The sequence below is a fragment of the Hylobates moloch genome, unplaced genomic scaffold, assembly GCF_009828535.3.
Source record: "Hylobates moloch isolate HMO894 unplaced genomic scaffold, HMol_V3 SCAFFOLD_15, whole genome shotgun sequence".
NCBI classification, from domain to species: Eukaryota; Metazoa; Chordata; class Mammalia; order Primates; family Hylobatidae; genus Hylobates; species Hylobates moloch.
The window spans coordinates 14,529,814-14,673,992 of record NW_026652290.1 but is presented as its reverse complement, the minus strand read 5'-3'; the positions used below and the strand labels follow the sequence as shown (position 1 = coordinate 14,673,992).

The 144,179-nt window shown below is 37.7% G+C and overlaps 1 protein-coding gene and 1 pseudogene across 1 annotated transcript; both read right to left on the bottom strand.

Moving 5' to 3' along the window:
* Window positions 1-41,039: 41,039 nt before the first annotated feature.
* LOC116483823 (calmodulin-like) lies at window positions 41,040-107,427 on the bottom strand (annotated as a pseudogene).
* KCNJ2 (potassium inwardly rectifying channel subfamily J member 2) lies at window positions 103,747-114,238 on the bottom strand. The gene is made up of 2 exons (XM_032177784.2): window positions 114,069-114,238; window positions 103,747-108,967 (listed from the first exon to the last, which is right to left on the bottom strand). The coding sequence occupies exon 2, from the start codon at window positions 108,746-108,748 to the stop codon at window positions 107,465-107,467; it is 1,284 nt and encodes a 427-aa protein (XP_032033675.1). The 5' UTR covers window positions 108,749-108,967; window positions 114,069-114,238; the 3' UTR covers window positions 103,747-107,464.
* Between the last annotated feature and the right edge of the window lie 29,941 nt (window positions 114,239-144,179).

The window sequence follows — 144,179 nt, the reverse complement described above, 5'->3', positions numbered from 1 at the left end:
CTTCTGGGTAAAAAAGTCAAAGGAAAATAAAAATCGATATGCTAAAGAGATATCTGCACTCCTATATTCATTGCAGCATTATTCATAATAATTAAGATATGGAATCACCCCATGTGCCCATCAACAGATGAATGGATAAATAAATGCGGTATACATACACAATGGAATATTCAGCCATAAAAAGAAGGACATCCTGTCATTTGCTGCAACTACATGGGTGAAGTTGGAGGACGTTATGCTAAGTGCAATAAGCCAGACAGGGAAAGATAAATACTTCATGATCTCTTATATATGGAAGCTTAAAATGTTGAACTTACAGAAGTAGAAAATAGAAAGGTGGTTACTACAGACTGGGGTGAGGAGGAAGGGAATGGGGAGTTGTTGGCCAATGAGTACAAAATTCTGTTAGGAGGAATACATTATTGAGATCTAGTGCCACAACAGGGTGATTATAGTCAATAATGATGTATTATATATTTTACAGTAGTTAGGAGAGTAAATTTTAAAGTTCTCCCCCCAAAAATTAATAAATAAAAAGTGAGATGATGAACATGTTAACTAGCTTGACTTAAATCATTCCACATTGTGTACATATATAAAACATTACATTTCCCCCATAAATATATACAATTATGATTTCCAATTAAAATAATATTAATCTAAAAAGTTTTAAAAAAATCAAAAGAGTGAATCTCTCCCTGTCAGCAGGTGGGCAAATCAGGTGACAAAAAAGACAATGATTCATCTAATTTTGAATTTACCCACTCTTTGTTAGCAGCATTCACAAAAGAGTGGGGCAATTGGATTGCTAACCCAGACATCTGCTGCATTCATAGCTCTCTGTTATTCCAAATATAGGACAGTGTGATCTGACAACTATAAATGAGGATCTGGGAAATAATTTCTTGGGAGCAGGTGGGAAAATGAATACGCTTACCTGGATGCATATTCTCCTGGAGGGTTACGTTTTATTCTATCATTCAGATATCCATTCAACAAATATTTAAGAACTTTCTATAAAAAGGTAATTTGTGAGATGATACGGTGAATATGATGATCATTACATAGATAAGACCCTCTGTTATTTTATAACTTAATAGAAGAAAATTGTCTTTTTAGAAAGTGCCACATATTCATTGGACTGATTCATATTAACTTGATGTTGTAGTTTTCAAAGACTTTCTCTGCAAAATACTCACAGACTTCCCCCTACAACCTTCTCTCTATTCTGATTGTCTATTTGGCCCTAGAGAGTGGAAAAACTAATTGACTTTTCCTATGCCTCTCTGAGCAGATCAGGTTGATATGGGTTGCAGCTGTGGCTTAATTTGTGAACGTGCGATAGAAAATAAAACACTTATTGGATTACAGCCCCTGACCAACTGTTTGGCAAAATAGCAGCATTGGCCAAGAATATGGGAGTTGTATAGTAATTAGAGAAATGATTACAACTTCCAGAGGGGTATCCTGGTTTTATCAATGTGGAGATTTTGCTGTAATTTGTTTTAAATACATCCCCAGCTTTTGTTTTTAGGATGAAGTCAGTCTCATAGTCTTCTGGATTTTGCTTTCTTTGAAACATTCATTTTCTCTACCTCTGTATCAGAGACTCTCACCAATCTTTTGTTCATATACATAAATAAAAATGTAGACTACAAAGTTTTTTCTTCTCTGTTTGGTAAATGCTATTTCATAAAATCTGTTTGCCTTTTAATCCATCAGATTAGAGAAAAACTCAATTACAAACATCTCTGTGCCCTGGATTGGCAAACCACTATAAGTTTAGGAATAGATGTCTTCAAAGGGACCCAATAATTTATCATGTGAAAGGACACAAGCTGGTATTCTTTCCTGGATACTATTTCTGCACTAGCCAGGAGTAGTCATTGTTTCTTTTTCTCTCTCTTCCTTCCTCCTCTTCTTCCTTTCTTTCTCATTCCAGCTATCCCTGCAGTATTACTACAGCTGAGGCTGAATCTGCAAATTGAGAAAAACTATACTAGCTAGTGCCTTCTCCATCTTTGCACTGATGACCCGCCCATCGTATCCCAGGATATCCGTTGCTGTAGGCTCCCTCTGCCATTCTCACCCCCAACTAGTAAGCAGCAGTGGCAAAGCCTCCACTCACATTGGTCTCCTGACTCCAAACTTTATCTATTAATTTATAGTTGTAGAAAGCTTAGAGAGGCGCAAGAGAGAACATTTCAGCTATAGAGATGCATACACTCTAATGCCAATTCGTAAATATGTAGCGTCTCTATCCCTGGACATCTCTAAAAGAAGACTTTGAATATACTTACAAAGCCTATTTCCCAAATGGATTTCCAATTGTCGAGACCAGCTCAGCTGGGGAGACCCTAACCCAGCGGCACTAGAGGAATTAAAGACACACACACACACACACACACAGAAATATAGAGGTGTGGAGTGGGAAATCAGGGGTCTCACAGCCTTCAGAGCTGAGAGCCTCGAACAGAGACTTACCCACGTATTTATTAACGGCAAGCCAGTGATAAGCATTGTTTCTATAGATTATAGATTAAGTAAAAGTATTCCTTATGGGAAACAAAGGGATGGGCTGAAATAAAGGGATGGGTTTGGCTAGTTATCTGCAGCAGGATCATGTTCTTAAGGCACAGATCACTCATGCTATCGTTTGTGGTTTAAGAACACCTTTAAGCGGTTTTCTGCCCCGGGTGGGCCTGGTGTTCCTTGCCCTCCTTCCAGTAAACCCACAACCTTCCAGCATGGGTGTCATGGCCATCACGAACATGTCACAGTGCTGTAGAGGTTTTGTTTATGGCCAGTTTTGGGGCCAGTTTAGGGCCAGATTTTGGGGGGCCTGTTCGCAACACCAATGACTAACAATAAAGGATGCAATAATACTTCAAAACATGCATTGCCTACTTTGGCCAGTGTAAGCAATTTATGTAATTACAACTGTGTATATTTTAACACATTATAAAAAGAACAGATAAAACTTACTTTTTATGTTTTACTCCAATTTTATGTTAATTGAAATAAAAGCCACATTCTGATGAAAACACTCAAAGACGATGTGTTGAAAATTGTGTTTATACTGTAACAAAAATGAATAGGTTATCATGCCTTTCACAAATTTTTGTTTCTAGAAATTCTAGAGGGATGAGTTTGTTAAGGACATATTTGATGGTGCTAGTGTTTTTTTGTGTGTGTTTCTTTGGCAAATGTATACTGAGAAAAAGAGACAGATGTTGCAGGGAAAGAGAGAAGAAATAGGGATGAACAAAATTAATTTGAAGGTCAAATGGTATATCTAAGTTACCCAGCACTTATTTTAGTAGCTGATTCATGCTCAATACAGTCGGCTGTTCACCCACACAACTCTGAGAAATGAGAATAGTGAATAGAATAGCTCCATAAGCTGGCAGAGACAGATGAAGAGGGTTATTAAGCAAAAACCTTTAGGAAACCTACATAAGTCTATCATTGTGCGCTAGATAGGGTTTACCTGAAACAATGACTTCATTCTTCCTCTTTTGAAAATTATTTTATTTTTGCAGTTTGAGGCATTGCTGGTTGAGATCTATGAAAAAAGACTCATGATGTGATAAAAACACATTTTATTAATGCTCATTTTAAAATCTTAACATAAACTATCCCTACTATTATATTCTGTTAAATGAGACAAATATGGGTGATATCTCATTTAGACTCTTTCAGTAGCCTAGCAACCTAGTAACCTCTGATCACAAAAGAAGCAAATTCAATCACATATTTTCCAACATCTGCCTTGGGTCTAGCATTGTGGGATTCAGGGTAGGGATAGAGTTGAGGCAGGAGAGAGGAAGCATACTCCTGACAGGCCTAAGAATATAGCATTTTTTAAAAAGTTAACTTAAAGCTACGTATAATAAAAATTCCAAATACTGTAAAATGCAAACTATTAAATTAAGAGAAGGCATAAAATATTCAAGGAACAATAAAATGCTAAAATTGACCTTTTGCAGCTAGATGCAGTTGGAAATCATAGAAAATCAAGATAAATGTAGACTGGGGATATAATCCTGTTTTAGACGGGTGACTATGTTTTTGAATTGATATAATAATTTTGTTAAATAGGTTACTTGGATTGCTGCTATTTTTATTATAAACCAGGTGTTTTTAACATTGTTTCACTGTTTGCAAAGACTAAAGGAAGAGGAATACGGATCAGAAAAAGATGGAAAACAGGACAAGTGAGCTAAGGTGAGAAGTGGATTCAGGATTCTTGTAGCGCAAGCCAAAGGTTTTTATTCTAGATTCAAATCACATTGAGTAAGATAATCAGATGATGAAGATGGTGTTTTAGCTTTTATTTTTCCCTGAAGCTCTTTGTTCATGATACAGCTGGAGCCCTTGTTATGTCACACTTTTTTTCTTTGTTTTTTGAGACAGGGTCTCCATTTGTCACCTAGGCTGGAGTGCAGTAGTGTGACAATGGCTCACTGAAACCTCTGCCTCCAGGGCTCAAGTAATCCTCCCGCCCCAGCCTCCCGAGTAGCTAGGACCACCATTGCATGCCACCATACCCAGCTAATTTTTGTATTTTTGGTAGAGAAGACAGAGTTTCATCATGTTGGCCAGGCTAGTATTGAACTCTTGGCCTCAAGTGATCTGCTCGTTTCAGCCTCCCAAAGTGCTGGGATTACAGGCATGAGCCACTGCATCCAGCCTATGTTACGCTTTTTTGTTCACGGATGGGGAAGTGTTGTTCCTCTCTGTCCCACCTCTACACTGGATTGTGAGCTACAGAATGTCAAATAGCACGTTTTATTTCTCCATGGATCCCAGTTTCTTAACAACATGTCCGGTCTGTCGTAGATGCTCAATTCCTGGCTTAGGGGATAAGTCAGATAAAAGCTGGCTAGTAAGTTCTGTCTATTTCTACAATGGATTTAGGTGGACTGGTGGTGACATTGGGAAAATCCAATGGTAACCCAATAAATCAAAAGTTACAAATGGTATACTAATGAGAGTCATTTGCTTTCATTTTAATGAGCTCTCAAATATTGAATAAGGAGATCTGTGGTGTGATAAAGAATAATGTCACACGTGCTGCCCATGTTAATTAGTGTCTACCCACTTTTCATGGGTAGACTGGCGTATCAAAACACTATTGCACTGACTACACTTTCTTAATTTAGCAAAATTTTTATTGTAACTCCTTTACAAGTGAGACAACAAAAGCACTGTATCTCTATACACTTCGGGTCCTCCTTAAACATGGTTGTAAAAAATCTTACAATAACTTTGAGAAAATTGTTATTAATCTCAATTGAAGACAACTAGAACTCAGAGAGATTTCAAAACATGTCTAAAGTCTTACAAGTGGTAAATTGTAAAGCTAGGATTTGAATCTGTGTTTAACATCAAGTTCCTACTCTTCCACACCATCTGCCAAGGAAGAAATGATATCTGCAAGGATCACCAGTGGCTGAGTCTGATCCCTATCCTTAAGCACCAGAATGCACCATCCCTGTGGAGAGTCTGTTGCCTGCTTAGGGAACAGCAGGGACACTTCGTAGCAGACTTTGGAGAGTGACTGTGAGGTATGATTGATAATCCCTCTCATTCTCTATGGGGAAGTGCGTTGCTTGTTGAGACCTCAGCAAGATCTTAGGAAACCTGGTTTTTTCACTGAAGGAGCTTGCATATTGCTGTTGCTCACATTTCCTTGTCAGAGTTTATGAGAATTTTCAATACAACAAAGGCCAGAGTTCCTGTCCACAAAGCAGATTACAATCTATCAGTGTGAGAGGGACAATGCAGCTGGTGCGGCACAGACTCGGTCTTTATTCATAAACACTTTGTTGGCCTTCAAGCACTTGTTACCGACAGCAGGGCATGTTTATACAGCTCCTTCCAAAAATAAAATTGAAGGAAAAAATAAGTAAATTCATAATGTAGCACTTTCCCAAACTCAAAAACACAGAGATATTTTTGTTTTGGATTTGGAAATGTTTCCCATTGAGAAATCAGGTCCCAAATACAAGAGAAAAGAATGGATTCTAAATACAGTAAAACCCGTGAACCACGAAAAAGAATAAAGTGTCCTCCACAGACAGAGAAGCTATGTAGATGATTAGCTTAGGTTTATTTAATTCTAGATTTCTTTGTTCTGTAACATTCAGGTGCCTGAGTCGTAAAAGCACAGGAAGCAATTGAATATTAAATCGTAGATCTAATATTGATCTGAAAATATGTAATTGACTTGTTTATATGTACACGCTTAAGAAAAGATGCCACAGATTCAAATCAGTTGAGCTCATTAGTCCTGTTGACTCACTGGTCAATTAACTGACGTTTTCTCTATTGATGTTTCACTCAATCCTAGACAGAAATAGAGTTCAGTGTTAAAAAAAAAAAATCAATATCTTCCAATGTCACTGAACCAAACTACTCAAATCAGCTTTCTGTTTGTAACTTCACTGATTCTTATTTTTATTTTTCATTATACAAGCAATAAATATGCCTCATAATTTTAAAATATGGAAATAAAATAAAACCAAAATACATTTGACTATACCCAATTTAACTGCCCTCTGCAGAAGGCATCACTATTTGTAGTTTGCTGTGGATCTTTTCAAACTGAGTGCTATATACATGTTTTGTGTTTTGAATATCTTCATCTTCGTAATATATTATTCTGTAACTTGCTTAAGTATTCTTACCAACTTATCTTAGAAAACTTTAATCCTTTTAAATGGCTGTGTGATCATCTGTATTGTGGGTATACTGTAGTTCATTTTACTATCCTAATAAATAGGCATTTAGTTTGTGTCTAATTCTTGCTAGTGCTAATAGCACTACAAGAAAGATCCTTGTAATATCCTATGTCAAAAATTCACAGAAAATCTGATTGTTTAACTTAGCTATAGAAGGTATGTATCATTATCTTAAACTGTAGGATATAGAAAAGTTGTTATAGATAATAATTATAGCTAACTTTTGCTGAGTACTAATTATTTACTAGTTTAAGTTCCTTTCACACATTAACTAATTGGCCTTTAAATGACTGTACAAGGTAGCTACTATTATTAGCCTTATTTTACATACTGGAAAATTGAGTCATAGAGTGGCTAATTATCTTTGCTAAAAGTCGTAAAACTAGTAAGTGGTAAAAATGGAGATTAGAACCCACACAAAGCCCTGCTCACTATACTGCCAGCTGTTATGCCAGATTGACCCTCAGTGTGAGTATATAAGGAACTAGTAAAGTAATCTGACACTTTTTGGAGGGAACTTTGGTGTCTACAGTTGGTTTTTGATGGGGAGAGGGTCTATGGGATTCACGTGGTTCCATTTCATGTATACGAGGAGTGTAAATCAAAAAGGAGCATGAAACTTCAGTCAACCCAGGTGAACAAGATTTATAGAGTGGCTAAGGAAATTAAAATTTTAAAAAATTCATGAATTCCAATGACACAGTTTTATTCTTCACATGTGTGTCCCTGGAAGGTACTTTACCAAACTTACATTTTAAGGATGTGGAGAAACTGGAGTACATCCAGGAGAAAGGAAAAATGAATTAAGTGATAGAAAGTAAGTACTAAGAACAAAAGCCAAGAAAATCAGGCTTGTTCATTCACTCGGTGGCTGTTTATTGAGTATTAACCACATACATGGCCCTGTTCCAGACGCAGTGGCAGAAATGAAGTTGAAATGCTTTAAACATGGCATCTCTAGCAATTTGCTTGTTGTACAGCAATGGAGATGAGACTTGAGAATAAATATTGGCAGTATGATGTAGATATTATATAAACAAGATGAACGGATGATATGAAACATTTATGGAACACCTACTTTGTGGTAGACACCATCCAAGGAGTCATCTCATTTTAATTCCCACAAGGAGCCATTTTCACAGCTAAGGAAACAGATGCTCTGTTATTAAATAGCGTGCTAAGACACATGCATAGTAACTTTGATTCAAACTTAGGTCTGCCTCACTCCAAAGCTCAAGTGTTTCTTAGTTCCACTCCCACTCCTAACATTATGTAGAAAAGAGAAGATAACTGGGAAACAATTACTCTTTTAAAGCAAATGAAGAGTTATTGTAAGAGGTCCATAGAACAGAAGGTTATGCCAGAGAGATTTCAGAAGGATACGCTGAAGAGCTCTGTGTTAGATGAAAGACACTCTCTAAAGGGAAGTCTCATCCTAAAAAAGTATATGGTTAGGGCTGATACTTGGATGGTATACTCTCAAAGACTTGCATTCCTCATTAAAATATTGAATTACATATTGAGTACTATATACACCACTCGAGTGAAGGGGATACTAAAATCTCAGAATTCATCACTATATTATTCTTTCATGTAACCAAAAACTACTTGTACCCCAAAAGCTATTGAAATAAAAAAAATTAAAAAAAATATCATTTACACTGTCTATATATATATATAGATAGATAGATAGATATATCTATATATATATATGATATCCAAACTGCTTGATACATAACTGCTGTTCTCAGTACCCTGTCTCAATACCCCCACCACGTTGACCCCATGCCTGGCTTAGCCCCATCCCCTCCCCATTATCCAGCAACAAATGTGCCCTCCAGAATCCTGCTTCAGAGAAACTGTAGGGCCCATTCCAATTGTTGGTGTCCCTGCCTTACCAGTTGCTATCATTTTGAATACTATTCCTGCCCATAACCACCTGAACCCCAAGTAGAAGAACTGTCTCATACCCTTGCTTTTGTTTTTTTTCACCTCCATAAACATTACCTTATGTTACTCAGTAGGCAATTCGTAAGTCTGAATTCCCATTAGGTCCTGAATTCAAGCCACAGAAATTGCATTTTTTGAAACACACATTTTTGTATCATCATTCTGTTCTCCTTTCCATTTCTATTCTCATGCCCAAAGAATACTCAGAGTATGGATTCTAATCTTAATGATCCTAAATTTTACCTTAATAGAGTCATATATAAGAGTAATCTGCATAGCCTGAGAGAATCCACTATGACTTAAATCATGAACTATTAATATTTTAGTTTGAAATATACACAAGACAATAGAAACGCCATAAAACATGGAAGAGCATCTTAATGTGCCCAATAAATACCAAATATCACATAACTCAGTTTCCCAACTTTTATTTTTTTTAATCCAGTAATAAGGGAAAAAGGAAGAACTCTGGGTTTCTCGACAAATATTCAACGAATGATGACTTTCCTTATTAGCTCATATTCCATACATGGAGTATGAGGAATAAAAGAATAGTCTAAGTAGGCGACATGACCAGAAGCAGCCAGTGGAATCCCACAGGGGTTAATTTATTCATCTCTGTTTCCTCTAAGGCCAAGAATCTTTTTCGTAACTCATAAAAGATAAATATTCCCAAAGAGATTGCAGAGGAGAAAGGCAAATTGGTGCAATGGAGCCAAAATTTTAACCATTCTGCAGATAGGACTTCTGGAGAATTCAAGAAAGTTTATTGCAGTGTGTTCATGAAAACACATAGCACGTGGATTAGAACACAGGTCTGTTTGCTGGGGCTAGGAAAATCAATGGAAATAAATGCATATGAACTGAGCTATTAGGCCACCTTGCTATCTTTCTCATATAGAGGAAAACAAATAGTTCTAAATTTCCAGTGCATTCCTGACTCTATTCATGTACAATCACTTTCAGTTACTTTTATCTTGCTTTTACAATACCCTTTAGAATGGGTTATTTGATATTACCCCTTCCTCATTAGCTTGCATCTCTGCCTGGCTGCAGAGTGAAATAAACTAAATTACTTGAGCAAGTCAAGACAAAATTGCATAAAACTGAGGAATGTAAATGCCGGCTCTACCTTCTCCAGGACACAACACACTTTCCCTCTGACATAGTATGGAAACTTGTACTTCTCAGTTCTGGTTCTCCATATCTCTACCCGATGTGGTAGAAACTATCATTTTGAAATGACTCGTGAATTCTGCTTTTGTAAACTATTTAGTGGTCCTTTCTATTCTATTCCCCTAACACTCTCACATTCACACGCATATTCATGTAGACACAGAACTCTTTTAACTCTTGTTGCTATCTAGCCTTCTGCTGCCAGTACCTGGTAAAGAATTGTTTCAAGGGAATGCAGAACTAACAAACTCCCTGTTATAGTTCTTGATTTGAACTTTGAATTCAAATTATACATCAACTGGGTGACTTTGGCCAGATATATAAACCATTTCTTCATTTGGAACAACACAATGTGATGACTAGATGAGGCTATTTTAGGCATACAGTCTAGCACAATGAAAGGTACATGGTATTATCCTATAATACTGTCTAGTGCTGCTGTTATTGTCCTACCAACAACAAAACCTTTCATCAAGATGGATATTCTATTGTGCATTTAACTTCTCAGTAAAACACGAGACAAAAAATTTGTATGTGAAGTTAAAAAGCCCACTGGCCGGGTGCAGTGGCTCATGCCTGTAATCCAGGCACTCTGGAGGCTGAGGCAGGAGGATCATTTGAGCCCAGCAGCTCAAGGCCAACCTGGGAAATACAGAGAGACCCCATACCCGGGAGGCCAAGGCTGCACTGAGCCATAATCGCACACTGTACTCCAGCCTAGGTGACAGAGTGAGTCTTTATTTTGAAAAATAATAATAAAAATAATTACAGTAAAAAAATTAAAAGCACAATGGAAAGAGTTTGATTTCTAACACAGAGACAACACAGAATCATAGAAGATTATAGCTGGAAGGTAATGTAGATAGAACTTTACTATTTTTGAGATGAGAAAATTGAGGCTGTAGATTAAACGAATAAGGACGCTGATTCCTGTATTATTTCAGCTACTACAAAACCAAAATAATCCGCTGCATTCTAACCATTAAGATAGGATGATCTAGAAGAAATGTTACATCCCGAAGAGATATCCTTGGCTGCTAGGAAACTTCTGTGTCATTTTCTCATAGCTGCCTGTCCCTGGCCAGTATGTATCCAAAGAAATCTGGTTCATTTTAATATTAGCCAGCATAAGGCATATTTCAATAAGGTAATCAAGACCTATTTTAAAAGATACATCTGAGGTTTTAAAATGTAAATCACTTTACATTTAAATTTTTAAATCTTAAATTATGTATTATTTTTCATGGCATGGGCAAATTTTATTCTCATTAAGATGTCTACATATGTAAATGTTTAAATATAAAATCACTTCTGAATTTATTCAAAGATGACCAGTTTTTAGTAGCAGAAAAAGTTGTGTTTCTTTGGAGCACACATGCACATCCTTTATGCATAACCACAGCTCACACATATACTGTCTTACATAAACATGCATTCACAAGTGTGTGTACACATGTGCCCTCATACATGTGCGCACATGCTCACACACTAATACATCCTCACACACACACAGCAATGTATTCAAACACACACACAGTTACCCACATTTATGCAGTCATTATATATATACGTATAATGTCACACACATTTGTGCAGTCAAATATATATATATATATATATATATATATATTTGAGACAGGGTCTCACTCTGTCGCCCAGGCTGGAGTGCAGTGGTGCGATTATGGCTCACTACATCCTTGACATCCTGGGCTCAAGCAATCCTCCTGCCTCAGCCTCCTGAGTAGTTGGGACTACAGGCACATGCACCACACCTGGCTAATTTTTGTATTTTTTGTAGAGATGGGGTTTCACCATATTGCCCAGGTTGGTCTTGAACTCCTGGACTGACTCAAGCAATCTGCCTGCCTCGGCCTCCTGAAGTGCTGGGATTACAGGCATGAGCCACCATGCCCAGTTCATTATATGTTGATTATCCAAGAGCTACTAGAAAACTTAAACCAAATCTATGGTCCATGTCTAACATTAATACTAAATAGTATGGTATTCATTTTTATATTAGTTAACATTATTATTGTTCTTGTCTTTATACTTGATTTTTGGTCTGATTCCTCCTAGTATTTATTATTTTCCTTTTTGTTATGCATAATATTATAAGTTTATCAAGTTCTGTGCAGTAAGACAGTAAATGAATTAATAAAGATTGATAAGGTAGGGCTATAGCACACACAATCTGTCAGACTGCACTTGACTCTTGGTGTTCTGGAAAGATCGCTTAATTAGGAGTCACATGTAGCTTAAAAGAGTACTGCTTGTCTTCACAAATACAAAGTTAAGGGTCTCTGATTTATAGCATGTCCCCTTCCATCTGCCAATTTATTAGGAGAATCCCTTCCTTTGTTCAACAAACTGTCTTCACAATTAATTATAACCTATAGAACTTAAGTATAAAACAGCTACTTGTAAATGCACTATAAAGTATAAAACAGCTACTTGTAAATGCACTATAATGAAACAGTTTACTGTCATAGAAATGCTGTTTGAAATGGAATGTGAATATATTTGACTATATATATATATATATATATATATATTTTTTTTTTTTTTTTTGAGACAGAGTCTTGCTCTGTCGCCCAGGCTGGAGTGCAGTGGCGTGATCTCAGCTCACTGCAAGCTCTGCCTCCCAGGTTCACGCCATTCTCCTGCCTCAGCCTCCCGAGTAGCTGGGACTGCAGGCGACCGCCACCAAGCCTGGCTAATTTTTTTGTATTTTTAGTAGAGACAGGGTTTCACCGTGTTCGCCAGGATGGTCTCGATCTCCTGACCTTGTGATCCGCCTGCCTCGGCCTCTCAAAGTGCTGGAATTACAGGCGTGAGCCACCGCGCCCGGCCGACAATATTTTTTTTAATAAGTGTGACTCACCTGGACTTTAGCAGTGCAGATTCTGTTGCCTAACTCAAAAGGGAGTGGGACTATCCCCATCAAGACTCGCCATATGGCATTCTGTCCCTGGAGCATCCTAAAATGACAGGGCCCTTACCTCCTTCTTGCCACTGATGTTGTACTTGCTGAGACCTGCCCACGGAAGTATTATTTCTCTGTAACAAGAAAACTCAAGACCAGTTTCTAGGAGCCCCAGGGGTTTTCAGAACAGTGTCCACCCTCCTTTCTCATTATCAGTATATGCCCATCTGCCCTAAGTGGAGGAACAAAGTGACCCAGCTCCCTCTGTTCTCTTCATATTCCTCTACTTTCTACTTTTCTTCCTTAGGTCAAGGAAAAAGGAAAGCAGCATTAATTCTTTCTTTTGTTTTTGTCTTAACATGGGAGTCTGTTTTCTCTGCATAAAGACCCATTTTTGGGGAATAAAGGAAACCTGATGGATCTACTTTTGAAATCTGAAAAAAAAAAAAAAAAAAAGTCTTTTATCCCATTAGCACATCCATTAAGTAGCTGAGCAACCTGCAGCAAATCACCAGGACATTCGGGATTGTCGTTCCCAAGATTAGTGATCCTCTAGCTAAGCTCTCTTAAATCCCTTCCAGGTTTATTTAAGAATCTGTAACCCTATCCCAGTATCCCGATTCTAATCCAGGCCTTTAGCTTGTAGATGAAGACAAAAATAATTTCTTTGGAGAGTGTGTCACATGCAACTCTATTCTCAGGAAGGACAAGGGATCTTCCCATTTGAAGTTACACGTCATTTGCTGATGTCTCAACGTACAACCACTGTCAAGAATTACAAAGTGGAGGATTTAAAATAAACCTTAGGAATGACGTCTTCACTCCGCGTGTTTCCCAGTGTGAGTCTAAGCTCATTGAGATTTGTCCATTAACTTTTGGGAGATGGCTTGAACACCGGTCTGCACACAGAATCCAAAGAGATAAAAATATGGTCTCTATAATTCTTCCACGTTTCTGACTTAGTTTTCTTTAATTTTGCTTCTTTATTTTTCTTTACTGTTAAAAAACACACCATTGCCACTGTTCGATTTCATTATAATTGCTATAAAGGAAGACTGCAAATGTGTGACATGCTGTGGGACAGTGTCATTTGAGTCTGTTTGAAAGCTATTTTAAATCATTCACTCTTTGGGAGGGGAATTCGTGATGAGCTTCTTATTGGATGGGTGCCCAAGGTAAAAGACAACATAGATGATTCCTCACGAAAGAATGAGGGAGCATACCTATTACCAACTCTCAGAAAGCATAGCCTGAGCCTTAGGCATGTTAGAAGTGGGAAGAGAGCTCTAGGCCTGGGTTATTCTAGTAACGCAAGGGAAGCAGCTCCATTCTTGTAACTGGACGGGGCCTTGAGACCACTTAGATCTTTATTCAAAGGTCAGCTGCCTTATTCTGCTACTTCCTGCCTCCCATTTCCTTTTTCTTATGGAAGACGAAGCTTAAAACGAAAGGAGTGATTTGAGACTCAGAAAGAAACGTGAAAACATGTGGCTTACCAAGGCAATGCTTACTCAGTAGCTGGTGATTTTATCTCAAGTTTAACAGGTCTTTTCACACATATTAGAAAAAGTTTCACATTTTTCCAAAAAAAGCAGCAGCAACCTTCCAAGCTTTCGAGTGCTATTGCCTACTCAAGCCTGGGCCATCTCAGGCTGAAATAGTTGTCTCCTGTTCAGTCTGATGAATGGGCCAGCAGGATAAAACATCCTGGGAGAAAAGTGTGACCAAGAACTCGAATTCTGGAGCACAAGGAGCATAGCTAGTCTTTGTGGCCTGCTCCTATGTGTCTATCACTTTATTCCAAACCCCATGTTAATCCTGAAGGGAGCCAGGAGATCTTTCTCCACATTTGAAGAGAAATATGCTGAAATGGAAATCAATCCATTCCTACCCTAGCAACTTGATCACAATGATTGATTTTACACAAAGTCTAGTGAATAAGTCTATTTCTTTTTAGAGTGCAATGCCCCATTGGTGTTTGTTTGATATGAGATGCCATCTAGTCCTTGGATCCTGCTTCCTTATTCCCTGACCTCCTCCTTGAATCTCCCAGTGCTTCTTATTTTTTCCATGCTATTTTTTGTTAAATTTAAATCTAATTAACTGAATTTTGAAAATATTATAATCATTAAAAGTCACTGAGATTGCCACTTACTGCACTAAGGGCTACCCAAATAGCTATGTGAGACAGGGTTTCACCATGTTGGCCAGGCCGGTCTTGAACTCCTGACCTCAAGTGATCCACCCACCTCAGCCTCCCAAAGTGTTGGGATTACAGGCCTGACTGACTTTAATTTGTTCTCCTTAGTTCCCTCATCACACTATGGTACATCCTTCTATCCCAGCATTAACACAGTGATTGCTAAACATCAACTGGCACATCTAGCTCCCTCTTTATATTCTGAATTCTTTGGGGGCAGAGTCTTCAAGTTGATCGTTGTGACCCTGAAGGACAAAAAATAAACCCTCAATAAATGCTTGCTGAATGTTTGAATGAATGAACAAATAAATGAATTTAATTTTCCACATACCTTTTTCTCTTTGATCCAAACTTTACAATAGCCTAGTATGATTTAAATAATAATTTACTTATATATTTATTTTATGTGTTCATCATATAAATTTACATATACTTTTCCAAATACGCATCACATTTGTATTTGCAAATATGCAAATATTATGGAAACATTTTTATTTCCAAATATTGCAAAATTTGGAGTTTCCGGAGATTTCACAGGGCCAGAAATTAAAACCATAAATTTAAATTCCTTATTTAAATTCCTTATTTTTTCTCCTAGAGCTGGAACCTGATTGTTGACCTTATCTTTGAACTGCTAGCCAACTGATCTTGATTACAAAGATCATGTATGTCAAGCCACATGTTCGTCTCTAATATGTGGTATGAAAAAACAGAGAAGGACATGTGATCACAGAGTTCTTTGATGGTGATGGGGGTGGGAAGGGTTGAAGCATTTGTGTTTTTCATAGTTAGAATACAGAATGTTCTGAAATGAACAGAAAATAAATTTGTTTTAGCAGCTTCTCCGCTGGGGTAAGGAATGCTGGTTCTTAAAAGAACTTGGGAGAGAATGTTTTGGTGAACTTGTATACTGTACCATAAATATTTTTGCTAAAATTATAGAATTGTCTGTTTCCTTTCAAATTGCATCAGGATCCAGGCAAGACCAATGAGCTTTTAATGTGGAAATTTCATGCACACGTTTCAGCTTCTTCCTTTTCTTCTTCAACTTTGCCAAGTTGTTTTATGTTTAGTAAAGACTGATTTATTGGTGCTTTTTTGGCCTACCTGATGTGTTATGCAACTCTTTACCAAATTCAGGGATACAATCATCAGTTTGCAAGCTTGCTTTGTTGTAGCCCAAAAGAGCTTTAATAGATTCAGGCTGATTTATTTACTGTGCTGAACAATTTTTGCATAGCCTAAAGCCTGATTCTTCTCTTCCATTTCTTCTTTGAAATTACAGAAAAAATTAATGAGACACAGTCACAGTCTGACTTGTTCTGTTCCTCAGGGTGCAGAATAAACAGATTCTGATCTGCTGCTGTTTGGAAACTGCAAAATGATAGAAATTCCTATTTTGGGTGACTGCAGAGGGGAAGCTCTTGAAGCATGATTTTTTTTTTCTTTCCAGTAAAGTGTGAGTAAGACAGAAAAGAGAACCCAGCAGAACAATCTGCAAAAGTAAATATATTCCTCTTTGGTAACCGTAAATAGCAGAGGAAGATGTTGAGAGGCACTGGTGCTTTTAAGTGGAAGGCACTGCAACCAGGGTCGCTATGCCTGGCTTCCACATGGTGATTTACCCTCTGTGGAGAGACTTCAGCTGTGGTTTCAATTCTGATGAAGGTAGTTGACATGAATGCTTGTTGGGTCAACATCCCAGTGATGTATCTATGCTCTTCTTCTCTCTGAGCATTGCCAAGAATAGGATCCAGGTCAGCACTGGAGAAAGCGTTTGCTCCAAGTTCTCATCAAACAGAATTTCCACTTGTTCTCCAAACAATAAATCCTGAAAGGAGCATCTCCCATGCACTTTAGTTTGCTGAGATGACTGTTCAGCAGCACACATCATTGCCTGGCATCATTGCAACATGAGCTATATTTATAATCCAATGTTTCATCTAATGTTCAATAGCACATGGTGAGTCAAGAACCTCCTAATGTTAGTGAAGAAGAAATATAAAGTTATGAACCCAGGCTAATAAATAAGGCATCATTTTGGGGGTGTTATGGGCTGAATTGTGTCCCTGCAAAATTCCTATGTTGAAGTCCTAACTCTCAATATCTCAGAAGGTGACTATATTTGGAGACAGAGTCTTGAAAGAGGTAATCAAAGTTAAATGAGGTCGTTAGGGTGGGCACTAATCTATTATGATTGGTGTCTTTATTAGAAGAAGAGATGAGGACGCAGAAAATACAGGCGAAGGGACAACTATGTGAGGACACAATGAGAAGATGGCCATCTTCTAGCCATGGCAAGAGGCCTCAGAAGAAGCTGACCCTATGACACCTCAGTCTCAGACATCTAGCCTCCAGAATTCAGAGGAAATTAATTTCTGCTCCTTAAACCATCCAGTCTGTAGTAGTTTATTATTGCAGTCCTAGCAAACTAATAAGGGAAATAAGTCTTCTAGTGAAGTTACCTTCCTCAGGCAAAATTACTTGTTCTGTGTCAGATTCCAGTTAGATCTCCTCGTGCCATGTGGCTTTAGTTTTTCCTGTAGTTGCCATTTATTTGTTTAAGTGACTTGACGCATACGATTCTCCTTGACTTTCTGCTCTTTGTCCTGGCATCAAGAAGACTGCATACTGACTCTTCAATGGGTAGAAGAAAGCATTCACAAGCCAGGCATGGTGGCTCATGTCTGTAATCTCAGCACTTTGTGAAGCCGAGGTGGGTGGATCCATTGAGCCAGGGAGATGGAGGTTGCAGTGAGCCAAGATCATGCCGTTGCATTCCAGCCTGGTCTATGGGCCTGGCCGAGAGAGAGAGAGGCAGGGAGAGAGAGAGAGGGGGGAAGGAAGGAAGGAAGGAAGGAAGGAAGGAAGGAAGGAAGGAAGGAAGGAGACAGAGAAAAGAAGAAAAAGAAAGGAAATGAAAGGAAAGAAAGGCAGGCAGGAAGGCAGGAAGGGAGGAAGGAAGAAGGGAAGAAAGGAAGAAAGGGAGAAAGAGAATTAACGAAAAGATCCACAGGACAATTTTCTTAGAGGGGATTATATTGATGAAAATAATACCAATTCAGGTGGAAAATAACCATTGTTTTAGGACCTACATGGATATGCTAAATCATATTACCTAAGACCCCATGCTCCTAAAAGAAGATGGCTACTTGTCCTATAGTGGAAAAAGCAATAAACTGGAAGTAAATAGCTTACGTGAAATTTCTTTAACTCTCTGAAGTACCATACAAATGCAGTTCGCTCTTTCCCTTGGGAGTCTGTTCATTGACCTTGGGATTTAAGTGGGACTTGGGACTTGCTTTATTATTTTCTTTTTTTTTTTTTTTTTTTTGAGGCGGAATCTCGCTCTGTCACCCAGGCTGGAGTGCAGTGGCACGATCTCGGCTCACTGCAACCTCTGCTTCCCAGGTTCAAGCAATTGTCCAGTCTCAGCCTCCCAAGTAGCTGGGATTACAGGTGCACGATGCAATACCCGGCTAATTTAGTGGAGAAAGGGTTTCACCGTGTTGCCCAGCCAAGGAGACAACAATTTTAAGTATTTAAGGGATTTGTAAACTAAGTACAGTCACGCATTGCTTAATAACAAGGACGCATTCTGAGAAAGGCATTGTTAGGTGATTTTATCTTTGTGTGAACATCATAGAGTGTACCTACACAAATCTGTATGTTATAAGCTCCTACACACCTAGGCTGTATAGTATGGCCTATTGCTTTTAGCTTACTAATGGTAATCAGTATTCAGCATGTTACTGTACTGAATACTGTAGGCAATTGTAACATTATGGCAACTATTTATGTATCTAAACAGAAGAATTAGAGTAAAAGTACGGCATTATAATCTTATGGAACTTCATTGTATATGTGGTTTGTGGTTGACTGAAATGTTATGTGACACATGACTGTTTTTGAACCTCAGACTCAGGTCTCCTCACTTAAAGGTATATACATTTCCCATCTCTCCACATTAACTCTGTACGTTCAGTATATTCAGTGGGGGAAATGCATAAAAAGCACATAGCATATGCCTATCATATAGTAAATGGTCAGTAATATTAGATGAAATTAATATTGTTATTATAGTAAAAGTTTGAATTAATAAGCCAGATATTTTCTAAGCATTAGTCAGCTTTAGTTCATTTATTACTTAATGAGGGGTCTTTTTTTATTATTATTATACTTTAGGTTTTAGGGTACATGTGCACAATGTGCAGGTTTGTTACATATGTATCCATGTACCATGTTGTTTTGCTGCACCCATTAACTCGTCATTTAGCATTAGGTATATCTCCTAATGCTGTCCCTCCCCCATCCCCCCACCCCACAACTGTCCCCGGAGTGTGATGTTCCCCTTCCTGTGTCCATGTGTTCTCATTGTTCAATTCCCACCTGTGAGTGAGAACATGCGGTGTTTGGTTTTTTGTCCTTGCGATAGTTTACTGAGAATGATGTTTTCCAGTTTCATCCATGTCCCTACAAAGGACATGAACTCATCATTTTTTATGGCTGCATAGTATTCCATGGTGTATATGTGCCACATTTTCTTAATCCAGTCTATCGTTGTTGGACATTTGGGTTGGTTCCAAGTCTTTGCTATTGTGAATAGTGCCGCAATAAAAAATAATGAGGGGTCTTAACTCAAATAATTCTTTTGTTAGATAGTCTTGATAAAAATATTAGAAAAAATGCACTCACCTATTGGAGTGCAATATCATATGTGTAATTTTTATTTTATTATATTCATTAGTTATAATTCAATTTATAAATTTGCACAGTAAAATATGTCATTATGGAAAAGTATGAGGTGGTTTGAACCTCTTGTGACTAAGAGTTCTGTCTGAAATAAGTAGTTTGATTAAAAAAATAGCAAATATTCTGTAAGTACTGTGTAACCAATGAAATTTGAGGGGATTAATTTTTTTTTACATTTAATGAGCATGTACTAGAATCTTATTATGTGCCCCAACCTATAATAGGCACTAGAAAATTGCATAAAAATAATATTTGAGGAAGGTGAATGTAGAGCAATGAGAAATACATATGGAAGGAAAAGATAAAAAGAAATGATTATGAGGTGTCATCTCATTCACGTTTAACATTATTGTGATCATAAAATAGCTAACATTTTGCCAATTAACTATGAAGCACCAGAAACTTCACGTTATTATGAAAAGTTACCCAAAATTTTGATATAGAGCAAAAATATTACAAGATCATACAAAAGCATTGTTTAACAGCTTGCTTAAGGGTTATCTGATATTCTGGGGAATATACATGTAGTTGACTTACTCTTTGTTACTGCTTATGTTCTGCATTCTTTAATTCAAATGTTAACTTGTAAAGAATTGAAAAGATGCAAATATTTTTGTTCTATAGTCAAGAGAGCCTCGAATGCTACAGTTATCTTCCCCTTTACGATAATCAGTTCTGTATCTAATGTTGCCATCTTACTTCAGCCTCTTTTTCCTCCACTACTAATATATTTGTCAATGTCTCACAGTCTCATTTGAATGAGCATGTCGTTCCACTGGTTCCCTTATTAGTGAGCTTAACAGACCTAACATTGCTCACTGTTATGCTCTGTTGGACGAGAGCCATGTTTTTAACATTTTGAAAATTATATTTTGTAAATATATATTAACCTTTCGAAAACTGACTCTACTGATAAATATAATAGCCCCTTTTGTACAGGTTTGGTGAATTTAAAGCAAATCGTCCCAAGTCACAAAATTAGGTGACTTAATGGAATGTGATAGTACATATCTTTTATTTTTCTCTGCCCAAAGGTGATTATTCTCCCTCCTTGATTTTCCTATGGGGAACCTCTTTCAACCACTTTGATTTATATGGTTTGGAAGAGGCTAACCCTATGCTGCACCTTTCTCCTTAGCCACTAAGGGCTTTACTGCCCAAATTACAACGTTCAAGCATTGCTATGAATGAAGAACAATCTCAGTGTTTATCTCCATGCCAAGTGTCTTCTAGTTACTTTAGAAGGAACCCAAAAGATAGAGCACATGTGTAGTTGAAAACTCTGTGAAAGAATACCAAAATCTAGGACAAGAGTGCTATTCATAGATGTTCTCAAAGCTTCAGTTCTTATCAAGCTGCAAGATACTGGGTTGCAACAACTCTGCCTATATGTGCTTGTTTATACCCATTGTGAACAACTCCTTCATTTCCTGGTTTTCACTGCCTGTACCGTAGAAGCCTAAGTCCTACTCAACAGAACAGACAGTATAGAACAATTCCCCTCCTACCACCATCACTAGGATTCTCCTGTTTGTCTGAAAGCTTACCCAAACCAGAACCTCTTCCTCTTACCCCAGTTACTAAGCAAAAGACAGACAGACAACAACTCTCTTTAACTGAAACAGTCCCTATTAGTTCTGGCCTGCAAAATATGCCTTTATGATAAGTGAAATAAGAAATGAGTTATTAAATACAGACATTTTATTACTGATTTTCCCTCTGCTTTCATGAATAGTATTGATTTGGGCTGTTTTAGTCAGTATTGAATATGGAATTAATTGCCAAATATTTTATCAGTAGGCTGGATTATGTTACATTGCACGGCAAGCAGGAAGACTGATAACATGTATTTTGTATTCAGGGATCGGGATGTGCTTCACATCTAACATCTCTGTTCTACTGTGGTCTCCTGAAATTATGATCCCAAGCCTCTGGATATGATAAGAGGTGTGTTTGAGCTGGAGTAAGGAATGAGGAATGAACGTGGCAGCTAGGGCCGCTGAAGGATTACCTCTGCCTCTCTGCCTTTTTTTTTTTTTTTTTTTTTGAGACTGAGTCTCTCTCTGTTGCCCAGGGTGGAGTGCAGTGGCATGATCTCGGCTCACTGCAACTTCTGCCTCCCGGATTCAAGCAATTCTCTGCCTCAGCCTCCTGAGGAGCTGGGATTACAGGTGCCTGCCACCACTCCCGGCTAATTTTTGTATTTTTAGTAGAGATGGGGTTTCACCATCTTGGCCAGGCTGGTCTTGAACTCCTGGACTCGTGATCCACCCGCCTCGGCCTCCCAAAGTGCTGAGATTATAGGTGTGAGCCACTACGCCCGGCCACCTCTGCCTATTTCATTAGCAATAGCCTGAAATTGCTAGATGAAAAGTGGATGATGAAGATACCTCCAACTTCTTCACATCCTTAAATCCAACACCCTTTCATAACCATCTCACTGAGCCCCTTTATTCTTCCACAAATGTGAAAGACGGCCGGAGATTTTGGGTGCTCAAAGGAGAGCATTAAGCCAAATGCATTCATAAACTACTTGAAATGCAATTTTTAGCCCCTCTACTAGAAAACTTTATTTAATACCTAGTTTTCTACATAAACAGTGACTATTTTGAAGAATGGTGTTTGCCGAGCATATCGTGCAATAGAAATCTTGTTTGAATTTTAATGCATTTGTATAACAGCTAGTTTTAAATATTTGTCAGATAATTCCAATATCAGTGTTATCTCAGTGGCGGCCTCTGTTAATTATCTCTTTCCATTTTAGTTGAGATTTTCCTAATTTGAATATGCTTATTAATTTTTGATCATATGCTAGTCATTTTGAATATTATGTAATGAGATGTTGGGTCTATTTTTATTCTTATGAAAAATGTTGATTTTTGTTTTCTTTTAGCAACAATTAACCTGGATAGGTTCAAGCAGAAAATTCTAATCCTCCGTCTACAAACTGTAGTTATGAAGTCAATCGGAGTTTCGGGGTCTTTGCATTATGATTTGGATATGTCCTATGTGTGTGATGGCCTTTCTCTTGGTTCACTTCTCAAAGTGATATATGACTTGAATAAGATCTATGAAATCACAGGTCAGAGTTATTCCCAGGAGTTTATAAACAGTTTTATGAGGTCACTTTTCTGAGCTCTAACGTCTCTGTGATCTCCTTGGTAATTTTTTTTCTTTTTTTCACTGAGGCTCATCTTTTCGGTCCTCCACCCAGAAAGCTGGGCCTTAATTCCCCTGTTCTTTTATGCGCTTCCATGACTGCCTCCACACTGGTTCTAAAAGGTGGGACAATACATTGAAGGAGACAGAAATACAAAGGGAGGTTCCCCACCCCTTTGGGATCACAGCCTGCTAATCAGAGTAAAAGATCCATCCCTAGAATTTTGGCTCTTGCTTGCCCCCAGTAGATTAACATTGGATTGCTTTTGGACTGAAGGGTGAAAGAATGAAGAAAAAATAAATAAATAAAAATAAACAATAGCATTTACTGTATTATCTTTCATTAATAATTCTCTTTCCCTTTCCTAAAGCAGAACTGGAATTCTTTTCCTCCAGCTCTCCCTGTCTGTGCCAACGTCCATTCTGGTTTTTAGGTTGTATTGCATTCAGGTTGGGGATTGGAGAAAAAAAATTGTATACTCACCATAGATTCAGTGATATATTGAATTCTTATCTTTCTCCACAATTTACCTTCTTCTATTGACTTTCTATAGTTTTTAAATAACTTCTCCATGCACTTGGTCAGTTCAGGATTCGTAGTTGCATTAAGTGTAAGAAACAGAGTGTTGTGTAGTTACTACAATTTACTTGGAAGCAGAAACAGTTGAGATTTAAATATATTTCTAATTATTGTATGGATAGAGGGGTTGATTTTTAAAAATTTAATATTGTACTAAGTGTTTACAGTGGAGCAGCTTAGTTTATACTAGTCATATACACATTGGTGATCTTGATCTATATTACACGGCTATGAGAGATGGAATATGGCATGCACTGCCAGTGCCACACCTGTATAACCTTAGCGCAATTGAGGTTTTACTGAGAATTACTTTATAACCTTAACTTACTGTTATTGTAAACACTTAAGACTCTGCTCAAAGGTAATCTGGGAGTGTCAGAAAGTGAATGGTCCAGAATCAGTCATGAGACAATAATAAAAGTTAGGGCGTGAATATCCATCATCTCCTATTTCTTCGGGTTGGGAAGGGTAGTTCTAAAGTATTCTAAACCAGATTGTAAGAGTTCCTCAGTAAGATCAAACTCGAATCACCTATGGTGGTAACTAGCTGAATAATGTACACTTCATTGGTTTCCTTTATTTCTCTGTCTAATTATCTCCCCTACTAGTGTTTCCCGAGAACGCACCCCAAATAAACTAGTTATATTACATTGGGGAATTCAAACTATCAATTATCCAAATTGGTTAGACTATTCAATCAATTTGAATAGGCTTTTTAAAGGAAATTTTCCATATGAGTTCAAATCAAATTTTAATTGCATTACAAATTGCTTCAATAAAAAGATTGAGTAATCTTTTAGAAAAATAGGAAAATTCTTTCTTTGTAGATCTTGAGTTCTCAATTACAATGAAGATTTTCATAGATAATATGCGATGTAATTTCATTTTTATCAGAGAACAAACACATACATCTTAAAATATTTGTATTCAGGCATGTAATCTAGTGTGTACATATATTGATCATATACCAATAGATTGATAAGAAAAGTAGCTGGTCCAGTGATTCATACCTGTAATCCCAGCAACTCAGGAGGCTGAGACTGGAGGATCTCTTGAGGTCAGGAGATTGAGACCAGCCTGGACAATATAGAGATACCCCATCTCTAAAAAAATTTGAAAACTTAGCTAGGCATTGTGGTGCATGTCTACAGTCCCAGTTGCTTGGGAGGCTGAGGCAGGGAGCTCCTTTGAGCCCAGGAGTTTGAGGCTGCAGTGAGCCATGATCATACCACTGCACTCCAGCCTAGGGAACAGAGCAAGACCTAGACTCTAAAAAATAAACAAACAACAAGAAAAACTATTTGCTAAAGGTGTATTAATTGTGGAATTCTCATTTGGCATAAAAGTACCCCAAATTTGATTCTAAACCAGTCACAACCTAGTTACAAAATAGTACTATGCGGTGGAGAATCTAATGGTTTAGGAGTCAGACACCCTTTTTACTAGTGTGTTCTTGGGCATGTTACTTCACTTCTCTAGTATTCATTTTATTCATGTATAATGCCAGGGTGTTGAACTTAAAACAACATTTCTTAGTCTATGGTCCATGGATTTCTAGTGGTCTCATGCATAGATTTTTCCATTAGTGAACTGCTGAAATTAGTGGATATGGAAATGTTTGCAACCTCCAAAAGCTGCTAACTGCTAGAATTACTAAACATGTTAACATTCTTTTATTCTGTGAGTCTATCTAAAGACACAAAAGACATTCTTTTCTCAAAGTTATTCAGAAACAAGAATTAGGGCAGAATATTTTTGATAAAGTATACACAATGAATAAGACTGTAGAAAAAAAAAAAACAAGCCAAGAGAATGAAAAGAATGTAAAGTTAAAAAAGGACATTTAAAGTCATGAAATATATTCTTATGAACACTCATTTATGTAAGATGACTTTGGAAAGAGATGTTTTAAAGCAGTTTTTCGGTGACAGTTGTTTAGACAGTTGTTAGGTGAGTCAGCCGCAGACAAAAGAATACTCTAAAGATACATATTTTTTTGCTAATGAGTGAATAGTGAGTAAAGTACTTAAAATGATCACATCTGCAAAATATTCTAGGTGCAAGGACAGAGAATAAGAGTAAATAGCATTAGTGAAATAGTCAAACAAAAAGATAATCCATGCAGAGAGGACAACCACTATAATGGCTTAAGAAGGGAACAGGCACCCCACATATGAGAGAGAAAGAAGGCTAATATGGTCAGGACAGGCAGTGTAAAAAATATGAGAGGTGGACAGGAGCTGGGCCACATAGAACCCTGCAATTCAGGATTTTGTTCCAACTCCCATAAGGGAATCTGTTTATCTGTTTAAAGTGTTTTAAGGCAAGTAATGAAATGCTCAGATGTTTAAAAGCTCACTCTGGATGTTGTATGAAAAAAAATGATAACTCCTTATTTTTTTATTCAATTGTGACTGATTGAGTGTATATCTTATGGCATACATTGTGTTAGGTGTTCACAATGAAAGGATGAATGAGTCCTTAAGAGGTTCTTAGTGAGAGGGACAAAGCAGATGAGTAATTATATCATTATCATTTAGGATGATAAAGGCTATTTGAAATATGTAAATAATTAGCTCCCAAATCAATTCCTTCTTCAATGAGTTTTGTATGTGTTACCCATGTCCCTAACATCAGAATCATCTTTGCTTTTACAAATATTCAGCAGTATATTAGAATAGGGTGTGGGCTGGGATTTAGGGAGGAGAAGATAAAACAAAGAAAGGAAGGGCACATACTCATTCGCTCCATTTCCTTCTTTCTGAAGCATGAGCATGGAAGTTTACAAGTCCATTACATCTTGTCTAAAACAGAAGTAGTAGTGAAATAGAAAGAGTAGTAGCAGTATTAGTACTGCTTGTCATAATAGTAGGATTAGTACTAACAATCACTTCTTCATTTGCATGGTACTGTGCAGTTATATGCTTTTATGCACAGCCTTTTTTATTATCCTTTTTTATTCTCAATACTACATGGTGTAATAATAAGATAAGATATTTTGCTATCTCTATTTCATGACTGAAAAAACGGACATGGAAGAGTTATTTCAGTAGATTTCAAATTGTTTAAATGACAACCCAGGGTAAGGAATGCATTTTACTTTGTGACACAGAAAACACACATCTATGTATTTGGAGGCAATGCCTGCAAAATTATCTTAAGGGCTTGATTCTGGCTCACAGGTACTAAATATCAGGGACTTTTGCCAAATTTGTGAACCTCAAGAAATGTACCCAAATTCATGTGCATATGTATATGTGCACACACAGATATGTAAAATTCAATTTTATTTTTAAAAAATGTATGTGCTTAAATCAGTCACAATATTCCATTTATGTAACTCATTAGTTAATAATGACTGCATTAGTTAATGAGTTAATGTTAAATAAAATCTTTGACATGCATTTATATTTATATAGATGTTAACTTTTTGACATTTTGAAAATTATTTGTTGACAGATTCTGTTTTAATTAACACTGTCATAAGCATGAATATAGAACAAGCTTCTTCAAATAAAGGAAAATAAAGAACTGGCTTAACATAATGGCTTTCACAAATTAAGGGCTACTTCTAATCAATGGCCATAGGACCATAAATGGAACCAGATAATTAGCTTTGCTAATAGTCCTTTTTGACAGGCCTTACCACATGTTCCTTGTAGGTCATAGATTACATAGAGAATCTTTCCACAAACACCTGCTCATCTTAGATGTCACACATTCCATTGGCTGCCCTGAGATGCAGGGGAATTTTTATTTATAAAGGTCATGATAATTTTCCTTTCTACTCTAGAGTTAACAGCTCTACCCTGCCAAATGGTCATAAATGAAATATATTTCCGAAAGGTTATATGTACCTCTTATAGTCTTATAACCAGCATCCCTGTTTTCACCATTGCCATCTATATTCAATTTCCATAGAAGAGTAACTTTTAAAAAACAATCAAATATAATCAAATATAATCGGGAACCTCCAAAGCTTCCCTATACACTTAGAATAAAATAATGACTCATAAAGCCCTACATGATCTGGCTCCCGCCTACCTCTGACTTCATAGACTTCCCATTGCTCATATTTCAATCACAACAGCTTGTTTCTGTCTCTAACACCCTTACCCCAGTGTTAGGGGCTTTGTCCCAGCTGCTCCAATTACAAACAAAGCTGTGCCATCATTTTCATGGATGTTTCTTATCATTCCGGCCTGCATTTGTGTCCTATTGCTGCTGTAACAAATTATCACAAACTTAGTGGCTTAAAACAAGGCAAATTTACCATTTTACATTTCTATAGGTTATAAACCAGACACAGGTCTTGCTGGCCAAAATATAGGTATCAGCAGAGCTACATTCCTTTCTGGAGTCTCTAGAGAAGAATCTATTTCCTGACTTTTCACAGCTTCTAGAGGCCACCCACATTCCTTGGCTGACGGTCCCCTTTCTCCACCTTCAAAGCCAATTTAGTTGTATCTCTCCCATCCTCTCCCACAGTCACATTTCTCTCTGAAAGTGAGGGAATGAGAAACCTCTGCTGATTTCAAGAAGGAATGCGATTAGATTGGACCCATATGAATAACCCAGGATACTCTCCCTAGCTCAAGGTGCTTAGTTTGATGGCATCTTCAAATATCATTTTGCCATCTAAAGTAACGTATTCTCAACTTCCAAAGATTAGGATGTGTCCATTTTAAGGTAGGGGTGAGGCATCACTGTCCTGCCCACCACATGGATGGAGTCCAAATTTTCATCTCTTCAAAGAGAAATTTCCTGACAATCACTGTGATTGCCACTGAATCACTCCTTACAGTATTGCTCTGTTTGATCTGACCGGCACTTTTACTGCCTGATGTTTTATTGATTTTTTTTTATTGTCTACCTCCCTTGGCCAGAATATTAGTTCTTCTAGAATAAGAAGTTCTTATGTCATACTTATCGATGTGTCTCCAGAGTCTGAAATGCCAATTGCATAGTAAGCTCAACTGATAATTGTAGAACATGCAAGTCTTCACTTCACAGTATAGTTATGAGATTTACAAAAAATAGAATAAAAAAGCAACAGTAGCAATAATAGAAGTGAATTCTTGCAGCCTAGGAATTCACCACTGACTTCAGCACAGTAGCCTTTGCTCAGTGACCTGGTACATGGCAATTGTGACTCGTATTCACTGCCTTTCATGAGGCAGGAAATGTAATCCTTATTTAACAGAGGAAGATTCTAAAGTAAATCAAGAGGTTAAGAGTATTTTTTCAATATTTCAAAGTCAATAAATGGAGGAGTTGGGATTCTGCATTCAGGCATTGAATTACAAAACGCAAGAAATTAACCAGTAAGGCACAAATACATTGCTGGAGAGAGAGGGGTTTGTCTTTGTAAACTTCAAAACACATTACTTGGTTCTTGTTTGGTGAGTGAAGAATGTTTGTCTGTATATTGGCCTACTTGAATATGAGGCTGAATATGAGACTGATGGATTTTGGGGTTTGGTTTGGGGTGTGTGTGTGTGTGTGTGTGTGTGTGTGTGTTCGTGTGTGTATGTATGTAATAGCTTTATTTACTTGTCAATGATGTGAGCTAATTGTTTACTGAATTAGATAACAGCTTTTAAGTACTGGAAAAATATTTTTTTGTGCTAGCTGCATATAACAGCTGCAGGAACAACTCTTATGATAGTTTACATTATTAACATTTCTGCTATTATTTTCTTAAATCTGGGAAATCAACAAAACAGTAAACCAAATACAGATTTTTTAGTGTTTGCTAATTTTCTTGGGTGATTTATTGCTACCAATGTGGCATCACTGAACATGGCGTCGTGACGGGGTATGTAAAGCAGCACACTATTCTTGTGTTTCTTGATAGTACAACTAGTTTAATCAAGAAGGCTGCATTTGATTCTGTAATAGACACACTGTAATCCTAAGCATTTTCATGCTCATGTTTAACAGATTTTTCCACCCCTTTTGTGATAATATGTAATGATGCTTGTTTTATAGCTTGTACTAGAAATGTGTCTTTCTTGTGTAACCATCAATTTCATATTGAATGGGTGAGCCTTAACAGTTTTTCACATAAGTATTACTCAAAATGTTTTGTTCTTTATAGAATAAAAGCCTTATGACATTGTGAAGGATTATAGATAGTGTAGGTTACTGTTACTAGGAAACGGGTGAGTAAAGGAAGAAGAGGCTTGAGGCAATAAGTAGGATTAAGAGTTGTTTGTTTTTAAGAGAGAAAGAGTGGATGTGTTGATTGATAGGTTGTTTGAGTAGTTAGAAAGTGCCAGTGAAGATTTGAAGACATGAGAAAGACAGAAGAAAATTGTTGTAGACATATATAGAAATGGGATAAGGTAAAAAAAACATGGAATAAACTTTTAATGGAAGACTAAAGTTATATAAAAGATGTATAAGAGTACTATTATGTATGTTAAAGGAGTCGTGAAGAATAGCAATACTCATAATTTGAAAAAGAGGCAATCATTTTGATCATGAATTTTGTTCAGCAGCCCAATATTACCAAATAGAAAAACACTAAAAATAGAATATTTCATTTCTAAAGTAAATCAAGAGACTAGGAATACTTTTTCAACATTTCAAAGTCAATAATAAATAAATGTTTATTTAGCTCTTGCTTCCTATTAACACTGGGTTAGCTACTAAGAATTTAAAGACAAATATGGCATGGCCTCTGCCTTGGGGATCAGCTTGGGGAGCAAGCAAGTACACAGACATGGACACCACAAAGTGAGGAAAACCACAAAGGGGAGAATTTTCCACCTTCAGTGACTTCAGGGTACTTCCCTAGGGGTCTTGGAACATATCACCCATGGATAAGGGAGGACTAGGATGCATATTTTAAATCCTTACTCTTCACTTTCCAGCTAGTGAAAACTAATTTACCCCTGAAGCTTATTCATCTGTTTCTGAAAAAGAGATGACAATAACATTCCCTTCATGCTAAGTACTTATCCTGGTGCCTGGCAGTTAATTCACACTCCGGGATTGTTAGGTAATATTTATAAGGTACAAAGGAGGTCAGCAGAGAGCCAGTGAGAATTGTAGAGCCATATAGGGGAAAGAGCATAGAAGAGAATTGGTGGCTAAGAGTGTTCTGCATCGTGGAGTAGAAGAATACTTTAAGAAAGAGATAACATGGGCCAGAATTGAGAAATGCCACTTAGAATGTGGCTGAGTGGGAGGTTGGAAGAAATATTTTGGAGACAGAAGCAACAGGACTTGGCAAATGGATAGTGTGGGCATGTGAGGGAGGGGGGATGATATCTCCAGGCTTTGAACCTCTGTGACTAGAATGGTGATGCCATTGGCAAAAGTAATATTAATACATTTAAGAGAAAGTTCAAGCTGAAAAGGGTCATGGAAAATCAGGGTTTGCTTTTGTTGAAAATGTAGTCACTTGTTAATGCTGGTCAAATATTCAAGTGGAGATACCCTGTGGACAGTTGGAAGGGTGAGTGAGACCAAAGATTAAGCAGTGTGGCAAAGACCAGCTGATGCTCACCAGTTCCAGCTGCTCCTCCTTGTTGCTCAGAAAGAGCACACTTGCCAGCATTCTTTGCACTATTTGTAGCCATGTGACCAGATTGGCCAAGGAATGGGTGCAGAGGCAAGGTACACCATTTTCAGAGCTGTAGTTAAAACTTATGCATCATTCTACTTCTTTCTCCTTCCTGCACAATTCACATGATTGGAAGTGAAGTATATTGAGAAACCAAAGCCCGACAAAGGAAGAAGCTCATATCCGAGTCACATTCAGGGGCATTGCCAACTTCAGTACTGGACTGTGATAGAAGCAAACAAACAAACAAGAAACAAGTTTTTCTTTCTTTAAGTCAATGATATTTGGAGGTTTATTTCTTTTTTTTTTTTTTTTTTTGAGACAGAGTCTCGCTCTGTCGCCCAGGCTGGAGTGCAGTGGCGCAATCTCGGCTCACTGCAAGCTCCGCCTCCCGGGTTCACGCCATTCTCCTGCCTCAGCCTCTCCGAGTAGCTGGGACTACAGGCGCCCGCCACCACGCCTGGCTAATTTTTTTTTTGTAGTTTTAGTAGAGACGGGGTTTCACCGTGGTCTCGATCTCCTGACCTCGTGATCCGCCCGCCTCGGCCTCCCAAAGTGCTGGGATTACAAGCGTGAGCCACCGCGCCCGGCCTTGGAGGTTTATTTCTACCTAGCCTACTATGACTAAGAAAACAGTCAATTTTAGAGACCTACATTAGAACTACCTTCTAATCAACTGTACTACTTACTACTTCCCAAATAAAAATGTGTGTGCTGGCTGCGTGTGAATTATCTGGTAGTGTGTGGGAGGTCTTTTAGAAGTAAATATTCCTGGGTCCCAAACTGGACATGCTGGTTTAGAAACCCCAGTGAGAGGCCCTGAAATTTTATTAAGAAGCAATCTAGGTGATTCTTCTCTAAGAAAATAATGGAAATAATTAACTGGAGCAGATTATCAAGAGGGAGAAAATAGGAGTAAAAGTAAGGGCCAAACTAATGCCTTTGAAGAATACCTGCTTTTTTGTGATGAAAGGAGGGAATGAGCTAGAGATAATTTTTAAAAATTAAGAAGTCAATAAGGAAAGTGGAAGAGAAAATTTTCACACTTATATGTGATCGACGATGTCAAATATTTTACCTGAGTGCTTCTCAAACAATAATGTGTATAAGAATGACCTGGGTAGCTTGTTAAACTACAGATTCTAATTCTGTAGGCCAGAGGTAAGTCTAGAGAGTTTACATGTCTACAAAGCTCCTAGTTGGCAATAATGATCTGGTCCACAGACCACACTTTCATTAGGAAGACTTTAGAACAATTGATAAGGATAAACAAAAAATGAGCTGTTGGAATTTTTTTTTTTTTTTTTTTACTAGGATGCCAGTGGTGATTGTTAAAAATGAGGGTTTTTTCAGGAGGTGGAGCTTGTGGTGAGCTGAGATCGCACCAGTGCACTCCAGCCTGGACAGTGTGAGAGTCCGTCTCAAAAAGAAAAAAAAAAAAAGAAAGATTTTGTTTTGTTTTGTTTTTTTTCTTTAAGGCAGTAAAGGAAGAAGCCAGATGTCATGGATTAAAGGTGTGGGTAATGATGAAATGGGGGCATTTATTATAGACTATATTTTCTTGAAAATTGAGATGAAAGAGAAAAGAAACAGAAAGAATCACAAAATGGCAGCAGGGTTGTGAACAGAAAAAATATTTAATTCAAAGAATATTGTGGGATGAGATAAACTAGTACCTGCTAATAAAAAGTTAATAAAGTATATTACACATTTACCATTTATTGCTTTGAAAGATATAGAATATATTTTACTTTCCTTAACAAAGTTAAATATCAATCAATAATATTCCCCCTTATAAGACCTTAAACTATTTATTATCTTATATTCATTTTAAATATCATTGTTTTCTAGTACTTTATTTCAACATTGCCTTCCTTAACCTATCAAATTACTTGCTGTTGTTTTATATTCACATTGGTTTAGATTTAACACATGTTTACCATCTCTTTTCTCAGCATGTTGTCTTGGTAATTAATTCTTTCCAGGTGGATGCATTATCCTTCTTCCTAAGTAGTCTTGCTACTTGAAATGTGGTGGTTGGGTCAACAGTATGGGTATCACCTGAGAGCTCAGTGGAAATGTAAAACTATCACAACCTAGATCTATTAAATCAGAAACTGTGGCTTGGCATGGTGGATCACATCTGTAACCCCAGTGCTTTGGGAGGCCAAGGCAGATGATCCCTTGAGGCCAGGAGTTCAAGACCAGCCTGGGCAAGATAGTGAGACACCCTCCCCCCAACACACATACTTGGAAGGCTAAGGCAAGAGGATTGCTTGAGCCCAAGACTTTGAATGGCAGTAAGCTATGATAGCGCCACTGAATTCCTACCTGGGTGACAAGACAAGATCTTTTCTCTAAAAACAAAGAAACAAACCTCCACATTAACAAGATCACTAGGTGACTTACAGCCATGAAACTTTGAGAAACCCTAGGTGGGACCTGAGATACTGCATTTCTAACACCATTCAGATAATGTCCATGCTGCTGGTCTTGGTCCAAGAGACGCAGTTTGCAGCAAGGCTTGCGGGTCATTTAGTATCATTTGCTAGTAGTAAATAATCTCAGGCTTTGATGTTTGAAAAAAATCTTTGTGTTTATCTTGGAGTTAGTGCTTAATGGGACATGATATTTGAGGTTGAGAGTTTTTATTTATTTATTTATTTCATTTTAGAGATAGTCCTCTTCTGATCTGTTGAGAAATTTTCTTTCTTTCTTTCTTTCTTTTTTTTTTTTTTGAGACAGAATCTTGCTCTGTCACCCAGGCTGGAGTGCAGTGGCATGATCTCAGCTTCACTGCAACCTCTGCCTCCTGGGTCCAAGTGATTCTCCTGCCTGAGCCTCCCAAGTAGCTGGGATTACAGGTGTGCATCAACATGCCTGGCTAATTTTTTTATTTTTATTAGAGACAGGGTTTCACCATGTTGGCCAGGCTGGTCTCAAACTCCTTACCTCAAGTGACCCTCCCACCTTGGCCTACCAAAATTGCTGGGATTACAAGCGTGAGCCACTGTACTGGGCTGAGAAATTTTCTATTCATATGATTAACCTTCCATGTAGGTAACCTCTCTTTTTCTCTCTTGATGTTCTCCTCTTTATCTTTGAGAGTTTATTGTTTCCTTACTAATCATTTAATAGTGAATTTCCTTTTATTTATATTGCTTCAAATCTATTGTGATTCTAGAATCTAAAATTTGGTCTGTAAACAATTCTGAAATGTTCTTATTTTCTAGGTGAATATTTCCTTCCCCATGTTTTTCCTATTCTCTCCTTTTAGAATTTCTCTTAAACATTTCTTATATCTTATATATCTTATATCTTATATAAGATCCTTAGTATCTCTTAATCTCTCTTTTATATTTTATACAGTTTGCCTGTATGTATTGCATTATAAATAATTTCTTGAGATTTACTTTCTGGTTCACTAATTCTCTCTTCAGCTGTGCCTTATTATGTGTTTAAAATTTATATTGAGTTTAGTTCTTATTGTTAAATACCTATGTTTTCCATTTCTCTCTATGCATATCTCCTTAGTTTTTTCAATGTTATCATGTTCTGTTTTACCTACTTTAGACCCTTTTATTTTTTTCTCAAATAATTTCGAATGTATTTATGTTTTAGTCTGCATTCGTTATTTCCTCTACTAAAGGTTTTTGGAAGTCTAATATGCTCTTTATGCAAGATCTTGCCTGTGGTGACTTGTTTCCTTGAGCAGTATTTAAACTTTAACGTACACAGTTTACCCTTGAACACTACAAGATTGAACTCTGTGGGTCAACTTAATACAATGAGTTCTTTTTTCAACCAAATGTGGATAAAAAATACAGCATTCAAAAGTTGAGAAACCCATATAGAGAGCCAACTTTTAACATCCGCAGCTTCCACAGGGCTGACTGTGGGACTTGCGTATTCATGGACTTGGGTACGTTGAGGTCTAGAAACCAGTGTTTCAGTGTACCGAGAGATGATTGTAGTTCAATTATGCAGCATCTCATGAAAGTGAGTATTCTGATTCAGTAGGTCTAGGGGAAGTCCTAGATTCTTAATTTCTAACAAGCTCTCAATTGATGCTAATGCTGCTGATCCATACGTCATTCTTCCAATAGCAAGTTCTAGAGTTTTTGTTTTTTGTTTTTCTATTATTTACTTACTTAGCTTGAAAGAGATTCATGTTGGAAAATTTTTTGTGACCTGAATTTAAAACCCTTCTGAAGAATGTTTTAACTTCTGTCAGGGGCATTAACCTGCGACTGTTGTGTGTATATCCATGTGCACATGCTGATTTTTTTTTTTTTTGGCTTGTGGTTTCTAGGACCTTTCAAGTAGTATAAATTTGGATGCCAAATTTGCATTAGAGTTAGGTAATTGTTATCAGCTCTCAGAGGACAGTTTTCTCTGTCCCTTTTCCTCCAGTCTAGGGCCAATATGAGAAAGCAAAATGCTGTGCTGTATCCCTTTGCTGGTGGTCAGACTCTTTCTATTGTACTCTCTCAGTGAAGGTGTAATCCTTCAAAGATTTTATTTGAGGGTGTCAGGCCCAACTCCCCACCTTTTATGGACCCAAGGACTTCTCTTCCAATTTGTTCATTAAACTCAAGTTCTCGACACATCCCAACAGTAAGTAGAGGCTTATTCTATGGTTTCTAGATTTCCTTTCATTTCTGACTTCTGGTTATGTTTCTTATGTTTTATCTAGTATTCCTAGATGTTTCATATTGAAATGTCTTGTATTTGAAGATATCTGATATTCAGTATCGTTGGAATATAAAACTTTTAAACATTTTGGAAGGATTTCTAAACAAAATAGAATTTTTAAAATATATATATGTCTAATATTAATGGTTAAAATCCTAAGAATCTGAAAGATCTCAATTCTAAGGGACTCCTAAATAGATAGAATTTTACTTTATTTAGGTTTTTGTTAACTAAACTTTACCATTATTACACTGAATTTTTCCCTTTTTTAACCAGTTGTGTTGGCGTAGTATAGACACAGCCTGAATCATTGTGAGGAATGGAAATTGGGTTTGACTCTATAAAAAGCCAAAAAAAAAAAAAAAGAGAGAGAGAGAGATGTGATGCCATGGAGACTGGTGATATTTTCTCTCTCTCCTAGGGAGAGATTCAACCAAAGTGATGAACAAATTTAATTTAAGATTACTAAACCCAACTACAGGTATATCAACTGTGGGCATTTGCAAATGTGTCTGGCTCTGGTAACTAAGATACTCTTGAAGAGATTATTCTACCAATGCTTTATTCTAATTTCATGAAAATGAACAGGCTAGTAAAGCAATAGTATAGGCACTTTCTCTCTCATCTCTTCAGATGCTTTAATTTCTTAAATTGTTTTACAAAAAATAAAATTAAACAAAATGTAAGCAAGAAAGTGCCCCTGAACTTGAAATACCTTGGGCAATCATGAATGTGGAATATGCTGGGATCCAGGCCCATAGAAAAGAAGAAAGCTGAGTCCAAGTGATCTAGAAGCTTGGGAGAATAAAATGGATTTAGAGGTTCACGCTTCAGATTGTTTCTAGAATGTCCAGTGTTGTGCTCAAAAGAGACCTTAGACCCAAGGATAATTCAAGTAATCTTTGGTAACAAAGCAGAATAGAAAGTTTGAGAGAGCTACTCTCCAGAAAGAAGAAAAAGTATTAGTAGGAAGGCCATGCTAAGAGTGACAATTTGAAGTACAAAAAACAGGAATACATCCAAGGTAATCGATTGTTTACCCCTGAATTTCAGGGATGAGCTCATGGAATAGAGATGATACAGCTGAGTGGTTCAATGTGAAAGCTCTAGAGGTAGTCTAACGGGCTTCAAATTCCATTTTCACCACTTATTATATATGTGATATTGCACAATTCATTTAACTTTGCTAAATCTCAGTTTCTCCATCTGCAAAAGAGAGGTAATAAACCTTACAAAGTTGTAGAAATAATTAAGATCATAACACAAAGTGCTTAGCAAAGTGCCTGGTGTCTCATATGTGTACAAATATAATTTTATTTATTTATTTTTTTGTTTTTTTGAGACAAGGTTTCACCCTGTCACCCAGATTGAAGTGCAGTGGCACAGCCAAGACTCTCTTCAGCCTCAACCTTTCTGGGCTCATCCAGTATAATTTAAAATGATGATAATGATAATGGTGGCAGTGGTGGTAGCATTATGGTCTAGCTAGGGTCTAACCAAGAAAGCTGGGGATAAGATATAGCTGGAGTTGTTTGGTTGTCCATTCATTCATTTAATCATTCATCAACATTTAATACAAACCAGATTCTGTGCTAGGTATCTGGAATTTGGAAACAAACCCCAGGCACACTTTTACAGACTTGCCAATGGGGCAAAGAAGAGTGTATTGCAAATGGAAGGCTTTATTACTAGCCACCACTCCTCACTGTTGTAACCTACTCAATCCACCAACTGTAAGGCTACTGTCAGATCACACACGGTATTAAGACTGGATCCACTAATACATTTCCTCACTTGTTACAACTGACTTGGAAATGAAGCCAAGGTTGGTGGCAGTGACAGCAATGTATGGCAGCAGGAAACAGTACTGAAGTCTGAAATAACTGTGGCTAATTTTGGATTACCCAGTCTTCTCCAGGAGCCCGACTCTTCATAAAGGATATGCTGGTACTACAAAAAAATGCCCCAAAGTATCTTGGAGTCTCATGCTTATGTTTGAGTGTTGGTTTGACCACATTCTAGTTTTAGCAACTTTAACGTATGAATTATCCTCCCTGATCTTCAGTTCTTTTATTCTATTCAGGACTGTGAAGTTAGCTGAGCTAATTGAAAAGTATACAGAAGAGTGGATAAGAATGGATGTGCTGAGTATTTCCACATCCAATCTCTACTGTCTTTTACCTAATCTGTATGAATACTGAATCAAAGGGCTTCCTTGCCTCTGATTTCTAGTTGATTTTGGCTGGGAGGAGGCACAGGATGGTTGAGAGGAGGATGATACCAGAATAGTTATCTCTCTACACATTTCATATGGACTATGTCTTTTTAATAAAGTTCATAGTTCCTATCAAAGGTCCTCTCAGTGTAGCTCTCTCAAAATTCCTACAGTCGTTTTATTCCTGCATCCCTAAGGTAGTTATGTTTTACCTCTCTCCCTAGCTCCAGGTACTGAAGTATCTTTTGCCATTGATTCTGAACCTATATACATCTTTGTAATAGTCCCTTTGTGAAATGCACTCCAAACTCCCCCATTTATTTTTGCCTCTTGTTTCTTGCCATCTTCTTGACCTCACCATATGGCTCTGCTATTTCAGTCGTCGGGATTTATATTTGCTTCCCTCTCTTACTAGCCATGTGAACTTTGGCAAATTAATTAACCTTTCATCCCTCAATTCACTATCTATTGTTTTGAGCTCAGGATCATTGTGACGATTATATGGAGCATAATAAGAATTTTGTACATGATAATTATTGAGAGGTGTGAACCATTTTGACAGATCTCAACTACTCTGCACCTGGAAGATTAGTTAATGACAACAATTTTATTAAAACCTAGATTGGTGCCCCACTTGCTATTATGGGGGAATTGGGAAAGAATTATTTTGCAAAAGAAAATAGTATCCGATTTTAAAATAAATTAAAATTGACACAAACACTTTTGGTAGCCAGCCTCCAAAGTGACCTCCAGAGATTCTCATCCTCTAGTCTTCATCCCTTCCTGCAGTTCCCTCCCATGTTGAGTAGGGTTTGTCTGTGAAATCGGTAGGATATTACAGATGATTTGTGAATTCGAAGTCTGGTCATAAAAGACACGGTGGCTTCTACGCTTGCTTTTCTTTGGATCACTCTTTCAGAGGGATGTCAGGTGCCATGTCATGAGGACACACAAGCAGGCTTATGAAGAAGTCCAAGTGGCAAGGAAATAAGTCCTCTTGCCAATAGCCAGTACCAGCCTCCCAGCATGTGAGTGAGCTATCCCAGGCTTCGGCCCCAGCCAAGCCTTCAGATGACTGCAGATGCAGCAACATCTTGACTGCACCATTATGAGAGACCCTAAACCAGAATCATCCATCCAAATCAGTCAATTCTTGATCTGCCAGACCATGTGAGATAATAAATATGTATTGATAGTTTAAGCCACTATGTGTTTATTAATTTATTATACAACAATAAATAATTATGTTCTCTGTATTCCAATGTATCTGTTGAATACTCAGGAATCTGTGATTTTAAAAGGCAAAGCCATGAACTTTGATAATAATTAATTTTAAATTCCTGAATCCTATGGGAATTAAGCCACAATGATCTATTATCCTAATGAGGAAAATAAGCATGGTTTTTCTTTCTCACTCTTGAGTAATAAACTACTTCATCTTGGTCCAGGTTTATTGAGTCTATCTATAGTCATAAAACAGCTTCCACTATTACCCCGGAGATCCCCTTCTGTAATGTAGTAATTCTTGGCCACAGCAAAGCTACTTGATGAGTTTAGTATTGTTTTACATTTCCTCATATTCTCTACTGTTTCAGTACTACATTTATTTTATTGTACCATGTAATTATTTTCATTAATGTTTAAACTTTCAGTGACGTGTGCTTCTAATCCTGTCATGCTCTTACACACAGCTTAGACAAAGCCTATTTATTTGGCCTCTATAATTTATCCTTTAATCTTCATTTATAAATCAGTTGGTTCATCTTCTTTCCTGGTTATTCCAGTTCTTTGAACTCATTCCAGCTCTATCAGGAGAAAAGGACTTCCCTACTGAGAAATGTAGTTTGACCACAACTTTATCTCAGCAATGCACTGAATACTCATTTGTAATAGCTTTCACTTATTTTGCAAGGCAAAGCAACTCCTAAGAATAAGAAATATTTGTACTTTTTTTAAAAAAAATTATTACCTCTTGTGAAAATGTGCTTCAGTAAAACATGATTGGGCTACCAAAGGTTCGAGTTATTGAAAGGGTAGTTCCCACCTAGAGCTGAAAATTGCTATTTATGTGCCAGTGAAAAATCAAAAGTAAAAGGTAAACAAAAATAATCAGTTCCCTATGACTACAAGTTTTAATTTTATGGTATCTGTTCTATGGAAGATTTCCTCCAAACATTTACTTCAAAGCTATTTTCCACACACAAAAAAATTTCTTCTAATATTTTTGTCAAGATTCTAAGCACGTGGCTTACCAGTATATATTACCTTTGCATTGCTCCACAAACATATTTTGTTCAGGCAGTTTACATCATTTTATTTTATTTGAAATAGTATGGCTTCATAGCAAAGTGATTTGGAATTCAGGAGCCCTGAGCTTTCATATCTTCATTCTGTTTTTGTTTTGTCTTTTGGGGGTTTTGACGGTAAATTGTTATTTTATACAGGAAAACAAATATACAACTTGGAATGGATTTGAGGCAAATTCTGCCATAAGCAGATTTTCTTTAAGTGCCTAAACAAAGTTTAAAAAGCAAGTAACTATAAAGCAAAATGTTTCTGGTATAGGACCAGTAATATAAAAACAATAGTGTATGAGTACCTGGATAATACACCCCTTTTGCAATAGTGCAAGTTTTAGGTACATATGGTTGACTGTCAATTGTGTACAGAGTTACGACTCCACACTTCTACAACCACATGCTGCAGTTTCTAAAGAAAACTAAAAAAAAAAAAAAAAAAGGCACAACCCAGATGATCCCCCCTTTGACCAACTCCATCTAAGTTTAGCTGTGCAGAAGGGCTTAGATATATCTAGAGTAAGCCACAGGTAACGTGTTACTTGATCAATTTTCTAAAATAAGTTTTCAGAACAATGACAGTAAGGTAAGAAAAGAAACCATGGAGGAATGGAGTCCTAGTTACTATGCATGCATTTTTTTGACAGTAGGAAGAAACATTTTAGAGATAAATTATAAACAAAGAAAAAGGAAAATAAACAATTTTGTACAAGAAATGTAACATATTCTGTATAAGGTCTTCACTTTGCTGTCATCATCTGTACAAACTCTTCCTAGTTTACTTGACCGTCACCATCAATACCTGCTTCCCTGATCATTTCATCAACCTTGTCATCTGTTAGCTTCTCTCGGGGGTTTGTCACCACATGGCGAAGTTCTGCTGCACTGATATAGCCATTGCCATCCTTATCAAACACAAGGAATGCTTCTCTAATTTCTTCTTCACTTTGTGTGTCTTTCATTTTTCTTGCCGTCATTGTCAGAAATTCAGGAGAGTCCATTGTTCTATTACCATCAGCATCTACTTCATTAATCATGTCTCTTAACTCTGCTTTCGTGGGATTCTACCCAAGAGACCTCATTATCGTTTCCAATTCCTTTGTTGTTATAGTTCCATCATCGTCTCTGTTAAATAGTGAAAAAGCTTCTTTGAATTCTGGAATCTGCTCTTCAGTCAGTTTGGTCTGCCATGCTGCAAGTGCTACTGGTTTCTGAGATGTGACCACACAACCACTCCCATATCTTCATTCTCACCAATGAAATCTCTACCCTGGGGCAAGTCATTGGCCTTCTGTTCTCTTCAATGTGTTCATAACTAAGATGGAAATATACCCATTCTTCTTTTCTCAAGGAAATGCTGTCGGGAAAACATAAGACATCTTATCTACAAATAAATATCCTTTAAAAAATATAAATATAGTATACTATAAAGTACATTTATAACATACATAAATATACTTTAAATATAATGACAGTTTTCTAATAGTCTAAAATAAGTCAATGACATTGAAATAAAATCCAGTTATATACAAAAGTCACTTACGTTACAATAGAGATAGTTGAGATTAGAATATTAGGAGAAAATAAAGATTAACACACATGTTCAAGTAGATTAACCTTCATGTTGTCATGGTGGATATTTATTAGGCTATAATACTAGGGTGAAGTATCTCAAATTCATATCCTTTTACACAATCAAGAGCATAATTTTATATAACAAGATGAACACAAGGGGTTAAAATAACATGTCTTTGTCATGGTGAGCATTCCAGTTCAAAGTTATAAATCTGCATCCATCCTAAGAACATGATTCCTTAGCTCAGAGAAGTCTCTCTGTCCCTATCCAGTGGGGACACTTTGGCATGCTAAAGTGAGTCAGCGCTTTCAGGGTGACCCATGAGACACACAGACAGCATGTGAAATAACTGCCATTCTGAACTCACAAGCCTTCTAGAAAATGTGTTGTATTCTCTGAGCTCAATGTCTCCTATTTAAAGATAGTACAAGCAAAATAGATTTTTGGTCTCATAATCACATGAGATAACACGTGTAACTCTTTAAATTTTTCTTTTATTTATTTTTTTTTTAATTTTTATTATACTTTAGGTTTTAGGGTACATGTGCACAATGTGCAGGTTTGTTACATATGTATCCATGTGCCATGTTGGTTTGCTGCACCCATTAACTCGTCATTTAGCATAGACTGGATTAAGAAAATGTGGCACATATACACCATGGAATACTATGCAGCCATAAAAAATGATGAGTTCATGTCCTTTGTAGGGACATGGATGAAACTGGAAAACATCATTCTCAGTAAACTATCACAAGGACAAAAAACACGTGTAACTCTTTACACATCATGTCTAGAACAGAGTAAGTCTCAATACATAATGATAGTAAGAATCAACATCCTTTCTATAAAATATTGAAAAATAATAAACTAATAGGAAATATCATTTCTTATGGACAACTATGCAGCCATTAACATAGGAAATATTTTTAATAGGATCAATATGTACCTCCCACTAGTATAATTCTTGTAACTGTCCTTTAAAATCACTGACATCAACTACAGCTTGTCACTTTTTCTCTTGTTTAGTCCACTGCTAAGAGAGAAGAGAACATTAATATTTTTATACTTTATATATTATTTTTTAACTCATAATTTCAAGCTTGCTTCTCAAAGGGTTAGAAACAAGTTAGAAACATAGGGGAATAAAATAAAGCAAAAGGAAGAAAAAAAAAAAAGCCCAAGATATAGATAGGTCTGTACTTAATAGGAGAAGATAAAATGAAACCAGATGGAGATTTTATACCTCTATTTTTGTTTCACTTCATGAAGCAGATAACTTAAAACATGTTTTTCAACATTGGTCTCCTAATCTTCTCTGTCACCTTCCACCAAAATGTTAGGCTGGCAAAGGTTCTATGTGTACCTCCTCCTTTATCACCCTTTGCTTTAGAGAAACATATGCTTTTATGACCAAGCTCTGAAATGATCACTGAAAGAAGCTGGGTAAATATTTTCAAGATAAGCCTGGAGATCTTACTGTCTCTAAATCATCAACAGACAAAAGGGAGAGAGAGAGAGTTTCCTATTCAAACATGTTGCTCAAGAGCTAATGGGAGTATTATTATGATTGATAGGCCAGAATCTTTGTCTTTGGGGAAAGTAGCAGAACACTTAATGGGATAGGAACTGACCAATATTTACACTGGAGGTGAAGCCACATTTTATTTCATCTGGGGTCAAATATTACTGAATGTGAAATACATTCCTCAGATGAATGTTGCCCTCTCTTCACCCCAGCCAGGGTGTCTGAGATTCCCATGAACTCTTGCAATCAATCTCCATTTGTAATACTCCCAAGATTCAAAGTTTAGCAACTAAGGAGGATTACACGGCTGCTTCATTCTAAGGTGGGTGGATACCAAACTATAAGTAAATAAAGCTTATTACTCAAACTCTAAAAGCAGTGAATGTTCTAAGTCGCGTCCCAACCACACGAGTGCACGATGCCTATTAAAGTAAAATGGGCACTTCATAAATCAAGATATTGGGCTGAATATTTCAGACTTAACAGCAATATGATTCTGCCAGTAATAGTTGTGACTGAATTAAAAAAAATAAGGTGTTGTTTTTACAACTATTTTAGCTATTAAGTAGGAGATGATTTTATTTTACTTTCATATTCTGATATTTACAACAGAAGTTTCAGATCGATAACACTGTCAGCACCTTCTTTTCTTATCTGGTTTGTGACACCTTTAGTACATTAAAGTGAAAAGAACCAGGCAATCCTTGAGAAACCAACACGGCACATGGATACATATGTAACAAACCTGCACATTGTGCACATGTACCCTAAAACCTAAAGTATAATAATAAAATTTAAAAAAATAAAATAAAAAAATAAACAGAGCTTTCTATTCAGGGCTTGCTTTGGAAGACCCCTCAAGGCTAAATCCTTACTTTCAGTTTGAGAATCAGTCACTGTAAGTAAAGGAATGGAAGCTTCCTCAGGCTAATGATGCTATCATATTTACACCAGGATTGAAGATCAGCACCAAAGTGTCCTCTATTCTCCTTTCAGCCTCAGCTTCTTTGCTTCCCATTTTTAAAAAAACCACTCCAATCAGGGTTTTGTTTTTGCAGTTCCACCCAAACTGCTCTTATCATTGTCATCCGTGACTTCTGTACTATATGCTGTGGCCAATTATTTTATTTGATACAGTTGATCACTTCCTTCCCCTGGATTTCCAGGACATTATATTCACATAGTTTTATCTTTCTGGGATTTTCCAGTGGTGTTTGCTTATTCCTCCTCATCTTCCCAACCTGTAAATATAGGCAAGCTCAGGGGATCAGATTTTGAACTTCTTTTCTGTCTACACTCACTCACTTAGAAATGCTGATGACACATAAATGTATACCCCAGCCAAGATTTCCCCATAGAGATCTCAACTCATACTTCCAGCTACCTATCTGAAGTCTTCACCGAGACGCATAATGGGAGTCTCAAAAATGTCTAGAATTGCTCAAGACTTAAATGTAAAACCCAAAACCATAAAAACCCTAGAAGGAAACCTAAGCAATACCATTCAGGACATAGGCATGGGCAAAGACCTGATGATGGAAACACCAAAAGCAATTTCAACAAAAGCTAAAATGGACAAGTAGATCTAATTAAACTAAAGAGCTTCTCCACAGCAAAAGAAACTAGCATCAGAGTGAACAGGCAACCTACAGAATGGGAGAAAAATTTTGCAATCTATCTATCTGACAAAGATCTAATATCCAGAATCTACAAGGAACTTAAACAAATTTACAAGAAAAAAAAACATCAAAAAGTGGGTGAAGGATATGAACAGACACTTCTCAAAAGAAGACATTTATGCAGCCAACAAGCATACGAAAAAAAGCGCATCATCACTGGTCATTAGAGAAATGCAAATCAAAACCATGACCAGATACCATCTCATGCCAGTCAGAATGGCAATTATTAAAATGTCAGGAAACAATAGATGCTGGTGAGGCTGTGGAGAAATAGGAACGCTTTTACACTGTAGGTGGGAATGTAAATTAATTCAACCATTGTGGAAGACAGCGTGACAATTCCTCAGGGATCTAGAACCAGAAATACCATCTGACCCAGCAATCCCATTACTGGGTGTTTACCCAAAGGAATATAAATCATTCTGCTAGAAAGACATAAGCACATATACGTTTATTGCAGCAATATTGACAATAGCAATGACATGAAACCAACCCAAATGCCCATCAATGATAGACTGGATACAGAAATATGGTACATATACACCATGGAATACTATGTAGTCATAAAAGAGAATGAGATCATGTCTTTTGCAGGGACATGGACGAAGCTGGAAGCCATCATCCTCAGCAAACTAACACAGGAACAGAAAACCAAACACTGCAATTCTTACTCATAAGTGGGAGTTGAACAGTGAAAACACATGGACCCAGGGGGAGGGGAACAAAACACACCGGGCCTGTCGGGGGGTGGGGGCAAGGGGAGCGAGAGCATTAGGACAAATATTTAATGCATACAGGGCTTAAAATCTAGATGATGGTTTGACAGATGCAGCAAACCACCATGGTACAGCTATACCTATGTAACAAACCTGCACATTCTGCACATGTATCCTAGAACTTAAAGTAAAATTTAAAAGAAAGAATGTCTAGAAACTTCTGATGTTGTATTCAAAATCTTTCCTACATCAGTTAATGACAAGTCTCCCTTCGCTTTCATCTAAATATCATGGACTCATTCTTGACTCCTCTCTTTATCCTATATCTCATGTCTAATGGCAAATATTGTTGGCTCCAACTACAAAATGTTCCACTGACTCTGAGTGCTTTTGACCATCTCCGTGGTCATCACTGTGGCCATTGACAACTATCTTTCTGGTTTCTGCAAGAGGCCACTCTTTCTGATCTCCCTACTTCCTCTGTTTCTACTTTACAGACTTCTCCAAACTGCAGCCAAAAACATCTTGAAAAAAATATGTTTGACTGTGTCATTCCATATTAATACTTTAGTTTATGCTCTTGTTTTTCCATCCCATGAAACTTTATGATCTCGTGGAACTTAGATATTCATATAGGTGACTCAACTGTAGTCTCAAAGTCCACTGACTTTTTAATATTCTAAGTTCCTCCCTTCTTCAAAACACTCACCTTCATCACAGCATCTTGTGATGCTTCACTTGAAATAGTCTTACTAACTCTGATTCTTTAAACTCCAATACTATTCTTCTTAATTAACAACATTCAACTTTCATTCAACAAACATTTTTTTAAATATTAACTACCTTAACCCTTGGAGATACAACAACGTGCCTAAAAGGTAAGTCTCTGCTTTCATGGAGCAAATTTTCCAGTGGAGGGAGAGACAGCTATCTAAAATAGTATCTTTGCAAAACTGTATAATTACAAACTGAGATAAGTAAGAAGAGCGTAAAATATAGGGTGCTATGAAAACTTGCAGCAGGATAACTAAACATAGTCTGGAGTGTAAGGGAAGAATTCCAGATTAAGTCATGTATTACGGTTCTCTAGAGGGACAGAACTAATGGAATATATATATATATATATATATATATATATATATATCCCTATATATATACATATTATATATATCCCTATATATACACATATATATCCCTCTATATACACATATATATATCCCTCTATATATACATATATATATCCCTCTATATATACATATATATATATATGGAGTTTATTAAGTATTAACTCACACGATCAAAAGATCCCACAAGAGACCATCTGTAGGCTGAGGAGCAAAGAGAGTCAGTCCAAGTTCCAAAACTGAAGAACTTGGAGTCTGATGTTCAAGGGCAGGAAGAATCCAGCATGGGAGAAAGAGGTAGGCTGGGAAGCTAGGCCAGTCTCTCTTTTCACGTTTTTCTGCCTGCTTATATTCTAGTTGTGCTGACAGCTGATTAGATTGTGCCCACCCAAGTTAACGGTGGGTTTAACTTTCCCGGCCCACTGACTCAAACGTTATGGGTCTACCTTTCCCAGCCCACTGACTCAAATGTTAATCTCTTTTGGCAGCACCCTCACAGAAACACCCAGGGTCAATTCTTTGTATCCTTCAGTTCAATCAAGTTGACATTCAATATTGACTATCACAAGTTATTATTGAATCGAATGCAGGATGAGTAAGAGTTAACTAGATAAAAATTATTTTCAGGGAAGAGGGTATCCTCACTCAGAGAACAATGTTGATGAAACCTCTGTCTTCTGGAACATCATGGTCACCAAGAATGGGAAGAGAATCTGGAAACCGTGCAGGAGCACTTGAGGCTTCCTTTGACAGTTTCATAGGTTCATATTTTCCTTTAGGCTGATGAACTTCGCTTCTCTTATAAATCAGTTCTGCTGGCAATGAATTCTACCAGCTTTTCATGCCTAGAAAATCTTTATTTTTGTCTTCATTTTTGAAGAATTCATTTTACTAGATATAGGAATCCATGTTGATAGATATTTTTGTTTTTTGTTGTTCTTCTAACACCTGAAAGATGACATGTCTTTTTCTCCTGGCTATCATTGTTTCTGTTGAGAAATCAACAGTCTTTCTTACTATTGTTGTCCTGTATATAATATGTCTTCTTCCCCTTACTGAATGCCTTTTAAGGTTTGTCTTCCATAGCTCCTTTTTTTTTTTTTTAAGAAATTTGTTTATGATGGGCATTGCTGTGGTTTTCCTTCTGTTTATTCCATGTGGGGAAAGTTGTTGCTTTCCTGAATCTGCTAGTTTATATATTTTTAGCAAATTTGGAAATATTTTCATTGCTATTTCATCAAGTACCTTTTCAGCCCTAAATATCTCTTTCTGGTACTCTGATTATATGTACACTGGGTTATTTGATATTGATTATTTTGATATTGTCATATGGGTCACTGAGCCACGGTTCAGTGTTTTTGCCAGGTATAGATATAGATATAAATATAGATATTTCTCTTTGTACTTTCGTCTGGATAGTTTTTATTTTTCTAAGGTTTACCGATTTTTTTAATAGGGCAATTTTTATTATGTAAAAACCAAACCAAGGAAAACAAAAGCAAGGCAAAACTCTGATGTACTTCTGGAATCATAAAATTCAGTCACTAATTCAACTAATTCTTTCACATTTTATTCCAACCATATGTATTATCCCTTAGAAAAAAATCTTTCCCTGAAATGTAAGCCCATATATATTTGGTTTAAATGTTACTCTACAAATTTGGGAGCGGGATAAATATCATAGTACTTTAGTTTTTTGGTGTGTTTGTTTACCTTTTTCTCAATATGTTCATTATAAAAATTTAGAAGATAGAGAAGGGCAAATAAATTGCAATCTAATTACAAAGAAACTATCCACTTAGAACATTTTATTTAAATATAAATAATATAAAATTTATCATTTTAATCATTTTTAAGTGTAAAGCTCTATGTCATTAAGTATTTTCATAATGTTATACAAATATTAGCACTATCCACCTTCAAAACTTTTCATCATTTACAATTGAAACTCCAATGTCATTAAACGCTAACTTCCTATTGTCCCCTCTCTCCAGTGCCTGGACACCACCATTTCACTTTCTGTCTCCATGAATTTGACAAGTCTCCCTAGCTCATTTAGGTGGAATTATGCAATATTTGTACTTTTGTGACTGATTTATTTCACTTAGCATAATGTCTTCAAAGTTTATCCATGCTGTAAACATGTTAGAATGTCATTCCTTTTTAAGGCTGAATAATATTCCATTATATGTATATACCACATTTTGTTTATCCATTCATCCACTGATGAACTCTTTGGTTGCTTCCACCTTTTGGCTATTATGAATAATGTCACAATAAACACATGTGTGCAAATATCTGTTCAAGTCCATGCTTTTGTTTCTTTTTAGTATATACTCAGAAATTACCGGATTATGTGATTTAATTCTACATTTAAATTTTTGAGAAATCAAGCTTACTTATCTTTTTTTCTGCAGTTTCTAAGCAAGTGTGCAATATACTGAATTTTTCACTCCAATATCATATTTTGAAGTTCTAAAGGTTTCATGTTTCTTTTTTTATAATTTCCATTTTATCGATTGTCTCATTTTTCCTACATTGCTGTTATGTAGGAATGTTATTTAGCATATCTATAATTGTACTTTTAAAGCATTTGAATTTTAGTTTTATTGTCTAATTTCTGAATCTGTTTATATTTACTGACTTCTTTTTCTTTGTTAGCATCACATTTACTTGCTTTATTGCAGATTTCATTATTTCAGTTATGATGTTTCTTGCTGTGGTTTTCCTTTTGTTTATCCTGCCTGGGTCGTATTGAGCTTGTAGGACCTGTTAGTTTATATTTTTAAACAACTTTACCATTAATATATGATGGACATATGGATGTCAAGTTATTGAGTGTTTGGATTTTGTTCACTCTTTCTTGAATTTTGTTCTGGAGGAGGAGTTAGTTTACGTGCACATCGGTGTGATTCTTTAAAGATTTGCTTTTAAGCTTTGTTAGGGTTCATCTGCAGGTGCCCTTTTCCTAACGAGTGAACTTGCTGGCACATCTACTGAATGTTTATGCTCTTCAACAAGATGTTTCACTCTAGCTAGTAGAAAATTAAAGATCTCATAGCCTTGTCCAAGATTTGACCATTACAGCTTACAGCTCCCGAGGATCTTTTCTTTACTCAGTAAGTTATTTTTCGCCTAGACTTTTGGAGTATCTTCCTACATGTGTGAACTTACTATTCAGCCAAGTACTCGATAGGATGCCTGTGAATATTTTAGGAGCTCCTTCACTACACAGTTCTTTCTTTCTACAGCTGTGCCCCACGAATTCCAGCTGCACCCCTAGCCCTGAACTCCATCCCTCTTTAAGCAAGCCCTTTGTTTTCTGATGGGCTTCTCCTTCTTGCACTGCACTGCAGAAAATGCCTTCGGGCAGAAAGCTGGGGCAACCCTGGTGGTCATCATTTCCCTTCTCTCAGGGTTCACAGAACGGCTTTACATGATCTAGCATCTATAATTTCTATAATCCAGCATCTATAGCAATCAGATTACATACAACATCTGTAACAATTTTACAGATTTTGGTCTGGTTTTATGGTTGTTTGCAAGGGGAGATTGAATGCAGTGCAGTTACTCCATCATGACCAGAAGGTGGAATCTCTCGTTTCTGTTTTCATTCTCGGTTTCTATTGTTAGTTTTATAATTCTACTCTCATCTTAAATGTTCTGCAGTGGATTATTTTTGGCTTTCTCCTCATTTGATTCACTCTCTGGAATGATCTCATCTGCTCCCATGGCCTCAATTTTCGTTAATATTCTAAGGGCCCCTTAAATCTATATCTTCTGGCAAGCTTCTCTTGCCTGTTCATGATAATCAATCTCCCATCGGACCTTATTATTTAGAAGTCCTAAGACATCTCCAAGTCTGCATCCAAAACTGAATTCATCATCTCTTTCCTTAGATGGGCTTTCTTCCCGTATTTTTGTTGCAGTGAAGAGAGACACACCATCCATCAGACATGAAACGAAAAACCTGGGGTTTATTCAAGCATTCTGTTTCTAAGTTCTTACATCTAATAAGTTACTGATATGGTTTGGCTGTGTCCCCACCCAAATCTCATCTTGAATTGTAGCTCCCACAATTCTCACGTGTCATGGGAGGGACCTGGTGGGAGGTAATTGAATCATTGGGGTGGGTATTTCCCATGCTGTTCTTGTGATAGTGAATAAGTCTCACAAGATCTGATGGTTTTATAAAGGGGAGTTCCCCTGCACAAGCTTTCTCTTGCCTACCACCATGATTGTGAGACCTCTCCAGCCATGTGGAACTGTGAGTCAATTAAACCTCTTTCCTTTATAAATCACCTAGTGTCGGGTATGTCTTCAGTAGCAGCATGAGAACAAATTAATACAGTTACCAACTCCTATAGATTCTACTTATTTAATATTCTGCAAAATCACTTCCTGCTCTCTATCCTCACTGCACTATCAACCTGGATCCGCCTAACTTATCCCATGAGTCACTGCATTGTTCTACAACTTTACTCTTATAGAACATTCTCTAAGTTCCAGGCACTGTTCTAAGAAATTTTGCATATATTCACTCTTCTAATTCTTATAAATCTTTACAGCATTAGTACTATTATTATTACAGAGAAAAAGAACCAGGACACAGAGAGAACTTCTGCAAGAATTGCACAGCTATTATTTAGAACAGCCAGGATAGGCAGTCTTTTCCCCAGATCTTAACTGCTGGGATATACTGCTTCTCAAGCTGTTTTTGTTACTTTGCTTGTGTGTGTGTGTGTGTGTGTGTGTGTGTGTGTGTGTGTGTGTGTGTGTGTTTGCCTTCATTCAATTCATTCTTCACACTGACTTTTCTGAAGTGTGAGTATGATCATTCTTCTCCAATTATAATATTTCACTATATTCTCATTTTCAAGGTAAAATATAAACACTAAATCTTTTATATACTCAACCAGGAACAGGAATATCTTCCCTTTCTGTCCATTTCTCTTCACTCTAATCTCTTTTCATGACGAAGCCACAGTTTGGATATTTAGAGGAAGTATTTCCTCACATCTCCTTTAGCCATGTATGGGTTTTGAGCTCACATTTCATGTTCCCTAATCCTGAAGGTTTACTGATACTTTACTATTTATCATATTATTTAAATAATCTGCCATACCTTACACTGCCAAAGACCAGGGAATGGGTCTTTTACCCTTGTGTTTTGTTCCCAAATCTAGCAGAGTTGTTGAAACATTGTAAGTGCCATTGTAACTTGCCATTAAAGTGAATGAATGACTGAATTAATAGAACAATGCATATAACCAGCTGCACTCATCCTAACTCAAACTTCTCTAAAGACTTAATGTTGCCACTACGTGAAGTGCTAGGCACAGTGAATGGATATTCCTTTTAACGAAAAGATGAGTCATCTTCAGTTGAATTGCTTCTAGATTTCCAAATGCCAGTGTCTTGACGCTCCCTGTAGTTGATTGGTATTACATCATTAGTTTTTCTTGGAAAAGCATCTGTAATGATGGAATACTTAAGAGTAACAATTAGGTTTTCTAGTAGAGAATCCTCTTTAAAAATGGAGGAAAAGGAGGTGGCAGAGGTGGTTTGAAAGGCAGAGGTCACAAGTTGATTTATCTTTGTTTAGAGTGAAGTTTGGGAAGCAGCCACTAAAGTTCTTCTATTAACATGTGCATTATCAGGCCGGGTGCAGTGGCTCAAACCTGTAATCCCAGCACTTTGGGAAGCAGAGGCAGGAGGATCACCTAAGGTCAGGAGTTCGAGACCAGCCTGACCAACATATGAAACCCCATCTCTACTAAAAATTCAAAATTAGCTGGGTGTGGTGGTGCATGCCTGTAATCACAGCTACTCAGGAGGCTGAGGCATGAGAATCACTTGAACCCAGTAGGCAGAGGTTGCGTGAGCCAAGATCGCACCACTGGACTCCAGCCTGGGCAACAAGAGTGAAACTCTGTCAAAAAAAAAAAAAAACAAGTGCATTATCTATCTTCATCAGTCTAAAAAACAAAACAAACAAACAAACAAAAACCCTGGGTGCACAATTCTAAGTCATGGTCTAAAATCCTTAGATAAAACATGAAGCAGGGTAGACTAGTTTCACAAATCTTTCCCTTTTGACACCTTATCTACACTCTTTCCTATCACCCCACCACTTAACCCCTGGAGTGCGGCATCCCCTCTTCTCTGTTTGTATCCATGTATGCAGAAAAGTTCAGAAACCCATCTAGCTAAAGAATTAGTAAACTTAAATGTTTTGTGAATCTTATTTTCTCCCTAGCAGGCAAGATAAGATGCAAGACTATAAATTCTATGATGCATCATGTTTCTGCAAGGGAAATTCAGCCAACAGGTAACCAAAAGAAGTTGCTTCTGCTTACCTATCTTACATACCTACATTTCTTTCACATACTTCTTTTAAAGTATACTTCCTTAAAAAAATGAGAGAATAACTATCTCTGCTAGAAATTGCCCTGATAAATCCTCTTTTTTAAAAGGTATCTATTACCAACAATTTCCTACCATTTATAATAATTTGTTATTAACCTTGTGATTTTATTGGGTATGACACCAGCTATATGGGGCAGATAAATGGATTTTGTTTGCCAACCCCTATAGTTCAATGTAATTTATTTACAGAGCTGATTTCCCCCTAAAATCTTGATGATTTCCCCTCTGTCTCCAATAACAAGCCACAAAGGAGTCTTTGCTAACATCCTGTCCATGGCTGGATTCAACACATTGACTTTTGCTCTTTCCCATCTTTTGTGGACATAGTAAAATACACAATCAGTCAATATCCACAGGAGAGGCTTCATATAGATAATTTTGAAAAAGAAGGTTAGGCCAGCAGCAAACCAAGCCAAATGGCTGTAAATTCACTCAGCATCCTATATGGCATCAGTCTCAATTCCCCACCTCCTAGTGAAAGTCAAGTGAAATGCACTAAATCGTGTAGCCATATCTTTACTCACACTTAGATCCAATCTTCTTGATATATGATGGTCTCTCTTTGTCTCTATGGCGCTGTCTCTCTGCTTCTCTCTCTCTCCCTCTCTGTTTCTCTTTCTCTGTCTCTGTGTATGTGTAGTTGTGTCTGTCTTTCTCTCTCTTTCTTTCTCATCTATGTCTCTCTCTCTTTCTCATGTGTACACACACACACACACACACATATACACTCACTCATCATTATCTCCTTCTCGTTCCTTCCACAATACACAAGGTTGCATGTTAGATCTGCCATTTGGCAATGTGCTGTACTCCTTTACCTTTTCCTCCTTTTCTAAGCTTGCTAGTGATTGTGAAATGATTACAGTTATGAAACTTTAATCATCATAAACCTCATCCAAAAAAAGTGAAACAATGTGTGACATGCTACTATCCCTCTAAGTTAAGGTTATATAAACATAGCTTTTATTAATTTTACAGACCTTATCTCTGCTTTTAGAGTGAATCATTTTGCTTTCTGATAGATTTATAAAGAACCTGACAAATAAATACAAGTGTGTAAAATATGCTTTTATTTCTTCTTTCTGACACTGGACAAATGGTTATTTCATAGAGTGGTTATGTCTTCTCTGATATTTTTAGTGTAATAATTATCTGAGGGAATATACTTACTAGCTTTAATGAAGAGACAGTTGCTAAATCAAAGGATTTCTACTCTTTATTTGTCCTGCTAAAAGAGCTTTCCCCAGTAGTGGTAGAAAAGGCATTCATGTTTTAGAAAAATACTCAGGATTCTCTCTCATCTGCTCCAAAGAGGAAGAATAGGCATTTATCTAGTATCCTTTTTCCAATTCATTTCTATTTTATTTTCAGAGCTTCTATGAGCAATTCAGAGCTACTTCGGTCAGTATTCTAAAACCAAACAAACCCAGACCAGCCTGGGAAACATGGCAAAACCCCATCTACACCAAAAATACAAACATTTAGCTGGGCATGGTGGTGCACACCTTGGTCCCAACTACTCAGGAGGCTGCGGTGGGAGGAATGCATGAGACTGGGAGGTGGAGGCTGCAGTGAGCAGAGATTGCACCACTGCACTCCAACCTGGGTGAAAGAGTAAGACCCTATCTCAAAAAACAAAACTATAAAATGTTATATTTTAAATAATTGTGCGTGTGTGTGTGTGTGTGCCTCAAACAGAAGCTTTTGATCTGAAGAGCAGATGTGTCTTCATGCACATATATGCTCATTGTGCCAAAAGTCAGGAGATCTGAGTTCTACTGGGAGCTCTGCTACTTTTTTATGTGTGATTCTGAAAAAAAAAAAAAAAAAACCCTTAAATTTCATTTGATGCAGTGTCTCCCCTCTGAAGTGAGGGGGTGGAACTCTTGCTTTTCTTTCATTCCCAAGCTCTTTTATACACAACCCTTCCCTGGTTTGACAAGCGTTGGCATATGATACGTTTAAGGCACAGATATCATGTGCTATCCTTTAGTATATAATGTAGAAATATGATGTCTTAAGCCCTGCTCAGTATATTGTGTTAAATCCTTAAAACAAAGTTTATCCAGACTCACCTTACTCCTTCTATTTGAACCCAAAATTATAGGATTCTAAGGCTGCGGAGTTAACTTACTCCTAGCCCTCATTTTGGTCACAAGGTGTAATCTAATCCTCCCAAACTGTGGAATACTGAAAATCACACAAGAGCTGAAAAATGCCAAAACAAACATGTTTTTAACAGATTCAGGGAAAGCAGAAATACAGTGGTGTTTTCCCCAGGAAATTATCTGCACTGTCCAAACCCAGTTACAGCAGGTTTTTTCTGGCCTGGCCTTTTGACCATCAAATGGAACTACTTTGCTCCAGAGAGAATTCTGCAGTGGCCAGCGGGGAGGCTGGGACACATGCAGTGCCCCTTCTGATTCTCCTTGCTGGGATCTGAGCTCAAGCAATGCTGCAAATTCACTCCGATTCCCCCATCCAAAGAGTTTCTTAAATGATATTTCCTAGACCACTCCAGCAGTTTATAATCTGTTGTTTTAACAACTGCATCTCCCTTTCCCAGGGTCAAGTGCCTGGTCATAAGGGGAAAATGCCAACATCATTTATTTTATTCCCTGGTTCACTCCTGAGTCACACTGGTGAATGAGTTGGAAATGATTTGGTGCCTAAATAACCATGACTGTTTATATGTGATGTCATCCACGCAGTGGACAAACCTCAGTCAGAAGATTATTTTCCATGTGCTTATGTAAGTGCGGAGCACATATTTGAAAAATTATTTTGAAAAAACATTTGAATGGAAACATATATTTAATATTAATATTAATATTTAATATTAGTATTTAATATTTAATTATATATATATAAAATAAAGATGACAATGAATACTTGGTTCAGCACATGTATTATTTATTCTGTGGATAGTCCAGAGAACACTTTCAAATGCTGCTTCCTGGCTGGGCACGGTGGCTCAGGCCTGTAATCCCAGCACTTTGGGAGGCCGAAGTGGGCAGATCACTTGATGCCAGAAGTTCGAGACCAGCCTGGCCAACATGATGAAACCCCAGCTCTACTAAAAATACAAAAATTAGCTGGGCATGGTGGCACGAGCCTGTAGTCCCAGCTACTTGGGAGGCTGAGGTGGGAGGATCACTTGAACCCTGGAGGTGGAGGTTGTAGTAAGCTGAGATCCCACGACTGCACTCCAGCCTGGGCGACAGAGTGAGTCTCTGTCTCAAAAAAAATAAATGCTGCTTGCCTTCTGCCCACTTCTCTGATTTTTGAACGCCACTTTTTTCTCCTCTCTGTCCCTCACCAAGCCTCTCCTGTCACACTCTATAGCTGGTACATGCTTGGAGAATGCAAATTCACTTCAATATTAACATAATTTGGAAGGCAAACCCAACACCAAAGCATATGTGCTTTATAAGCATGAACAACTTTTGAATTTTCTTCTGTTTGAAATTTTCTTCATCAATGTTCCTCTCTACTTATAACAGGTAAATAATGGTTGATGTGGATAAGTGTGTGCATACACATGTGTGTGCATGAAGACAAATTGCATTGTTTAAGATGGCTGTACTGGAAAAGTAACATTTAATACTAGAGTAAACATTTAAACCTATTTACTAAAACTAGATGTGAAAACATATCTTCCAAGGGAAGTTACTCTCTTTTCCCAACCGTTCTACCCAAAAAGATGTCCCAGAGATATTGTCAAAAAAAGATCAGATGAGCCAATAATTGTCCACATGAATGGTTGAATAAATTCTGTAGCAGCTGATGAGAGATCATGTTGGTTTTTACCATGCTCTAGAATATGCCTACCTGTGCGTGTTTTAACTATGAAAGCTAATATCCCAAGGAAATTTCATCTATGAGATGAAATTTTTAGGCAATTGAACTTGTTCTTGCTGTTTGGGATATGGAAATTAGGGAAAGTCAGGCAATCTACTACGTTTCCTTCTGTTAACAGAAGAGGGGAAGGTGATGAATTGGGACTGTGTGAAACTTTCTTTGAACACGTGCAAAAATGTATCTGAAGTGGGAAATTGAAGAACCTAGACTGATACTAAATGTAATACATTCATTTCAATGCAGTTGCATCATTGGGAATCTAATTAATCAAAAGAAGTGCACTGAACATTTGATTAAGGGATAAAGGCATGTGCCTAGAGTGGTCCCACTTTGGTTTTGTGTTTCTTTCAATTCTTTGACATCCCTTTCAAGACATCATTCAGCCCTGACCTGGGCGACCAAACCATATGAGAGCCTGCACTTTCTAATCATATGATTCTAGAACATTAATGGTAACATTCTTAGAAAACATACATTGATATTGTGATTGCAATAGGATCTTGAGCTCAGCAGCCTGTGTTTTTTGTTTTTTTGTTTTGTTTTGTTTTCCTGCATACACTTCTGTAATATCAACTGTAAAAATCAACATACTTTGTACTTGCCAAATGGGAAGTTATCAAGACAGAAACTGGCATTCTTTTCTGCAGCAAAATACCTTATTCAGACTCAGCTCCGCCGCTAAACTAGCCAGGCAGGCTTTCTTCTGGCAGACTCTCAGAAATATCAGTATTCCTTTCTCTCTTTGCTCTCTCAGAACTTCCACTCCCAGGAAGGAAATAACCACACTATTTGCAAAAGGTTAAGATGTTCATTTTACTATGTAAAAGATGTCTCCATGCCATAATTATCATTGTAAAAGAAGTGTATAATAAGAATAATTTCCTGTTTGTCCCATCAATTGAGCTTTTCATGTTCTTTGATGAGTAGAGTGAAGATTTTGCTGAAACGAAAATGATGTTAATATTAGAGGTTACCAGGAGTGAGACTTGTTTTATTTTAATGCTGTTTATTTTACTTTATCTCTTTCCAATTCTGGCAAGGAAATGAGAAATTGTTGTCTTAAAAATTCAATGTCATGACATTTCAGCTCCATTGGTTTTTGGTAAATAACTTGTTGCTGAAGAGAGAGGTTGCTGGAAGACTCTCAGAGTCAGTTCCATTTTAACCAAGAACTGCTAGCCTTGATGTGGGTTGGATCATTTTTGAGTCTGAGGCCAAATGCCTTCTTGGTTCCTTTTGAAAAAATACTGATTTAAGGGGACTGATATTGTGTCATCACTATTCAACAGCTTAAAATAAATGGTTAAGAATCTGGAAGTGTGGTTGAGGGTTGCCTGTGCTGGCACTGTGTAAAAGAAGGGGCTGTATTTAATTTGTATACTTGAATTAAAATGAGATCAAGGATTCTCCAAAGTGTAACCAAACAGAATTGCCTACAGTCTTGTTTTGATAACTAAATGATAGATGATTTCTGTTATTATGTTTGCCACATACTTAATAATACTAATAAATTGTGTGCATTTTGGAAATTTCTTTTGTATTAGGACAATGGAAAGCTCTACATCTTGCTGCTAACGATCAGCCTCTAAAAATTCAGAGAGAGGAAGGATCACAATCCATGTGTAGTGTATACAATGTATACAACAGTGCAAAGATGAACTACAAACACCACTCAAGATAAATTATTACATGTTTCCACACTGATCCATGCACTGATCATTATACATCTGAACTCCTAAAGTAGTGTCATAATCAAGGGGTAATTCTTGAAGATAAATATGGTGTCACCAACCTCAAAAGTGGAATGACCACACAGAGGACTAACTTCTGATTAACTTGAGGAGGCAATTTTTTTTTTTTTTTTTTTTTTGAGACGGAGTCTCTGTGGCCAGGCTGGACTGCAGTGGTGAGATCTCGGCTCACTGCAACTTCTGACTCCCTGGTTCAAGCGATTCTCCTGCCTCAGCCTACCGAGTAGCTGGGATTACAGGCATGCACCACCACGCCCAGTTAATTTTTGTATTTTTAGTAGAGACGGAGTTTCACCATGTTGGCCAGGATGGTCTCGATCTCCTGACCTCATGATCCACCCGCCTCATCCTCCCAAAGTGGTAGGATTACAGGCTTAAGCCACTGTGCCTGGCCTAGGAGGCAAATTTTTACCATCCAACCTGGGCTTAACTCTACCCAGTGGCCAACTTTTTAAGTCCAGCAGAGAATGATTGATTAAACTTTATAGAGTTTGGAATTTTATAAGAAAATAAACAGGGACCGAGTAAAAGCATACTAATGACTTAAATTTTCTTCACATTTGAAAAAAACAAAGCAATATCTGTAAGCCTCTTTAGTGACAATGTTTTATATGAGAGAGAATAATACAATTATATATATTATAATAATATAATCATATATATATATATATTCCCTGGCTTAAAAAGTATGCATAAAACGCATTCATTATAGTGATCATATTAAACATTATAGTTGCTTCAACAGACAATCAAAAGAACAGATCGCTCCCCTTTGTTTCTGAAAAGTTATGTGCCATTATTCTTAGTGATTCTAATAAATTAGACATACGTCAAACTCAGTTTGAGGCAGGTATATGTACTCATACAGGACAATTGCCCTTGACTCAGTTATCATTGGCTTCCTCTGGGTTTATAAAGGCCAGCTCTCAAAACCACTGACTCATTTAAAAAGAGCATCCCATGCACTCTAATTTAGATTTAGGAAAAAGCAGGAAACCAGTGGTTTTAGTAGTTTAGGAGCCATAACAGTTTTCCCAAAGCTGGGCTTAAATTAGATGAGATTGTATTGTCATTATCATCAACGCCAACAGAAATTCAAACACCACTAATTCATTCCGTTAGACTCTTCTATGGTCAGTTAAATAAGATCTAATTAGCAGGTGATATTGCAGATTTTATGTGCAAATATACCCAGCCACACTTGGTTTTACAAGTTATATTAAATATTTGAATCTCTGCTAAGTTGCTTATTAGGTAGAAGATTTTGGAAACTGCTAGAAGGAGGAGATTAATGTTTTGGAACCATATTCTGAAGACTATACCCAGAGGGCTGTCATAACCAATGCTGTTTTATAGGAGTGTTCATAGATGTGTGCCGCCCTTTGGTGAACCACAGAAGAGAATAAGTCATTGTGTTATGTAATACACAGTGGCTTCAACAAGCCATCAAGACAATTCTTAGAAAGGACCTCAGATTTTTGGTCTTATTGAATAACTCCATGATTGGCACTCAAGAACACAATAAGAATACTGCTACATCCTAGAAGAGAGAATCCTAACTATATTCTGAGGCCAAAGATTTTGGTCTACTGGGAAAAAAAACAAAAATCAAGAAACCTCATGTAGTAATTAAAACATGAATTATTAGAGTCATCCAGGTTTAGGTTTAAATCTCAGTTCTACATGTTTTAAGCAGCGTGATTTTGGTCAAATCACCAAAATTTTCTGATCTTCTGTTTCTGCATCTGTTCTATGAAGGTGTTCACAGTACTGGTTTACATTGTTATTGTGAGCATTGAATTAGATGTATAAAGGACTTAGCACACAATAAAGTGCACTCAATAAATTATAGCTATTATGATTTCTTATTCCCAAGATTCCTGGAATAGAATGTGGCTTTTAAAAAAATATGAAGAACACTGTAGTCTTGCAGAAAGGGAAAAATGGAGATTTTAATTCATTGTGACTTATTGACCTCCAGGGAATTGTTTACAATTTATGTGGGTATGTTGAAAATGAGAGCTGTGCCAGTCCTCTCAACTCAACAAATTGCAGCTGGTCTAAGCTGGTGCAAAAGGAAGGGCTGTTTCCTCTGGGAAGAGTCTTAACTCTATTTAAGATAAGTCTGAGTAAGCATTCTACTTAATAGTCTTACTAGTTAAATGCCAGCTATAAAAATATGTATATAACCCAAAATAAGAGGGTTTGATGTTTGGGCATTATCCTTATCATTTGCAATGACGTTCATAGGATGTGTTAGGGGTTATCACTGCCATAGTTTACACGTGAACGCAGGAAAAGTCTAACTTGCTTATCTTGAAGTTACTTGGTTTTATCATCCATCCTTTATATATTTATTTACTTTGTAGGTTTGCTTGGTTAAAAATGTAAATGAATACAACACAGATTAAGTGCATGGATTTATGAGAATGGATATATCATTAGATTCTTTCCAAAGTGAGTGTTGAGTTAGGTATCTGATGGAATTGAAGGGTCATTCAATGTAAGGGGCTGACTCAAAGTGTTTCCATAACCAGCCCCAAGTTTTATATTTCACTGTAATGTTAATTGTAGAAGTCAGATGCTAAAGTAATTGCTTATCCCCTTACCCCTCATCCAACCTTGTTTGGCAACATTGTAAAATGAAGCATGCATATACAAATGATGGAGTCCATTGAGATTCCGATTCAGAAGGAAACAGTCTGCCTCAGCCAATGCCTTTAAGATATGTGAGGTCAATTTTCTGGGAATTGAAGAATTGTCTTCGAATTGACATTTGTTTCTAGGCACAAAGCATTTCTGTATGATCAGAATGACTTGTAAAGAAGAGATGGAGAACATTGTTCAAAAATGTCAAGAGGATCATAGAAAGTGAAGAAAGTGAATAAACCCCAGAGAGCTACTCACTGAAAAAGCACATGTATAAGGGAGGTTCATTTTGCAGTGAACAGTCTGACATATAAGACATTAGTATGAACGGAAAGAGTCTAAACTAGACAAAACTCACATAAAGGTATGGTGTACCATGTACAGAGTATTTCTAAAATATAATGAAAGGGACTCACTGGGGATGAAGATGAGTCCATGCAGGTTTGACCATGGCTTGTATGTAATAACCCACACTAAATTCAATTTAAAAAAATCATTCAGAAAACAATTGCAAAAGGCATGGGCCGTTTGATTTGATCTTATCAATTTAGAACTTTGACCTAAGTTATTACAAAATGCTGTGCAATAACGTAATGGAAGAATGATATTTCCCCCTCCAATTGAGAGTTAAATATTTTCTAGATTATACTTTATAGGCAAGAATAACATGTATGATGGAAGATTGTAGAAGTATGCATTTCTGACATAGAAACACATCAGTGGTACTACCCTTAGGTTTGAGAAATACTAATTAGTCTCTGTGCCAAGGTGACACTTTAGAGGACCCAATTCTGTCCCTTGTCTGGATGTACCCTTCCTCATGAAGCAGAGAGAATAAGGGAACAGGCCCACCTAGGAACTATGCTTCTTTTCTAGACTATATTCCAGGAATCTAGAATCATTGAATTTCTTGCCCTAAGAGCTAGAGCCTACTTCTAGGTTAATCCTCCAAGACCATCACCCATAGATATACCCCATAACCCTAGGTCCAAGTAGACCAAGGTAGCTATAATGTATAAGGGTGGAGACGTTGAGGAGTGTGGAAGGATCTTGCACCTTATAGGTGAATAGCTGTACAGGCATACCTGCAAGTACCCTCACGGTTGCCACAGAACCAGAAGTAAGAGACACACCAGGTGAACCCACAGCCAGGCCCTAGGGACTGTCACTTCCTTACTCCTATGTGCCGACGGGAAACTGCAAAGAATCTGAGAATTCTAAATTCGAGCTTGACTATCCACATCATTAAAAAGCTATAAGCTATATTTGTCAAGACAGTTGAAAAGATTTTATCTAATCATTTTGACTTGGTTTATAATTTAAATATTTAGATATACAGTATATGGCTTTCCATATTAATTCTCACCCTGTATCCCACAGATGTTAGGAAACTGCATTCTTCTTGTTTGCATTTGTCTTTGATCCAAGGTAATTGATCCTTGGTGCCTTCAGAGGGCTGCTAGACCAAGCTGAAGGCTTTGAGGGACTAGAAAAAGCTCAAAACTTGAGCTTTTTATTTTTTCTCAAATAAAATACAAGAAAAGGCCAATCTGCTTTTTCAGGATGTATCTAGGCACTAAGGAGACAATATTGTCCAGACCTGTGTCTCCAACTCATCATGTCTATTGACGGTAAGAATAACTATTGATAGGAAGTCAAGCAAAGTTGTATATTTCCAGTGATTTTTTTTCACCTCATCTCTGAAAACCAGAGAGTGATATTTTTGTTGATATAATTGTCACTGATTTAGTGCCAGAACTCAGGAGAACTAGTTTCTGTTGCTGAATTTATTTAGTTTATGTGGCTGAAAATGCCCTAAGGAGTTTGGGAGATTTTTTTTTTTTTCTGATTTTGAGCATGATACACAAACATTTTAAAGTATTCTTTACATTTGAGGTTGGATGTTAACATAATTTCTCCTATAAGAGTCTTGAAATCTGCATGACTGATGATAATTATTCTTGATGTCACCTTCTGAAATGAAGCAATGGAATCGAGGGGCATGTTATGACAATGGTGATTAATGGTTTTTCCTCTGAGCACTACATCTTGTCTTTATGTTTGCTCTGGCAGGGAAAGATTTAACTGGATAACTCACTTCCCTAGAAGGGTTTTTAGTTTTCAGATGAAAAGGGTAGCCATGAACCTGCCTGTGCATCCATTAATATCTTCAAAACACAGGACCTCCATTTTTGTTTTTCATTGCCTTCCCAATGCAAGTATACTCAGCACTAATAGGGTTTATAAAACCTGTGTTTTGCCCCACCGTTGTGCAGCACCTTAGAATCATAAGCCTTAATACTGTAGCATGAAGAACAAAATCAATAATAGCATTGGAAAAATTCCCATCACTTTGCTTGCATTGGATTAAACAGATAATTCGGTTGTTCATAGAAGCACAATCCACACATACCCTGCCTCTTATAAATCTGCGACTCAATGACAGAAGTACTATGAGTGAGTATCTGACTCTTCTGCAATTAAGATAATACTAACATCTCATACTAATTTTTGCCTCGTGGTTCAAAATGTGGACTTCGCACGTGTTGATTTGTCAAAAGTGGGCTTATTCTCTTCCCTTTGTCAAAGTGGAGATAAATCCTTATTTTGATTCCTCTGTTTGCCCCCGAAAGACAGCCAAGTTTTGATAGCGACTCTGCCAAAATGCACTCCCATCTGTAAAATAAATGGGGAAATTTTTTTCTTGGAAGTCTTATTAAAGAGAAGCATTGAAATATTTAAGGACTTTCAAAAAAATAAACAGTCTAGGTTACTTTGTTCTGCACTTTCATCTGTTTCAACTAGATTAAGCTCTATAAGAAAAGTATTTGCCTGCTTCCTAGTTCTAAAACTTTGTAAATATTTGCTAATATTTGTTGAATAAATCATTTAACTTTCAGCTGAATTAATAGTTGCTGACCATTTATACAAGATATTGGCAATTTTTTTCTTTAAAGGACCAGGCAGTAAATGTTTTAGGTGTTGTGGGCTACATGTGGTTTCTGGCCACAACTGCTTAACTACAGCATTGTAGCTTGAAAACAGCCGTGAATAGCATGTAAACACATGCATATGGCTGTGTTTCAATAAAATATTATTTGTAAAAACAAGAAATTAGTTTCTAGACTCCTGATCTATAAACCTGTAAAACCATAAGAATGAATACTTTTTGATTCTTGACAATCTCACTCATAAATTGGATCAAGAACTTTTCAGAACAATATCCTGAGGCATATATAATCCTCAGCAATGGCCACTTAAGGGATTTTTTTGAGAAAATAAACGTGTTTTCCAATGGATTATATCTAAACTATATAGCCCATAAGGGTAACAACTGTCCAGAAAACAACACATTTTTCAGTAAAATGTTAATTATAATTAATGATACCCAATTCTAGATGCTGTAATAAGTTCTTTGCAAGCTTTAATCTGTTAAAAACCAGCAAGAATTCCATTGGATGGTTTTATTAGCTAATACCACACCCTGATACCAAGTAATATCTCAATAAACTATGATTTTTGACTCTTTCATAAAAAGAACACCATCTGAAAATAGACAAAGTTGGATGAAAATAATACCCTTTTTCTTTTTACTGTATAACTGTATCAACTTGATAACAAAAAGAGGAAGTTAAAGTGAAATTTTCAGTCTGGATACTTGTCACATAAAGGATCTTTTACTCAACTCTTCATTAAAAAAGTAAGTGAAAGAGAAAGAAGGAAGGAGGGAAGGAGGGAAGGAAGGAAGGGAGGGAGGGAGAGAGAGGAAGAAAAAGAGAAAGAAAGGAAAGAAAGAAAAAGAAGAAAAGAGAGAAAGCAAGAAAGTTCTATGAGCAAAACTGTTTACTGGGGGCATTTTGAGACAGGTGGGTTGGGAGATAAAAAGAATACAGTCAAGTAGCTCTCCATATTTAAGCCATTTATAAAAAGCTATATTACAAATAAAAATATGTTTGGTGGAGTAGACTGGAGTTATTTGCATCTGAATGGCACTGGGAAACAACTTTTTCATATATCATATTAATATAATCATTATAATGTGATTGATGGCAATAGAATATTACATGAAGCTATACAAGAGTGCTATTTTATTTAAAAAAAAAAAACACTGAACTGGTCTGAACTAAGGACAAACTGTCCAAAAATATTGAGAAAGTAACCTAACACATGTTATTCAATGGATTAATACATTAGAAGAACACTACCAATTACTGAAAAGTGAACTAAGTTGAATAGATAGAGCAAATACAAAAATTTTCCATGTGAATCACATGTTTGTTTAGAACAACTGTCATTTCAAATGGTTTATAATCTCTAGGATTTAAGGGATCTGCTTTTATGTGTCTCATCTAAATTTCATGTATTAGCTGATGAAATACAGAGGCCTTTTCGTAAAGATATTTGTTTTATCCCCTTTTGAACTTGAATGGGAGAGCATCAATACCAAATTTATCCCCTTTTGAATTTGAATGGGAGAGCATCAATACAAAATTTCACTTTCTTTCTTAGATATCTGCTAACAAATGGGCTTCTTTACCTTTAGATGTAAATAGCTTTCCTGAAGAAATTCTAGTTTAAGAATAATTGAAAGCCAAAGACCATGTTAGTGCTGTGAGCTGAAGGAATGGAGAAGTTTTTTCAGTTTAAAACAAAGATTGGTGAAGAAGGTTTCAGAGGCATCGATTTGGCAATTGCACTGGCTTCAAAGCAAAATCACAAATTTGAGTTAATTATCACACCTTTCATTTTGGAGCAAAACTGAAGTCTGTATAATTCAGAAAATAGGTGTTTATCAAAATTGATTTTTTAAAATTGTTTTTATGTGTCTCTTAGGTTTTATACATATACATAATCTGGGTTTTACACATGAACATATATAGTAAAATAATAAGTATGAAAGTTAGATCCAACTTTAGCCAAAGAAATTCTTTGATCTAACTTACTAGGTCTTATCTTGCTATTTCTTACAAGCCAGAAACTGGATCTCAGTTTAAGTTAGAGTTAAAACAATAAATAAATAAGTCATTTACATACGTTAGGAACTCAACTATCATTTTTGGTTAATTTGTTGATTTTAATAAATCCTCTGAAGTAATTTGAACCTCATCTAGGTAAGATATTTACTGAAACATTGTGAATCACTTACCGTAATTAGTTTAGGAATTTATTTATGTCTTGCTATGTCAACAGGCAAGTCTGGGGAACAGAGAAAGCCATTTTTTTCCCTATACAGTTATTTGAATAATATCGTATTTTGTGTTTCTTCATCAGAGTAGAAAAGTGGGGCATGCTAAGAGAAAGAGTATGAGGTAGCCAGCTCAAAGTTCATTTTTTTCCCCTCAGCCAGACTGAAATATGCACAAATGTGCCTGTTTCTTTTCTTATCTGAACTTTGAAGGTTGACTTTACAGAGCTAGGGAATTACAGACACCACAAAGAATCAGGTAATAAAGCGAAGAGTGTCTGGGTGGTGTACACACACTTAAAAAAAGAACGTGTCACAATAGGAAGAAAATAAAGAAATGTCTTATAGGCATTTCTATTTTTAAATGATGCCGCACTGTGCCGTATAATGAAAGATCTTCAGAACACGTAAAATTAGTCATAATGGAAACTCCTTTTATTGAATGGCATGGAAAATGGCCTGTGGCTACTAGAGAATAGGCGTAGTCACATGTTATCAGACTGCATTGCTGTCAGCTTATCCAAAATCCAGTATTCAGAACTGACTTTAACTCTCATAAATCACATTGCAAAAATATTTTCAGGAATTAGCACAAATCATCTTATTGAAATAAAAATGCACCATCCATAAAAATAATCAAATACTCAATCAATGTTACAATGCAAAGGGATTTCTTGCCAGGTTCCTTTTAAGCAATGGGTTCCTCCAGGGTATTGAAAACGAGTCCTCAATTAATGAACACATACAAGTTTATCCTGTAAAATACATGCAAACACGCAAGTGCACAATATTTTTGGTAGAGTGATGAGATTCAGAAGTTTAAAAATTTAAACAAATTTTGATAATAAATTTTAACTGTTGATATTTTGTCATATTTCTTCAAGATCAGAGAGTTTGTTTAGATAAAACTTTACCAGCCACTGTAAGGAACCATACACACAAGCAGTGAGTCCCACCCTTAAAAATCTTATGCTCCAATAAAAGAAACAGAAAATATATCATTTAATACACACAGACAGTGTCACATTCATATACACCCTAGAACGTAGACAAAAGAAAATAATTGCAAACCAGAAACTGGATCTCAGTTTGAGTTAAAACAATAAATAAATAAGTCATTTACATATGTTAGGAACTCAAGTATCATTTTTGGTTAATTTGTTGATTTTAATAAATCCTCCCAATAGCATCCCAATATAAATATCTGAAGATAAATATATCTCACATGCTGAGAAGCCACTACATCCATGGAAACCTTGATATTATGTAACACTTATTAATTATTTTAATTATAAAATGTTATGATTTATTAATTCATCTTGATAACAAACTACATTAGTCCATTTTCATACCGCTATGAAGAAATATGCAAGATCGGGTACTTTATAAAGAAAAGAGGTTTAGTGGACTCACAGTTCCACATGGCTGGGGAGGCCTCATAATCATGGCTGAGGGTGAAGGAGGAGCAAAGACATGTCTTATATGACAGCAAGCAAGAGAGCCTGTGCAGGGGAACTTCGCTTTATTAAACCATCAGATCTTGTGAGACTTATTCACTGTCATGAGAACGGCACAGGAAAAACCCACCTCTCAATGATTCAATTACCTCCCACCAGGACCCTCCCATGACACGTGGGGATTATGGGAGCTAAAAGTCAAGTTGAGATTTGGGTGAGGACACAGCCAAACCTTATCATTCAACCCCTGGCCTTTCTCAAGTCTCATGTCCTCACATTTCAAAACCAATCATGCCTTCCCAACCATCCCCCAAAGTCTTAACTCATTTCAGCCTTAACTCAAAAGTCCAAGTCCAAAGTCGGATCCGAGACAAGGCAAGTCTCTTCCACCTATGAGCCTGTAAAATCAAAAACAATTTAGTTACTTCCTAGATACAATGGGGGTACAGGCATTGGATAAATACACCCATTCCAAATGGAAGAAACTGACCAAAACAAAGGAGCTACAGGCCTCATGCAAGTCCAAAGTCCAGCAGGCAGCCAAATCTTAAAGCTCCGAAATGATCTCCTTTGACTCCATGTCTCACATCCAGGTCACACTGATGCAAGAGGTGGGCTCCCACAGTCTTGGGAAGCTCCACCCCTGTGGCTTTGCTGGGTACAGCCTCCCTCCTGGGTGCTTTCATAGGCTGATGTTGAGTGTCTGCCACCTTTCCAGGTGCATAGTACAAGCTGTCAGTGGATCTACCATTCTGGGGTTTCTGGAGGATGGTGGCCATCTTCCCACAGCTCCACTAGGCAGTGCTCCAGTGGGGACTCTGTGTGCTCCCACCACACATTTTCCTTCTGCACTACCCTAGTAGGAGAGTCTCTATGAGGGCTCTGCCGCTGCAGCACTCCTCTGCCTGGACATCCAGGCATTTCTATACATCCTCTGAAATCTAGGTGGAGGTTCCCAAACCTCAGTTCTTGACTTCTATGCACCTGTAGGTTCCATGCCACATGTAAGCTGTCAAGGCTTAGGGCTTGCCCTTCCTGAAGCCAATGGCATGTGCTGTACCTTGGCCCCTTTTAGCCATGGCTGGAGCTGCTGGGATGCAGGGCACCAAGTCCTGAGACTGCACAAAGCAGCAAGGCCCTGGACTCAGCCCAGGAAACCATTTTTGCCTCCTAGGCCTTTGGGCCTGTGATAGGAGGGGCTGCTGGACATGCCCTGGAGACATTTTCCTCATTGTCTTGGTGATTAGCTTTTAGATCCTGGCTTATGCAAATTTCTGCTGCTGCCTTGAATTTCTCCTCAAAAATGTTTTTTTCTTTTCTACTGCATAATCACGCTGCAAATTTTCCGAACTTTTATGCTCTGCTTCCTCCTGAATACTGCTGCTTAGAACTTTCTTTCACCAGACACCCTAAATCACCTCTTTCAAGTTCGAAGTTCCACAGATCTTTAGGGTGGGACAAAAGGTTACCAGTCTCTTTGCACAGCAAAAGCGACCTTTACTTCTGTCCCCAAGAAGCTCCTCATCTCCATCTAAGACCACCTCAGCCCAGAATTTATTGTCCATATCACTATCAGCATTTTAGTCAAAGCCATTCAACAAGCCTCTAAGAAGTTCTAAACTTTCCCACATTTTCCTATCTTCCTCTGAGCCCTCCAAACTGTTCCAATCTCTACCTGTTACTCAGTTCCAAAGTTGCTTCCACATTTTCAGGTGTCTTTACAGCAGCACCCCACCCTACTATTACCAATTTACTGTATTAGTCCACTTTCATACTGCTATGAAGAAATACCCAAAAGTGGCCAGGTGCGGTGGCTCACACCTGTAATTCCAGCACTTTGGGAGGCCAAGACAGGTGGATCACAAGGTCAGGAGATCGAGACCATCCTGGCTAACATGATGAAACCCTGTCTCTACTAAAAATACAAAAAATTAGCCAGGTGTGGTGGCGGGCACCTGTAGTCCCAGCTACTCGGGAGGCTGAGGCAGGAGAATGGCATGAACCTGGGAGGCAGGAGGTGGAGCTTGCAGTGAGCCGAGATTGCGCCACTGCACTCCAGCCTGCGTGACAGAGTGAGAATCTGTGTCAAAAAAAAAAAAAAAAGAAAAAGAAAAAGAAATACCCAAGAATGGGTAATTTATAAAGAAAACTGGGTTTAATGGACTCACAGTTCCACATGGCTGAGGAGGCCTCACAATCATGGCTGAAGGCGAAGGAGGAGCAAAGGCACTTCTTACATTGTAGCAGGCAAGAGAGTGTGTACAGGGGAACTGTCCTTTATAAAGCCCTCAGACCTTATGAGACTTATTCACTATCAGTAGAACAGCATGGGAAAAAGCTGTCCCCATGATTCAATTACCTCCCACCAGGTCGCTCCAAGGACACGTGGGCATTATGGGAGCTACAATTCAAGATGAGATTTGGGTGGAGACGCAGCCAAACCATATCACAAACTGTTTTGAGAATTCTATATATTGAGTCCTAAAGTCAATTTAAAGTAGTGATTCGGGTCACCACAGCTGCTGCACTTTATGAATCTTTGTCTTTCCTTACTTCAAATTAATAGAATACAGCAAGATCAAAGATGAGCTGGAGTTTTTGCTGTCACTATGTGAAGAAAGACTTTTAAAGAGGGAATCCTTAGGACAAGCAAAGGTTTCATGTACTATATTGGGCCTGCAAAGCTGATGGAGCCTTCCAAAGTCCATTGCTTTTTAAGCTGTGCTTGTGTACCATGAGTGGGAAACAGACATTGCCTGGAATAAATGTGGGTGGTGGGGGGGCCAGTGGGAAGTGTATAATTATAATAATTATAAAGGTGTTTGAAGAAGGCTTCCAAAATTGGCAACCCAGAAATTGTGACATTTGTATTTGACTGGTCATAAAACAAGAAACCAATGAACTCTACTCCAATTTACCAGTTGCCTGAATCTCACTACATTTTCATTACCACAATGGCTTTTAGCATTTGCTGGAGAGATTATTAAATATTTGTCTAGATGATACAATGGCAAATTCAGGAATAAATGATTCACAACCATTCAATGTAGCAAAGTACTTATGAGCTCAGTCTCTAGTATGCTATATATCCCTATAATACTTAACTAGTGTCTGTCTGGAGTCAAATTCCTACATTCAACCTTTTCACCTGTAAGAAATTTTGAAAGCTTTAATATCATATGGTGCATTCAGTTATTAATGTAAAATGTAAATTACTGTAAAATTACGATAATAAAAGTAGCTAATTCATGCAGTTATTCTAAGGATTAAATGTGAAAATACATGTAATATATTTGACAAGGATCAATAAATGTTAATCATTATTTTTAATTTTATTTATAATATCGCCACCACCACTACTATTCAGTGCAATTAATTTATGTACACTTCTGAGAGCAAATAAATTTTCTTCTTTTTTTTCTTCTTTTTTTTTGAGATGGAGTCTTGCTCTGTCGCCCAGGCTGGAGTCCAGTGGCGCAATCTCGGCTCACTGCAACCTCCGCCCCCCAAGTTCAAGCAGTTCTTCACCTCAGCCTCCCTAGTAGCTAGGATTACAGGCGCCTGCCACCACGCCTGGCTAATTTTTGTATTTTTAGCAGAGATGAGGTTTCACCATGTTGGCCAGGCTGGTCTCGAACTCCTGACCTCTTGATCCACCCACCTCAGCCTCCCAAAGTGCTGCGATTACAGGCGTAAGCCACTGAGCCCAGCTGCAAATAAATTTTATTATACGGAAATCTGGTTCCTTGAGATTTTTCTCCCATTAATTCTAATGTAGTGCCTCAGGGTTTATATAAATAAATAAAGCCAATCTTGTACATGGTGCATTCAGTTATTAACATGCCCCTGGTGCAACATTTTTTGTCTTGGTTCTGCTCTAGGATATCCTCAAACTTAAATACAAAGAGAGAGTGTGTCAGAGGCAAATGGAGAGAGACAGAGAGAGACAGAGTGAGAGAGAGGAAGAGAGAGAGAAAAAAAGGAATAAAGAGACAGAACAAGAGAAGCAAGAAGGGAAGAAGAGGGAGAGGAGGGGCTTTCTATTTTACTATTCTCTTATGTTTTCTAGATATATCTACATTCTTTAAATATCCTTCCATTGACATCCCTTCATTATTCTATTCAGTTTTTTCTGACGGTATTTTAATTCTTTGCTGCATCTCTTGGAGATGTTACCCTGTACAGGAGAATTACCCTGTACAGAAACAGTTTTCCCAGGTGTTCTAAAGTGTTTAAAAATAACTGTGGAACATGGCAAAGAGTCTGAGAAGGGAGTAATCATTTGTCATATCTGGTCATTGTTGTCCTAGCTGTAGAAGTGTTTCTTTTCCAGTCTGTTTGTGCATGGTCATTTTTTCTCTTTAAACATAAATTATTAAATTTGTTTGCCATGGAAGTTTAATGGGAAATTACATAAAAATTTGTTTGTTTGTTTGCAGGGAGGGAGAGATTTTTTTCTTTTAATGTTAGGAACAAGAGCTCCCAGAATGGTGAGGTGCTGAAATGCATATAAGTAAGTAGGTAATGTGGATAAAGTTTGATTGATAGGTTTGTGCATGTGTTTAAAATAAAGAGAAATAGCAAAGTTCTTGGATAACTTATTATGTCAATTTAGTGGTCAGGAAAATTCCAAGAATGATGTAAAAGAAGTGTGAAGAAACTTTAATTTCTGCTATTTAAGGCGGTAATTTATATCAAAAGTTGTTTTAATTTATTAGAATACAGAACATTGCAGAGATATGAAATTAGGCAATGTTAAATTATCAGATTCCCACATACAAGGGAAATGACGTGATATAATACTTCCTAAGTAGTTTTTGCACTCAATAATTACTGCTCAGTTAAAATGCAAGGTTTAAAATGATATTGAAGTACAATCTAATTTTTTAAACATTATTATTAATAATTTTATGATAATATTTGTGTGTATATAGATTCAAAATTAGAGTCATACACCAGACTTTTAGGTTACAGTTTTTTTAGAAGCTGTTTATAGAGGACTTTTCTAGTCCGTGCTGTGTTTTTCTGTAATGTTTGAATAGCATATAATGAGTGTACTGTATATTATAACACTTGTGTAATCTGAAGAAAATAAAACAGCTAATACATTAAGTGCATGATTAGTCTAGATTTGTAAAACAATGATTTTTTTTCATTAAACTTAGTATTTATCAAAGGAATAATAATCTAAATTCTGAACTATGTTATTACATATAGTCCAAATCTCTTAACCATTAAGCTAAGTTAAGCACCAAGCATATTAAGCAGAGTTAAGCAGCAAGGTGCTTAACTATGAAGTGCTGCTATTCCATCAGAAAATAAACATTTCCCCAAAGATCATGGCTTGTGTGTAGCCTCAATATTTGGAACCGATTTAGCCACATCAAAGCCTATTTGTTCAGAAAGAAAAAAGTTACCCCCAAGCTGTGGACTTTCAACTCTTGAGCTCTGCCCCAGGAAATACCCTGGGCAACCGAAAGATATAAGGACACCTGGTCTCCAAGCAACCTGAGTTCCATTTAGCATGTAGCTTCATAAAGCTTAATGAGAACTGGCTATCTCCTCCACGCTGAGAGAGACTAGGTTCAATGAGAACAGGGTGTTCTGGTTTTTGCACTATGTGAATGAAGAGATTGTAAAGCTGTGTGACTCTGAGCAGCCGCCTGAATCAAGCACTGTGGTTCAAAGGAAACTTCTGGTTACCACATTCTGTGGCTATATGGTTTAATGAAGAATAAACCTTAGAAGGCTGATATCCTACTAACTCCTTTGAAGCATTTTCATTAGTCTGAAATTCTACTGATGCGTGTGCCCTGATGACTGTCATTTATTTCGGGGACATAGCAGAGTGCTGAAGTTGGCGAGGCCATGGATTCAAGAGCTACACTGTCTAGGTTTAAGTCCTGGCCTGTGTGAAACCTTAAGCAAGTTACTGAAACTCTCTACAACTAAGTTTTCTCCCTCTATTAAATGGGAATACTACTAGTACTTATTTCATGAGTTGCCATGAAGATTAAATGAGTTGATATTTGTAAAACACTTAAAACAGAACCTTGAATATAAGTACTGTATCAGTGTTTGTTAAATTTAAACAATTACTCATCGTAACTGTTCCGGGCATCGCTGTGTATCCTGAATATCAGACGCCATTTCTCAGTTTTGAAATAGTGCTGTTTTTTAAATTTAGAAAAAGTTTTGTGGGGGTTCAAATGAAGAGCCAATTCATTCTACTCAAGGAAGTAAGGAAAATGATTTCAGTAGAGGTAGCATGAATTTCCCAGCATGAATGAAAGGTAAGGGAGGGGCCTTCAGTCAGAACAATCAACATATACAAATGCAGGGACACATGAAAACACCCATTACAGTTGAAGAAATAGAAAAAATGTTGGTGCACAAACAGAACGGAGGTGAGTGAAGGTGGATTAGTGATAACTTTTGGGATTTATTATGTGGTGATGAGCAGACGTTGAAGATTTTGTTAAGTAGGAGAGTGGCAGCAGCAGATTTACGTTAAAGAAAATAAAGCTGGCAGCCACAGGGGGAAAATGTGCTGGTTGGAGCAGGGCAGGAGGCAGAAAGAACCTGGAGGAAGTGGCTAAGGTGAGATATGAGAGTCTATATTCAGACGGTGACAGTGGGAGTGAAGGCAGTGAAGATTCTTGAGATGATTTGGACGTGAAGCTGATAAAATGTAATGACTGGGTGTCGAGGCAGAAAGAAGAATTACGAATGAATTGCAGTTTTAATAGGCAATCTGGGAGTCTCTACAAACCACTGCAGTCTTCTTCTGTAGACTCCCAGGTTTTTTATTAAAACAGGAATTCATCTTCAAAGTCATGTTCATACTTTCAGGTACCACCCTTAAAAGACTAACTGTAGATTAACATCCTTTCCCTAGACAAGAACAAGTTTTGCTCAGTGGCTTCAGCTCTTATTAAAATATGTCCCATATTTGTAACTACCTCTTTGCCTTTGCCTAATTGCACTGTGGTTTTGCCTTCCTTCCTTGATGTATATCGTATATTACTATGCTTCCGTTGGTTGAAAAGCAGTCCACACCTTTAATAAATCATTTAGTGCTCTGATTACAAAATTGAGTTTCAGACAGAGAATAAATGTTAATTGCATATCACTGAGGACACCTTAAGTCTTTATTTACTTCCAATAATGGTAGCATATGAATCATTATAAAATCTGTAAAATACATACAATTTTAATGAAGAGCATAGAATTATTCACGACCCCTTTTTCCAGAGATTAGCACTGTCAACATTTTGCTATCTTTTTAGAAGAATCTCATACAAACACACACTCACACATAATATATTGTATCTGATATTATATTTTAATAATTTTAATTATAGAACTAACTCAGATCTGTTTTCTCTTTTTGCTCATATGAAGAACTGTGAGGACATTTGAATTGTGTTTATGTACCAGACTACAAAGTACAGAGTCTAAGACTGGTGAAATCATATCCTAAATATAGTTGTCTTGTGAGAGGGCTGGAATAAATAACTGCATTGTAGCTCTGCCCTATAACTCTTCTTGGAAGCTCTGTGTTTAAAGAGTAAAAAAGGCCAAGAGTGCTAGATGAACAGATGATACTAGCTACCTAACGACAAACAGTTACTTGGAAGATGAGCTGCTGTCTACACAATCATGTTTTGCAAAGTGAAAATTGTATATGACTTCCTGCAATAATCTAAATATGTAGATGCAACTAATTTCTTATTTATTAACTAGTGGAAAAACTTAAAACCTTTCAGGATTTTAGTCGTTGGGGATTGAGATTTCCAGAGGACATAAAAAAGAAAAATCAAGCCATGCCTTTGATGCAAATTCTATAGCGATAATGCAAACATAATATTCCTGGGTTGGACAGAATCCATGGAAAACAAAAAGAGAGGAACAGATTGCTACAATTAAGGGTGCTAATATTCTGGTCATTTTAATTCACAGGATCTGGATCTGGTTTGGGTTGGATAAGGTGAAAAGTAGTAATATTGCTTTAAATCTTAATACTTCACTGCTGGAAGATGATACTTTCTCTTTCTTTAATGCAAACTTCTTTACAGGCAAAATATGGTATGTTCATTTTTTATTGCAATAAATAAACCCTTATAGGACCAGCCACAGCGGCTCACTCCTGAGTCCCAGCACTTTGGGAGGCCAAGGTAGATGGATCGCTTGAGCCCAGGAGTTTGAGACCAGCCTGAGCAACATGGCAAAATCTCATGTCTATGAGAATACAAAACATGAGCCAGTTATGGTGGTGTGTGCCTGTAGTCCTAGCTACCATGGAGGCTGAGTTGGGAGGATCACTTGAGCCTGGGAGGTTAAGGCTGCAGTGAGTCACGATCATGCCACTGCACTCCAGCCTGGGCAACAGAGTGAGGTCCTGTCTCAAAAACAAAACAACAAAAACAAACCCTTATGCTCACAGTTCAAAGAGTCTCCGTTTGCTACCAAATTGGAAACCGTGGTAAGCCCATGACTTCTGTAGGTTTTAGGATATCAGAGTTTCAAAATGATATGTATAATCTAAGGGAAAAAGTTGATATAAATATTTGTTTATAAAAATGGATATTATACTTCATTTAACATTTCAGGAATAAGTCACATGAGGCCAGGCGCAGTGGCTCAAGTAATCCTAGCACTTTGGGAGGCCAAGGCGGGCAGATCACTTGAGGTTAGGAGTTTGAGACCAGCCTGGCCAGCATGGTGAAACCCTGTCTCTACCAAAAATACAAAAACTAGCCGGGAGTGGTGGTGCATGCCTGTAATCCCAGCTACCTAGGAGGCTGAGGTAGGAGAATCGCTTGAACCTGGGAGGCGGAGGTTGCAGTGAGCCAAGATTGTGCCACTACACTCCAGCCTGGGTGACAGAGTGACACTCCATCTCAAACAAAACAAAACAAAGAAATAAGTCAAATAAGTCACATTGTTGAGCCCAGAACGCCAGGCATATTCTGAGACATGTGACTAGAACAAAGCAGGAGATGGCAGGCCCTTGAGGCACCCCCAGTTACCCTTGGGTGGGTCCTCCATGTTTTTCCTAATGCCTCTTTCCAGTTAACCTCTCTTCATTAAATGACATCAAAAGCACAGGTTTTTCCCACATGAGATTATGTGGGGGAAGTTTAAATTAGAAACTTTTAAATTTGTGCAACTGGATTAGAAATTTCACAATACGAGTCTTACCTCTAAATACTTCTTGTTTCCGGTAAGGCTAGAACTTGTCTTTCTTGCCACATTTTGGCACTTCCAGTATTCGATAGAAGCAGGAAGTGTAACTGAATATGAAAACAGGGTAGAACAGAATGAGAAAGAAACATGGAACATAATTTCTGATCGTTGACGTAACTTCGCCCAGGGGCATGGGCATATGTTTGAGTAACTTCTGACATTCTGTGATCTCGTGAACTCCGTATCTGCCTTAGAATATGAGTATGAAAATACTGTGATATGTCTAATTAAGAATTTGACTCTGGGGAAGGTAGGCTCATACTAAATATAAAGACAATCCTTTTGCTAAAAAGTAAAGCATTCAATTATATGGATACTGCTAGAAATACATGCCAGCATCTTTATATTTGTTTCTCACAAATAAACTAATAATATGTAGACAAATGTTTGATAAGGTATGTCTGACCTAAAAACACCTTTTTGACTGGTTTGAGGCTTTTCAGTTGCTACAATAGATACTCTGAATGACAAGAAAGAGTTTGGTCCACGTTACAATTTCTTCCCCCCTTCCAAAACATATGGCTTTCCCAGGAAAAAATTTCTCATAAGGATCCACTGTTTTTTATTTGCTGTTGTAAATTTTGGCTGGAAGAATCAGACAATGGCATACCACGGCTGGGAGAATTCATCCAAAACCTCCCTGCTCAGGGACCCAAGAAGGCTGTTAAAGAAAGGCTTAGAAATTTCAGCAACATAGCTCTGGGGCAGTGCACCCTTCCAATGACACTTTCACTAATGTGTTGCCATCTTCCATTTTCCCAGGATATAGTTTCCTTCATGTCTGCATGAGGTTAGGAAAAAAGACAAGGTGCTACAAAAAAAATAATAAAATAAGAGTTTATGTTTCTATAGCATCTGTTTATGACAGTGTATATAAATAAGAATAGTTTCCACCCCAGTACAGGACAATGAAAAATACATATCTTTTTAGGAGTTGGCTTTCTGCAAGTGCAACTAAATGAAAGACCGTGGGGGTGGAGCCGAATATAAATGCAGTGTCAGAACAAAAAAGAACCACCTACAAAAATCTTTCCTTAAAAAGCATCCATTCCTAAAGAAGATGCATGGCATGTAGGCTCACACACAGATTTACTACCTACCCAACCCAAAGTAGCCTCTGACAATGGCTTCTTCGAGAGAGAATTTTAAAACTTGAGGGTTTTCTTTTGTTGTTGTTTTAAAAAAAAAAAGCAAATTACATGACTCTTAGATATTTTTTTGCCAATCTAAATATTTAATAGGAGTTGGCGTGGCAGGGCATGTCATACTACTCCTAAGGGGATGCATTTTTGCAGAACAATTTATTTAAGAATCAACGTTCAGCGAGACAAGATTAATTCCTAAGACCCTCAGCTGTTAAGAAGTGCATCAATCATTCTGCAAGTTTATTTATATTAACATCTTGAAATGGATTTGTTTTTGTTTTGCACACACACACATATATATAAGTATTTTAAAAATATGACTATGTACACATATGCATAGGCATGTGTGAGTATAGTAATATTTTTGAATGCATGGGTGTGCGAATTGGATGGGATGCTTTTCCATTTACAGGCTCCATGGTGCACTGCAGGAGTATACCATCCCTGGCTCCCTGGCAATAAATATTAAAAATACCTTCCATGGTTGTGGCTTCCAAAAACATCTTCGCATATCCCCAAACACTTCCTGGAGAACAGTAATGCCCTGGTTGAGAATTGTTCCATGAACCACCGATAAGCAAGTTGCAGACTGTTTCATTTTGAAGTCCAGGTAGCTTGAAGCTGGCTTCACTGCATACAGCACTGTCTCTGTGTCCAAGGGCTGTTTGCAGAGAATTTCTCCAGCAGAGGAAAAAAGATGTTCAAGTTTGAATTTTGGTAAAACTATAAAAAACAAACTGGAACCTCAAACTTCAACCTAGATAGATGACCCTTCCTTTTTCGGTATTATGTTTTGACGTTTAATGAATTATTTCAAACATTTTAGAAATGTTAGATTTCGATTTCTATATTTTGTAGATTTCAAATTTCTTTAATGTGGTTTAAAAAAAATTCTCCCAACGTATTCTGGGAAAGACAGACACAGAAAATGTTAATAAATTAGGTTGTCTAAAATGAGAGAAATTTGACCCCTACAATGTCACAAGTATTGTATTACATGCTTTGTATAAATTTTTTCTTTGTATCCACATACCAGCCCTGCATGACAGATGCTATTATCACCATTTTACACATGAGAAAACTGAGCCAAACAAAGTTTAGGAAACGCTATAAAGTATTAGTAAGCTATATGTCACTTTTAGAATGCATGGGTTTAAAAGTTAATGTGTTTCTAACTTTGACACCAATAAACATATTTATTTTGATACTAATTAAAATGTAAATATATATTCTCCTATCACATTCTCATGGCATCCAAAGATAGCCCCTTCATTGAAATTAGATTTGCTTCAGTTATTTTTAATGATTGCTCAAAAAAGTGTGAAAGAGAAATTATATCTGTTGACTATTCTAGGGCTTTTCAGGAGACTTAGACTATTGCTGTATGTCCTGTGAGTTAAAGATAGAACACAATGTACTATTCTGGCCCAGATGTAGATACACCCAGAATATCACATGGACTCTAGATGTTTGGTAGAAAAACCAAAAAAAGGAACAGACTGTATCTATATGTGGCAAGAGTGTAAACATGGTAAAAAGGAAGGGTAAATGACGGACAGCCACTTGGTTGTCACTGCCTGCTCTCCCTCCTCCTTCCCTCCTTTCTTCTTCCCTTCTGTCAATCATTCAAGGAATATTTGCTGAGCACCTAGTTAATATCAGGCTTTGTGGTCGTGTCAGTTTGCCCTCTCCCCCAAAAGGCTTCCTACTCACAACATTTTCTCAACTAATCTTTGTCCTCTCTCTGCTCTGGGAGCGTGTCCTTCGTTTTTCTGATCTTCTCTCCCTGGTCTATCACAAGTTCTGTGCTCCATAAGTACTTTATTGTTAGTTTTATTTTCATTAGTCTGATTTTGAGAACTGCAGAGAGAATCGCTGACTTTCTACTTATCCTCCGCTACCTCCCTTAAGACCTTCCTCTGAGTTAGAATGTAAAGTCTTGGGAAAGGGGGTCGGGTGCCCTTTCTCCCTGCTTTTGTGATACTCTGTGGCTCGAAATGGGACTCTAGAATTAAGTAAATAATGTGATTTTTCCCTTAGTCAGCTAGTACCTCTACATTTTGGTTTGCTAAGAAAATGGTCATAGGTTGGGCCTTTGATTTTATCGCTTTTAGGAAGCAAAAAAAAAAAATTAGTCACCTTGCTTACGATCAAGATACAATTGCTTTCAATGGCCTTCTGCAGAACGATCCTTCTTTCTTTGTTTGGTAGATACTCATCACTGTCAGTCACAGCTTTGTTCATTTTTTCATTTCACTGGGCAAGGTTTTTTTTTTTTTCTTCTTTCTTTTCTTTTTCCTGTTAATTTTGTTGTTTTGGGTGTCTTGTGAGAGACTGCCACATAAAATGTTTTACGCTGCCATTCCTTTGAAAAATACCGATTAGGCAGATTAAATAGATGTAGAGTTATTTATTGCACTTAAATGTTACCCAAGGTAACTGTTCCTCTGCCTATTTACACACAGTAGAATAAACCTAATGACTTAAATGCCAGTTTATTAATGAAGCCCTGCTGAGCTGCATACAGCTATAAGAATTATTAAGTCTCAACCTAAGAATGTTAAGGGTTCAGCTAATTCATTGTCTGCCCTGAATTTAATAGGCATGAATTGAAGAATATAAAAAAATAAGTTATTTAAACTAAACATAAAAATGTGTGCAAAACAATTCATTACATATTTCTTAAAGGTCATTGTCCTTTCAGTGATTAATTCTGGCAATTATTTTTAACTTTGTGAACATCAACATCATAAAAACAGCTGCACTATACATTGGAACTGCAATGCATGTAACATCTCCACTTAGCCGGTGTTTGAAAGTTTCTTTTGTATGTGTCCTGTGATACTGTGTAATTTATTTATTCCCAGAGACTTTTAAATTGACTTCTGAAGATTGTTTCCTGTATTTATTGTGCCTCCTTTGATTTAAACAAATAATTGTCAATTGTATAACTCACGAGTTACCACAAATTATTTTGAGGGCCAGATATATACACATATGGAAAGTGAGAGTTATTATAGAAGTTTGGTAATACATAATTTTTTTCAAAGAAGCCTATACCTTGAGGACAAGAAAACAAGAAGATCAGGGACTCACAATACAATGTAAAAAATTAAACACGGATCATTATTAACCCAGATAAATTGCAAATAAGAGAATTATCACTTTCCCCATTTAGTGTAGACACACATAGCGGTTCTATACAGTATAACACAGTGGATAGGATTAACTAGAGTCAAAAAGATCTGGGTTAAATCATGGCTCTGCCACTCAGTAACAATTTAATTTTAAGCAGGTTTCTTAACATCTCTCTGACTCAGTTTCTTTATGCAAAATGATAGTGGTAATGCTTACTTTAAAGGTTTTGTTAACGATTAAATGAGACTATGTTGTATGTAAAATGTCCATAATAGTGTGTGGCACATAGCGAAGTTGCTTTTATTTCATTGCTGTTGCTGTTATAAAAGTTATTTGACTAGGCCGGGCACGGTGGCTCACGCTTTTAATCCCAGCATTTTGGGAGGCCAAGGCAGGTGGATCACGAGGTCAGGAGATCGAGACCATCCTGGCTAACACGATGAAACCCCGTCTCTACTAAAAATACAAAAAATTAGCCTGGCGTACTGGCGGGCACCTGTAGTCCCAGCTACTTGGGAGGCTGAGGCAGGAGAATGGCGTGAACCCAGGAGGCGGAGCTTGCAGTGAGCCGAGATGGCGCCACAGCACTCCAGCCTGGGCGACAGAGCGAGACTCCATCTCAAAAATATAAAAAATAAAAAAAAGTTATTTGACTAAATACAGGAAAAGAATAAAAATTATAGTTACCAAAAAGTAAAAATATTATATATCTACATTTATATGTACATCCACGTGAGAGATAACCATTCTGGGCACTGTAAACAAAGGTATGTATATACGAAGACAGGAATAAACAAGGTGAAGCCATTTATTAAAATTTGTGGAAGGCCGAACTTTTGAGGCCTTCTTCATGATTTTATATTTGAACTTTAAAATCACCTAGACTCAAGCCACTGTTAAAATTTAACTGACATTGCACATATATAAATTCAAGTTGTAGTTTCTGTAACAAAGCTTTGTCTTTACCCTGAAATCAGTATTTATTTAGTATTTGTTGGGTTATTTTTATAAAATAGCCAAAATGATTTAGTTCTCAGTGATTGTACTACTCACTAAAGAGCAAACGGTCAGGAGTACTTAAAATTCACAACCATGTTATCGACCACACTTTTTCAAAGATCATGGCGGCCCCTTTCACAAGTGATGTTTTTATTAAAGTTTCTTCAGAGATTATCCAGAATTCTCCTGAACAATTTAACCTTTCCTGTAATGCTTTAAAAGAAAGACATAAAGTTAACAAGATTGCCGAATGCTGGGTTGGTGGCCTTCAGTATTCGTTTTCCTTGGCATTACAAATATTTATGTTTAATTACTTCACTAACTCATTATCTGGTGAATATAGTAGATGAAGTTTATTTAGTTAATGCGTTATCGTTATCCTAGATACAATGAATTGTGTAACACGAGACAGTTTAGATTCATTTGGTTTAATTAAGGTAGTCAGGGTCCTTATAAATAGGGCCTGAAATAATGACTCCCACTTTCTAATAGTTACTAGATTACTATAGGTTATTTAAAAATTGTTTTAAAGTCCTTCGGGTACATTGCTTACTAATTATGGATGTTAAATGATAATCATGTTTAGTAGAAACCTTAGGTAATTTCATTAAATCACAGGATTAACAAATCCCTTTTTGAATATTTATATACTGTTGGTGGGAATGCTAACTATTTCATCCACTGTGGAAAGCACTTCGTTCCTCAAGGAACTTAAAATAGAACTGCCATTCAACCCCGCAATCCCACCACTGAGTAGATACCTGAAGGAAAATAAGTCATTCTGTCATAAGGAATACATGGACTTACATGTTCATTGGAGTGCAATTCACAACAGCAATAGCAAAAACAAATGGAATCAACCTAAATGCCCATCAACAGTTGATTGGATAAAGAAAATGGGGTACATATACACCATAGAATACTATGCAGCTATAAGAAAGAATGAAATCATGCCCTTGGTAGCAACGTGGATGGAGCTGGAGGAGATTAAGCCACAAAACGCAAGAATAGAAAATCAAATACCACATATTCTCACCTGTAAGTGGGAGCTAAATATTGGACCCACATGATTGTAAAGATGGGAACAATAGACACTGGGAGTCACTAGACAGAGGATGGTAGGAGGCGGGTATGGGCTGAAGAAACACCTGTTGAGTTCTATGCTTATGGCCTAGGAGATGAGATTGGTAGGGACCCAAGCCTCAGAGTCACACAGTCTACCCATGTAACAAACCTGCACGTGTACCTTTCAATCTATAATAAAAGGTGAAATTAAAAAACCAAATTCCTTTTCCATTCTTAGGTGAAAATATATGTGACAACATCAAGTAGACCTTTTTCATCGAAGACTGTCATAGGGAAGAACGTGATAGGGAAACTGTTGAAGACAGAATGGAAAATAACACAGATGTTAACAGAGCTAATTTTAAGTTGTGTTTCTGTGTATATGTGAGTGCATAAAGCATGTGATTCACATGAAAAGTTGGGAAACACATTTGGTGTTTCCCAGGAGCAATAAGACTAGGAGGCTTTTTAGGTACCCATAGGCAAGAGTTCCCAACTCAGCCCTAGTGGTCATTTTCAACAAAATCTGGATAGAAGCACTCACTGGGTGAGGAAGACCACTGAGAATACATGCCATACATCTAAGATATTATTAACGGCATAATTTTAATTTCATTTCTTGAAAATTGTATCATTCTTGCGGAATGAGTTTGAACATGTTTCCAACTGCGGAAACAAGTAGGAAGAAAGAATACGACTGAATTGGTCTTATGTGAAAGAAAGAAGAATTTCTAAAGGTTTTTTTTTTGGCCCTATAGAATTAATCTGTTACATTTACCATCCTGGAACTTCCTCCCAGAGCCCCAGGGAAACTTTTGTCTGCACATAAGTCTATATATTAAATAAAACATGCACCCAGGTATTCTCTTAATCCTTTTAGACCTAGAATCTCAATTTCTTCTATAGCTTTCCAAGAATCCAAGGTTTTTTGTTTTCTTTTTTAAACATCCTACTTTTTATGTATTTAATAATTCTTTGTCTTCTTCAAACAGAATTTTCAAACAAACTTAAAATGAATCAGAGAATCAGGGCTGATTCTGGAGAATTGTGGGGTTGATAAAACTTGTCTTGGTCTTTCCTGCTGCCTACTAAGTTACCTTCTGCTTCTGTTTGCAGAACATTTGCTGTTGGTTACTGTAAACCTCTGAGTATGGAAATAATGCAGTTTGTGCCAAAAATGAAAGTGTCAAAGGAGAGATTTATGGTCTGGAAGCCATTCAAAAATATCGAAGAGATAGATTCTTCAATGGTGTGGAAGAGATATAACTTCACAAGACGTTTCTCAGGATCTGGGGTCAGGCGAGGGATTGATGTGTCCCTAGAAAAAAATGTCCATACCAAGCATGGCAGACCAATGGCAATGACCAGTCTCTCTGCCTGGCAGTTGTTTCATTCACAGCAGATGGAAGGTGAGAGACTAGAAGGAGGTAATTTCTCCTTGGTCATTCTCACTTCTGGGAAGGGCTTCACATCAAAACATTCTCTCAGCAGGTTTAACAGTGGATCACCCTGGTTTATGTTCTTCTTCTTACTTTTGACTGTTGGGCATGTGGAGGAGTACCTTAAAGACCTTCAGTATGGAACCCCACCCAGCCAACAAAACTCATGGAATAGATGTACTCCTGAAACTGGTATAGCAGTTTAATAACTCAGTTGACAGAAAACCCACAGAACAGACAAAAGGAAGTTTTGCAATTGACCAGTTTAGTTGCCTTATATCATGCTTACTCTTTGTAGCATAGACTTAAATTGTGTGGCAAGAATGTAGTTGGAATGAGTAGAATTCGTGGATTTTAGCATTGCAGGATTCTTTATTTTTTGTTTTGTTTTGTTTTTTTGTTTTGTTTCGTTTGTTTTTTGAGATGGAATCTCACTCTGTCACCCAGGCTTGAGTGCAGTGGCACGATCTTGGCTCACTGCAACCTCCACCTCCCAGGTTCAAGCAATTCTCCTGCCTCAGCCTCCTGAGTAGCTGGGATTACAGGCATGCACCACCATGCCCAGCTAATTTCTTGTATTTTTAATAGATATAGGGTTTCACCATGCTGGCCAGGCTGGTCTTGAACTCCTGACCTCGTAATCCTCCCACCTTGGCCTCCCAAAGTGCTGGGATTACAGGCGTGAGCCACCACACCCGGCCAGCATTGCATGATTCTATGGAGCTGGAAGGTTGAGGAAATCCTACAGTGGAGGATTTATGCCTTGCATAAGTCAGAGGGAATTCAACTGGCTATACTTCCTTGTAATAAACATATGAAAATGCCTGCTTTTGGCTGCTGTATACATCAGCTGTGGGCAGTGATTAACTCCTGGCCTCCTCTACTTCCACTCATGCCATAAGAGGAGGGGAGAAAGAATCTTTACCAGCTATAAAGTAATACATATATAATAAGGCTAACAAAGCACCGTGTGTCAAGTCGCAGCAGGAGTGATGGCAAATACATGAGAATGAGTCAATGTCGGATTAAAACAAAGAATGTAATTCATGGAAACCTCTCCAATGTACATGTTGGGATGTGCTGAACCGTTGACTTGAGTGGATTTGTAGCAGCATGTGAAGGTGATTTACATAAATGTGAGCTCATGCCCAGAACACAGATGTGACTTGCAAGTTTACAACCCTGGGATCATGGAAGCTGCACACAAAAGCAAACACAACTGGTAGTAAACAAAACGACCCCTGTTAAATATTTAGTGAACTCCAATACTGTGCTGCTGGGATGAGACTTGAATTAGTTGGCCCCACTAGTTGAATTTCTCTGAAGGGCAAAGCCTGTGCCCCCACCCTTACCTGAGAGTGAAAAGATGACATTGTTGCAAATGAGGGTGGTAACTTGGATTCAACTCAAATGGAAGAGTTCAGGAATGTAGACAAAAACAGCAAGTTGAATCAATCTGCCTTCTAGAAGCCAATTTGGTGTGTCCACCTATAAATGACCTGCCCGCACCTCAAAAATCAAAGTGTATTTGTTCCTCTTCAGTTCACTCTTCTCTCCTGACTCTGTTTCTTAATTCAGCCATGCTGTGATTTTTCCAGCCACCTTCTCTCTTCCCATGATTTAAACAGTTGCTAAGTCATAAACATTTCTCTTCTACCATGTCTCTGGCATTGATCATTGCCTTTCCTTTCTAAAGTCCTTCTTACCCCTCATCTGAAATATTGCCATAGGGTCCTAATTGATCATCCCGTTTCCTGTTTTCAACTGTTATTCCTTTAATCAGCTCTGTTTTTTGTGAGGTTTTTTGTTGTTTATTTTATTTTATTTTATTTTATTTTATTTTGAGATAGGGTCTCCCTCTGTTGCCTAGGTTGGAGTCTAGTGGTGCAATCCTAGCTCACTGCAGCCTTGACTCCTGGGTTCAGGTGAACTCCCCTTGCTTCAACCTCCTAAGTAGCTGGGACCACAGTTGTGCACCACTATTCCTGGCTAATTTTTGTATTTTTTTGTAGAGGTGGAGTTTTCCTGTGTTGCTCACGCCAGTCTCAAACACCTGGGCTCAAGTGATCCACCCACTTCAGCCTCCCAAAGTGCTAGAATTACAGGTGTGAGCCACTGTGCCCAGCCAACTCTATGTATTTGACACTTAAGTTTCCCACAAGGCACTATGGTTATTAAAAAAAAAAAAAAAAAATCTTCAGTCATTGCTCAGAAACTTCTATTTCTGGTAACTTTTCCTTGGCCTACCATTTAAAATCTGCAAGCTACTTTTCCAGTTGCATTCCCTATTAATGTCTAAATTTAGCTTCCCTGGAACAGGGTTTCTCAAGGAGGCACTATTTCCATATTGGGCTAGACAATTCTTTGTTATTGGGGTCTGTTCTGTGCATTGCAGAATGTTTAGCAGTATCTCTGGTCTCTAGCCACTAGATGCCAATAGCACCAACTGCCCAGTTGTGACAACCAAAATTATTTTCAAACATTGTGAAATGTTCCCAGGGGGCAAAATTCCTGCCCTAGACAAAATGGGTCTCTTGTGGTTATCAAGATATGCTTTAGGTTTCTTATGTCTACATGTGTGTTTGTAGTGGGCCATTTGCTTGGAAGGTCTTCCCTACCACATCTACCTATTAAAGTCATATCCATCATTTGTGGTTTAACACAAGGCTCCTTATTACCAAAGTCCTCTCATTGTTTTAACCACTGTCCCTTAATACAAGTGGTTTCCTTTGGAATGACATAACATTTTACGTATTTCTTTTTATTTATTTACTTCTGTATTTACTTTGGGGTTTTCTGGTTTTTTGTTTTTCATCTTTTATTTTAGAATTGGGGTACGTGTGCAGGTTTGTTACAAAGGTATATTGCATGATGCTGGGGTTTGGTATAGGAATGGATCTGTCACTTATGTAGTGAGCCTAATACCCAATAGGTAGTTTTTCAACCTTTGCCGTCCTCCTTCCTCCCCTCTTGTATTTCCCTGTGTCTGTTGTTCCCATCTTTATGCCCAACACTTTACATAGTTCTTAAAACATTTATCTTAATTTTTACATTTTTCTTTTAATTTGGCTGCTAAAAAATTAAACACAGAAGCAAAGTTCTGGCCTTTATTTAAATGTATAAATATTTATAGCCTGACTTATGTAAGCTACTCTATATTCTGCTTGAACTTTACTTTCTCATTTTTTTTTTGCCCCTAACAAGCCTATTGTATCTTCTTGTATGAAATTTTTATGGGTATATAAGTACTAAAGTAATAGTCCTTATGTAATTATCTCAAAGTTATCTCACTGATAAATGCGATTATATGATGCTCTCTTTTATCAAATGTGATAGAAAATAAACCACAGCCTCTTTAGAGAGAGAAAAGAACATACACAAAAACTAGAGCTGGCTGGATCTTAGGAGCCATCTGGTCCTTCATCTTCCCTTTCACTTGAGGTAACGGGAATAGGAATATTGGAAGGACAAATGGCTTTCCCCAGGTGGTAGATCCAGTCTCTTACCCACAGGGCCTGCTCAGAATTTGTTGCTTTCGACTAGTTGTTCCTCATGTGGGGTCTTCAGACCAGCATCATATGCACAGCTTAGAAACTTATTCGAAATACAAATTCTCAGGCCCATCTCCCCCAGTGTACTGAGTAATCCCAGCGCTTTGGGAGGCTGAGACAGGTGGATCACAAGGTCAGGATCTCGAGACCACCCTGGCTAACATGGTGAAACCCTGTCTCTACTAAAAATACAAAAAATTAGCTGGGCATGGTAGTGGGCACCTGTAGTCCCAGCTACTCAGGAGGCTGAGGCAGGAGAATGGCGTGAACCCAGGAGGTAGAGCTTGCAGTGAGCCAACATTGTGCCACTGCACTCCAGCCTGGGCAACAGAGCGAGACTCCATCTCAGAAAACAAAACAAAACACAAAAAACCTCTGGGGATGGGGCCCATCTATCTGGGTTTGGTATAGTGCAGGGTCCTCAAATCTGAGCTTATCAGGAAAATTTGGAGGATCTATTCATATAGACTGGTTATTTACCATGTGCCATATTTAGTGAAAGTTAAATTGTTGTGGATTCTCAAGACCAGATTGTGAAAGGCAGCTGCACTCAATATCAAATTAACAACCTGACCTATTTCTTGAAATGTAAAACTTAATCCAGAGATCCTCTGTTTATACAATAAAAATTTTTACTGTAATATGGTAGTTTCTGTTTCATCTTAAGATAGCATAATAAGTTTGCATCAAGTTTAAAATAAAGTTCTAAAATTTATTTGATGTTGATTTTTATCATGTACTACAGGGAGCAGAAATTCTAAGATTAGGAATATGAAGTCAGGAGAGAGAGTTGAAAGCCTGTTAAGCTTTTGTCTTAGTGAAGAAAATAGATATAAATGCTAACAAGTCATAGGCATCTTCAGAATGATTTGTTTTAATACAATGTAAATATAAAACAGCCACTAAAATAAAAAAATGTGTTTTTATAAGCCAGTAAAAAAAATAAAGGCAAATATGTCAATACAGTAATGAATAGGAAGGAAAGAAAGAAGAAAAGAAAATACAAAGTACGTCAATGTTTATAATAATTGTAAATATTCATCTCAATTTTGTATTAACACATAAAAATGACATAGGTAGAAAAATGAAGGAAGACAAAAAAAGTTATACTAGACCAATACCAAGAAAACTGAAATAGCATTACTGTATTAACGTCTGACAAAAAATAATCTGAGACAAAAAGTAAAAAGAGGGGTTTTTATTGTTTTTTTTTGTTTTTGTTTTGTTTTCTTTTGTTTTTTTTTTTTTTTGAGATGGAGTCTCACTCTTTCACCCAGGCTGGAGTGCAGTGGCGCGATCTCGGCTCACTGCAGGCTCTGCCCCCCGGGGTTCACGCCATTCTCCTGCCTCAGCCTCCCACGTAGCTGGGACTACAGGCGCCCACCACCTCGCCCGGCTAATTTTTTGTATTTTTAGTAGAGACGGGGTTTTACCGTGTTAGCCAGGATGGTCTCGATCTCCTGACCTCGTGATCCAGCCACCTCGGCCTCCCAAAGTGCTGGGATTACAGGCGTGAGCCACCGCGCCCGGCCTAGAGGGTTATTTTATTTGGTAAAGTTACAATACTCTAATAAGATTTAACAATCATGAACATGGATGTACCTAATAAAATATCAGTAAAATATACAGGAAGCAAGTGCCATGAGAAATACAAGTAAAAATAGAATATTTAACCATCATGGGAGAGACTTAAACACACTTACCTCAATACTCAAGGGATTAAACAGATAAAAAGTATTTAAACTTTTGAATATTTGAATTATATAGTTAACAGCCATATAGATATTTAAAATGTGTACCTAACAAAAGGAAATGTACTTTAATTTCAAATAGCCATGACATATTTATTAAAGTTGGCCATTAGATTTTAAATACAATAATATATTTCATATTTTCTGACACAGTTCAATAAAACTAGATAACAAAAAGGAAAGAGATAGCCTCCTTTCACAAAAATAAAACAATAAATAAATATCCAACTGGATGTATTAAAATGCTCTTTTAAATAATCTTTGGGCTATTAAACTACTTAGAAATTTTTGAAAACCATGAGAATGCAACGTGCCAACACCTATGATTTTAGTTCAAATGGTACTCAGATGATATTTTAGAGACTTTATTGCATTTATTATTGAACAAAAAAGAGTATAAGAAATATCAACTATGTGTTTAACTCAACAATCATGGATAAGAAACAAGTTATATATTTTCATTGTAGAAAATACTAAAATTATAAATAAGTTATTGGAGAAGAAAATAAGAATCACCTACAATTATTTTTTTCTTCCCCTGTAATTATAACACATATAATGGACATTATTTTTTTCCTTCCCTGTAATTATAACACATATAATGGACAATAAATAAATCAGGACAAATGCCCCAAATTGTGTGATGTCTCTACAGTTTCAGGGCTGAATTTCTCCTTTGATCTTACCAAAGTCACAAGAGAGACTCAAGAATGAGGACTGTGACAATCGCCATGGAGTGCCTTTAGTTTCATGCATGCACACATAGAAGTTGTGTGTGTGTGTGTGTGTGTGTGTGTGTGTCTGTGTCTGTGTCTGTGTCTGCATGTGTTATGGTGAAGTGATGGGAAAATTGAACCTCCTCAAACCTCTTTTCAGGAATACTGCTTTCTTTTTAAAAGATTTTTGCAAAGGAAAATAAATGATTCATTTTAGCAGATTTGCCGGAAAGATTTCAGTGACGTGAATATTTGGTAAAGATTTAGCCTGCAAAATGAAGTGATGAAAACAGCAAGGGAAAACATATACCAAAAGAAGTAGTAGGAAAAGAATCCCCTGAAGTCCATTGAGGAAAAACCCACCTTGGACACAGTGTAAGAAAGGAGGTTTTCTTATATAAGGAATCCTGATAGGAACACTAGTAAACCTCTGTCAAACAGCAGGACACTCTAGTTCGGCTAGAAGTTCTGGGAAAGGCCACCTCCTTCCTCTTGGAAGGCAGTAGTTTTGTTTTTGGTAAATAAAGTCATCTGGTTCAGCAGAGAGCATCTAAAACACTGAAGGCATTTCTTGTCTGGACATTGATTCTACTAGGATGTAGGCCAGAAGACTACACTCTTCTTTTCAGAAGAATGACAGTAAGAAGTGCCTAGCATGTCCAAACAAGCTGTGAAATCTTATCCCTCCTGCCCCCTGAATAGAGTCCAATGCCCCAAGATAAAGGAAATCCACTCTGTAATCCGATAGGCTTGTTACTGAGCATTTTGCCAAGAACAACACCTTCCCTTCACTTAGTGCCAGGGTCCAGGTGCATAAACTCCAGCTTTATAAACTCAAGCACAAAAAAAAAAAAAAAAAAAAAAAGAGTGAAACCTCTTGACATTTGATATAATGTGACTATGGATTTTCTCAGCAAGGATGGAGAAGAGTGTGCTTACATGTATTGCACAAACACTTTACTGGAGGTCTTTTGGCTTGATTGCTAAGGTCAGAGGACAAACATAGAAACTCAAAATTAGGTTACTGTAATTCTCATTCTCTCTCATGCCACTGAGAGCTCTTTGACAAGCCTACCTTTGAATCTTCAACACCTATCATAGTTCTAGGCATTTGATGGTTGGTAAGCATTTTTCAAAATGAGAAAAGCCCTTTGTTGTTGTTGTTGTTGTTGTTTGATGGACTTAAGTATTTGGAATTTAGGGTAAAAACTGTCTATATCAGAAAATAAAAAATTGCTACTTCAAGTATAAAATAATATATATATAGTGCTATATCATTTGTAAAGCACTTTTACATAAACCATTTTCTTTTAAATCTCACAAATTCCATTTTTATTTTTATTTTCTAGTTTGAGCCAAACAAGGCTCAAAATTTTTAAGGAACTTGTGGATGGCCACTTTTTTTCACAGCCATTTCTCTGTACAAAATGAATGAGCTTGCATATAACATTTTACTGAGTGGAACTAAATATATTTACTACAAAATAAAAAGGGGAGACATCGAACCTGTTGCACAATACCTGTAGAAGTTCATCTGAGAATTTCTTAGAATTGTAGATTTCCTTAGGAAGAATATATGTTAAATCACATACATACACGTGTGTGTGCACATGTATATAGACATACATATGTACATATATGTATATATATGATTATATTTAACATATATAATCAAAATTATATATTTTCAAAAGTTGTGCTACCAAACAAAAAAAGGTGTCAGTGGTCCAGAGGGCTGGACCAGGAAGTAGGTAAGGAGCTGGACAGAAGTAATATATATTGAGCACTCAATTTCTAAAATCTTGAAAATTAGTAAAATTCTTCTCTAAGAGTTAGCAAAATCAAGGCATGCTGCATCAAAACAGAGATAGGCAGGTCCTTTAAAAGACACAATAACAAAGACAAAAGATGTATGCAATCTAAAGAGAAATTGGAGTATACATAAATATATAAAAATCAACTCAAACATTTAAAAAATTAACTCAAAATGAATTAAAGATTTAAATGTAAAACTCAAAGCTATGAAACTACTAGAAGAAAATACAGGGGAAATGCTTCATAATATTGATCTTGGTATAATTTTTAACAATAAGATCTCAAAGCACAGGCAACAGAAGCAAAAATAGACAAATGGAATTACATCTAACTAAAAAGCTTTTTCACAGGAAAGAAAACAATTAATAGAATGAAGAGACAACCTACAGAATGGGAGAAAATATTGGCAAACTTTACATCTGACAAGGGATTAGTATTCACTTGTATAAGAAACTTGACAGCAAAAATATATGTACTCAAGTTGAGAATCTCAACTCTCCCTCCCTGAGGAGTTTTGGACCGTGTGTTTTAAAAAATCTTTGGCAGGTGTGGGGCTGAGAAGCAGGAGGTCACTGATTAGGGCATGGGAGATAAAAAAAAAATGGGATACATATATATATACCAATTAAAAAATGGGCAAAAGATCTTAATAGATTTTTCACAGAAGAAGACATACAAGTGGCCACCAGGTATATGAAAAATACTCAACATCACTAATCATCAGGGAAAGGCAAACCAAGACCACGATGAGATACCACCTCACTCCAGTTAGAATTGCTGTTATCAAAAAAACAAAAGAAAACAAGTGTTGGCGAGTATGTGAAGAAAAGCAAACACTTACACATTGGTAATGGGATTGCAAAATTAGTACAATCACTACATAAATGGTACAGAATTTCCTCAAAAAATTAAAGATAGAACGACTATATGACCCAGGAATTCCACTACTGGGTATGTATTCAGAAGAAATAAAGTCAGTGTGTCTAAGAGATATGTGCATTCCTGTGTTTATTGCACAACTATTTACAATAGTCAAGATATGAAATCAACCTAAGTGTCCAACAACAGATGAATAGATAAAGAAAATGTTCACACACAGACACACGCACACACCATGTAATACTATTCAGCCATTAAAAAAAAAATGAAATCTTGTCACTTGTGGCTGCATGGATGGACCTGGAGGGCATCATGTTTAGCGAAATAAGCCAGACATGGAAATACAAATACTGCATGATTTCACATATATGTGGAATCTAAAATAATAGTTTCACATATATGTGGAATCTAAAATAAAAGTTAACATCATAGAAGCAGCAAGTAGAAGAGTGTTTACCAGAGACTAGGGAGGGGTAGCATGGGTAGGGGAGGATAGGGAGAGATTGATCAATGGGTACAAAGTTACAATTAGGAGAAATAAGTTCTGGTGTCCATTGCCCAGTAGGGTGGCTATGGTTAAGAGTAAAGTATTGTATATTGCAACATAGCTAGAAGGTGTTACAGGGCTGCCATGTTCAAGTGCTCATCGAGCAGTAACAATTCAATACGCCGAAACAGCGGGAGTTGCTGCAGAGAAAGAATTTAACAATCACGGGGCATCCAAATGAGGAGATAGGAGAGAACCTCAACTCTGCCTCCCTGAGGAGGTTTGGACTGTGTTTTTTAAGAAAAGTTTGGCACGTATGGGGCTGAGAAGCAGGAGGTCACTGATTAGGGCATGAGAGATAAAATCATAAATAGTAGAAACTGCCTTGTTGCACTTGGTTCCTCGGAGCGTTCTTCAGACTGTCTGGTGTCAGTGGATCCTTAGAATGCAAGATCTGGAAAACATCTCTTAATGGAAAATTTGAGGTTTCTTAACACTAAAGATGTTGTCTGTAGAAGTCAGGAGCTTGTGATGGGGCTACGTGAATTTCAAGTAGTAGGAAGCGAGAAAGAAGTAGGCTCTAGGGAAACCTGAATAATGCTTGGCCCTGCTTCTACTCAAAGCTTATGCTTTTGGTAAGAAAACTGACAATTTAGTTTTATTAATTTTATGAGGACAGTTTTAGGGCTAGGCTTTTAAATGTTCTCATCACAGAGAAATATTAAATACACGAGGTGATGTATAAGCTAATTACCCTGTTTTGATCATTATACAACGTAAATATTTATTGAAACACCAAATTGTACTCCATAATTATGTACAATGACAATGTATCGATTTAACAATGAAAAAAATAAATATCAAGGAATCAAAAAAAAAAGATAGGATGAAACTCTGGAAAAGGTAAACTTACTTTGTCAGTGGTTTCCTGGGGCCAAGGGTGGGGCTGAGATGGGAGGAGTCTCTGAATTAGGGTACAAAATAAATTTGGAAGATGATGGTAATGACTGTGGTAATAGTTACAAGAATATACACATTTATCCAAAGCATAGAAATGTACACTTAAATAAGTGCATTTTATTGCATGTAAAATATACCATAAAGAGATAATTATATCAAAAAAATCACAGATGAAACAAGAGAAAGATTTCCAGACCTCTGAAATGTAACTTCAAATGGACTGTGTATATTCACTTATGTAAGTAAAGAATGTTTTAATTAAAAGGGAACAGAGAATGATGATACTAGTCGGCCTTGGAAGTATCTGAAAGAAGAATCCCACAAGCTAAAATGAATAGTGCTGATCCAAGCATTGTTCAGGGCAAGAGAGTTCCATTTGATGATTCAACATGACCAGTTCTTTAGTCTGATTCCCAGTTGAGTTAGATGAAAGATGCTGTCTTTGTTTGCTAACATCCTACAATCCTACGATTAATTCACGTGACTTCTCCTTGCTCTATTCCCAAGCACCATGAAAAATTCACAGAGAGTGAACATACACTGACTGTAGTCTTCAAGTGTGTGGTTCCCTTAGCATTCATACTTCTCATTGTAAATAAATATTTTAAGTCCATACATCTGGCTCCTAGGGCCAGATGTGCTGATGGAATCAGACTTTTGAGCTTTTGAGACTGGAGGCAAATGCTGGACTGTGTTAATTAAATTTTATTACTTTATGCATCTTAGTGACACAGCTATTGTATAATTTTTCTTTTAACGTGTGGCGTTTTAAAGCTGACCATCTCCAACAACAAGGGTCTTGCTAACCACAGGGTCCTCTGTTTTGCCCAGCACCTTATTGGATTTCAAAAGGTAAAAAGAGTAAATCTCGCTCTTGGTGGTGAGAGATAAAAGAATGAAATCCCCATAGAAATCCAACTTGCAAGATAAGTTTGATGTTTTGTGCGGAGTGTGTGCAGAGAACCCCTCTTCTGTCTTCCATATAAAATTTTCTATAAAACCAACATTTCTTAATAATGCATTTTCATGTTATTTTGGAAAAACTCTAAGAGGAGTTGAGTTCTCATTGTGGGTTGATGCGAGGCAAAAACCAAAAACAATCAACAATAAAACAAAACAAAACAAAACACCAGAAACAATACATCTGAACTCAAAGCCAGGAAGAGGACACGGCTGACATTTAAAGCTATGTTTGAGGAAATTCCTTTTGTAGTTGTTATGTACCTCTAGGTAAAAAGATCTGAAAATTCTAGATTCATTTAAGTAAAATTTTCCAACCTTAAACAGCCAAGGACGTTCTTCAGTTCCATTATTTTTCTTTCTTTTTTTTCTTGCAAGCATGTAACTGGTTTCAGTAGGCATTTAAGAAACATGGCCAGTCTAGTTTTACAAACAGCACTAGCTGAACCAGCCACATTTTTTACCTGCAGGCTGCCAGCTTTCCAAAAGAGGAAAAATCCTTTCATATTTTACTTATACAAAAGACTTATTTGCCTTGCAGAAGGTCTCGGCCTCGGGTTCTCACGTGTAGTCCTCCAAATCAAGAGAACAGACAAGGCATATTCACGAAGAACACATAGGATTATATTTTTGCTCATTGGACACACCTTGTACCTTTGCATTTTCCTTTTTAAGTAAATTCTATATTGCACTCAACTTCATGCAAATCACTAGCAGGAAGTAGGAACCTAAGAGCAAGTACATTTCAAATCATGCCAGGATTCATGCAGGTTCAGGATTGCCCTGTTTCACTAAAGGATACTAGAAAGAAGATGTGTCATTTTCTTCCAGCAAATTTAACCCATCAGCCCTTCAGAAGGCATAAAGACCAGAGGCAGACCCTCTAAATTCTGAACAATTTCCCCCAGGTGAATACTGCAATGGGACCACTGTTGAGGTACTCTCCTCCCACCCTCCTCTATTGTGAAAGAAGCTGTTTATTGCAAGTAGCAACAGGATTTCTTTAAAAAAGGATTTTGTTGCCCTTCTCCACTAATTGCTTTTTTGGCATTCTCCTGTCCACCTCTTTTTATTATCCTGCAAAATGATCATAAACCTATAGAATGTTTTAGACTACAAATGCCAAAAGGCAGAGCAATTTCAGTAAGCCCTGGTGAACCCAGATGGCCCGATATGAAGATCCCCTGGAAACAGACTTTGTTATAAAAGACTCCACATGCAGATGTCAAATGTGAACCAGGGAAAGATAGAAATGCAGAAAGTCTAGCTCCCCTGTCTTGGTAAATCTGGGCCTCATTTCAATTAAAGCTGAAGTGAAGACTCCTCCTTGAATGGTTCAAATGCCTCGAAATGGAAGGGAGAAGTGAGCTGTAGACTGAGGCAAAAGTACATACTGTATTTATAATCGAACACAGCTTTTTATATAATTACATCCTTGTGCACTTTTTATTTTTGGTTCTTAAACAAAGTCACTCAGATGAAATTAAAGAGTGTGCAGGAGAAGGTGCTTCTATGCTTCTTCCAGTTTCTATGGCAACTCAGGGGCATCTTATTCAGCTGCCTCATTGACTGAGTGTGCCCAAGTGATGCTGGCTGCAACTTTAGCTCCTCCCTGGAAAAGGCAGGGAGGAGTGCTTTGTTGACCTTATGGCCACCAAAAGAACTCATGATAGGACTGAAGAAAACCTCTGACATGTTAATTCAACTTTTCCTCATTTTGTCATATATGGTTGCCATCTGACAGTGCTTTTGCCGAGAGTGTTTTGTTAGAAATGTGTGTGTACTTGCCTTTGAAATTTCTCTATTGGTAAATAATCTGTTTTTATGAGAAAGTTCCTAATGCAGCTATCTATATAATGTAAAGGAACCTCCTATATACTATTCGACAAGACACTCTCTTTGTTTGCAGGACCAAATGAAGAGTTGCTTAACTGGGGACTTTAGATGTAAAACTGTATTAGCAAAAATGTAAAAAAACAAAATCCAAGTAAAACGACCAAGTCTGAGACTTGATTCATTTGTTTGTTGTACTAGATTGAATGTTTGCCAAGGGATGTCTTTCCGTCCATGTGTCAGGACTGGGGAAGTGCTGAGGTGAAGATGATTCACAGAACTAATCGCAGCAGAATATGGAGTCAGAGCAGTCATTTAGCAGGAGGGAGGGAAAGAACAGGGTTCACAGGAGCAAAGTCCTTACAAAACTAACTTAAACTTTAAGAAGAAACACTTTCAAATTTTAGGTTAAACATTGCATTAGGTAACCATGCTTTATTATTGTAACTTTATTAAGAGTCACTTTTGAGCACTACTAATTACAGCAACAACAAACAGAGTGGCAGGCAAATGATAGAGAATTAAAAATGTGTGGGAAGAAGGAAGAAAAGAGGAGAGAAGTGAAGAGGAAAGTAGGAAGAGAAGGAGGGAAGGAAGGAGGAAAGAAGAAGCAAGGGAGGAGAAAAGAAGGAAGGAAGAAGGAAGGAAGGGAGGGAGGGAGGGGAGGGAAGAGAGAGGGGGTAGGGGAGGGGAGGGAAGGAAGAGAAGGAAGGGAAACAAGGAAACAGGGAAGGAAGGAAGAAGGGAGGGAAGGAGGGAGAGAGAGAGGAAGGAAGGGAGGAAGGAAGGGAGGAAGGAAGGAAGGAAGGGAGGAAGGAAGGAAGGAAGGAAGGAAGGAAGGAAGGAAGGAAAGGATGGAGGAAGGAGAACATACATGCTATTTTTGAAATGTCTCTGGCATTGGAGTTTCTCTATGCTTAATTTTCTTACATTTCCCTAAACCAAGAAATTGTCATAACGTTTTTACCTCACAATTCCATAACTTTTATAGCAGTAGAAGCTTGTTTGGGTGTGTGTGTGTTTGTTGTCAGAAAGCAGTCTATCAAAATCAAACCAAATATACACAAACATTTAATTTTTCCTTGAGGGACTGTTTGACCTATCGAATTTCCATTGTAAGAGTAAAAAAATATATAGATTGTAAAGTAATGTCTTCTGATTATGACTGTGTGTCTATACAGGTATTATGTTTGTAAATAGTTGTTTTTTAACTAAGTTGATTTTAAGGTTATTGTTACTGATATATGGCAAATGGTTTCAAGAGAAGTGGCTAGAAGGAGGCTAGGAGGGGAAGAAAATGGTATGTATTATATTTTAAAGGTCTTACATATTTTAATTTTAAGATATTATGAAGTTGAGAAAATAGGTTTGTCTCACCAAACTTACACATAAATGTGAACGTTTGCAGATAGTTTATCTAGAATTCAAGGGTAAAAATCAAAACAAAAAGTAGAAGTTGGCCGGGCGCGGTGGCTCACGCTTGTAATCCCAGCACTTTGGGAGGCCGAGGCGGGCGGATCACGAGGTCGGGAGATCGAGACCACGGTGAAACCCCGTCTCTACTAAAAATACAAAAAATTAGCCGGGCGTGGTGGCGGGCACCTGTAGTCCCAGCTACTCGGAGAGGCTGAGGCAGGAGAATGGCGTGAACCCGGGAGGCAGAGCTTGCAGTGAGCCGAGATTGCGCCACTGCACTCCAGCCTGGGCGATAGAGCGAGACTCCGTCTCAAAAAAAAAAAAAAAAAAAAAAGGTAGAAGTTACCATCATGAATTAGAAAACAAAGTGAGAGGGAAAGAAAGCGAGAGAGAGAGAGAGAGAGAGAAAGCAGTTTTTTTAAGCCAGGTAAGATTATTTATAGACATCTGAGATGTCCTTCCAAGTTATCATAGCAGAAGGTTGCTTACTTAATCCAAGTCCACTCTCTTGGTGCAGCATATTTTGTAAAGCCTCCTGGGTCATTTGAGCCAAATCAGAACCATTGACAAACAACCAAACCATCTCACTAATTCCATGTTCTTTATAGTCACTCATTGGTTGTTTTGTAGGACATGATATTTGCGATCTTAATTATCCAATTTTGTCACTTAAATGTGGTTCTGATTGAGTTCTGGATTTTTCTGAACATAGAATTTAACCTTAACCAAAAAGTTATAAAAAATTTTGTCACAAATAAAATATTCAAATGATGTGCTCTGAAAATGATTCCCAATAGGGTGTTTCAAAAATAATTGAATCCACAGTGACCTCCCTGCAAAGATATTTAATCTTCCAAATGAAGACGTCCACACATGGAGGAAAAGAACAGTGAGTCTGTACAGTGCCTAATAGATCCTAAGTACTCAGTAATTGGTAGTTATGTGTTATATACAAACTTTTTATATCTAAAACCCAGTTACTTTTCTTAGTTTTTAAGACAAAATAAATATATAACCATACCACCCATCTCCTAAGTTGTGGTTGATTGGAGACCAAGTCCATACAGAAAACTCTGAGTGCCCAGTACTACATAATAATTGCTTAACAAATTTTTGGTTGAGTTGAATAGAATTTTCTAAAGTCAAACTCTTTAATGGCCTCAACCTCTCAGAATATAATCTCAAACCTGAAATAAAAAAGATCTCTGAAAATCAGTATAATGAATATAAAACCCCTGCACAGAAGCCAGGTCATTTGTGTCTCCTCTGGGCCTTCTGAACCTCCCTGCTATTACCTATGACATTAGTCATAGAGGATTATGTGATATGCTCTCTGATAATCTATGTTATATATGATATGATGATATATGATAAACTTATCATATATGCTATGATATATATATGATACAATAACCTATATCATAATGGGTTGATCTGATTTATTTGACACAGAGAATAAGCAGCAGAAAACAAACTAGTACTAGGGGACTTCTGGCAGTGGACAAAATATTAGCTGCTGGTTTCATGATAAAAAAAGATTAAAAAGCATATCCCATCAGAAAGAGGTGCACATATTAGCTTGAGTCACATAAGGAAATGTTAAATAATATATATCATCTTTTGAATAAGGCAGATAATTGTATAATATTTTAGAAAACTATTCCTCCAAAACAAAAAAAATGCCCTTGAGGTGACAAATTTCAGTTAGTTGGAGAGAGCCACTTCCTAAGTAATTATTCACCATTATTATTCTGTTTAGTAACACTCACGTGCTGCCTCTGGTTTACCTTGCTTCAGTTCCTCCCTTGCGAATTCTTATCTATTGGGTCTTCCCCTTTCCCCCAGCCATTCTGCTTCTGCTTCTCTACTTTCCAAAGGAGGACGACCAGCTCCCCTGGTTTGCCCAGAGCTCTTCCAGTTTCAGCACTGAAAGTCTTGCACGCTACAAAACCCCTGAGTCCCAGGCAAATCAGGACAGCTGGACACCCAGTTCCTAAGTCAGGCACTCTGATACTCTTATTCTACTTGTGCTTTGCAGGTACTACCTTGTAATTAGATGTTTCTCTTTTTATAAAATCATTATAACAACTCTCAGATAGTGACTAATCATTAGGTCACTCAGCTCCATGGTCTGAAATATTCTGAAGAAACACTGAGGTCCTGAAATAAGCTGATCACGGACTTGGTTCTTTACTTCATTTAAAGGGCATAGAGCTAGCCATCCTTTATTTAGTTATGCGTTTATTCACTCACTCAAATTTGGGCAAACAAATACGATTCATTTAATCAGTTTTGCTAGCTTGAAAATGAACATTTCTAGAGGGAAATTTGGTTTTTTCTTTGCAGGTATCACCTGGGAAGCTGCTGCTTCTGAAGGCTAGAGCTTGGAGGTCTTGCCTCACTTGTCACTCAAAAGACAGTCCAAGCAAAAGGACTCTGAAATTCCACCCCTTCCTTTTCTTTTTGTGTACGTATTTAATAAAATGAAAAATAGAGGCCTGTATGGCATGCAACTCACTGCCTGGTGTTACCATAACCAGTCTTGCTTAATTATCTCAATTGCCCAGAGATTGTGTTACACCTTTGGCTGCCTACCATGGGCAGAACGCAAAAGTGTGGATGTGGTCGGGTTCCTGCAGCTTGGTTAGTAACAGAACTTTGTGGTTTCGCCTGGAGACAGACATAAACAATTCCTCGTTAATTGAAATTAATCTTAAGTTTGAAATTTACCCAAATCCCACAACCAGTGTTTGTAATTATTCTACTCCTTGTAAGTTGTTCTCTCTCACCAAACATTAAATGAGGAATTTAGGAACAGGTTATGAACGAGGCAAGAATTCTGCACTAACGTATGCTGTGCAAACAAAAAGGATGTATTTTCATTACTGAAAAGGATACAAACTGAAAAGCAGAAAGCTCTTAAATGGTGAAGCTTTTACCAAGAATATGTAGAAAAAGAAGCGCATAGAGTAGTCACAAAAAGCACAGCCTAGTATTCAATGGCCTCAGTTTGAGTCTCAGCACTAATGATTCCTGTATGTACTTGGACAAGGTGCTTAACCTCTCTGAGCCTTATTGTCTTCATTTCTTGAATGAGGATAATAATACAGCCTATTCCATAGACTTGCTGTTAAGACTAAATTATTTAGTACTTAGAAAGGATTTAGAGTCATATTTGAAACATAAATAATAATTGCCATATTAGTTAAAGAAAAAATAGCAAGGTGCAACCCATATTTTAGAATGCAAATTTTCTCCGTATTTCCAACCTTGAAAAACATTTATTTATTTCCAATTTGCCAGAGAAAGTGGAGGGACTACATATCCTTGGTAGCTTTGTGACCTGAAACGATATATAGTTTAATGGATAAAACTAGGTTTAGATGCAGGTAAAACCGGAATCCAAATACTACCTCATTGATTCATTAGCTTTAAAATTCATACTCAGTTTCTTCACCTAAAACAGGGGTCAACGCACTACCGGCCATGAACCAAATCTAGCCCACGGGCTATAGATGTTAGTAAAATTTTTTTGAAACAACACAGCCATACCATTTGTTTTCATATTGTCTGTAACTGCTTTCACATTCCAAGGCTGAATTTGCATAGTTGAGACAAAGACCCTCTGGTACATAAAGCCAAAAAATACTTACTGCCTGGCCCTTTACAGAACTTATTTGCCAAGTCTTAATCTATAATACGAAATAATAATATCCTGATTTGGTTTCTGTGGGAATGAGATAAAAATAATATGTAATGCAAGAACTCTACACATAGTTGAGACTCAATAAAGAGCAACTACACATTATCACCCATTAAACAGAGAATCAAAATCTAAACTTGATAATATTTGTTAGTTTTTTTTTTTTTTTTTTTTGCTTGTTTATTGGTCTTTTGTATTCCCTTTCTACCTAGGCTATTCTATCCAAAAACAAAATATGAGCTTGACTTCCTCTAAGTTGAATTAAACTAATCTGCCACCCCACTGCACCTGTCTGTTGAGGCCATTTCTATGGCTCTATTCATCTAACCTATCAGGGTTTATGTTCTATTGTTTGGGAACATTTGCTTTATGGTGTTTTAGAGTAATCATACAGGAAGCCCAAAGATTCTTCCACCAATTTGTTTTCAATTTTTAATTTTTTTATTTAGAAATAATAAAATAAGACATAATATATAAAAATATGTACAATCCATGGTTTGTGCAGTACAATAGGAAGACTTTAGATACAAAAAGACAGCAAATGGGAAAATAATAACTATCACGATTGTCAATGGCTAGGATTGTTCAACTTGCCAGAGCCCAGAGCTGAAACCCAAAATTGCTAGAAAAGAGATTCTACTTTGCTGAGGGTTGGGGATGGGCAGGTAACTATGCCACATTTTTTTTTTTCCACCTTAACATTATTAGACACAGAGTGAAAAAGAACTCACTGTACTTCTCAGGACAAGCTTTTGCTTTTACTGAGTGGTTTATTATAAAATATGAAGTGACATTTATTAATTGTAAGGGAAATAAGATTTATGGGACAGAACTCATCAAATAAACATCCAGAGTTGGGATAGGAGTGTACTGGGAAGAAAGGAAGTAAAGAGAAGAAAGAATGCATTAACAGAATAAAAACAAAGTAAAACAAACTTTTCTAGGAATTTGGAAATGACAACAGTGCTATAGTGACATTTTTAAAATGTCTGATTCAAGTATACTCTTAGAGGGATAGAAAACTACTCCTTTCTCAATAATCAAAATAGAGTTCACTTTGTCTACATTTTATTTAAAAATAGGATAACCAGGAATCTATGGCTCCCCCCAAAAATATAGTGCCCTTCCAGATATGGGCAAAAATTCTTTAAAAGGGAATAAATCCGAAGTAAATCCAACAGGGAATCTGCTTGCAATAGAGAAGCAACACACATCTGGGAATTGACCCCAGATATTCATGGTGAGTCCCCTCCATCTGCATTCTAATGACATGTGTACACTAATTAAAGAGACCCAGTCGGTAAGGACAAATATTTTGAAGGTAAAATGCAGCAATCAATGTCGTGCATTACCTGTGTCTTGGCTCTTGACAAAAAAAAAGAAAAAGAAAAAGAAAAAATTGCCGTTTAAAGTTTGTAACTGTTAAAACGCTAATAACTAGAAAAAGGTTTCAAATGAACAGTCCATGCTGAAATAAATAACAGAAGAACATAGCAATACGAACCTTATAAGGCTGGTATATATTTGCTAAAACCATGCTAACCGGTAGCATATAGGTACTAGCTCTCAGAAATTACTGCACTGAAATTATACTTTCTATGGCAATTATTTTTCTTTACAGACCTCTATTTACATTTGGCTTTAAATATGAAAATATCTGATAAACTTTATAAAATGTACACTTTAAAAACATAGCTTCTGCAAAATTTTCTTGAAAAAACAAACCTGTGCACCAGAAATTTTATATTTTTTTCTCTTTTTCAGAAATAAGTTGAAAGATTTCCCTCCCTCTTTCTTGCCCCCACCCCATACCCACCCCCTGTCAAATTTCTCAAGTCTTTTTAAGTGGCAGCACTGTGTGTTTAGGGGGAACCTCTTTTGTGGTCACCCCCATTCTCCACTGTATCTTCATTTAATTTACATATCACTGAATACTCTTTGGTTTGATTATTTTCCTTTGCAAAACGTCATAATAGCAGCAGCTGAAGCCCTCAATATCCTCTCACTGTCAAGAACCAAATTGTTGCCTCTTCTGTAAGTTTTCTTGTCCACTCAATCCCTAATTCCTCCAACTCTTTAAACACCTTCCCACACCTGCCTTTACATTTGAATCTAAAACAACCACTTGCTTAATATCTCTTTCTTTGTTTCATTGAAAATAACACCTCAGTTTTCAAAGCCATCAAATCTGAAGGCTGAAAACAGCAAAAATTGTCATAGTTTTGCAGGCACGGCATTCAGATATGGCTGTTCAAGAACCAGAGACCATCACAAACATCAATTTACAAAATACATGATTCTAGAACAGGCTGTTTTTTAATGGCATACAGAGATATAATACCATAAGAGAGTTGATTTTGAGACTCCAATTAAAAAGAAAAGTCAGTAACCCCAGAATTCACAAATAGGGAACTTTAAATTAAAAAAAAAAAAAAGAGTTCCATTATTGAGCTTCAGTGAGAAAAAAAATAACGTTCCTAGCAAGGCAGTCAGCCAGGCAAGGGAGGCTTCTGGAAAACAATGTGTCCTTCCTTAGTAACCTGCTCTAGGGCTCCACAGGAGACAATGCGTAGCTCACATTCAGTCATAAGTATGCGCACAGAAAAGGGAAATAGCCGTTTTAGACCATTATCTCCTTTACTTGTGATTATGTTATATTTTTATGGCTCTCGTTGACCCTAAAATACTGAGACATTTTCATGACTATCCTCTGCCATAAAAAAGGCAAGTTTCCTCTCCCTCCTAAATACTTGATCTGAAGTGCTGCATCAAACTGGCTTGTCCACACCTCCCTGTTTCCCCGCTTTGGCATTCGCCACCCTATCTGACACTGCAGGACTCAGTCCAGACAGACTGATCAGAAGAGCAAGCGTGGAGGCCAGGTGTGGCATCTTCTCTAAGGTGAAGGTGGGCTGGTGATGTCCTGACAGTCCAGGCAATAAATTCAGCAGCAAGGGTTTAAACCCATTTATTTTTCATGCTGGATGGCTCAGTTTTGAGAATGCCAGGATGCCAAGGAGGTCCTATGAAGATCTTATCTTATGAAATGAATTTTGGAATGTGCAAAAGGAAAAGCCCAGAAAAATATAAGAGTACATCACCGTCTCGCACACTACACATGAGCCTGGCCAGCACTGCCTAGCAAGAAAGGATGGATGTTGGTATTGTGTGTGTGTGCCCCTTTCTTCTTCTTCCTCTTAAAATAAAAAAGTTACATGAAAGGACAAAATTTTAAAAAGCACTACACTGACTAGACTCGGTGAGGATGATGCTCTAGTTTCTGAATAAGGTGCAAAATGAACCGGCGGTTCAAGGTCTTGCTGAGGTTCAAAGTTATTGTCTCTTGATTTCAAGGCAGCCCATGGGGCTTTGTTTTCTTTTAAGTGTAAGCTCCACTGTGCAAAAATATGCATTATCTTTGGTATTTATTTTAGGTAGTTTAACTTAAAATTTGAGATAACCCATTAACATCATGGAGGAAAAAAAAAAAAAACAACAACCCAGAGGCTACCATTTGGCTAGTGTTACATAATGCCCTTATGTAACAAAGAGAGAGAGAAAAAAAAATCAATTCTAGCAAACAAATTACTGGCCTCAAAAAATCAGGCTCTTGTTTTGGCAGTTAATAGCCAAATACTTGCCACTTTGAAGCGCATCATGAGCTTTCAATAAAGTTCAACACTGACTTTAAAACTACACAAAAGGAAAACTACACTGCAACAAAAATACACATTTGTGTTCATGTAGTTAGCAGCTTTTCAAAAATTAAGGCAGAGTCTTGCCTTTGTTATGCCATTAAAAACATCCTTGTTCCCTAAAGAGAAGCATTCTGGATAAATCAAATACCCAACCAAGGCTTGCCTGCAAGTTCAAGTTTTGGAAAAACACAAAACAAAACATAAAAACCCATAACTTATTCTACAACATCTATGTGCCATCGGGTCACATGGAGACATGGTTAGTGCTTTATGCTAATCATGGAGCTTACAGTCTTTCTTTGAAACCATTGTGCTTGCCTCAGTCCCTTGTGGCCGCTTGCTTGACCCATCTTGACCAGTACCGTCATCTGTATAACTGTTCTGGGCCTCTGACCAACAGACCATGTTGTAAAGTAACTATTCCAGAGAAGGAATCAGTCAGTCATATCTCCGACTCTCGCCGTAAGGGCCTGGGCTCTAGAGGTACACTTGCCTGGTTGTGAAGGTCTATGTCAGGGGGCGTGTCCGTACTAGTGCTTTCTGGAACTCCATTTTCACTGTCATCTTCCTCTTTGCTTGTGAGGGCAACTTCATTTTCATAGCAAAATGAATTCGCATTTGAGAGGATATATTTCTTTTCTGCTAAGTCTCTGGCACTACAAAGGGGAGTGTTGGGGACTTCGTAAGTTTTGTGGAACCTGGAATAGTCCACTTTGTAGTAGTGCTTCTCTTCAAAGAGCACAGGCTCATAGCGGTGGCCCCACAGGATTTCATTTGCTAGATAAGAGCTACGGCACTGTGTTGTCATGGCAGTGGCTTCCACCATGCCTTCCAGTATGACCACGATTTCAAAGTCTGCGTTGTCAATGTCCTGTTTACTCAAATCATATAAAGGACTGTCTTCGTCTATTTCATGGACTATAGTGATTGGGGACACCAGAAATATACGATCGATTCCACTGTCAAATCCAACATTGATGTCTATTTGATCCAGAGGGATATACTCCCCTTCAGAAGTAATTCTGGATTTGAGGAGCTGTGCTCGAACATGAGCTTCCACCAAGTGGCTTTTCCGAAGATTGCCCACTCGCCACATCAAACACAGCTTGCCGTCTCTCATGGCAATCACAGCATTGTGACTGAAGACAAGAGTCTCATTTCTCTTCTTTGGCTTTGCCATCTTGGCCATGACTGCGCCAATGATGAAAGCATCAATGATGCAGCCCACGATTGACTGGAACACCACCATGAAAACAGCAATTGGGCATTCATCCGTGACACACCTGAAACCATAGCCTATGGTTGTCTGGGTCTCAATAGAGAAGAGGAAGGCAGCCGTGAAGCTGTTGACCTCGGACACACAAGCTTTGCCCTCTTTGGATGCATCCAGGTCCCCATGGAGCAGAGCTATCAACCAAAACACACAGCCAAAAAACAGCCATGACAGGACGAAAGCCAGGCAGAAGATAACCAGCATCCACCGCCAGCGAATGTCCACACACGTGGTGAAGATGTCTGCGAGGTACCGTTGCCCCTTCTCACCCACATTGATGAACTGAACATTACAGTGGCCATCTTTCTTCACAAAGCGGCTCCTGCACTGTTGTCGGGTGTGGACTTTACTCTTCCCGTTCCCAAAGCCATTTGCAACTGCCATGGTGGCCAGCTTCATACCGTCTTCTTCTGAAGAGACGATGCTGTAGCGGTTGGTTCGCACACTGCCCATCGCTTCTGCTGGGGACTCCAGTGCTTCTGCTTTGGAAAACAGTCTGAGTTTTTGCAAAACGCTTTGGAGAAACAGTTTTGAATGTTCGGTGAAGACACACACACACAAAAAAAAATGAGGAGAGATGGGTGTCTCTGGGAGCCTTGCGGTTCTACCAAGGTCTGTCTACTGACATGCAGAGTTACTTTAATAACTCAGCTGACATCCAGAGAACATGTCCTGCAAGAAAAGACAGATTGTGCATTACAAAATAAGCCACTCTTAAAGAATTCTACTGTCTAAGACAATATATCCTAACAAAAACACATAATCAGGTAAAGATAAGTATACTTTACATTAAATTATAAGGTTTTAAATTTCTTTGTATCCTAAGCATGCTTTGTAAAACTTTTATTTAAAAGCATAAAGTCGTTAAACATAGAAGAGTTGTCTGTGACAGCTGTTCAACCAAAATGTCAGGTCAGGTCATTTTGGCCAGGGATCTAGAATATTCTATTTTTCAGGTCTACCTCTCCCTTCTCTTATTCTCTTCTTCTGCCTGCCCCACTTGCTAGGATCCCTGTTAAGCAGATGAAAGACTGTCTGATTCCAAGGTTTGTCATAACATTTTTGGAAAAGGGACATCTTTAGGAAACTTCATGTGGATGCAGCATTGATATTCCCTGAGTTGCATATGCATTACGGGAGAATATTAGAGCCCCTGATGGCAAAGTTGAAATCGGAAGACAGATTATTTTGTTTAAATGATATAACTGAGCAGACCGGATAGGCTGACGAAATGCTACAGGAAGAAAGTCAGATTCCCACCTATAAATATAATAGTGAAGTGGATTTTGGAGTAGGCTTGACTGAGTGTGTATCCTGAAAACAGAGGGAACTAGTGGACAAAACCTCCTACGATGGTGAATACTGCCCCTATTGCTTATAATAATCTGAAATGGATCCCAGTTTCTGGATACTGTTTGGGCTTGCTTCATCACTTCTCCCACTTTAAGCAACCACTATGCACAAATGCCTGCTAAGTCTCTATTAGTACAGGTAATTCTGGCTTGAAGACTTTGAAGACGCAGGTTTGCTCTGGGGGATAGACAGCAATTCTGTTGCCTAGCAATAAGAGTCCTGAAATTCTCCTGAGATGGGGCTGTCATGTGTAATGACAGGCTAAGAAGTAAGCACCGTTGTGCCAAAGGACCAGCTCTTTAGCGGATTGAGATAAGGCAGGAACTCATTTCATGTGAGTTCAATGCTGTGTTCTCTCAGACAGAGACAACTGTGTAAGGACAGATCATAAATGCCAGTCTGCTTACTTTCACTTCCAGCACTGTTATTTGGTATAGGTTCCTATGGAGAAGGCACTCACCTTTACTTAATATGTGCAAATAGTAGTTCTCAGTTTTCTCCTATTGCCTCAGTCTTCCCTGGGTAAGAACTATCTATGTACTTTAACTTTCCATCTTCACTCCTAAGAAACTGTTTCCCTTGACTAACTAACAAAAAGCTAAGAGAAAGTCTAAGGTGTTTTCTTTACCGAATGTGTAATAACAAAACTAATAAGAGTCAGAACTGGAAAATAAAGCCCATCTTCAACTTTTCATACAACCAAATCCTTCTGCTATATTAAAGGGGGGCAATGAATAACTCATGAAAAGAGTCAGAAATTTGTTGACGCCTGATAATGAAGACTCCACTTTTTTCTTCTCCTCTAACTACATTAAGATTAAACAGTTAACTGAACCAATTTCAGCCAAGCCAGCCGCAAACAAATAAAGCAATCCATTTATGGTTTTTTTTTGTGCGTTCCCTTAAAAAGAGGCAAGGTGCATTGCCTTTGAAAATGCCTTGTTACTGTCTTTTGACTTCTTCTTTATCCAAGTTATTATGCAAGAATGTGCCCCAACACATTTTTCCTGAGATTAGTCATCTATGAAAATTGCAATGTGTGTTACATTTTGGCAGCTTTTGACACCTAAATGATGCTCAGTTTGAAAGTGCCTTTGAATTACTTTATAAAAAGAAGTTACTGTGCTTTCTTAACCTTCCACCTGCTTCAATGTTTTGTCTGCTTTCCTGTGAAGTTTGCACTTGGACCAAAGAAACAAGAATCCTGCCCCTCAAAGTTCTAGATCCTGTACATGGACAGCATTTTTTAAGCAATTATTTCATCTTAGTTTTCTCACATTTCTAAACAGACAGAGACAGCAACAACACCAAACGCAGGTGTACGTTTCAAAAAAAAGGAGAACTTCATTTAATGAATGCTTTGTATTCTTGAGTTCTGATTGACTTCAGAACTTTGTATTATAAGCTGACACCAAGAAATTCCCTTTTCATGATTCAAAACAATCCTTCCAAGTGAGTTACCATTAGGGGCCATGAGTAGACAGTCTCAAATTTCTTCTGACTTATTTCTGTACTCCTTCCAGATTAAAACATAACAACCATATGAAATCTAAAGACTGAATTATGACTTTCCAAAAATCTTGACCCCAGGACATTTGTTTGAATTCCACAAATCACACAATACCAGCTTCCTATGAATAGCTTTCCACATTTAGAATCTTGAAAGTAGCCTGTATTGAGAGACTATTATTGTCTTATTTCCATTGCTAATAACAGAATTTATTCCACATGTGGAGCATCATTTAGAAATTTTACCATTTCTTCCTGGAAAGAGAAAAAGAGGAGTTTTGGGCTTTTTTTTTTTTTTTTTGGCAAAATGAAAACTTTTGCCGCTTCAAATAGATATGCCCCAAAACAGATTTATGTGTGTATGCATGTTCACACACATATAATATGTATTCAGACATTTTGTGGAGCTGATTACATAGCTAAAGTCTAGAACCTGTCAGGGTTTGATGGGGTAACGGTCTTAATGTTTCATGGTAAAAATTGCTTTCACTGTTAACCTGCCCACATGCCTGAGCGACTTTAAGCAAGCAGAAAACTTCCTTGTCCGGTCCTCTCACTAGCAATTACCAATTCGTGAGCAGCTGAGAAAAGCTATCATTAAAAAACAGGGCTTACATGCAACTTTATTTGAAGCATATATTCAAAATAATGTTTGAGATGCAATCAATTAGGAGTAGATGAGAACACTAAGTGATACAAACCCAGAGAATTGAAATTTGATTTGATTAACAATGTGTACATTTCCCTTCCAGCCAAAATATTTAAGGGCCTAGATGTAAATTTCATGGACACAAATAATCATTTTTATCCAGGCCATAACCCATGATGTATTAAGTATTTTTGGGAAATTGAGAGGTTACATGTGGTGCTGTTCATGTTAAGACTATTTATAGGCTGAGCCAAAATTAAGCATAAGCAATGGAAAAAAATAGTTCAGCGCTTTAAACTTAGGTAGATGTTAAAGGAGAAAGAGCTATGGATAAATGTAAGGTCAAGGAGATCACATGGTACAAATGGGGGATCTAAATTGCTTTCACTATATAGGTAATACTTCCAATATGGCTTATAAATAACTAAAAAAAATCAAATGAGAGTAAATGTGTCCTGTAATATGGTCATGGTGTGCAATGAATAAGAAAGTTTCTAAGGATAGGAAATAAAGATAGCACAAGAAAACGTACTGGGCTGAGACAGAGGTCTGCTAATGAGTGTTTAGAGCAGCTATTCCCCAGCTGACGCCATATAGAACAGCCTGAGTGTGCTCTGGGCACATGTTGCTATGTGAGCACAACTGCTAGGAAAGCAACCTCTTAGAAGCTCAACAAACATGAGGGAGGAGGAGGGGGAAGTGGGGAGGGGAGGGGGGATACCCATCTATCTACGTGAGCCCCATGTCTAACATTTATACTCAACGACACTTGGCTTGTAGCACTGCTCAGCATTTGCATACGCTGAAAAACACACATGTTTGGTAAATAAAAATATACACTTAAAAAATCTGAAACACTCAATCTGTGCAGGTAGTTGTTTTCAATCTTTCAGGCTACGCAAAAGTCATACAAGGACGCTACAGCTAACCAGAGATTCTACAACTCAGGAGTCCAAAGGATGTAGAAAGACTGTGTTCTTTTACTTTTTTAAAAAGCAAAATTCACAAGAGTTTAGGTCAAATATTTCTTACGGAGACCAAGAACATTAAAAAATAAAGTGTCATTAAAATATAAGAGAGGAGGAAGCTAAGTAAAATGGCCTTGACCTTATCCTCACCCTTTCCACCATGCTTCAATTAACATCTCTTACCCCTTCTGAGCACCAGGATTTTTCCAGATAATCGCAAATAGAAATGAAACATTTGGAAGTGAGCAGGAAAACGCTAACAAGTGTACAGATAATGTACAGCAGACACACAACAGTGGTTAGCGAGAGGAAATCTGGCAGCCTATTGATTATTAATGTGAAAAGAAAACAAATGGTAAAACGCAATATGGATTCTTTGCATATCCAAGGTTTTCAAATAACACCTTATTTCCTAACAGGTAAAATCTGAATTTATGAAAATCGTCAGAATTGACAGACTTATCCTAGTGATCATCCTATGATATCCTTACCCAGACACAGACATTAAACTGCCCATTTCCTATCCCTATTTTTTTTCCAATTGTCATGACGAATCCATGCTATGATGCAATCTTTTTGCAGAATCAAGTCGTTTTGACTATTTTGCTTCCCTAAAACCACACTGTCTTCAAGCAAGGTATTAATACTATTATTACTGAAAATAACAAATTGGTTAGGAGAGAGTGATATGTAATGTGAAAGTTTTGCGATCCTCAGGCTCAAATCCAACTCGGGCTCCCGCTCTTCTTTCAGGAAGGCAACTTTGAGACACTCTGTTTGAAACTCACAGCTATACTCGAAGCAATGACGAAAAAAAAAAAAAAAGCCAAGGATCAAGAATAGTGCTGAGTCCCAAGGTTTGCCCAGGTTTAAGACCAGGGCTCAAGACGCACCCCCAAACCCGCAACCACGTTTTCTTTCTTTCTTCTTTTTTTCCCCCCTTAGAGTGAGAACCGAACACAGACGCTCTCGCCCTTGCCTCCAAACCCAGTATCTCGCTACAGCTGGTGCATTGGAAGTTATGAGCACAAACAGATGCTGCAGAGAAATCTGTTTCTATTGCTCAACTGTTCCAAGCATGTCTCAGTATTTTTAGCTCTGGGGATGTTCTGGTGCGCACACAAACTATAGAGGCATGATCTGGGACTCCGGAGTGTGGGTGAGCGCTACAGCAGTGTGACAGCTGGGCACCTCTGGAGCAGCGGGGCAGGGTAGGGTAGGGGACGGCGGCCAGAGTCCATTCCCCAGGACACACCGGCAGGAGCGAAAAGGAAGAAAACACAGCAGCCCTTACCTGTTGCTGGCGCAGGAGCATGGGGACATGGAGTGGAAGTGGGGGGTACAGAGGCATGTAAGATCCAGTGGTTTGTAAAAAGCGAGTGAGCCAAAGCAAACCAGAATTCCCAAGACCCAGCCTGCCGGCGCCGGGAAGGCTGCGCGCTGGCCAGGGCTCCAGTGCGCTCTGCAATATCCTGGGCTCTTTTGAGGCGGTCCGTGCGACACCGGCTCTCCTGGCCCCGCCCCCGGCCGCTGCCGGCCAATCGCAGCGCGCCTGGCCGCGCGGCCGGCCCCGGGAACCGCGGCGGGGAGGGGAGGATGCTGCGAGGCGTTGCCAGCGGAGGGAACCTGCCGCCTCCTCCTCCCCCTCCACCCTCGGAGCCCGGCCGGGGAGTCGGGCCCGGGCCGGGGAGGAGGAAGTTGCGGCCCAGCTGGGACAGCAGCAGGTGGGAAGCTCCGCGCCCGGCTGTTGCGGCTGCCTGATTGCAGCCTGGCCTTGAGCAAAGCTTCCTACTCCGTCTGGAGCCCCACACACTTCCCGGTTCCCCCGCTCTTGGGCCGCCTGCCCTGCGTGCTCCTCGAGGGGCCTGCGAGGTGCCAGCGCCGGGTAGAGACCTTTGCCGCCGGGGCAGGATTGTTCGTCGGTCCCGGCGCGTCTCCCTCTTCCCTCCCTCTTTGCCGGAGCCCCTCGGCCCTTGGAAGCCCCCCGCGGAGGCTGCAGCGCCCGGAGAAGCCACCGAGTCAATGGGGCGAGGGACTGGGGTGGGCGCGCGGAGCCCCCAGGATTGAGACGCGCGCAAGTGCGGCCACTGCAGCGCCGCTTGGCTGTTTCTTCTCCCGACTGTTCGCGAATTACTTACAAGGCGCCTAGGCTTCTCTGAAGGGTGGACGGCTCGTTCCCTCTCGCCTTGTCCGCCCTCAGTCTCTCCACCACCGCCCGGCACGCTTTGCTGATCTAAAATCAGAACAATTAGAGAGTAATGATTTTTTTTGGAATAGCAACTCCTACAGACACTCAGATCTGCCCTCGCTTCAGCGCCTCCCAGCCCTCATTCCCAGCAGCCAGGCGAGAGCGCGCAGACCCCTAAAAAGCAACTTCAGTGTTAACCGGGTCTGGATCCTGGAACTTTATAAACTAATCCGTGTGTGTGTGTGTGTGTGTGTGTGTAAACCGAAGAGTAAATGCCCATTATTTCTGAGTACTTCGGTGTCCTAACGAAGCTTTGCTCCTAAAGGACAGGGTATATTTTAGGAGTCTTTCTTTCCACCGAGTTTTTTAAATGTTTATTTTCTCAAGCGATCAAATGTGTCTTTTGTGCAGTTTATTTAAACCTCGTAAGGCCTCCTTGAGTCGCTAAGCTAATTTGGCAAACTAGCTGGTATTGTGGACGGCGCAGTCGGGATGGATTTTTGTGTGTAGGAGAGGTGAAACTGACAATTCAAGGATAGGTTCTGTGCGAGTCCCCACCTCCCATCCTCATATCCACACGTGGCCCCTAGGAGGTGCTGGTGAAATATGCTTGCTTATGTTTTGCAGATACGCACTTACTCCTGCCTTACCAAGTGTGCCTTTTTTCTTAGCACTGAGCAAGGTACTTAAAAGGATGTGCAACAGATGATGCACTCAGTGTGGCTGCTCTGATAGCCAAATGGCGATGTGGTTCCAGTTAATGTGTTGACATTATACTGTTCACCAAGCCCTGTTACCAACTCTGTTGCCATGCACGTGGGATTAATGCCTGCCCCAAGGGAGGTCTTCTTTAACATCTATTTAGTCATGTGTTATTTATAAACAGCTTGAATTAATACTGCAAAATAGATGGATGTCTAAGAACCTAGGCTGTAGCCTAAAGCTAAAAGAACCTGAGGATAGACAAGTTAACTCTATATTAACCAAAGGATAATGAATGAGTTCACTGCTCAGTTCAATAAGCTTCTTCTGAAATATGCTTCCTCCTGGACTTCTAAGAAACAGGCCAAAAGTTTAATTATCCCTTAAAACATGTTATGCCTAAATAGAAAAAGGAAATTAATCATTTATAGATTTTCTCTTCTTTACTATGATTCAGTTGGTGCATCTGTAGATGGCTAGGAATTTTCCAAACCATGTGAATTCAGAGAGGCGACACTTTTGTTGTTGTTGTTTTTCCAGGTAATGAGCTCTCTTTGAAAACCAGTCACTCGGAAAGGGATGCCATTTTTATGCAACTTGGATTGAAATGGTTTTGCTTTAGTATTCTACTCTAATTAGAAAGAATACACCACAGGCCGAAATAGTTTCATATGATAGGAAAATCTTTAAAGAAAGATAACAGAGTTCTTAGATTATGGTTGGCTGTATAAATTTAGCTGGGCAGGGGGAGGAAGGTCGTAATAAATGTATCCTGCTCTCTCTTACCAATTAGCAGCATCACATCCCCCAACATTCTCTCCTCCCAAAGACTGAAGGATGTGCAGCAAAGTATCTTGAAAGAGAAGGTTCGGGAAAAATTAATGATTTTAATTAGAACTTTCCAATCTAAGTAGAATCATTACCTTAATTAGCTAAATAAGGAAGTATGAAGAATGAAATTTTGCAAATGAAATTTTGTAAATGCATGGTAGCATAGAATACCCCCATTGCTTCATTTTAAAAAAAGAAAATATAAATGCATTTTAATTAATAAATGACTTTTCATCATGTCCCTATTAGGAAAATTCTGTGTGCCAATGCTTTCAGTGTTTGATTTAATACATCTTTTGAAGTGATGCGTGATACAGATTCCTGTATTCAGAGTCTCTCTTTTTTGGCTGAATCAGGCCTTACCTAGCAAAAATCCCCATTAGTCTTGGACACGAATGCAATTGGGTGTTGGGGTCCATCTGTGGATTAAATTTTTCCAAGGAAATGACAATTATGCTCTTACTGATTCTCTCCACGGTAACCACCTATAATATTAGAGCCAAATATTAGTCACAATCTGGATCTGCAGTCAGATTGTGAATAGCTGTGTGACGCAGAAGGTGATTGTTTCACTAGAAGCACAAATCTTTCCTTTGCATTTATATAAAGATCCCCAACAATTAGGCATACTTTCAGACTTCCATTAACCATGTATATACAGTTCAATTTCACAATGATAAAAGATGAAACGCTCCTGGCATTTGTATCCACTGGATATTAAAAACCACTTTCTAATCTTCAAAGTAATCATCATTAGCAATAAATAGTAAATAAATCATTGTCAGATTGCCCGGAAATGTAGACAGGCTGAGTTTGCAATCTGCTGCTGTGAGAACAAGCCACTTACTGTGGTATTTTAAGGCACTGTATGTAATCTTATTTATTGGAAAACAGTTTTGGCCTTTAGTTTCACTTACTGCATTGGTAATATGCAATCTTCATATTTTTAAATTCAGTGAACGTATTTGTTGAAATAACTACTTTGTACTTTGGCTATATGCTAGGTGAGATGAAAGACAGAAGGGTCCTAGGGGTAGCAGTTCCTGTTCTTAGGAGTTCAAAATGTCCAACTGAGAAGACAAACAAGGCAGAAGTGAAACATTTAAATGATCAAACGACAATATAAGGCAGCTTATGATTACGCATTAAAATGGATCAAGCAACAAAACAATCTTAGAGAGATTTTGAAGAATGGAATGAAGCAGGGTAAGACTTTGTAATGGAAGATTTAATAAATATGACATATTACTATGTGTAGTGGTATTAAGGATGCTGAGAACACATCAGAAGATAGGAGTGGCTCCTCATTCAATTAATTTCCTAAATGCCCACTATGCCCCAGACCTTTCTATATACAGGTAATCAAGCACATAAATTATAAGTTGTTTCTAAGAATAAATGTCAGTTACATGGAAATGAATGAAAGGAACAGTATGTTTTAGTATAACTTTTGATAGTTACTCAATATGATTATAATAAACATAAGCTATTTCATTTTTTACCTGTAATACATTAGGCCTACCAGGGTACAGTAGAGCTTTTTCTCCTGCATTAAATGACCCTAGACTAAGCTTATTTAAGCCTTTCTGCTTGTTTTTCCTTCACCATCAATGTAAGTCTTCCGTTCTCATTTTTGCTTCTGATAATGTGCCTTGAATCTGTCAGGCTGTCACCATGCTCTGCCTAATTTGTTGATTCTAATCTGTGCTGGGCTGATAAATTATGTAACCAAGGTTGCTAAAGTAATGTAAAAGCAAATATGATTTAACATATCTAAAGATGCATTTTTGAAATAGTATGAGCAGATGCTGAATTTGGAGTTACCTTCGCTTGGTCAACCTCCTTTTCGGGTACTAAAAGCTTCAGGATTTGGATTTATGGCATCTATTTTGCTTCTCAGAGCATTTAAATGGCTTAGTCTTTGTATTTGCTGTTATAAACAGCTGAGGAAAACTTCTGAGTAAGTGAGATACCCGTGTGTTTGCAACTATCCATATGTTTATATGTATACATGAAACAAAATCATATACTCATTTATTGAGAAAATATTTCAGTGCTTACTTTATCCGTTTATTATTATGACCTTTATTTTCCATCAAATATGTTAAAACCAAAAACAATAAGTGGGGCTGTTCTTTAAGAAGCTCACACTTCCAGAGCCTCCATGTTATTATTTAGTAAATTACCTCTTCTGTCATGCTTTGAAAGACTTCATTTATCTCACATGAGTGAGACAATTACACTCTGAAAATACCGTATTCATTTTAGGGCCAGACCCTACATTACTATGTTCCTTGATTCAGTGATTACAATGATCATTTCATCTGTGTTTTCTGGGATACATTAGGTCTCCCAAAGGTAATGAGTTTACAGCCTCGGTTTACCCTCTATAATCACGGATGGCAGTTCCTTAGATCAGGTAGCCTTGCCGTAAGTGCAGGTCATCGGTTAGAAGAGGTGCCAGCCAAGAAAATATCAATCGTTATGCACAGACTCATCATTGCCACTGGAGAAAGGCAAGCCTTATAACTGGAAGGGTGTAGTATCATCATTTAATCATAGCAATCAAGCAGTAATAAGAAGGCTAATAATAAGCTAGCCTGTATGGAGGGTTTTCCAGGAAACAAACACTGCTTTTGTGCTTTACAGGATGTGCTATTCTGATGTTTTGTATTGCACGTACATTTGCATGGGAAAATAATGAAGAGAGGGAAGATAGGAAGGAAGGAGGAAGTAGAGGAGACAAGAAAATATTCATTAGAAACTATTGGTTCTAAAGGAGACACAAACACGTTCAGTAGCCACCAGGGAAGGTGAGACTGCCACCAGCATCCATAGTCCCCCTCTACAGCACAGTAAGAAATGCTTTCCAGTGAGAGGTGCCACCATTAGCAAACTGAATCTCATGTTTAAAACACCTGTAAGAATGTCTCTTTGCTTTAGTAATACATATTTGGAAGATCATAAGAGTCATGCAACTTGACTTTTTCCAGAACTTACAAAAAACAAAACAAAAAATTAAAGCAAACAGCACAAACTTCAGACAGCCAAAACTAATCACTATTGTAGATATTTATGGAATATGCCACAAGCTACGAAGAAAATGCAAAACATATTTTGAGTAACGTCAACAACACTGTAATGATGCTCTTGAAAGAAAATGTACATACTTGAATGTCTAGATTTTCAGATTTGGGCTTTAAAAATTTGTGGGGTTTTTTTAAGAGTATTTTTTGATATTTTTAAAAATTATTGCTAAAATGATGTATGTCTATTTTGGAAAATGTGAAAGATAAGCATTTTAAAATGTAGAAGAATGTAGATAAATGTGGAAAATAATATAAATTCATATTCCCACCATTGAAAAATAACCATTATAAATACGTTGATATATCTTTCTCCTTTTCCTATATTCCTGTTTCTATTTTTAAGTCTATGTTTTATAACTTTTAAAAATTAACATATTGGGTTAATTTTTTTAATGATGGGGTCTCACTATATTGACCAGGCTGGTCTCAAACTCCTGGCCTCAAGCAATCCTCAAACTCAGCCTCCCAAAGTGCTGGGATTATAGGCATGAGCCACCATGCCTAGCCTCTATAATTTTAAGATCAATTGTGTCATATTTTTAATACATGAGCATCACACTTTTTATGTTATGCAAGCATCTGTCATGCAACTAAAAATTATTTGAAAGTATATATTTTAATGCTCACATATATTTTATGAACTATAATTAATTGTCACCTATCCTTATACCTTTATATTCATTTTTTTTGTTTTTTACCCTTATAAGTATGCATTTGCCTGGCCTTGGAGATTTTTTATCTTCATATCTCTCTCTTTTCGTTATAGATTTCTAGATGTACAATTACTAAGTCAAAGCTTATGAACTCTTAAAGGTTTTTTTTTTTTAATTCAGTTCTTTCTAATGAAATCCCAATGGATTGAATCTCAAGGATGTTCTAAATTATGTGACTTCGCATAGTGGCAGTATTGCCCAGTGGGGAGAGGTTGAGCTTTGGGTCAACTTGACGTGTGTTTGCAACCTGCCACTTACTAGTTGCGAAAGATTGTAATAGGAATTAGAAATAATAATATGTAAAATGCCTAACACTTTGTGATCAACTAATCAAAGGTATCTTTTTATTCTGTCACTACTGCTACTGCCACTAATGATGATGAGAATGATAAAGTGAATAAATCAAACATGTTAGCTAGGATAATAAGGCATGCATACAATAAGTCTATAAATAAGTAACAGAAGTTTATGTAGTGCTTGAATAAGTGCTAAAGTCATAAATGAAGAGGTAAGCATCTGAAGAACTTAGCAACATATTAGTTCTATATTTGATAGTACAGGTTGGCATGAAACAGAGAAAAAAGTAAAATGGATTTCACAATTGATGATCAGAATTTGAATAAATTCATAAAGGTATTTAAAGAAATATTAAGATTGAACATTAAACTTGGACCAGATTTTAGTCTTTCAAGACAAAGATCTTGAGTTGGCACTTGATTCTTCACACAGGGAGAGATCTACAGATGACTGAGCAGAAGGATAAGATGTGTAAACCGGGCTGTTGGAACATTAATCAGACTGTCATTTCTCCATCCATTGCCTCCGGCTGCAGCCCTACCATCTGATCTTTGCTTCCATTTTTGTTTTCTTAATATGATTTCCAACATTCCAATGTTTATTTAAAAGGAAATAGAGATATAGAAATTATATTCCATCTCTTCATGTGAATGGGACCTATACATGTGGACTCCTAGCCTGCTGATACCAAATTCAATGTTTATTCCTCTGTTTTCTGCAGAGTATAACTTTTCCTAGCATCTCTGCTCAGACAAATCTAGAAACCTAAAATAAGACCTCTATTTTTCAAAGCCACTTTCTAATTCTCCCCTACATATCCTCCATATTATTTCTCTCCTAACTCTAAAATATATGAAATTTGAATTTTTGCTCCTTTTGCAGGACCCAATTCCAAATGCTTGGCTCAATTTTCATGCTTGCCTGTGTAAGAGTTTCTTCCATTTTAAAAATAAATTTGATCAGCATCTACAGGTTTAATTGAATGTTTCCTTTATCATTGACCAGCTTCCATTCTGTAGGCACTTATCCTCAATTGAGATTTAATTTCAGTGTTCCAATAAATTTATGTTTTAATATTCAAAGTCCTACTGTATAAGTTACAAATAAATAAAACTTGTATTGCAACTATGCAAAAATAAAATGCTGTACCCAACTACTACCAATAACATTAGTGATTTATGATAGCACAATAGTATTCATAGCATTATATGACTATTAAAAGAAAATGCAAGTTTTCAGGTGAAACTTTTAGGTCCATGACAGACCAGCCTGTAGTTATCTGTGTATACAGTTTACAGGTACAAAAACTTACTTTGCTATTTATTGCAGAAAAGTACTCAGTTAAAAGTAAGTGTTGTTCCTTCAGCAAAATATTCACTGGCCCAAAACTCTTTGTGACATTTTACAATGCACACAGCCTCATGCAAGTTTAGACAAGTGGATTTATACTGTCGTATGAGTTCCTGCCCCTAATAAATTACCTTGTAATGCAAAAGTAACATATCTTTCATAACTATTTTGACAAAAGTTTAAAACACATATGATGAAGTTCAACTTTTGGGAACCAAGGACTGTCAGAAAATATTAGTTTCTACATTATATATGCATTTAGAAGTTTACTTGAAATCTGCCTTTTATAAAGGAATGGGATGAATAAGTGGAACTGTACTTTTTTAAACTTGATTGCCATTAAAGCAGAAATTATAAGGTTGAAAAAAATAGGTGCTTAATTAGATTTTTTAATGTAGTTATTAGGCTCAAATCCAGACATTTCATCTGCATCATTTGGATTTGAGCTACATACAATTCATTTTAAGTGTTAAAGAAATTTAAATGAATTACTATTATAAGCAAATGTTTTTAGAAATTGTTTCTAGGATTAGTGATAGAGCAACTCTGAATTTATATCATAGACTTAAATTATATCACCAGTGTTTCAGCTTCTGATCTTTTTATCAGCAAAGATCTCATTTCAAAACGTGTAGTAATACAAAAGTCTATTCTTTTGTATAGTTTGCATAACTGAGTCACCAAGTTTTAGCAAGGCAGGAACTGACAGTATAAATAATGCTTTTTTTTTTTTTGTAATCTGATTGCCATTTCCCTGCATGTAAACAGAAATATGTGAATACTCACATTTTGCCTGTTATGTCAACTTGGGAAAAAATTAATTAGGAGAGCCAGCTTTCCCATTTACTGAGATTAAACCTCTTTTATGTGTTAGCACGTGTAAGAATGCTTTAAAAAAACCTTGAAAAATAATATGTCCTACCTATCAAAGTCCAAAGCTATTGCTTTTACTGTATATTATTTTTATATAAAAATACAATGCCTTCTTTGCACAGTTAAGCTAAGGAAGGTATACACATAATAGTTCAGTTAGAAAGAAAATTCAAAAAGTATATGAACATGCAGGCACACACATACAGACACGTGCACATATACAATTATATCTGTTGACCCAATGATGACACATCCAAAAACCTCATAAAAAGATGAAGAGGGCTAAGATTTGATTTGCAGTTGCTTAGTTCTAACAGAAGAGCTGTGGTCAGTTCTAAGACTCTTTCTCGTAACCTGCCTTCATGATCTTGCTTTTATGGTATTTAGAGTCCAGTTACATTTTGCAATTTAAAAAGCCACCTATTCACTCATTACACACATATTTATTATGCACTAAAATACGAAACATTCAAAATAGATACTGGCAACTCTCAGTATTTTTGAAAAGTAGAACAATCTGTAAAGCTGTAAGGCTAAACAGCTTCAACATGTCAGTAAAGCATGAGCTAAGTACACATAATTTAAGCAGTTCCCTTAGACTAAAAGACAATGCGCATATTATTTAATTTTTTTTTCAGAAGCAATCTGAACATCTACCTGGTCAAAGTATCATTTAGCCCAACAGGCTTAGTCCCCAATGCCGTATCCATAGTTTCAAAATCCAGACAGTATAATGGAAGTGTATACAAGTCTCTTTAATCCTGGGTTCAAAATGAATCAATGCTCTTCTCTAAATGAATTAAACACAGAAATGAGTTTACTCCTCCCTGTATTCTATCTTCTTTCCTTAAGCATTGCTTGCCTTTGTTCCTTTTTTTCTCTCCGTAGTCCATACATTATTTCAAGTCCTACATAAAGGGGATTGGGACCCCAAAATAGCCGGTGATCCACGCGGAATGCTCTGAATTATATTACTACCACGATTTAGCACTGGGTTCATCTCTGAAAATACAGCTCAAGACCTGCATGATTGGAACTCCACAGCGTCCGCTGAAAAGCATTGCCTATCAAAGCAACACACAGAAAAAGCACCAAACACGCTTGATAATATGAAACCAAGCCATACCCCCACAGGGTGAGACAATCCAGTCAGCAAGAAAAAAAAAAATCATTGTTGGAATTATTTCTCCATAATGGAAAGCAATTCTCTGTGAGTTGACTTACAGGTCATGACATAAAACCAAAGAAAAAAAGAAATAACCCTAAGCATTGACAGATGTTCTGTGCTCGCTCCTGTCTGCTGAACCCCTCCGAGTCTCCATCAGAAGGCAGCCTGACCTGCAGCCCCTTTCAAGCAACTTAGGAACTGGAGATCTCTCATACAAAAGGTTTTACCCCTAATTCCACTGAAGACCCCCTCAAACCCACAAAAATTTTCTCACAGGAGAATTTAAGAGAGTCTACGGATTCATGCTCGATTTCATAATTTCCTCTCTGTACAAAAACCAGGGTATTTATTTCTCTTACGTAATTTCCAGGGAATCAGTTCCATGACCCGACTTGTATTCTGTTGGTCTACTGAGGGGACCTTACCGTCAAACAGTCACCCTTGGTAAGAACATACCCAAGGGCTGATATATGACTGCAAAGGAACTTAACAATTCCTGGAAGGAAAAGGGTTAAGAGCCAGTAAAAACAGCATAAATTTACACATGACCTAGTGTGATTACACTTTTATTCTCTTCCTTGCAAGAAACAACAACAATGACAACCTCCATAACTAATGCTTCTGGTCTAAAAAACCTTCCCCCTAAAGGACACGTTTTCACCCACTACTGATGATCTCAACAAATTTCTGGATAGAAAGGACCTATAGACAGAGAGATGTACTCGCCGGTGAGTTTGCTTTCCAAAGAGATCTAAAAAGTCCATTCCAGGTCGTGGGAAAATCATCTCAACGATTGGACTGAAGGGAGCAGCCTTGTGTGATTGGTTTGTGATGGTTCGATTCAAGCTGACAAGTTCTAGAATTATAATTGTTTTGTCCCAATCTTAACTTGCTAAGAAGGGAGATGGCCTGAATAGCCAGAGGTCTTGACTGCAGAAAGAACTGTGAGTAGATAAAAGCTACTGCAGTGGCTTCAGTTAAAAAAAAAAAAAAAAAAAAAAAAAGCTGGCCCTGATACCATTGCCTTCCATGAGGCAGAGTGCTCTGCCTTTTTCTTTGCAAAATATCAGAAGAGGATTGTCTTAAGCAAGTGAAAAGTAGTTGGGAACAAATAAAGGACACACATTTGTTTCCTTTTATAGGTGAGATCAAATGCACCAAAGACTAAACGAAGCCAGTGCCTCAGTCCTCTCTGTCCTAGCCCTGCAATAGAGGCACCCCTAGGTGAATAAGCTAGTTACAAACTGAGCTCTCAGTATAGGGTTCTCTGGGGCCAGCAGAAAGGGGGCAGAGAAGTGGGTTGCAACCTCTCCCTCCTACTCGTATCTCTTAACAACCCAACAATCTCCTTTCCTCTTTGTCTTTCCTTTTCCTCCTCTAGGAATTTTTCATCAGCTGAAGAACAGGGGCATCTGCTGCCACAGAGAGGAGAAGTTGCTCTTTTGCCTTTGGCCATGGATGTATCAGGGTGGCCGTGTATTCGCCTGGAGAGCCCACAGATGCCACTGACACAGCAGCTGCTCTGACAATAGCCCATCAATGGTACTCTGTTCTCTTTCTCCCCTCTCCTCCTCCTTCCTGCTATCCACACATAAATTCTTCAAGGAAAACCTCTACGATGCTTCCTGACAACAGAGCTGAAATATCTGGAGTAGCAGATACCTTAGAAGGGCTATCTTGGAGACTTCTGAATGCAATTGATGGTATTAGAAGTGCTGATGAAGAACTAACTTAAATGGAAAAGGTAGACATCCAGAAAAAAGTAAACATTTAGAGATAGCATAATTGGAAGATTTTTATTTTAAAAATCCATTCTTAAAGCCGGGCGCGGTGGCTCATGCCTGTAAATGCAGCACTTTGGAAGGCTGAGACGGGCAGATCACAAGGTCAGGAGATTGAGACCATCCTGGCTAACACGGTGAAACCTCCTCTCTACTAAAAATACAAAAAATTAGCCAGGCGTGGTGGCGGGCGCCTGTAGTCCCAGCTACTCAGAAGGCTGAGACAGGAGAATGGCGTGAACCCCGGAAGGCGGAGCTTGCAGCTAGCTAAAATCGCACCACTGCACTCCAGCCTGGGGGATAGAGCAACACTCCGTCTCAAAAATGATAATAATAATATAATAATAATAATAATAATAATAATAATAATAATAATAATCCATTCTTAAAAAAGACAGCCTCAATTCTTCTATGTGGAGTGACTTTCCTTACACAATATATATGGGCTATTCTAAAATGTATCTCTCTCCTTTTATTCATGAAAAACAATATGAGGAAGAGAATTATTGATGGAAAAGTATCTGGGTCAGGAAAATGACCCAGAACCGAGATGTATGCTTTACCAGAGAATATCCTTATATAACTAGACCAGTAGAAAAGAAAACTCTGCAGTTTTCTGATTTTTCTTTTTTTTTGGGGGGGGCGGGGACGGAGTCTCCCTCTGTAGCCCAGGCTGGAGTGCAGTGGCGCGATCTCGGCTCACTGCAGGCTCTGCCCCCCCGGGGTTCCCGCCATTCTCCTGCCTCAGCCTCCCGCATAGCTGGGACTACAGGCGCCCGCCAACTCGCCCGGCTAATTTTTTGTATTTTTAGTAGAGACGGGGTTTCACCGTGTTAGCCAGGATGGTCTCGATCTCCTGACCTCGTGATCCGCCCGCCTCGGCCTCCCAAAGTGCTGGGATTACAGGCGTGAGCCACCGCGCCTGGCCTCTGATATTTTTAAGTAAAGGCACCACATGTTCCCTTCTGGAAAGAATTATAGGGTGTGCAAACTGTGTCCACAGGCCAAATCAAGCTCACAACTTTCAGCTTGTGAACTAAGAATGTTTTTACCCTTGTAAGGTAGCAAAAAACCAAGAGAGGAATACTATTTTGTGACATTTAAACATTTTATGAAATACAAATATGTGTATTCATGAATAAAGTTTTATTGGGACACAGCTATGTTCATTCAGTTACAGATTGTCTCTGCTTCCCAGCTGCAACAGCACAGTTGAGTGGGTGACATAGGGGCTGTATGTGGGCCCAAACAATCTAAAACACTCACTATCTGATCCTTTATTTAAAAAAAAGTTTGCTGATTGCTGACCTAGAGTAATGCTATGAAGTTATCAGGCTGAATTGAGTAAAAAGGATGTGAGAACTGTCTCTCATTTTGATTCTTGGAGGCTGAGTAAATTTGACTAAGTTACTTAAATGTTGGTGCTTCCTCATTAAAGTGGAGATAAAATTCAGGGCCAGGCACAGTGGCTCACGCCTGTAATGCCAGCACTTTGGGAGGCTGAGGCAGGTGGATCACGAGGTCAGGAGTTCAAGACCAGCCTGGCCAAGATGGTGAAACCCCATCTCTACTAAAAATACAAAAATTAGCTGGGTGTGGTATAGGGCACCTGTAATCCCAGCTACTGGGGAGGCTGAGGCAGAGAATTGCTTGAACCTGGGAGGCAGAGGTTGCAGTGAGCCGAGATCGCGCCACTGCACTCCAGCTTGGGTGACAGAGCAAGACTCCGTCTCAAAAAAAAAAAAAATTTAGATAGTTTTTTTTAGGATGAACTAAATAATGATTGTAAATATGTACACAAACAATAAATGTGTCTGACTACGGTGACTCATGCCTGTAATCTCAGTACTTTGGGAGGCCAAGGTAGAAGGATCACTCGAGCCCACGAGTTCGAGGCCAGCCTGGGCATCATACAGCAACCCCATCTCTACAAAAAATAGAAAAACTGGCCATGTTTGGTGGCACGTACCTGTAGTCCCAGCTACTCTAGAGGATGAGACAGGAGGATCTCTTGAGCCTGGAAGGTCAAGGCCGCAGTGAGCTGTGGTCATGCCAGCCAGGGTGACAGAGCGAGACCCTGTCTCAAAAGCAAAACCAAATAGAACGAAAACCTAACACATGTTATTTTCTGTTCAAACTGATTGTAGTTGACATGCTCTGATCAAATACCCTTGCATATTAAGTGGCTTCCAAATGGATTCATAAAATAGAATTAGAAATAGTATTAACATCAGTCAATAAAATCAATGAATGTGAATGATTCCATGAAGATAAACTTTTGATCTATTTTTTGACACTGTATATTTTCTTGATTTTTGCAAATCTATCACTAGACTGTTGTAAGCCTGCTGTTCCATAGAGGGATATAGGAGTCTGTGAAGTTTTCAGGCAAATGTTTAACTTTGGGTTGTTTCAACTAAACACATCGTGAATTTGATCTCATTGGAGATCATTAAATGCTGCATTTAAGAACTCAAAACACCTTGAATATGATCTCATTAGTGATCATTAAATGTTGCACTTAGGAGTACTTAGTGCAAAAACAATAATTGAATAAATTGGATTATTTTGCAACAAAAAATTATATCCTGAAAAGTGTTTAAGAACTTCACTTAATTTTGAATGCATATTGTACTATTGTTTGAGTTTATTTCTTTGATTAAAAATATATCTGTTTATATCAATGTCTATATTTTTATCTTTTGCTATGTTTGACCTCAGGGCCAGAATTAGGATGAGGTAAGTAAGGCACTACTCTCCTCAGGTGTAAAATTTAAGAGGCACCAAAAAAAAAAAAAAACCACCAGTAATCAAGATAAATAATACCGTAATGCACTATTTTTTAAATAAAAAATTATGCAAAATAACTTAATAAGCAAAATAGATCATGTGTATGTGTGTATATAGATTAGTTGGAGTTGTCTACAGTAGAAGAATTCAAAATAACAATATATTAACCAAATAGACATATTTTTCTCTCATAAAAAAACATTTAGAGATGGGTATTCCATGGCCGGATGGGGGCCCCACAGCATTTTGTGAAGGTCAGGCTCCCGTATCTTCACCGCAGTATTACACACACACACACACACATACACACACACACACACACACACATACACACAGGCATACACACGTGTATATATAATTTAACAAGTGACCTAGTTGATGTGATTACAATTTGTTTTTATTTTCTTATGTTGGTTTTCTATTTTCTCTAAAAATTTGTTATTTCATAATAAGGAACAAAACCTGATACACTCTATTACTTTACAAATACAAAAGAGATATGATTCCATTTTCATTACCTCTTATGTTTGTTTTTCTTATTAAGACCATGATGCAGTTTTGATCTTTAATTTGTTTAGGTGGCTACAAAGAATACTGGGTAAATGCTCTTTCAGGACATGCCGAAGTCATATTTCTCTACTCATTAGGAGAAGAAAACCTGTTGTCTGTCTAGAAATAACTAAATCATTCATATAATATTTTGATCTTTAGCTATTAAATGAGTGAAAGCAGAAATAGTTCTAAACCGACATAAATTCACTAGTGGGAGAGGCTCGGCAAAATTCCCTTGCTGGATTTAATAAGGAAAAATAAAAAGTAGAATGCATATTTTCACCATAATTCATTTTGCAGCTTTTACCACCATGCCTCATAGAAAGCAATTCTTGGTAAACTTTCTCTAGGAACTTAACTACAAAGTCATAAATGACTTGTTCTTACTAGATATTTCTAAAAATTAATAGAAGTTTGTTTATTTCTCCCTGAGCCCCTTTAGACCTACCTTTAAGCCTAATTGAATCTAATTCTGTCAGAGTCAAGTTGTCAGTTTATTTTAATATAGAAAGCTCAGTATTGAACAGGGCTTTTAAAACTTCTGCTCATTTGAATATTTTCTTTAAAAGCAAGAAGAAAAAGCACATCCCATTATTAACTCTCCTGCCCTAGGTTTGTCGTTGCACTGTTAATAATATGAAATGCTAAACCCACAGACAGCCCCTGAAAATAAGTGAAAAGCTTCCTGAAAATATTAGCTTTCAGTGAGATCATGGCTGATGTGTTTGTTGACCTGACATTGATTTTTTGTAAAAGTTTTCATAACAGTTGCATAATGGGTGTGCTTCCATAGAGGACACTTAGCCAATCGAATCTGGTGGCAGATGTGGGTAAAAATTTCAGAACAGCTTCGAGGAATCAATTAAAGTAAAACGCAACAGAGGGGGAAAATCAAATATGAAGATGAATGGGATTAAAAAATTATAAATGATTGCATTTCATGAGAAATTCTAGGAAGAAAATTTATCAAACATTAAAGATAAATAAAACCAACCCATAAATTTTGGTGAAATCTTGATTTTCAGAATCTATTCCAATGACATAGAAACAGTTATGCTAATTACCTCAAACAAAATGGGATTCTTCTGAATCCTTTATATTTTAGGACTAAAGATTTTTATTTAAAAAAAGATTTAGTGGCCAGGCATCATGGTAGCGCATACCTGTATTCACAGCACTTTGGGAAGCTGAGTCAGGTGGATCACTTGAGCCCAGGAGTTTGAGAAAAACCTGAACCACGCAGTGAGATCTTGTCTCTAGTAAAAATAATTTTAAAATGTAGCGAGGTTTGATGGCATGTTCCTGCGGTATTAGCTGCTTAAGAGGCTGAGGCAGGAGGATTGCTTGAGCCTGGGAGATCAAGGCTGCAGTGAACAGTGATCATGCCACTGCAGTCCAGCCTTGGCAACACAACGAGATCCCATCTCAAAATAATAAAATAAAATATAAAATAAAAAGGGATTTAGTGATTATTGAGATTAAATACTTATCAAAACTCCATGGACAAGTTAATTCATTTTTCTTATCCTGATTTTATTCTCCAAACAAAAGAGGCAGTTGAACAAGACTTTCCTTAAGGTTCCCTTGTTACTTTTCTCTGTGATCTTTTCGGTATAACTAAAATGGCAGAAGTTTTACCTTATGTCATTTGGCCATCTTAATAATTTGATCTACTAGAAATATAATTGCTAGAATCAATTTTAAGCACTTCTGCATGAATATAAGTCCCCTGGGAGTTATACAATGTGAATGATTATGATACAAGCACAGTTAAATATAAGTTATTAACTTGATTTTCCCTGACCTGGTGTTTTTAGTCATATAACAATGGTCCCCAACATTTTGGCACCAGGGACTGGTTTCATGGAAGACCATTTTTCCACGGACAGGAGAGGGGTGGTTGTGGGTGATGGTTTCGGGATGATTCAAGCACATTACACTTATCCCTAAATTATCATAAGGAGCATGTAACCTAGATCCCTCACCTGCACAGTTCACAATGGGGTTTACACTCCTACGAGAATCGAATGCTGCCCCGATCTGACAGGAAGTGGAGCTCAGGCGGTAATGCTCGCTCACCTGCCACTCACATTCTGCTTTGTGGCCCAGTTTGTAACAGGCCACAGGCCATCCACCTGTACTGGGGGTTGGGGATCCCTATCCTATAACATTCAACATGACATCATTATTTCTTCTGTTTGTTTTTTACATAGTGACTTTAATCTGATATCTCTTAGGATCCACCCAAAGATGCTGTTACTATTGTTAGTATCATCATAGTTTTCAGTAGAGTATGCCAAACTCAAGACAACTACTTACTTTCTTCATGGCCAGTAACTGCATATGAATTTAAAAACCGCGTTTCTATCTTTTCAATACAATGTTCTTAACACAGATATGGATTTCCTTCATACAGGCTCCTGGAAAAACTTAGTAGACTGGCAGCTTTCATTGAAAATAACCAGGAAATAAGAAGATAGTGCATTGTATATTTTCAAGACTGTTTCCTCTGTAAGTATTTGTAAACAAGCACACCAACAAGTTTTTGTGAGCCTCTGTCTTGCTTATATGCTATGATAGCTAACAAAAATCAATGATTTACTGTAGCCACCTGATAAACATCAGCTTTACTGAAAACTAAATATCCCTCATTCACATATTGTATCAAACATCCCTCATTCACATATAGCAATTGAGTTTATGGCAGTCACAAAAAGTATATTAAGGTAGAGATTTGTTTCATTATAAATGCCTTTTTCTCAATACTTTAAAAATATACTGAACACTGTTCATTGGGACAGTAGCTACAATGCATGCTCTAACATACACCCACACTCCCCTTTATGAATACCTCATTTGTTCACTAAAAAGCTATTGTCAGACTGGAATCCATTCCATCCCTTTCTCTCATTCTTACTTTTAGAGAAAAATGAACATCTTTATTATTTATGTTTTGACTGATTGCAAATAGCCCTATTAGATTTTAGTATTACTTAACTACATGTCCCATAATAGTGAATTTTGAAAGCATGAAAAGTAAATTTTAAAATCAAATTTTTGTTCTAAAGGGATATCCAAGAATATATCCCAAACGAAGGCAGCACTAAATCCATTGAGGAGGCCTGGCATGGTAGCTGTAATCCCAGCACTTTGGGAAGCCTGTAATCCCAGCACTTTAGGAGGCCAAGGTGGGAGGATCGCTTGGCCTCGTGAATTTGACAACATAGGGAGACCTTGTCTCTATTTAAAAAAAAAAAAATTGCTTCTACTCTCACTGCCAAAAGTGGGGGGCTGGCTTTAAGGGAAAGAACCAGTTTTGACATTGTACATGAGTGTGTAAGAAAAAGCACAGCAAATCCGTGGATGGAAAAAGTAAGTAAAATTATTATGAAGATGAACAAATATTTGACTGAAATCTTCATTTCTCAATTGATTGCTATTTAGCTCCAGCATCAACCCACATAGCCAGGTGGCTGCTGTTCTAGGGCAATTTTAGTTTAAACAGCTCTTGGTTCTCTAGCTCATGTATTCAGCACTTAGTACATTCTATTATGTCTTAATGTGATATCCCAGAAAGGTTGTGAAGCAGTACACAGACCCATGGGCTAGGATAAGTGTTTTTGATAGAGTCCCAACCACTTTACCTATTTCCCTTCAACAGTTGTTGTAATACGTGACCAAATAGAAAAAAGGATGAAGAGCTGGCACGTTGCAGAGAGAGTGGATCCTGCTCTTTGTTATACTTAAGTAGCAAGAGGTTCTTCTTGAGCTGTAATGGTGATCTAGTCACGTATTTCCAGATCCTCACAATTAACGTTTCAATGACAGATAAAATTACTCATCTCTTTTATTGAATTGTGAGTGCATGTGTCATTCACAAAAATGAAACATGTTATATTGGAAAGCTGGATTTTTTTCAACGGATCAGTACTTGGAAACTAAAGTTTATAACAAATGTTATAGATGAAGAAAAACATACAGCCATGCTTAGTCTTGTGTTACTTTAAAAGTACAATCTTGGCCGGCGGCTCACACCTGTAGTCCCAGCACTTTGGGAGGCCAAGGCAGGCAGATCACTCGAGCCCAGAAGATCAACACCAGTCTGGGCAACGTAGTGGACCCTGTCTCTGCAAAAAATACAAAAATTAGCTAGGCATAGTGATACATGCCTGCAGTCCTAGCACTTTGGGAGGCTGAGGTGGGTGGATTGTTTGAGCTCGGGAGTTAGAGACCAGTCTGGGCAACATGGCGAACCACTGTCACTAAAAAAAATATAAAAATTAGCTGGGCGTGGTGGCGCACACCTGTAGTCCCAGCTACCTGGGAGGCTGAGGTGGGAGGTCACTTGAGCCTGGGAGGTCGAGGCCGCAGTGAGCCAAGATTACACCACTGCACTCTACCCTGGGTGACAGAGTGATGTCCTGTTTCAATTTTTAAAAAAAATTAAAAATACAATCCTATTATATTGCCTGACAATCCTATTTAGTTGCCATAGTCTATTTAATCTCCTAGTCTCTGACGTAAGTATTTGAACCTTTCCTGCCTGCATTCAAACCTCTAACGATATCCTTCACTCTCATCTGATTACCTTGCTTCTCATTACACTGAAAAAAAATGGAAGCAGAGAGAACAACTTCAACCTTCAGTTCTGTTCTCTCTCACCCAACATGAAATCCACCTCTGCGTCTCTACCTGTGCATGCTTTTCCCTTTCTGTGTCTGTAGCTCAGATGAGCTCTCACCACTCCCTCTACTTGTAGACGAGATCCCTTCTCATGTATTCAAGGACTCTGCATCTTTAATTATCCTTTCTCTCCTACATTATCTATTTTTTCCTTAGAGAGGGATCATTCCCATCTGTTCATAAACATACTGAACTACCTCCCACTAACAAAAGAAAGCAAAATACAAAGAAAGAAAGAAAAAAGAAAGCTTCTAATGACCCTGTATCTCCCTCCAGCTATTACTTCATTTGTCTTCCCTCCTTAGCATCAAGACTTTTCAAATGTTTTCTCTACTTTCTCACCTCTCATTCTCTATTGAAGCCTCTTCAGTTAAGCACTTACCCCAGACATTCTTTCCAAAGTATTTGATGCTTGGTTCTGTCACTGACAATCCATCACCTCTCTCTTCCTTGGATCATATTCTTTATTTGGCTTTTAAGTAACCATTCTTCTCTGCCTTTTCCCTTATGTCTTGCAATCATTTGAATATTGCCCCCTCCAAATCTTACGTTGACAATTGATCACCAATGTTAGTGGCACAGCCTAATGCCTGGTATTTGGGTGATGGGGGCAGATTCCTCATGAATCAAATAATGCTCTTCTATTTACCTATTTATGAGGAATCGGCCCTATGGGGAGTGCGTTCTCACTAAGTTCCTATGAGAGCTGGTTGTTAAAAAGAGCCTGGCACCTCCTTCTTGCTGTCTTGCTTTCTCTCACACCATGAGATCTCTGCATATGCCAAGTCTCTTCCACCTTCTGCTATGAGTGGAAACAATCTGAGGTCCTCACCAAATGCAGATGGCAGCACTATGCTTCTTCTACAGCCTGCAAAACCATGAGCCAAATGAACCTCTTTTCCTTGTAAATTGCCTAGCCTCAGGTATTTCTTTATAGCAGCACTAAATGAACTAAGACATGCCTCAACCCCACAGTGTTATAGTGATTCTAGCTCTACCTCACAACCTAATTCCCTATCTCCATTTGATTCCTAGGAGGTGTCATTCAAGCCTATGTTATTATCTATCTATTATCTATCTATCATCTATCTATCTATCATCTATCTATCTATCTATCTATCTATCTATCTATCTATCTATCTATCATCTATCTATCATCTATCATCACCTACCTACCTACATACCTATACAGATGGTTTCCGAATGTGCATCTTATGGATCTTTCTTTCACAACTCTAAATTCACATATACAACCTTCTACTCTTTGTCCCCATTTGAATATAAAATGGGTACCTGACACATAACCTGGCCAAAACTGAATCTTAATTTTTACTGCCCCCTCAAGATTCTCAAATTCTTCTTCAGGGCCTTTGCACTGGTTTAGAATTCTGTTTCTTCAGGAATCCACATGGCTTGCTTTCTCTATTCTGGTTATCTGGGTAAACATTACTGAGAGGCCTCCATTGACTACCCTACCTAAAATGGCAGCTTATCTTTGCACCGGTATGTTCCTTTTTTTTATTTCACTCCCCTTAATAGTACCTGACATTAAATTGTAGTCAAGCATTGCTGAGCAATGGTGATATGTTCTCAGAAATGCATCATTAGGTGATTTTTGTCATTGTGAGAACCTCATAGAGTGTACTTGCTCCAAGCTATTAATAGATGATATAGCATACTACATACTCTGTGATATGGCCTGTTGCTTCTAGGCTACAAACCTATACAGCATGTTACTGTACTGAATACTGTAGGAGTTTGCAACACAATGGTAAGTATTTGTGCATCTCAGTACAGAAAAAAACACATTAAAAATATGGTTTTATAATCTTATGGGACTACCATTGTATATGTGGTCCATTGATAATGAAATATCATTAGGCTTAACATGAGTAAATATATTTGTTTCTTTAATTTCTGTCTCTCCCGCTATGTATATATTAATATACATGTATATTTTATATTATATATAAATATGTATATTTATATATATTTTTAATATATATATATAAAATATATATATATTTGAGACAAAGTCTCACTCTGTTGCCCTGGCTGGAGTGCAGTGGCACAATCTCAGCTCATTGCAACCTCCACCTCCCAGGTTCAAGCGATTCTCCTGTTTCAGCCTCCCGAGTAGCTGGGATTACAGGTGTGCACCACCATGCCAAGCTAATTTTTTTGTACTTTTTAGTAGAGATAGGGTTTTGCCATGTTGGCCAGGCTGGTCTCGAACTCCTGACCTCAGGTGATCTACCCGCCTTCGCTTCCCAAAGTGCTGGGATTATAGGTGTGAGCCACCACGCCCAGCCGCTCTCCCACTATATTTTAAGTTTCATGAGGGAAATATCTTTTTTTGTATTTAGTTCATTATTACCTTCAAAATGTCTATAAATGATCTGACACATGGTATATATGAATGCATGAATTAATGAATTTTATAAAAATCGAGTACTTGTTGAAAGTTGTTATCTCACTGGCTGCATTAATTTAAGAAAGAAAGAGAGAAAGAAATATAAAAGGAAGGAAGGAAGACAAAGAAAGAAAGGAATAAAGAAGGAAGGAAAGAAAGAAGAGAAAGAGAAAAGAAAGACAGACTACTAAAAAAGGCATGATTTACATTGAGAATTATTGTTCTTTGCAACGAACTGCGTGTAAGGATAGAGAAGATATGAATCTTGTATCAGATCTGCTACTTAACAATTATGTGACTGTAAGTAAGACACCTTCTTCTGAGCATTTCATTGATAAAGTGGTTAGAAGAGGTACATGGGAGATTCATTTTTAAAATTCTGTGAGCTACATCTGTCACTTATTATACCTATAAATAAGGCAGTATTAGAGCATCTTATGATGGTACAGATTGGAATACTAAAAATGTATACATTTCACAGACAACAAAGATAAAAATAAACCCCATATATTGGCCATTTACTCTGTCCTAGATTTTGTCTTAAGGGCTTTTACAACATGTCATGTTTCATTTGTCAGAACAATTTTACGAGGTAAGTACTTTAACCCCTATTTAACAAGAAACTGAGGCTTAGATGCTTGAGGAGTCTTCCTAAGGCCACGCCATTAGTAATCCATGGGGCTAGGAATCAAATCTAGATTACCTGACCACCTAGATTTCAATCTAAATTAAATGAGAGAGTGAAACAGACACAGAAAGAAACAGAGAAAGAGAGACTAATATGTAGAGAGTAAGAATAAGAAGTAGAAAAAAGTCAGAGAAAAGAGAGAAATCGATACATATAAGGTCAAGAAACAAAGAAACAGAGACAAAGAGACAGAGAGATGGATGGAGATACTTAAAACCAATACCAGCATGGCAGTATATCTGTGAGAATACATTAAATTATCTTATAAACTACTTCTTTCTCTCTCTGTCTCTCTCTCTCTCTCCCCTTCCTCCACCCCCATTCTACACACACACACCCCAACATACACCCACAGACACTGCTTATAATGGCAGAATTATTGAGACTGTTGTTTCTAATATTTTTATCTTTAATTAAAAAGAAAAACCACAGTCTTAATCAGATAAGCACTGATGGTATAAGATGGTGGCCATTAAATGTCTGCATTTGTTACAAAATATATTATTTAGTTCCTAGCAGACAGTACTTTATGGGAAGGTGGCTAATCCTACCTTTCTCTGTTCATCACATCTGGATACTGACATAAGCAGGATTTAGAAACAGAAAAATCCTTTAAACAAATATCACAATTCTTTGAAATGCATACAAATTATGAGATTATAATATACATATTTATAAAGCAAATATTCACTCATGCCATTAAAATCATGTTTATTAAACTATACCTATATATGCATTAGCATGATTATTTTAACACAATATTGGTAATCGATACCTAAATTATGTCTGCCTTCCCTTGCAATAAATAGAGTGTTGAATTATTTATTAGATGCTCAACGGATGTCATCCAGAGTTTCATGTCTATATTTGTAGATTGAGAATGGCAGTCTAAAGAAACTACAATTTTATCTTCTAAATATGTAATCCATGTTGAGGTAGCTGGGGGAAATCTAGCACATGGAATCTATACTTAGAACAATGTTATTTGTTGCTTTTCAGTGCCTGCTATTTTCTGACTTGAATGGTGTCCATTATATTTTGTTTATCAGTATTATTGACACCGAGCATTCCAAGTTATTTTTCCAAATATCATTCCATAGCAGTCGGGGATAAATTAAAACTTAATGGATTTACTTCATGGAAAAAACGTGTTCTCTTGTGACCACAAGGTGGCACAATAGTGACCAAAAATACTTAGCCTCCTAATAGAATTGCAATTACCAGAGGCATTTACGTAATTGTTATTATTAATATTGTTATCACTACAATTATGACATTTCATAATTAAATATCACCAAACATTTGGGGAAAAGGCAAAGTGCTTCTGTTTATTTTTTGTCTTCTTTCTGCCTGCAACATCATTAATATTTTTTTTCCTCCAATCTCCAGCCCCACCAGGACAAGCAGGTCCACAGAGCTATCATTTTATTTATTATTCAAAGGTTTAAAAAAAGGGTAATAACTTAAATAATAAGTTACACTTTTGAAGAAGGATAAACACAACTTTATATTGTTCAATGGATCTAATGCTGCTCTCCATTCAGTCTTAGTTATTTCATGACCATGCTAACATTTATTTATAATATAAGAACAAAAATACCATTCCAGAAACTTCAGCTTACACTACAGGTTCAGATTTGTCCACTGAAAGTTGCTGTTTTTCTGCATTTCATGCCAGGCACAATATTGGGAAGAGAACCCAGAATAGCCCAGTGTGCCTTGCATTTATTTCATGATGGCTTTGTGTTGAGAACAGGCCATCTCTCAGCATGTTCAGGAGACTGGGAGACCACTGTTGCCTGGGAATCTAGGTGTTGCAATGATGGTGAGCTACACTCATTGGAAAGGTATACAAGATAAACTACCTTTTCCCCAAGTTAAAATGAAATACAGGCTAGCCAGGTACAGTTTGCCATTCGTCAAACAAATCATCTACCTGAAGATGTACTCCTTTTTATTTTTTATTTATTTATCTATTTTGAGACAGAGACTCTCACTGTCGCCCAGGCTGGAGTGCAGTGGCGCGATTTTGGCTCACTGCAAGCTCTACCTCCTGGGTTCACGCCACTCTCCTGCCTCAGCCTCCCCAGTAGCTGGGGCTACAGGCGCCTGCCACCATGCCCGGCTAACTTTTTTGTATTTTTAGTAGAGACGGGGTTTCACCGTGTTAGCCAGGATGGTCTCGATCTCCTGACCTCGTGATCTGCCCACCTAGGCCTCCCAGAGTGCTGGGATTACAGGCGTGAGCCACCGCGCGCAGGCCTGATGCACTCCTTTATAATAACATGAACGGTTAGAAGCATTATATAAATGAGGATTTTCCCCCAAATTCCCTAGATTAAGAATTCTGGCATTTTACAAAATAACACGTATGGTGATGCCTCTTATTAGTTTATGTCATGAGCGTAAGGTGTCCCCACTGGAATTTTAGTGTTCTACTACAGTTATTACATTTTTCATGATGCTACTTGCTTCCTGCCATTACAACTGTAAAAGCAATATTTCATCTTCTTTGAAATCAAATTTTGTGGTGTTTTTAAATGGCTTCAATTTTCCTGTTTAAAATAGACCCAATTTTAGAAAAGGGCAGTAATAGCAGAACTGAAAACTAAATTCAACAAATATGACTTTAACTGAATTGCCAAATTATTATCATGGGATGTATAAAATGTACATCACAGTAAGTTGTACATTAAAGAAAGATTTTTAAAGTAGCACAAAGTATTGTAAAATTGGAACTTTCCAGCTGAATTCAGATGGTACAGTAATTATGAGAATAGAAAATACTGCACTAAAATACGTATGTACCTAACCCTGTTCAGACTGCTATAACAGAATGTCATAAACTGGATGGCTTATCAACAACAGAAATTTAATTCTTAGAGTTCTGGATACTTGACAGTCCAAGATCAAGGCAGATTCATTGTCTGGTGAGAGTCTACTTTCTGGGTCAGAGGCAGCAGCACCCTCTCACTGTGTTTCCACAGGGTAGAAGGGGTGAGTGGCCTCTCTCAGACCTCTTCTGAAAGGGCACTAATTTTGCTCATGACACCTCCACCCCCATGAGCTAATCACCTTCCAAAGGCCACACCTCTGGATACCATGGCCTTGGGGGCTTAGGATTTCAACATGGGAATTTGGAGGGGACAGAAATATTTAGACCACAGCAATATGCCAATGAAATAAAAGCATTGTAAGCCAACAACAAAAAAATCAGGGCTGGAAGTAGAGCGAGGACAACTCAGCACAGTTTGTGGCTGTAAAGAGCCATAAAGTAATTTAAAGAACACCCATGTCATCAATGTTCAGAAATAGTGGGCCAAGGAGGTTAACTCCCCCCAAACCCATGCTCATTAATGGCAGCCCTGAGATGGAAATCAATTTCCCTTGGGAGCAGGAGGAGACTATGATCTCATACGTCAACCACCATATCAAGATGAAAACATAAGATATTTTTTTAAATTGTGATCATCAGTAGAGCATTACTATCCTACCACTAATAATGCTTTTGCACTGAAATACCTTGCTATTACTAATATATATGGAAGAAAACAGAGAATATTCATTTACTGAATAACTCCTATCTGCCAGATAGTTAGATGTGTGTCTGTCTATGCATACATATATATACATGTATATAAGCATACATACACACATATATAGGTATGTTCATACATATGTGTTTTTGTGTAAAGCTATCCTAACATACTCTTTGCAATTAGCCCATACTATAGTTTGAATGTTTGTTCCTTCTAAAACTCATGTAGAGGCCGGGCGCAGTGGCTCACGCTTGTAATCCCAGCACTTTGGGAGGCCGAGGCGGGCGGATCACGAGGTCAGGAGATCGAGACCACGGTGAAACCCCGTCTCTACTAAAAATACAAAAAAATTAGCCGGGCGTGGTGGCGGGTGCCTGTAGTCCCAGCTACTCGGAGAGGCTGAGGCAGGAGAATGGCTTGAACCCGGGAGGCGGAGCTTGCAGTGAGCCGAGATTGCACTACTGCACTCCAGCCTGGGCGACAGAGCGAGACTCCGTCTCAAAAAAAAAAAAAAACTCATGTAGAAATTGAGTTGCCATTGTAACAGTATTAAGAGGTGAAACCTTTAAGAGGTGATGAGGCCATGGAGGCTCTGCCTTCATGAGTGGACTAACGCCTTTATCATAGGAGTGGATTCGTTGTAAAAGGGAGACTTTGTCACCTTTCCCCTCTCTCTCTTGCCCTTTCTTGTCTTTCCACCTTCTACCATGGGATGACACAGCTAGGAGGCCGTCCCTCAATCTTAGACTTCCCAGCCTCCTGAACCGTGAGCCAATAAATTTCTGTTCATTACAAGCTAATTGGTTGGTGGTATTTTGTTATAAGCAGCACAACATGGACTGAGAGAGCCTACAGGTACATATGATTAGCTCCATTTACACTCATGAAGAAACTAAGGCTCAATGACAATTAGAAAATTACCCAAGTTCATACAGCTGCCAAGGGGCACGCCTTTAAAAAAGGAATTTGTATCCACTTCTGCCTGATTTAGCCATGATCTTCCTACAAAAGTATGTCATACTTAGAGAAAAAGATGAATTGTTCTTCTCCCATCTCAAATGTGCTCAACACACCTCTTCTTTCCCATCATGAGGTGTGGTTCTGTCTTGTGAGCAGTTTTTAGTTCTGTGGGGTCCACCAGCACATCATAGGCCGGTGAGGTTCTTCAAGTTCAATGAGCAGCAGCTTAGCTGAGTAGTGATATGTTATTTTGGGATGATAAGCCTACTGCTCTCAGGACCCCTCCAATTTAACAGGAACATGTTGAACAGTTTGAAAATAACACATGTTATTATGATATGAAGCAGTTAAGTACTTTTGGAAATGGCTTTAATTTAATGCCCAGTAAGTAGATAATGCGGGAGGATTATCCTGTATTATATGCAATTTGATTTTTCCTCTGTTTGTTGCTATTCACTAAGCCTTAGGTGTATCTGAGTAGAGTAGTATTTTATTCTCAAAACTGTATTTTACTGAATGCTCGTGCCTCCCACAATGGAAAGGATGTATGATATAAATCATCCAAAGTAATTTTGGTCAGATAGTACAGGAACAATTTACACTTGGATTGTGAATAATTTATATTTCTTCTACTAAATCGTTGCATGATTTCTCCTTTTTAATTTTTTTTTTTGATTAGGTCAATGTTAAAAGTTAAGGAATGTAAATTATGAAACACCAAAAAAGATGAGTTTGCTGGTGGCAGTATTAATTGCCTACACTGTATTAGCATTCACTAAGTGCTAGGCATTCTTCTAAGGACCTTATAAATATTTTCTCACTAACCCTTTTAACAATCGTAAGGTGGGTGCTGTTATTTTCTTTACTTCACAGTTGAGAAAACTTGGGCCCAGAGAGGTTAAGTAAATTGCCCAAAGTCACACAGTACGAAAGTAGTAGAACTAGGCTGGGCGTGGTGGCTCACGCCTGTAATCTCAGCACTTTGGGAGGCCGAGGCAGGTGGATCACCTGAGGTCAGGAGTTCGAGACCACCCTGGCCAACATGGCAAAACTCCATCTCTACCAAAAATACAAAAAAATTAGCTGAGTGTGGTGGTGCGCGCTTGTAATCCCAGCTACTTTGGAGGCTGTGGGGGTAGAATTGCTTGAACCTGGGAGGTGGAGGTTGCAGTGAGCCAAGATCGTGCCACTGCACTCCAGACTGGGTGACAGAGTGAGACTCCATCTCAAAAAAAAAATAATAATAATAATTACTTTTTAAAAAAAGAAAGTAGTAGAACTAGAATTCAAACTTAAGGCAATTGATTCTTAATTCTGCACCCTTAAATTTGTAGCTTAATACAGAAAGGAAATCTATAGCTAAGGAAACTGACAATCAGAGACAGCAGCTCAGTTGCTCCAGGTGGCACAGTTAATAAGTGGCTGTATCCAGCCCAAGTCTGTGTGATTCTCTCAGGCTGGGCTGTTTTCTTCATAGCACTTGTTTCAAGAAGAGAGCACATCCATTTAATGATAAAAACGAAAACAACAACAACAAAAACCCTGTTGCTCCCAAAACAAAACAAAAAAACAAAAAAACCTGTTTTTCCTTGTGTTTGTTTATGCTTTAGGGCTGGCCCTGCCAAAAGACTCAACATTTCTGCTTCCAAGGTAAAAGGCTTGGTGGCAATAAATCAGTATACATAGGTGTGCTCGCTGTACAATTAGCATTTCCCTGAAAAGGTGCGAGCTTTTTTTTTTTATTCAATCGTTGTTTGTGCACATTTTGAAGAAGTTTATCTCCCTTTATCATGGCTCTTACCAGCTGCCTCCCACATTTCTTTTTTTTTACCTTTGTTTTCCCAGCTTCTCCAAATACTTTTTTTTGTTTTTCTTTTGTGACAGAGTCTCACCCAGGCTGGAGTGCAGTGGCGTGGTCTCGGCTCACTGCAGCCTCCACTTTCCGGGTTCCAGCGACTCTCCTGCCTTAGCCTCCCAGGTGGCTGGAATTACAGGCGCATGCCACCACGTCCAGCTAATTTTGTATTTTTTAGTAGAGACAGGGTTTCACCATGTTGGCCAGGCTGGTCTCAAACTCCTGACCTCACGTAATCCACCCGCCTCGGCCTCCCAAAGTGCTAGGATTACAGGCTGAGCCATCGTGCCCGGCTACTTCTTTGAATACTTAATGATCAATAGCACTTCTAGAAAATACCAGCTTGCTATTTAACAAAGGGTCTCGAAATGATCATTTGTGCTATTTACTGATTAAAAAATAGCAAATACTTTAACCTTGGGCAGCATCAGGTCTGCTTATTGCCCCAGGTTGGTCATTGGTAATTGCGTTTTCTTTTTCTGTCCCTCCATGTCTGTCACTCTTTAGGCAGATAACTCCCGAGTTGGAGGTTTCCTCCTGCATAAAAAGGGATCTGATTAAATGAGCTGATGTCCTCCTGATATCCTAAAAATGTTTGGTTCTGGAATTGGCGGCTAACAGAGGCTAGCTCTGTCCTTAACCCGGCCCCTATGACTAGCCTCCCTTCCCCAGGCCAACTAGTGTCAGAAAGAATCAACCAGCAGCACAACAAATAATTGATCTTCAACATGTGCTTCTAATTCAAATAAAGGGCATTTAACCACAGTGAGTATCGCATGTGACTGAAGTATTTTACGTGAAAATTTGAAGATTTCTGATAACTTGCTGTAAAGAAGTTTTCACAGTGACTAAATCTCCAGGGGCCCTTTCTATCTCAAGTTCAAGTTACTTAGACAGTGATTAAAGACCTTTTATTGGCCCCTGTGGTAAATG

What these genes read in the sequence shown, in the direction of transcription:
- KCNJ2 (XM_032177784.2), bottom strand. Translation starts at nt 108,748, where the DNA reads ATGGGCAGTGTGCGAACCAACCGCTACAGCATCGTCTCTTCAGAAGAA.